The sequence below is a fragment of the Heterodontus francisci genome, chromosome 11 (assembly GCF_036365525.1).
Source record: "Heterodontus francisci isolate sHetFra1 chromosome 11, sHetFra1.hap1, whole genome shotgun sequence".
Taxonomy (NCBI): domain Eukaryota; kingdom Metazoa; phylum Chordata; class Chondrichthyes; order Heterodontiformes; family Heterodontidae; genus Heterodontus; species Heterodontus francisci.
This window is the reverse complement of record NC_090381.1, coordinates 111,728,511-111,847,663: the sequence shown is the minus strand read 5'-3', so window position 1 is coordinate 111,847,663 and position 119,153 is coordinate 111,728,511. Positions and strand designations below refer to the sequence as shown.

Below are 119,153 nucleotides of genomic sequence, written 5' to 3'. Positions count from 1 at the left end.
CCTTAGTTCCCTCATTAACCGTGCCTAACAAAAATCTATCAAGCTCAGTTTTGAAATTTTCATTTGGAACCCCAGCGTCAACAACTTTTTGGGGAAGAGAGTTCCAGATTTCCTCTACCCTTTGTGTGAAGAAGTGCTTCCTGACATCACCCCTGAACAGCCTGGCTCGAATTTTAAGGTTATGCCACCTTGTTCTGGACTCCCCCAACCAGAGGAAATGGTTTCTCTCTATCTACCTTATTAAATCCATTATTCATCTTAAACACCTCAATTAAATCACCTTTTAAACTTCTATACACGCGGGAATACAAGCCCAGTCTATGCAACTTGTCCTCATAATTTAACCCTTTCAGCCCTAGTATCATTCTGGTGAATCTACACTGCACAACCTGCAAGGCCAGTATATCCTTCCTGAGCTTATGTGCCCAGAACTGAATGCAGTTACTTTGAATGTGGTCTAACCAGAGCTTTATATAACTGTAACATAACTTCTAGTTCTTTGTTTTCTAGCCCTCTTGACATAAAGAGTGGTATTCCATTAGCCTTTTCAATTAATTTGTGTACCTGTCCATGAGCTCTTCGTGATTTCAGTACTTGGACTGCTAAATCTGTCTGTTCATCAACAGTTCCTAGCTTCTTTCCATTTAGAAAATACTCCAATCTCTCTTACTTTGATGACTTCATCTCTAGGCTTTGGTTGTTCTCCTTATGCCTTGGTCACCAGAGCTAAATATAGTGTTTCATTGTGATTTAACGTGTGTTTCTAGTAATCTAATATAAAACAAGTTTTCCAATATTTTTCAGTAAAACAATGTCCCCGTTAATAGGAAATATAAATGTCAACAGTTTAGTGACTGGGGAGAGGCAGAGGTCACTGGATCAAAACACTAATTGAAGAAGAATTAGTGTTCCCTCCACCCCTTTAAACGTTGTCCTTATCATCCTTTAAAAGTCAAATTACATGAATTAATAACAAGGGAACAGAAAGTAAACACTTCAGACTGAACTTCATTTAGACATTGCCATGGCAACCAGTGAGTGATTACAAGGTGTGCCTTATTTACTTTGAAGCCCAGCTTCTGAATCTAGGTTTTTATGGTTGGGTAATACCTGGGCCAGTCTTACAGCAATTCATTAGTGATATCTACCTTTCGAGGCAGGGTCAATGTACAGGTTTCTACCCCCATACCTGACCACAAGGTATCTGACCTTTCATCCAAATTTTTTTTTTCTGTATACTGGATGAATTTCATGCTTAATAGTCAGTAGGATCAGTCTGCTGACGGTAAAGACCCAATGTGAAATTTGTTTTTTCAGTCCCAACCCAATTTTAAGTGAGCATTGGCCGAAAGCAAAGAACTACCCAAATGTCATGATTATCTTGACACTGAATGTGCAACCCAAGGTTGGCTGTCATATGAGTTGGGAAAATGTAGCATTGAAAGATACTGGGGATACTGGAGCAAGGGAATTGAAGAGGAAATTTGGTAAAGATTTTTAAAATGTTGAAGGGTTTGCTAGACTGAATATGCTAAGGCTAATGCTTCAGTTTGAGGAGTCAGTGAAAACGGGCAAATCAATTTACAATTGTCACTCAGATAGTGAGGAGCAGCGTTAAGAGACCTCTCCTTGCACAGAGCGTTGGAGCTGCAAATGCGTTGCTCCAGAGAGTAGCTAAGGCAGGGACCATTGCATCTTATACTCAAAACTGGAAGAAGATTTGATCAGAAGCAGACACAGGGTTATAAGGAGAGCACAGGGCAGTGGAATTATTTTTGTGTCATTCTAGCAAAGAGCCAGCAGAATGCTCTGCTATAAACCTCCATGGTTCTATGTCGCAAATGTAGGTTATTGTGAGTTTGGACCAGACGATTATTGGGAAACTAGGGAGCAATCTTTACATTCTAGCTAATCCGTGCTGTACCTGTCCTGGGAGTGTTTGATGGGGACAGTGTAGATGGAGCTGCACTCTATATTTAACATGTAGAGTGGTGGGTGCGTGGAATGCGCTGCCAGCGGTGGTAGTAGAAGCAGATACATTAGGGGCATTTAAGCGACTCTTGGATAGGTACATGGATGATAGTAGAATGAAGGGTAGGTAGATACTTAGATCTTAGAGTAGGTTAAAGGTTCGGCACAACATCGTGGGCCGAAGGGCCTGTACTGTGCTGTACTGTTCTATGTTCTATATGCTGTACCTGCCATTGGAGTGTTTGATGGGACAGTGTAGAGGAGATTTACTCTGTATCTAACCTGTGCGGTACCTTCCAGGGGAATGCTCAGGAATAATTTTTGCCTCTCCCTCCTTCCGTGACAAAGTTTAATTAAGCACCCCACACCCCTGTCTCAAACATTGAGTGGCGGCTGTGTGATCTTCCAATGAAAAGCCGTCAAATTATGCACAAAAGTTCCAGACGTGAGTATGGCCATTGAGTTGTGTCATACTACTGTCAATGGGACGATATAATTTATTGCTACATCTTTCAACCACTTGAGCAGTTTAACTCTCATCAATAATTGTCCAGGGTTGTTCTTGGCTTGCAGCCTGTTTATGTGCTCAAACTGATTCCCTCAGGAGGATGGCTCCAAAATTTTAGCAATCTCAGTCTTGAAACCTCCAATTGTCTCCCCCCACCCCCCTACCCCACCAACCCATCTACAGCCTTTTATGGGAGAAAATTCCAGATTTCCCTCCACTGCAGCAGTGACTACATTTCAAAAGTACATCATTGCTTGTGGACCGTTTTGGGAAATCTTGAAGCCAAGACAAGGTGCCATAATAATGCAATGAGTAATTTTTAAGCTGTGATTTTTTTTTTGCATAATGAATGAAAGACTGGTGAATGGCTTTGAGGACCAGTTCAGCCCTGGTCTACTTGAGGGTGGAGCAGGCTTGAGGGACTGAATGGCCTTCTCCTGTTCCTGTGTTCCTGTTCTTTACTACTGTGACTTTTTATTTTGAATAGTGGACGAAAAAAATCAGAAACAAAACATAATTAGTCATTTTAATTTTCTTATGTTTCAGACAGAATGGAACTGAAGTTGTACAAAAATGTTTACATCCAATTAGAGTTTAAAGTTTCACAAACATTGGCACAGACAGTAAAAAAAAAGCTGAGTTAATTCTTACAAAAATGTTAAAACTATACAAAATACACAATTATATACAATTGTTAATTCCGCAGTTAGAAATTCAGGTTAAAATCGCTCACATCTCCAGCCTCCTCATCTGTGATTCCCAGATTAGAGACTGTGGTTTATGGATTGGGGCAGTGCTTCTGAGTTTTATTAGGGCATTGATGTAATTAAAAGTTCTGTTTTGAGCTCAGCCCATCTCTCCTGGCAGTTCTTGGAGTTAGCTGTCTGTAGAGGTAAATTCAGGAGTTATATTTCTTACAGTGAAGTACAAAGTTGAAAGGCACACAATGCAGGAGACTGTAGTGATTGGTTAAGAATATAACTGAGCTCAGTGCCTCTCAACTATTTAATTGGATAAACCGGGAAGGATTCCTGCTCCTGTTTACTCATCTCTATCCACTGACTCCTGCTGGAAGCGCATGTGTGGCTGGCAGGCCAATGTCAGGACTGGGCTTGATGGTGACGCCTTCCAGAGTTGAGTATCCCACCAAAATACATTGCATAGACACACAAAGAATAACAACCTGATGGAGGTTCTGGAGGGTGGTCTATGCCTATCAAATTATATTGGGACCAAAGGGTCAGCAGCTTCAGGAGAGATGGAAAGAAAGTAGAGAGAGATAGAGAAATATGGGAGGGAGGGTGAGAGAGAAAGAGAGAAGGGAGTGAGAGGGGAGGTGGTGGTATAGTGGTAATGTCACTGGACTAGTAGAGATACAGCACTGAAATAGGCCCTTCGGCCCACCGAGTCTGTGCTGACCATCAACCACCCATTTATACTAATCCTACACTAAATTGTGGCGAGTCGAAGAGACTTAGTAGTTGGCAGGAAAAAAGACAGAGGCGCAAGGGGAGAGCCAACTGTGCAACAGCCCCAACAAACAAATTTCTCTGCAGCACCTGTGGAAGAGCCTGTCACTCCAGAATTGGCCTTTATAGCCACTCCAGGCGCTGCTTCACAAACCACTGACCACCTCCAGGCGCGTATCCATTGTCTCTCGAGATAAGGAGGCCCAAAAGAAAGAAAGAAACACTAATTCCATATTCCTACCACATCCCCACCTGTCCCTATATTTCCCTACCACCTACCTATACTAGGGGCAATTGTTAATGGCCAATTTACCTATCAACCTGCAAGTCTTTGGCATGTGGGAGGAAACCGGAGCACCCGGAGGAAACCCACGCAGACACAGGGAGAACTTGCAAACTCCACACAGGCAGGACACAGAATTGAACCCGGGTCGCTGGAGCTGGGAGGCTGCGGTGCTAACCACTGCGCCACTGTGCCGCCCGTGGATGAGCAATAAATGCTGGCCTTTCCAGTGATGCCCACATCCCACAAACGAATAAAAAAGGTGAGAGAATGTGATAAAGAGAGAGATAGAGATGAATAGGGAGAGAAAGGAGAGAAATATAGGGAGACAGAGAAGTGGAGAGAAAGAGATGGAGGGAGAGACAGAGGTGTGGAGAGAGATAAAATTGAGAGAGATGAGAAAACAGAGATGGAGAGAATGAGAGCGATGAACAGAGGGAGAGGTGGAGACAAAGCGAGAAATGGAGGAAAAGAGATGGGACAGAAACAGAAAGATGGGCAACAGAGAGATGGGGAGAGAGAACAGACAGCTGGGCAGACAGAGACAGTGAGTGTGGTGAGAGAGAGAATTGAGATGTGAGAGAGAAAGAGAGGCAGACACAATTTTCTTGCCTCCTCTTCTGTCTCCTTACCAGTGTACAATCCTAGGCATTGTAGATATTGGGCACCTTCCAGTATCTTACCCAGTTGACCAGTAGTCATGTGTGAGCCTACAAGGCAAGTGTCAACAGACTATTAGACAATGGGAGCCATCACAGCTGAGTCTGACCTGGTCTGTCCCAAACGCAGACATCCTTCCAGCAGTCATCACCAAAGAGCGAACAGGAGGAGGAACCCTAACTGAACATTCGTTCCCTAGCACGGGGGTGCCAGAGCCAAGCATACATCCATCCCAGGCCAGTCCTGGCTGAGTTCAGTTATCACAGCATGAGTTAATAATACCTGATCTGTGTGGTTCAGCCACTCACTGGACAAACTTAATGAGCTCGGGGAGCTGACAGCTGTTCCTCAGTCACTGACTGGCTTGGAGCACAAGCCCATCTTGATGTCAGCCATGACTCAGTGACATGACTCACTTGTCTCTGAGTCAGTAAATTATAGGTTTAAAGCCCACTCCAGAGACTTAAGCACCAAACCTAGGCTATAGTGCAATATTGAGGGAGTCCTGCGCTGTCAGAAGTGCCATCCTAATGATGAGGCCTTAAACCAAGGCCACCAGCTGCCCTCTCTCAGGGGGAGGTAAAAAAATCCCATGGCACTACTTTGAAGATGAACAGAGGAGTTCTCCACAGTGCCCTGATCAATTTATCCCTCAAACAAAATCATTAAAAAAATTTATGCTCTGATCGTTCTGTTTGTGGGAGCTTGCTGTACTCACATTGGTTTCTACATTACAACAGTGACTACATTTCAGAAAGAACTCCATTGGCTTGTGAAGTGCTTTGGACATCCTGAAGTTTTAAAAGGTGCTAGAGCAATGCAAGTATTTCTTCAGGCAATCAGGTTTGGTAAAATGTTTTGAGTCTGACACTGGTAATGGGAAAGTTAATGTTATAAAACAACAAGTTTCCTACAGGGCCAGTCACTTTGGAAGATTACGTTACACCATGGCAGTGTTGTTGGAACTCATCCTTTGGTGATTGCCTTTGGCAGTGTCCCAGAGCAGATCCTGAATCTAACTGACTCACTGCATTGATGTCTCTTGCCTCAAAATCCAGATAAACAAGTGCTGACAAAGTAAGTTTAACATTAGTAAAGTTAATCGGTTAGAAGTGTCGCTTATGGGGACATTTCCCAAAACAAAACAGAAAGTTTATCAGGGCATATTATCTTCTCAAGTCCCTTTTTCTCTCTTCTTCCCTCCTGAAGGTTTTGAAAACCTCACTGGGATACAGTTCCACATTGATTCCTCACTGGGATACAGTTCCACATTGATTCCTCACTGGGATACAGTTCCATATTGACCCCTCTCTGGGATACAGTTCCACGTTGATTCCTCACTGGGATACAGTTCCACATTGACCCCTCTCTGGGATACAGTTCCACGTTGATACCTCACTGGGATACAGTTCCATATTGACCCCTCTCTGGGATACAGTTCCACGTTGATTCCTCACTGGGATACAGTTCCATATTGACCCCTCTCTGGATACAATTCCACACTGACCCCATGCTGGGATACAGTTCCATATTGATTCCTCTCTGGGATACAGTTCCACACTGACTCCTCGCTGGGATATATTTCCACACTGATTCCATGCTGGAATGCATTTCCATGTTGACTCCTTGCTGGGGTACAGTTCCTCAGGGATTGGCTGTTCTTCATGTGTGGGCTAGGAGAGTGAGTGTCAGCAGGCAATTCTGGCAGTAGAAGGCATCGACGCAGCATGTGACTCTAGCCTCATTTAATAGCAATCCACCCACTTCTCACCATGTGTCACTGGCTGGCAGTAAGGAAGGGATGACTGTCCCATTCTCTAAACAATTGTGACGCGCCAATCACTGCTTTGACTGGCACAGGACAGAGATCGAACAAGGGGATTTTCCAGTACCAAACCAAATGTTCATTTCCCAGCTATTGTATCTGGGAGCTCTTTCGACCTGAAGGATATTCAGCGATTTATTAACAGTCACAAGCTTGTTGCAACAGTCAAATTCATGGGTAAGTACCCAAGCAATTCCTTCAAAGACCAACTGTCCGCTGTAACTACTTATATCACAGAATTGATTTTATAAATTTGTGATGCCAGCACAAAGATCTGCAAGTCAGGATCGCATAGAATCATACAGCACAGAAGGAGGCCATTCTGCCCAGCATACCTGTGCAGTCTCTCTGAAAGAGCTATCCAATTAGTCACACTCTCCTGCTCTTTCCCCATAGCCCTACAATTTCCCCTCCAATTGGGATTGAGGAGCCAAGGCAGTGGGTCCCCAACAGGATTTTAAAATGGATAGACAGAAGATCCCGTGGGACCAATTCATCTCTGTACCTGAAATGTGCTCCCTGTGCACAAAGTGTAAATTTGTAAAATTCACCCTCATAACATTTATGCTATTGCTGTTTTGGGGACCTTGCTGTGCACAAACTGGCTGGCACATTCCTTGCATTACAAATATGACTAGACTTAAGGAAGTTTTTCATTGGCTGTAAAGTTCTTTGGCACATCCTGAGGTCATGAAGGCCGGTCAAAGTTCTTTTTTTCTTTCTTTTTATGAGAGATATGAAGGGGAGTCTTACCTTGGCATATCTAGTCAGGTCATTATATTTTTTCTGCACTGCAGCTAGACCCTGGGGCGGCACAGTGGTGCAGTGGTTAGCACTGCAGCCTCACAGCTCCAGGGACCCGGGTTCGATTCTGGGTACTGCCTGTGTGGAGTTTGCAAGTTCTCCCTGTGTCTGCGTGGGTTTCCTCCGGGTGCTCCGGTTTCCTCCCACATGCCAAAGACTTGCAGGTTGATAGGTTAATTGGCCATTAACAATTGCCCCTAGTATAGGTAGGTGGTAGGGAAATATATAGGGACAGGTGGGGATGTGATAGGAATATGGGATTAGTGTAGGATTAGTATAAATGGGTGGTTGATGGTCGGCACAGACTCGGTGTGCCGAAGGGCCTGTTTCAGTGCTGTATCTCTAAAACAATGGCAGTGGCATTGACAATTTCTTTCTTTCATTTACAAGGCTATCAAATCCTTTTGACTTAGAGAACAGGAGAGTGAAATTAGTCTGGAGTGAACGTGCAAACAGAGAACACAAATTAGTGGCCCATTTTCTTTTCAATGGGACAGGTTGGATGGACTGTAGGTACTTTCCTGTCAAAAACTGGCTATCGATTTTCTATCACTATTTTACATACAGCCCAATACCAACTTTAATACCCTCAGCTTTCAAACTATTAGTCATCCCAGGTCTGATCCTTAATAATCACATTCATTTATATTCACAGGATTGATTTTCAGGAAACTGTTGAACCATTCTTTGTTAATCCTTTTTAGTAAGAATTATTAATTCCGCAGTTTAATTATGCACAACCAGCTGTTATATGGCACTTGTGGCAGAGAAATAATGCGGACTTAGTAATGATGGAAACTCAATAGTTGTAAAAATGGGGTTCAGTAAGTGTGATAATGGGAACTCATTAACAAAGCTATAAAATATGCAAACAAATCACTGGGGTTCATTTCTAGAGGAATAGAATTCAAAAGCAGAGAAGCTATGTTACATTTGTTTAAAACCATGTTTAGACCACACATGGTGCACTGGGCACAGTTCTGGTCTCCATATTATAAAAATGATATAAAGGCACTGGAGAAGGTACAAAAAAGAGTTACGATGAAGATAGCAGAAGTGAGAGGTTATAACTATCAGGAAAGAATGAACCACTGGGGCTCTTTTCTATAGAAAAGAGAAGGGTGAGGGGTGACCTGAGTGAGGTCTTTAAAATTATGAACGGGATTGATCGGGTACACTTTGAGAAGATGTTCACTTGTGGGGAGACCAAAACCAGGGGTTATCAATACAATTAGTCACTACTAAATCCAATCAGGAATTCAGGAGAAACTTCTTTACCCAGAGATTGGCTAGAATGTGGAACTCGCTACCACAGGGAGTGGTTGAGGTGAACAGCATCGATGCATTTAAGGGGAAGCTGGATAAACACATGAGGGAGAAAGGAATAGGAGGATATGCTGATGGGGTGAGATGAGGCTCATGTGGAGCATGGACCTGTAGGGCCAAATGACCTGTTTCTGTGCTGTAAATTCTATGCAATTCAGTACAATACATTGTCACCAGTCATACTGCTGACTTTCAGCATGACAATCACCTGCATCAGGACCCAGAACAGTTTTTAGAATAAAGGACTCAATCAAAACGATTACTATTAATTATCGGGAAGGTTAAAAAACTGTTGCATCTAATTCAGAGTCTAAATCTAAATATTTAACCATATCCCTGTTGGTTGTGATCAGAATGACTTCAAACAAATTTTGCCTCTGAATTTTCAATGACATTAAATATTTTTTCTGTAAGTTTTTTTGTGCCTTTTTGCTGGGAAAAGTGGGAAGGTCTTGACCCTAATGGGTTAGAGCTCCAAGAGGCAGGTTGGACCATATTGGTGGTTGCTTCACCAGAGACAAATGTTACACTCTCGGCTTTTACTCTGCATAAACAATTGGCTGGAACTCAAACAAATGAGGCAAACATGACCTTACGACTCCAACTCGCAAACCCTTTGAGGTCGCGGTTCCTTCAGTAGAAATTGCTCTGATACTTCAGTTACTTGAGAGACCTCAAACTGAGGTCATGTCTGCCTGTTCAGGTGGATGTTCAAAGGTTCCAAGGCATTATTTGAAGAGGAGAAGCTGGGAGTTCTCTCAATCTCCTTGCTAACATTCCTCCTTCAAACAAAAACACAATTGAAAGACAGATTAACTGGTCATTGATCCACACTGATGTTTTTGAATACTCCTGGTACATTTCCTCTCATTGGACTCCAGAAGTAAATCATGGTATGAAGACGTGCCAACAATGTTATTAGACACTAAGTGCTTCCTTTATCTTTGACCAAATGGATCGCAATCTGTTCCCAGAAGAAAAAAAAGTTTAGTGTTTCCAAACTCACGCAGAATAATGTAAAATTATACTATCCTAATGGTAAGGTCGATAGTCATGTTTTTAGAGTTTTATAAAAAAAGAGAAATTCAAGACTGGTCGGTAATTCGTGCAAAGCTGTTGGTCTCCTTCATGCTTGTGGGCTTTCAAGTGCAGGGAACTTGTACCTTTTGTAAACAGTTTGTAATGGTGGCAGTGTCAGTGGTCAATCTGCCTGGCTGGGGACCCAGGTGAACCTCCAGCCTCCTTCCCTGTCACGTTGCACAAACGCCTGGCCTTGGCAGAAAGTGTGCGTCTTCACATTGCGATGGGGATTGAGTGAGGTGGAGAAAGCCACATCCGTTTTATTCGGGGCTGCCTTGCATGTGTGAAAGGGCAGTCCAGTGGACGGGTAAAGTGCATGGCTCGGGCAAGGTGCAGGTGAATAATGCAGGTCAGAGGAGAGTTGTTTACTGCAGGCAGAGTCCAGTTGGCAGGAACTGGCAAGAAATTCCAATGAGGTTGCAGGATCCTGGTCATAGTCTGTTGGCATTGCATAATCCGTGCTGTATTCAGTTGCCTTTAGTTGGTCACTGCTGTAATCAACCAATGTCTCAGAAATAACGGCACTGTAGTTAGCTGAAGAACTGTCATCAATAGTGTTGGCATCTTTTAATCCCAAAGTCTTGAGCACCCAGGTTTCGACATAGGGAGTATGATGGTCTTCTTGGGCAGTATGAAAGCTACTTCCATTTTTACAGGATGAGTTTCCTCGTCCTCTCTTTGGAAGGTTCTCTGACGCTGGCTGATCAGTGTAGTAAATATCAGCCTCCTCCTGCTTCTGAAACAGGCGCTTCTTACATTTGTAGATCTCTCCTTTCCTTTGGCCATTTTGTGCTAACAATTTCTGTTAAAAGACAAACATTCATGGTAAGTTTTTTTAACTTTCAAAAGCTTATATTAATGAAGAGAAAGTGGACTTTCAGAACCTCACAAGGTCTGAAAGCATTTTACAGTCAATGAAGTACTCTTGGAGTGTAGTCACTGTTGTAATGTACAAGCTCCCACAAACAACAGTGTGATAAGTGACCAGATAATCTGTTTTAGGGATGTTGGTTCAGGGATAAATATTGGCCAGGGCACCGGGAAGACTCATCTGCTCTTCTTTGAAATAGCAACTTGGGGCCTTTTACATCCACCCAAGAGAGCAGATAGGGCCTCAGTTTAACATCTCATCCAAAAGATAGCACAGCTCTCCCTCAATACACGCCTGAACGTCAGTCCAGACAATGTACTCTGGAGTGGGTCTTGAACCCACAACCTTCAAGTCAAGAGTACTACGCACTGAGCCACAGCTCACACCAAAATAGGCTCACTGCTCATCATAAGAATCTAAGATGTGTTTGGCATTGTCCCACCCCAATTCCTACTGAATCTGAGCCCACTTCACTAAACTGCCCCACTCGTCATGCTAATTTAGGATCATTCATCAGATGGGCCCAATGTCAAGAGCAGGAAATCAAAAAGCACATTGGTACTATAGGGTGCACGCTCCTGATGTTGGGAGCAGTGCACAATATTGGGACAATTTAGAGAGAGCTTTACTCTGCATCTAACCCCGTTTTTTTTTCTTTTTTTTTACCCCCGTGCTGTACCTGTCCTGGGGAGTGTTTGATGGGGACAGTGTAGAGGGAGCTTTACTCTGTATCTAACCCTTGCTGTACCTGCCATGGGAGTGTATGATGGGAGAGTGCAGGAGGAGCTTTACTCTGCATCAGATTTGTGTTGTATATGTGACCTGGGAAGGCTTGATGCCAACACTGCAAGCTGAAATGGGAAAGTGTTCCATTCCCCAGTGCTAACACCTTGTAGATGAGCACAAACATTCCACCAAAATTGATTATTTCTTACATTTAGGGGCAGCTGCTCCTAATCTTAACAGTTTTATTAAGGTGCATTGCACCAAGTAGGACCCAAGGGTCCTGAAGCATACATGAACATTGATGACCACATACCCTGGCCTTGTCCTCCAAAGATTTGACATAAGTGGAGTTCAGGTATTCCCTCAGCTTGCTGTTTTCCTCATGAAGTCGGGCGAGTTCTTCTTCCTTTTGTTCAAGTGTATCCTGGAGCTGTGGAAATAATTGTGGGAGACTCTTTATTGCAAACAACATAACTGTTGGAAAGTAACCAAGATGTACCCTACCTTCCTCTAAAAACTGAAGAAGCTGATGATGATGGTTGGGCCAAGGACCTTGCCTTTAGGAACCTCATCAGCAACGACTTGGAGCTGCGATGATTGGCCTCCAATATCCACAACCATCTTCTTTTCCACCAGGTATGAATCCAGGTACTGGAGGCTTTCTACTACAGAGATTGTTTTTTTCTGACTGGAGACCAGGCAGTATAAGCTGGGATTGTTCTTGGAGCAGAGTAGGTTAAGGGGAAGATTTATTAGAAGTGTTGAACATTATCAGGGGTTTTGATCAGAGTAAATAGAGAGAAACTGTTTCCACTGGCTGGAGGCTCAGTAAGCAGAGGACACAGAGGTGGTATATACAAAGAGGTGGTAGATGTTTGGAACTGTCTTCCGAATATGACAATTGATGCTAGATCAATTGTTAATTAATTGTTAATTTTGACACAGCGATTGATCGATTTTTGTTATCCAAAGGTATTAAGGGATATGGGGCAAAGGTGGGTATTTGGAGTTAGGCTGCAGATCGTCCATTATCTCATTGAATGGTGGAATAGGCTGGAGGGGCTAAATTAAGATAATTGCCAAAAGAATCAGAGTGGGGGATGAGGAGATTTTTTACGCAGCAAATTGTTACGATCTGGAAAGTACTGCATGAAGTGGTAGCAGCAGATTCAATTGTAACTTTCAGAAGGAACTGATATAAAAATTGCAGAGGAGACAGCAGAGGGAGCAGGACTATGTTGTTAGCTGGCACCAGCAGGATAGCCTGAATATCCTTCATCTGTACTGTGTGATTGTATACTTCTAAGCTGCTGCAGCCTGTGCAAAAATGGTAAATGGAATGTAGCGACATGACAAATCTAGTTTAACACACTGAGGTATGGCATAGTACAGTGTTCTTGTAGGAGTCATCCCCTTAAAACTGGAGAGTAGGAACAGTACAATTAAGACAGCCCTCCTCCCTTATACAACTGGATTTGGTATTCATACCTTTAGCAAAGATTCTGGAAATGTTGCCAATCCTTGGGTAGGTAGATAGAGTTGAGTTGCAGATCAGCCATAATCTAATTGAATGGCAGATCAGGCTTAAGGGGCTGAATGGCCTACTCCTGTTTCTAAGGAAATAAAGTCACCGATTCTGATTGCGCAATAGTTATTGCATTGGTCAAACAAAGGCAAGCTGAATAACAGAATCTTCAAGGGCAACAATTCGAGCAACAAGTTACCTGTTTGTTTTTATGGAGCTGAGATGATAAGTGGCCAGTCCATCTGAACTCATCTTGGACAGATGTGTCAAATTCAGAGAAGTAGTCTAGTAAGAAATGGAAGCAAATCATTGACTGATACCAATCACTGAGCTGTACAAACAATATTATACCACTGAGCCCCAGTCTATATAAACTATCCCAAACCACTGGACCCAGTCTATATAAACCATTCTCACTGAGCCCCAGTCTATATAAACTATCCCAAACCACTGGACCCAGTCTATATAAACCATTCTCACTGAGCCCCAGTCTATATAAACCATCCCAAACCACTGGACCCAGTCTATATAAACAATTCTCACTGGGTCCCAGTCTGTATAAACTATCACAAACCACTGGACCCAGTCTATATAAACTATTCTCACTGGGTCCCAGTCTGTATAAACGAATCTCACTGGGTCCCAGTCTATATAAACTATTCTCACTGGGTCCCAGTCTGTATAAACTTTTCTCACTGGGTCTCAGTCCATATAAACTATCACAAACCACCGGATCCCGTCAATATAAACTATTCTCACTGGGTCCCAGTCTGTATAAACGAATCTCACTGGGTCCCAGTCTATATAAACGATTCTCACTGGGTCCCAGTCTGTATAAACTATTCTCACTGGGTCCCAGTCTGTATAAACTATTCTCACTGGGTCCCAGTCTATATAAACAATTCTCACTGGGTCCCAGTATGAATAAACTATTCTCACTGGGCCCCAGTCTATATAAACTATTCTCACTGGGTCCCAGTCTGTATAAACTATTCTCACTGGGTCCCAGTCTATATAAACAATTCTCACTGGGTCCCAGTATGAATCAACAATTCTCACTGGGTCCCAGTATGAATAAACTATTCTCACTGGGTCCCAGTCTGTATAAACTATTCTCACTGGGTCCCAGTCTATATAAACAATTCTCACTGGGTCCCAGTCTGTATAAACTATTCACACTGGGTCCCAGCCTGAATAAACAATTCTCACTGGGTCCCAGTCGATATAAACTATTCTCACTGGGACCCAGTCTATATAAACTATTCTCACTGGGTCCCAGTCTGTATAAACAATTCTCACTGGGTCCCAGTCTGAATAAACAATTCTCACTGGGTCCCAGTCGATATAAACTATTCTCACTGGGACCCAGTCTATATAAACTATTCTCACTGGGTCCCAGTCTATATAAACTATTCTCACTGGGCCCCAGTCTGTATAAACAATTCTCACTGGGTCCCAGTCTGTATAAACTATTCTCACAGGGTCCCAGTCTGTATAAACTATTCACACTGGGTCCCAGCCTGAATAAACAATTCTCACTGGGTCCCAGTCGATATAAACTATTCTCACTGGGACCCAGTCTATATAAACTATTCTCACTGGGTCCCAGTCTATATAAACTATTCTCACTGGGTCCCAGTCTGTATAAACAATTCTCACTGGGTCCCAGTCTGTATAAACTATTCTCACTGGGTCCCAGTCTGTATAAACTATTCTCACTGGGTCCCAGTCTGTATAAACTATTCTCACTGGGTCCCAGACTGTATAAACTATTCTCACTGGGTCCCAGTCTGTATAAACTATTCTCACTGAGTCCCAGTCTGTATAAACTATTCTCACTGGGTCCCAGTCTGTATAAATTATTCGCACTGAGCCCCAGTCTATATAAACAATTCCCACTGGGTCCCAGTCTGTATAAACTATTCTCACTGGGTCCCAGTCTATATAAACAATTCTCACTGGGTCCCAGTATGAATCAACAATTCTCACTGGGTCCCAGTCTGAATAAACTATTCTCACTGGGTCCCAGTCTGCATAAACTATTCTCACTGGGTCCCAGTCTATATAAACAATTCTCACTGGGTCCCAGTCTGCATAAACTATTCACACTGGGTCCCAGCCTGAATAAACTATTCTCACTGGGTCCCAGTCTATATAAACTATTCTCACTGGGTCCCAGTCTGTATAAACAATTCTCACTGGGTCCCAGTCTGTATAAACAATTCTCACTGGGTCCCAGTCTGTATAAACTATTCTCACTGGGTCCCAGTCTGTATAAACTATTCTCACTGGGTCCCAGTCTGTATAAACTATTCTCACTGGGTCCCAGTATGTATAAACTATTCTCACCGGGTCCCAGTCTGTAAAAAATATTCTCACTGGGTCCCAGTCTATATACACTATTCTCACTGGGTCCCAGTCTATACAAACTATTCTCACTGGGTCCCAGACTGTATAAACTATTCTCACTGGGTCCCAGTCTGTATAAACTATTCTCACTGAGTCCCAGTCTGTATAAACTATTCTCACTGGGTCCCAGTCTGTATAAATTATTCGCACTGAGCCCCAGTCTATATAAACAATTCCCACTGGGTCCCAGTCTGTATAAACTATTCTCACTGGGTCCCAGTCTATATAAACAATTCTCACTGGGTCCCAGTATGAATCAACAATTCTCACTGGGTCCCAGTCTGAATAAACTATTCTCACTGGGTCCCAGTCTGCATAAACTATTCTCACTGGGTCCCAGTCTCTATAAACAATTCTCACTGGGTCCCAGTCTGCATAAACTATTCACACTGGGTCCCAGCCTGAATAAACAATTCTCACTGGGTCCCAGTCTATATAAACTATTCTCACTGGGTCCCAGTCTATATAAACTATTCTCACTGGGTCCCAGTCTATATAAACTATTCTCACTGGGTCCCAGTCTGTATAAACAATTCTCACTGGGTCCCAGTCTGAATAAACTATACTCACTGGGTCCCAGTCTGAATAAACAATTCTCACTGGGTCCCAGTCTGAATAAAATATTCTCACTGGGTCCCAGTCTGCATAAACTATTCTCACTGGGTCCCAGTCTATATAAACAATTCTCACTGGGTCCCAGTCTGCATAAACTATTCACACTGGGTCCCAGCCTGAATAAACAATTCTCACTGGGTCCCAGTCCATATAAACTATTCTCACTGGGTCCCAGTCTATATAAACTATTCTCACTGGGTCCCAGTCTGTATAAACAATTCTCACTGGGTCCCAGTCTGAATAAACTATACTCACTGGGTCCCAGTCTGTATAAAATATTCTCACTGGGTCCCAGTCTATACAAACTATTCTCACTGGGTCCCAGACTGTATAAACTATTCTCACTGGGTCCCAGTCTGTATAAACTATTCTCACTGAGTCCCAGTCTGTATAAACTATTCTCACTGGGTCCCAGTCTGTATAAACTATTCGCACCGAGCCCCAGTCTATATAAACAATTCTCACTGGGTCCCAGTTGTATAAACTATTCTCACTGGGTACCAGTCTGTATAAACTATTCTCAGTGAGCCCCAGTCTAGATAAACAATTCTCACTGGGTCCCATTCTGTATAAACAATTCTCACTGGGTCCCAGTCAATACAAACTATTCTCACTGGGTCCCAGTCTGTATAAACTATTCTCACTGGGTCCCAGTCTGTACAAACTATTCTCACTGGGTGCAGTCTGTATAAACTATTCTCACTGGGTCCCAGTCTATACAAACTATTCTCACTGGGTCCCAGTCTGTGTAAACTATTCTCACTGGGTCCCAGTCTGTATAAACTATTCTCACTGGGTCCCAGTCTGTATAAACTATTCTCACTGGATCCCAGTCTATATAAACAATTCTCACTGGGTCCCAGTCTATATAAACAATTCTCACTGGGTCCCAGTCTGTATAAACTATTCTCACTGGGTCCCAGTCTGTATAAACTATTCTCACTGGATCCCAGTCTATATAAACAATTCTCATTGGGTCCCAGTCTGTATAAACTATTCTCACTGGGTTCCAGTCTGTATAAACAATTCTCACTGGGTCCCAGTCTATATAAACAATTCTCATTGGGTCCCAGTCTATATAAACAATTCTCACTGGGTCCCAGTCTATATAAACTATCCCACACCACTGGATCCCGTCAATATAATTTATTCTCACAGGGTCCTAGTCTATATAAGCAATTCTCACTGGGTCCCAGTCTGTATCAACAATTCTCACTGGGTCCCAGTCTGTATAAACAATTGTCACTGGGTCCCAGTCTGTATAAACAATTCTCAATGGGTCACAGTCTGTATAAACAATTCTCACTGGGTCCCAGTCTGTAGAAACAATTCTCACTGGGTCCCAGTCTGTATAAACTATTCTCACTGGGTCCCAGTCTACATAAACTATTCTCACTGGGTCCCAGTCTACATAAACTATTCTCACTGGGTCCCAGTCTGTCTAAACAATTCTCACTGGGTCCCAGTCTGAATAAACAATTCTCACTGGGTCCCAGTCTGAATAAAAAATTCTCACTGGGTCCCAGTCTGAAAAAGAATTCTCACTGGGTCCCAGTCTGAATAAACAATTCTCACTGGGTCCCAATCTGTATAAACTATTCTCACTAGGTCCCAATCTATATAAACAATTCTCACTGGATACCAGTCTATATAAATAATTCTCACTGGGTTCCAGTCTGAATAAACAACTCTCACTGGGTCCCAGTCTGAATAAACAATTCTCACTGGGTCCCAGTCTGAATAAACAATTCTCACTGGGTCCGAGTCTGAATAAACAATTCTCACTGGGTCCCAGTCTATATAAACAATTCTCACTGGGTCCCAGTCTATATAAACAATTCTCACTGGGTCCCAGTCTACATGAACAATTCTCATTGGGTCCCAGTCTATATAAACTATTCTCACTGGGTCCCAGTCTGTATAAACTATTCTCACTGTGCCCCAGTCTATATAAACAATTCTCACTGGATCCCAGTCTATATAAACTATTCTCACTGGGTCCCACTCTGTATAAACTATTCTCACTGGGTCCCAGTCTATATAAACTATTCTCACTGAGCCCCAGTCTATAAAAACAATTCTCACTGGGTCCCACACTGTATAAACTATTCTCACTGGGTCCCAATCTATACAAACTATTCTCACTGGGTCCCAGTCTGTATAAACTATTCTCACTGGGTCCCAGTCTGCAGAAACTATTCTCACTGGGTAGCAGTCTGTATAAACTATTCTCACTGGGTCCCAGTCGAGACAAACTATTCTCACTGGGTCCCAGTCGATACAACAATTCTCACTGAGCCGCAGTCTATTTAAACAATTCTCACTGGGTCCCAGTCTGTACAAACTATTCTCACAGGGTCCCAGTCTGTATAAACTATTCTCACTGGGCCCCAGTCTATACAAACTATTCTCACTGGGTCCCAGTCTGTATAAACTATTCTCACTGGGTTCCAGTCTGTATAAACAATTCTCACTGGGTCCCAGTCTATATAAACAATTCTCACTGGGTCCCAGTCTGTATAAACAATTCTCACTGGGTCCCAGTCTGTATAAACTATTCTCACTGGGTCCCAGTCTATATAAACTATTCTCACTGGGTCCTAGTCTATATAAGCAATTCTCACTGGGTCCCAGTCTGTATCAACAATTCTCACTGGGTCCCAGTGTGAATAAACAATTCTCACTGGGTCCCAGTCTGTATAAACTATTCTCACTGGGTCCCAGTCTATATAAACTATTCTCACTGGGTCCCAGTCTGTCTAAACAATTCTCACTGGGTCCCAGTCTGAAAAACAATTCTCACTGGGTCCCAGTCTGTATAAAGAATTCTCACTGGGTCCCAGTCTGAATAAACTATTCTCACTGGGTCCCAGTCTGAATAAACAATTCTCACTGGGTCCCAGTCTATATAAACAATTCTCACTGGGTCCCAGTCTATATAAACAATTCTCACTGGGTCCCAGTCTACATGAACAATTCTCATTGGGTCCCAGTCTATATAAACTATTCTCACTGGGTCCCAGTCTGTATAAACTATTCTCACTGTGCCCCAGTCTATATAAACAATTCTCACTGGGTCCCAGTGTGAATAAACAATTCTCACTGGGTCCCAGTCTGTATAAACTATTCTCACTGGGTCCCAGTCTATATAAACTATTCTCACTGAGCCCCAGTCTATAAAAACAATTCTCACTGGGTCCCACACTGTATAAACTATTCTCACTGGGTCCCAATCTATACAAACTATTCTCACTGGGTCCCAGTCTGTATAAACTATTCTCACTGGGTCCCAGTCTGCAGAAACTATTCTCACTGGGTAGCAGTCTGTATAAACTATTCTCACTGGGTCCCAGTCGAGACAAACTATTCTCACTGGGTCCCAGTCGATACAACAATTCTCACTGAGCCGCAGTCTATTTAAACAATTCTCACTGGGTCCCAGTCTGTACAAACTATTCTCACAGGGTCCCAGTCTGTATAAACTATTCTCACTGGGCCCCAGTCTATACAAACTATTCTCACTGGGTCCCAGTCTGTATAAACTATTCTCACTGGGTTCCAGTCTGTATAAACAATTCTCACTGGGTCCCAGTCTATATAAACAATTCTCACTGGGTCCCAGTCTGTATAAACAATTCTCACTGGGTCCCAGTCGATATAAACTATCCCATACCACTGGATCCCGTCAATATAAACTATTCTCACAGGGTCCTAGTCTATATAAGCAATTCTCACTGGGTCCCAGTCTGTATCAACAATTCTCACTGGGTCCCAGTGTGAATAAACAATTCTCACTGGGTCCCAGTCTGTATAAACTATTCTCACTGGGTCCCAGTCTATATAAACTATTCTCACTGGGTCCCAGTCTGTCTAAACAATTCTCACTGGGTCCCAGTCTGAATAAAAAATTCTCACTGGGTCCCAGTCTGAATAAAAAATTCTCACTGGGTCCCAGTCTGTATAAACTATTCTCACTGGGTCCCAGTCTGTATAAACTATTCTCACAGGGTCCCAGTCTGTATAAACTATTCTCACTCGGTCCCAATCTATATAAACTATTCTCACTGGGTACCAGTCTATATAAACAATTCTCACTGGGTTCCAGTCTGAATAAACAATTCTCACTGGGTCCCAGTCTGAATAAACAATTCTCACTGGGTCCCAGTCTGAATAAACAATTCTCACTGGGTCCCAGTCTGAATAAACAATTCTCACTGGGTCCCAGTCTGAATAAACAATTGTCACTGGGTCCCAGTCTGAATAAACTATTCTCACTGTGTCCCAGTCTGAAAAAACTATTCTCACTGGGTCCCAGTCTGAGTAAACAATTCTCACTGGGTCCCAGTCTGAGTAAACAATTCTCACTGGGTCCCAGTCTATCTAAACTATTCTCACTGGGTCCCAGTCTGAATAAACAATTCTCACTGGGTCCCAGTCTATATAAACTATTCTCACTGGGCACCAGTCTATATAAACAATTCTCACTGGGTCCCAGTCAGAATAAACTATTCTCACTGGGTCCCAGTCTGTATAAACTATTCTCACTGGGTTCCAGTCTGTATAAACAATTCTCACTGGGTCCCAGTCTATATAAACAATTCTCACTGCGTCCCAGTCTGTATAAACAATTCTCACTGGGTCCCAGTCTATATAAACAATCCCACACCACTGGATCCCGTCAATATAAACTATTCTCACAGGGTCCTAGTCTATATAAGCAATTCTCACTGGGTCCCAGTCTGTATCAACAATTCTCACTGGGTCCCAGTCTGTATAAACAATTCTCACTGGGTCGCAGTCTGTATAAACAATTCTCACTGGGTCCCAGTCTGTATAAACAATTCTCACTGGGTCCCAGTCTGTATAAACAATTCTCACTGGGTCCCAGTCTGTATAAACTTTTCACACTGGGTCCCAGTCTATATAAACAATCCCACACCACTGGATCCCGTCAATATAAACTATTCTCACAGGGTCCTAGTCTATATAAGCAATTCTCACTGGGTCCCAGTCTGTATCAACAATTCTCACTGGGTCCCAGTCTGTATAAACAATTCTCACTGGGTCCCAGTCTGTATAAACAATTCTCACTGGGTCCCAGTCTGTATAAACAATTCTCACTGGGTCCCAGTCTGTATAAACAATTCTCACTGGGTCCCAGTCTGTATAAACAATTCTCACTGGGTCCCAGTCTGTATAAACTTTTCACACTGGGTCCCAGTCAACATAAACTATTCTCACTGGGTCCCAGTCTGTCAAAACAATTCTCACTGGGTCCCAGTCTGAATAAACAATTCTCATTGGGTCCCAGTCTGAATAAAAAATTCTCACTGGGTCCCAGTCTGAAAAAGAATTCTCACTGGGTCCCAGTCTGAATAAACTATTCTCACTGGGTCCCAGTCTGTATAAACTATTCTCACTAGGTCCCAATCTATATAAACTATTCTCACTGGGTACCAGTCTATATAAACAATTCTCACTGGGTTCCAGTCTGAATATACAATTCTCACTGGGTCCCAGTCTGAATAAACAATTCTCACTGGGTCCCAGTCTGAATAAACAATTCTCACTGGGTCCCAGTCTATATAAACAATTCTCACTGGGTCCCAGTCTACATGAACAATTCTCATTGGGTCCCAGTCTATATAAACTATTCTCACTGGGTCCCAGTCTGTATAAACTATTCTCACTGTGCCCCAGTCCATATAAACAATTCTCACTGGGTCCCAGTCTATATAAACTATTCTCACTGGGTCCCACTCTGTATAAACTATTCTCACTGGGTCCCAGTCTATATAAACTATTCTCACTGAGCCCCAGTCTATAAAAACAATTCTCACTGGGTCCCACTCTGTATAAACTATTCTCACTGGGTCCCAGTCTGTATAAACTATTCTCACTGGGTCCCAGTCTGTATAAACTATTCTCACTGTGCCCCAGTCCATATAAACAATTCTCACTGGGTCCCAGTCTATATAAACTATTCTCACTGGGTCCCAGTCTGTATAAACTATTCTCACTGTGCCCCAGTCCATATAAACAATTCTCACTGGGTCCCAGTCTGAATAAACTATTCTCACTGTGCCCCAGTCCATATAAACTATTCTCACTGTGCCCCAGTCCATATAAACTATTCTCACTGTGCCCCAGTCCATATAAACTATTCTCACCGGGTCCCAGTCTGTGTAAACTATTCTCACTGGGTCCCAGTCTATATAAACTATTCTCACTGGGTCCCACACTGTATAAACTATTCTCACTGGGTCCCAATCTATACAAACTATTCTCACTGGGTCCCAGTCTGTATAAACTATTCTCACTGGGTCCCAGTCTGTATAAACTATTCTCACTGGGTCCCAGTCTGCATAAACTATTCTCACTGGGTAGCAGTCTGTATAAACTATTCTCACTGGGTCCCAGTCGAGACAAACTATTCTCACTGGGTCCCAGTCGATACAAACAACTCTCACTGAGCCGCAGTCTATTTAAACAATTCTCACTGGGTCCCACTCTGTATAAACAATTCTCACTGGGTCCCAGTCTGTACAAACTATTCTCACAGGGTCCCAGTCTGTATAAACTATTCTCACTGGGCCCCAGTCCATACAAACTATTCTCACTGGGTCCCAGTCTGTATAAACTATTCTCACTGGGTTCCAGTCTGTATAAACAATTCTCACTGGGTCCCAGTCTATATAAACTATTCTCACTGGGCCCCAGTCTATACAAACTATTCTCACTGGGTCCCAGTCTGTATAAACTATTCTCACTGGGTTCCAGTCTGGATAAACAATTCTCACTGGGTCCCAGTCGAGATAAACAATTCTCACTGGATCCCGTCAATATAAACTATTCTCACAGGGTCCTAGTCTATATAAGCAATTCTCACTGGGTCCCAGTCTGTATCAACAATTCTCACTGGGTCCCAGTGTGAATAAACAATTCTCACTGGGTCCCAGTCTGTATCAACAATTCTCACTGGGTCCCAGTGTGAATAAACAATTCTCACTGGGTCCCAGTCTGTATAAACAATTCTCACTGGGTCCCAGTCTGTATAAACAATTCTCACTGGGTCCCAGTCTGTATAAACTATTCTCACTGGGTCCCAGTCTATATAAACTATTCTCACTGGGTCCCAGTCTGTCTCAACAATTCTCACTGGGTCCCAGTCTGAATAAACAATTCTCACTGGGTCCCAGTCTGAATAAAAATTCTCACTGGGTCCCAGTCTGTATAAACTATTCTCACTGGGTCCCAGTCTGTATAAACTATTCTCACTGGGTCCCAGTCTGTATAAACTATTCTCACGAGGTCCCAATCTATATAAACAATTCTCACTGGTTTCCAGTCTGAATAACAATTCTCACTGGGTCCCAGTCTGAATAAACAATTCTCACTGGGTCCCAGTCTGAATAAACAATTTTCACTGGGTCCGAGTCTGAATAAACAATTCTCACTGGGTCCCAGTCTGAATAAACAATTGTCACTGGGTCCCAGTCTGAATAAACTATTCTCACTGGGTCCCAGTCTGAATAAACTATTCTCACTGGGTCTCAGTCTGAGTAAACAATTCTCACTGGGTCCCAGTCTGAGTAAACAATTCTCACTGGGTCCCAGTCTGAGTAAACAATTCTCACTGGGTCCCAGTCTATCAAAACTATTCTCACAGGGTCCCAGTCTGAATAAACAATTCTCACTGAGCCCCAGTCTAGATAAACAATTCTCACTGGGTCCCACTCTGTATAAACAATTCTCACTGGGTCCCAGTCAATACAAACTATACTCACTGGGTCCCAGTCTGTATAAACTATTCTCACCGGGTCCCAGTCTGAGTAAACAATTCTCACTGGGTCCCAATCTATATACACTATTCTCACTGGGTCCCAGTCTGAATAAACAATTCTCACTGTGTCCCAGTCTATATAAACTATTCTCACTGGGCACCAGTCTATATAAACAATTCTCACTGGGTCCCAGTCAGAATAAACTATGCTCACTGGGTCTCAGTCTATATAAACTATTCTCACTGGGTCCCAGTCTATACAAACTATTCTCACTGGGTCCCAGTCTGTATAAACTATTCTCACTGGGTCCCAGTCTGTATAAACTATTCTCACTGGGTCCCAGTCTGTATAAACTATTCGCACTGGATCCCAGTCTATATAAACAATTCTCACTGGGTCCCAGTCTATATAAACAATTCTCACTGGGTCCCAGTCTATATAAACAATTCTCACTGGGTCCCAGTCTGTATAAACTATTCTCACTGAGCCCCAGTCTATATAAACAATTCTCACTGGGTCCCAGTCTGTATAAACTATTCTCACTGAGCCCCAGTCTATATAAACAATTCTCACTGGGTCGCAGTCCATATAAACAATTCTCACTGGGTCCCAGTCTATATAAACAATTCTCACTGGGTCCCAGTCTATATAAACAATTCTCACTGGGTCACAGTCTATATGAACAATTCTCATTGGGTCCCAGTCTATATAAACTATTCTCACTGGGTCCCAGTCTATATAAACTATTCTCACTGGGTCCTAGTCGAGATAAACAATTCTCACTGGGTCCCAGTCTGTATCAACAATTCTCACTGGGTCCCAGTGTGAATAAACAATTCTCACTGGGTCCCAGTCTAGATAAACTATTCTCACTGGGTCCCACTCTGTATAAACTATTCTCACTGGGTCCCAGTCTATATAAACTATTCTCACTGGGCCCAGTCTAAACAAACAATTCTCACTGGGTCCCAGTCTATAGAAACACTTCTCAATGGGTCCCACTCTGTATAAACAATTCTCACTGGGTCCCAGTCTGTACAAACTATTCTCACTGGGTCCCAGTCTGCATAAACTATTCTCACTGGGTCCCAGTCTATACAAACTATTCTCACTGGGTCCCAGTCTGAAAAAGAATTCTCACTGGGTCCCAGTCTGAATAAACTATTCTCACTGGGTCCCAGTCTGTATAAACTATTCTCACTAGGTCCCAATCTATATAAACTATTCTCACTGGGTACCAGTCTATATAAACAATTCTCACTGGGTTCCAGTCTGAATAAACAATTCTCACTGGGTCCCAGTCTGAATAAACAATTCTCACTGGGTCCCAGTCTGAATAAACAATTCTCACTGGGTCCCAGTCTATATAAACAATTCTCACTGGGTCCCAGTCTACATGAACAATTCTCATTGGGTCCCAGTCTATATAAACTATTCTCACTGGGTCCCAGTCTATATAAACTATTCTCACTGTGCCCCAGTCCATATAAACAATTCTCACTGGGTCCCAGTCTATATAAACTATTCTCACTGGGTCCCAGTCTATATAAACTATTCTCACTGAGCCCCAGTCTCTAAAAACAATTCTCACTGGGTCCCACACTGTATAAACTATTCTCACTGGGTCCCAATCTATACAAACTATTCTCACTGGGTCCCAGTCTGTATAAACTATTCTCACTGGGTCCCAGTCTGTATAAACTATTCTCACTGGGTCCCAGTCTGTATGAACTATTCTCACTGGGTCCCAGTCGAGACAAACTATTCTCACTGGGTCCCAGTCGATACAAACAATTCTCACTGGGCCGCAGTCTATTTAAACAATTCTCACTGGGTCCCACTCTGTATAAACAATTCTCACTGGGTCCCAGTCTGTACAAACTATTCTCACAGGGTCCCAGTCTGTATAAACTATTCTCACTGGGCCCCAGTCTATACAAACTATTCTCACTGGGTCCCAGTCTGTATAAACTATTCTCACTGGGTTCCAGTCTGTATAAACAATTCTCACTGGGTCCCAGTCTATATAAACAATTCTCACTGGGTCCCAGTCTGTATAAACAATTCTCACTGGGTCCCAGTCTACATAAACTATCCCATACCACTGGAGCCCGTCAATATAAACTATTCTCACAGGGTCCTAGTCTATATAAGCAATTCTCACTGGGTCCCAGTCTGTATCAACAATTCTCACTGGGTCCCAGAGTGAATAAACAATTCTCACTGGGTCCCAGTCTGTATCAACAATTCTCACTGGGTCCCAGTGTGAATAAACAATTCTCACTGGGTCCCAGTCTGTATAAACAATTCTCACTGGGTCCCAGTCTGTATAAACAATTCTCACTGGGTCCCAGTCTGTATAAACTATTCTCACTGGGTCCCAGTCTATATAAACTATTCTCACTGGGTCCCAGTCTGTCTAAACAATTCTCACTGGGTCCCAGTCTGAATAAACAATTCTCACTGGGTCCCAGTCTGAATAAAAAGTTCTCACTGGGTCCCAGTCTGTATAAACTATTCTCACTGGGTCCCAGTCTGTATAAACTATTCTCACTGGGTCCCAGTCTGTATAAACTATTCTCACTAGGTCCCAATCTATATAAACTATTCTCACTGGGTACCAGTCTATATAAACAATTCTCACTGGTTTCCAGTCTGAATAAACAATTCTCACTGGGTCCCAGTGTGAATAAACAATTCTCACTGGGTCCCAGTCTGTATAAACAATTCTCACTGGGTCCCAGTCTGTATAAACAATTCTCACTGGGTCCCAGTCTGTATAAACAATTCTCACTGGGTCCCAGTCTGTATAAACTATTCACACTGGGTCCCAGTCTCTATAAACTATTCTCACTGGGTCCCAGTCTGTCTAAACAATTCTCACTGGGTCCCAGTCTGAATAAACAATTCTCACTGGGTCCCAGTCTGAATAAAAAGTTCTCACTGGGTCCCAGTCTGTATAAACTATTCTCACTGGGTCCCAGTCTGTATAAACTATTCTCACTGGGTCCCAGTCTGTATAAACTATTCTCACTAGGTCCCAATCTATATAAACTATTCTCACTGGGTACCAGTCTATATAAACAATTCTCACTGGTTTCCAGTCTGAATAAACAATTCTCACTGGGTCCCAGTCTGAATAAACAATTCTCACTGGGTCCGAGTCTGAATAAACAATTCTCACTGGGTCCCAGTCTGAATAAACAATTGTCACTGGGTCCCAGTCTGAATAAACTATTCTCACTGGGTCCCAGTCTGAATAAACTATTCTCACTGGGTCCCAGTCTGAGTAAACAATTCTCACTGGGTCCCAGTCTATCTAAACTATTCTCACTGGGTCCCAGTCTGAATAAACAATTCTCACTGAGCCCCAGTCCAGATAAACAATTCTCACTGGGTCCCAGTCTGTATAAACAATTCTCACTGGGTCCCAGTCAATACAAACTATACTCACTGGGTCCCAGTCTGTATAAAATATTCTCACTGGGTCCCAGTCTGAGTAAACAATTCTCACTGGGTCCCAATCTATATACACTATTCTCACTGGGTCCCAGTCTGAATAAACAATTCTCACTGGGTCCCAGTCTGAGTAAACAATTCTCACTGGGTCGCAGTCTGAATAAACTATTGTCACTGGGTCCCAGTCTATATAAACTATTCTCACTAGGTCCCAGTCTGAATAAACAATTCTCACTGGGTCCCAGTCTATATAAACTATTCTCACTGGGTCCCAGTCTATATAAACTATTCTCACAGGGTCCCAGTCTGAATAAACTATTCTCACTGGGTCCCAGTCTGAATAAACAATTCTCACTGGGTCCCAGTCTGAGTAAACAATTCTCACTGGATCCCAGTCTGAATAAACTATTGTCACTGGGTCCCAGTCTATATAAACTATTCTCACTAGGTCCCAGTCTGAATAAACAATTCTCACTGGGTCCCAGTCTGTATAAAATATTCTCACTGGGTCCCAGTCTATATAAACAATTCTCACTTGGTCCCAGTCTGAATAAACTATTCTCACTGGGTCCCAGTCTATATAAACTATTCTCACTGGGTCCCAGTCTGAATAAACTATTCTCACTGGGGCCCAGTCTGAATAAACAATTCTCACTGGGTCCCAGTCTGAATAAACAATTCTCACTGGGACCCAGTCTATATAAACTATTCTCACTGGGTCCCAGTCGGAATAAACAATTCTCACTGGATCCCAGTCTGTATAAACTATTCTCACTGGGTCCCAGACCATATAAACAATTCTCACTGGGTCCCAGTCTGTATAAACTATTCTCACTGGGTCCCAGTCTGGACAAACTATTCTCACTGGGTCCCACTCTGTATAAACAATTCTCACTGGGTCCCAGTCTGTATAAACTATTCCCACTGGGTCCCAAAATGTATAAACTATTCTCACCGGGTCCCAGACTATACAAACTATTCTCACTGGGTCCCAGTCTGTATAAACTATTCTCACTGGGTCCCAGTCTGTATAAACAATTCTCACTGTGTCCCAGTCTATATAAACAATTCTCACTGGGTCCCAGTCTGTATAAACAATTCTCACTGGGTCCCAGTCTGGATGAACAATTCTCACTGGGTCCCAGTCTGTATAAACTATTCTCACTGGGTCCCAGTCTGTATAAACTATTCTCACTGGGTCCCAGTCGGAATAAACAATTCTCACTGGATCCCAGTCTATATAAACTATTCTCACTGGGTCCCAGACCATATAAACAATTCTCACTGGGTCCCAGTCTGTATAAACTATTCTCAATGGGTCCCAGTCTAGACAAACTATTCTCACTGGGTCCCACTCTGTATAAACAATTCTCACTGGGTCCCAGTCTGTATAAACTATTCCCACTGGGTCCCAGTCTGGATAAACTATTCTCACTGGGTCCCAGTCAGTACAAACTATTCTCACTGGGTCCCAGTCTGTATAAACTATTCTCACTGGGTCCCAGTCTGTATAAACAATTCTCACTGGGGCCCAGTCTATATAAACAATTCTCACTGGGTCCCAGTCTGTATAAACAATTCTCACTGGGTCCCAGTCTGTATAAACAATTCTCACTGGGTCCCAGTCTGTATGAACAATTCTCACTGGGTCCCAGTCTGTATAAAGAATTCTCACTGAGTCCCAGTCTGTATAAACTATTCTCACTGGGTCCCAGTCTATATAAACTATTCTCACTGGGTCCCAGTCTATATAAACTATTCTCACTGGGTCCCAGTCTGAATAAATATTCTCACTGGGTCCCAGTCTGAATAAACTATTCTCACTGGGTCCCAGTCTATATAAACTATTCTCACTGGGTCCCAGTCTGAATAAACTATTCTCACTGGGTCCCAGTCTGAATAAACAATTCTCACTGGGTCCCAGTCTGAATAAACAATTCTCACTGGGTCCCAGTCTAGACAAACTATTCTCACTGAGCCCCAGTCTATGTAAACAATTCTCACTGGGTCCCACTCTGGATAAACAATTCTCACTGGGTCCCAGTCTGAATAAACTATCCCCACTGGGTCCCAGTCTGTATAAACTATTCTCACTGGGTCCCAGACTATACAAAATATTCTCACTGGGTCCCAGTCTGTATAATCTATTCTCACTGGGTCCCAGTCTGTATAAACAATTCTCACTGGGTCCCAGTCTATATAAACAATTCTCACTGGGTCCCAGTCTATATAAACTATTCTCACTGGGTCCCAGTCTGTATAAACAATTCTCACTGGGTCCCAGTCTGTATGAACAATTCTCACTGGGTCCCAGTCTGTATAAACTATTCTCACTGGGTCCCAGTCTGTATAAACTATTCTCACTGGGTCCCAGTCTATATAAACTATTGTCACTGGGTCCCAGTCTGTATAAACAATTCTCACTGGGTCCCAGTCTGAATAAACAATTCTCACTGGGTCCCAGTCTGAATAAACAATTCACACTGGGTCCCAGTCTGAACAAACAATCCTCACTGGGTCCCAGTCTGAATAAACAATTCTCACTGGGTCCCAGTCTGAATAAACAATTCTCACTGTGTCCCAGTCTGAATAAACTATTCTCACTGGGTCCCAGTCTGAGTAAACAATTCTCACTGGGTCCCAGTCTGAATAAACTATTGTCACTGGGTCCTAGTCTATATAAACTATTCTCACTAGGTCCCAGTCTGAATAAACAATTCTCACTGGGTCCCAGTCTATATTGGCTATTCTCACTGGGTCCCAGTCTATATAAACAATTCTCACTTGGTCCCAGTCTGAATAAACTATTCTCACTGGGTCCCAGTCTATAGAAACTATTCTCACTGGGTCCCAGTCTGAATAAACAATTCTCACTGGGTCCCAGTCTATATAAAACATTCTCACTGGGTCCCAGTCTATATAAACAATTCTCACTTGGTCCCAGTCTGAATAAACTATTCTCACTGGGTCCCAGTCTATATAAACTATTCTCACTGGGTCCCAGTCTGAATAAACTATTCTCACTGGGTCCCAGTCTGAATAAACTATTCTCACTGGGTCCCAGTCTGAATAAACAATTCTCACTGGGACCCAGTCTATATAAACTATTCTCACTGGGTCCCAGTCGGAATAAACAATTCTCACTGGATCCCAGTCTGTATAAAGAATTCTCACTGGGTCCCAGTCTGTATAAAGAATTCTCACTGGGTCCCAGTCTGTATAAACTATTCTCACTGGGTCCCAGTCTGCATAAACTATTCTCACTGGGTCCCAGTCGGAATAAACAATTCTCACTGGATCCCAGTCTATATAAACTATTCTCACTGGGTCCCAGACCATATAAACAATTCTCACTGGGTCCCAGTCTGTATAAACTATTCTCACTGGGTCCCACTCTGTATAAACAATTCCCACTGGGTCCCAGTCTGTATAAACTATTCCCACTGGGTCCCAGTCTGTTTCAACTATTCTCACTGGGTCCCAGACTATACAAACTATTCTCACTGGGTCCCAGTCTGAATAAACAATTCTCACTGGGTCCCAGTCTGAGTAAACAATTCTCACTGGGTCCCAGTCTGAATAAACTATTGTCACTGGGTCCCAGTCTATATAAACTATTCTCACTAGGTCCCAGTCTGAATAAACAATTCTCACTGGGTCCCAGTCTATATAAACTATTCTCACTGGGTCCCAGTCTATATAAACTATTCTCACAGGGTCCCAGTCTGAATAAACTATTCTCACTGGGTCCCAGTCTGAATAAACAATTCTCACTGGGTCCCAGTCTGAGTAAACAATTCTCACTGGATCACATGTCTGAATAAACTATTGTCACTGGGTCCCAGTCTATATAAACTATTCTCACTAGGTCCCAGTCTGAATAAACAATTCTCACTGGGTCCCAGTCAGTATAAAATATTCTCACTGGGTCCCAGTCTATATAAACAATTCTCACTTGGTCCCAGTCTGAATAAACTATTCTCACTGGGTCCCAGTCTATATAAACTATTCTCACTGGGTCCCAGTCTGAATAAACTATTCTCACTGGGGCCCAGTCTGAATAAACAATTCTCACTGGGTCCCAGTCTGAATAAACAATTCTCACTGGGACCCAGTCTATATAAACTATTCTCACTGGGTCCCAGTCGGAATAAACAATTCTCACTGGATGCCAGTCTGTATAAACTATTCTCACTGGGTCCCAGACCATATAAACAATTCTCACTGGGTCCCAGTCTGTATAAACTATTCTCACTGGGTCCCAGTCTGGACAAACTATTCTCACTGGGTCCCACTCTGTATAAACAATTCTCACTGGGTCCCAGTCTGTATAAACTATTCCCACTGGGTCCCAAAATGTATAAACTATTCTCACTGGGTCCCAGTCGGAATAAACAATTCTCACTGGATCCCAGTCTATATAAACTATTCTCACTGGGTCCCAGACCATATAAACAATTCTCACTGGGTCCCAGTCTGTATAAACTATTCTCACTGGGTCCCAGTCTAGACAAACTATTCTCACTGGGTCCCACTCTGTATAAACAATTCTCACTGGGTCCCAGTCTGTATAAACTATTCCCACTGGGTCCCAGTCTGGATAAACTATTCTCACTGGGTCCCAGACTATACAAACTATTCTCACTGGGTCCCAGTCTGTATAAACTATTCTCACTGGGTCCCAGTCTGTATAAACAATTCTCACTGGGTCCCAGTCTATATAAACAATTCTCACTGGGTCCCAGTCTATATAAACAATTCTCACTGGGTCCCAGTCTGTATAAACAATTCTCACTGGGTCCCAGTCTGAGTAAACAATTCTCACTGGGTCCCAGTCTGTATAAAGAATTCTCACTGAGTCCCAGTCTGTATAAACTATTCTCACTGGGTCCCAGTCTATATAAACTATTCTCACTGGGTCCCAGTCTGAATAAATATTCTCACTGGGTCCCAGTCTGAATAAACTATTCTCACTGGGTCCCAGTCTATATAAACTATTCTCACTGGGTCCCAGTCTGAATAAACTATTCTCACTGGGTCCCAGTCTGAATAAACAATTCTCACTGGGTCCCAGTCTGAATAAACAATTCTCACTGGGTCCCAGTCCAGACAAACTATTCTCACTGAGCCCCAGTCTATGTAAACAATTCTCACTGGGTCCCACTCTGGATAAACAATTCTCACTGGGTACCAGTCTGAATAAACTATCCCCACTGGGTCCCAGTCTGTATAAACTATTCTCACTGGGTCCCAGACTATACAAAATATTCTCACTGGGTCCCAGTCTGTATAATCTATTCTCACTGGGTCCCAGTCTGTATAAACAATTCTCACTGGGTCCCAGTCTATATAAACAATTCTCACTGGGTCCCAGTCTATATAAACAATTCTCACTGGGTCCCAGTCTATATAAACAATTCTCACTGGGTCCCAGTCTGTATAAACAATTCTCACTGGGTCCCAGTCTGTATGAACAATTCTCACTGGGTCCCAGTCTGTATAAACTATTCTCACTGGGTCCCAGTCTGTATAAACTATTCTCACTGGGTCCCAGTCTGAATAAACAATTCTCACTGGGTCCCAGTCTGAATAAACAATTCACACTGGGTCCCAGTCTGAACAAACAATCCTCACTGGGTCCCAGTCTGAATAAACAATTCTCACTGGGTCCCAGTCTGAATAAACAATTCTCACTGTGTCCCAGTCTGAATAAACTATTCTCACTGGGTCCCAGTCTGAGTAAACAATTCTCACTGGGTCCCAGTCTGAGTAAACAATTGTCACTGGGTCAAGTCTATATAAACAATTCTCACTAGGTCCCAGTCTGAATAAACAATTCTCACTGGGTCCCAGTCTATATTAGCTATTCTCACTGGGTCCCAGTCTATATAAACAATTCTCACTTGGTCCCAGTCTGAATAAACTATTCTCACTGGGTCCCAGTCTATATAAACTATTCACACTGTGTCCCAGTCTGAATAAACTATTCTCACTGGGTCCCAGTCTAAATAAACAATTCTCACTGGGTCCCAGTCTGAGTAAACAATTCTCACTGGATCCCAGTCTGAATAAACTATTGTCACTGGGTCCCAGTCTATATAAACTATTCTCACTAGGTCCCAGTCTGAATAAACAATTCTCACTGGGTCCCAGTCTATATAAAATATTCTCACTGGGTCCCAGTCTATATAAACAATTCTCACTTGGTCCCAGTCTGAATAAACTATTCTCACTGGGTCCCAGTCTATATAAACTATTCTCACTGGGTCCCAGTCTGAATAAACTATTCTCACTGGGTCCCAGTCTGAATAAACAATTCTCACTGGGTCCCAGTCTGAATAAACAATTCTCACTGGGACCCAGTCTATATAAACTAGTCTCACTGGGTCCCAGTCGGAATAAACAATTCTCACTGGATCCCAGTCTGTATAAAGAATTCTCACTGGGTCCCAGTCTGTATAAAGAATTCTCACTGGGTCTCAGTCTATATAAACTATTCTCACTGGGTCCCAGACCATATAAACAATTCTCACTGGGTCCTGGTCTGTATAAACTATTCTCACTGGGTCCCACTCTGTATAAACAATTCTCACTGGGTCCCAGTCTGTATAAACTATTCCCACTGGGTCCCAGTCTGTTTCAACTATTCTCACTGGGTCCCAGACTATACAAACTATTCTCACTGGGTCCCAGTCTGTATAAACTATTCTCACTGGGTCCCAGTCTGTATAAACAATTCTCACTGGGTCCCAGTCTATATAAACAATTCTCACTGGGTCCCAGTCTGCATAAACAATTCTCACTGGGTCCCAGTCTGTATGAACAATTCTCACTGGGTCCCAGTCTGTATAAAGAATTCTCACTGGGTCCCAGTCTGTATAAAGAATTCTCACTTGGTCCCAGTCTGTATAAACTATTCTCACTGGGTCCCAGTCTGTATAAACTATTCTCACTGGGTGCCAGTCGGAATAAACAATTCTCACTGGATCCCAGTCTATATAAACTATTCTCAATGGGTCCCAGACTATATAAACAATTCTCACTGGGTCCCAGTCTGAATAAACAATTCTCACTGGGTCCCAGTCTGAACAAACAATCCTCACTGGGTCCCAGTCTGAATAAACAATTCGCACTGGGTCCCAGTCTGAATAAACAATTCTCACTGTGTCCCAGTATGAATAAACTATTCTCACTGGGTCCCAGTCTGAGTAAACAATTCTCACTGGGTCCCAGTCTGAATAAAATATTGACACTGGGTCCAAGTCTATATAAACTATTCTCACTAGGTCCCAGTCTGAATAAACAATTCTCACTGGGTCCCAGTCTATATAAACTATTCTCACTGGGTCCCAGTCCATATAAACAATTCTCACTTGGTCCCAGTCTGAATAAACTATTCTCACTGGGTCCCAGTCTATATAAACTATTCTCACTGGGTCCCAGTCTGAATAAATATTCTCACTGGGTCCCAGTCTGAATAAACTATTCTCACTGGGTCCCAGTCTACATAAACTATTCTCACTGGGTCCCAGTCTGAATAAACAATTCTCACTGGGTCCCAGTCTGAATAAACAATTCTCACTGGGTCCCAGTCTAGACAAACTATTCTCACTGAGCCCCAGTCTATATAAACAATTCTCACTGGGTCCCACTCTGGATAAACAATTCTCACTGGGTCCCAGTCTGAATAAACTATTCCCACTGGGTCCCAGTCTGTATAAACTATTCTCACTGGGTCCCAGACGATACAAAATATTCTCACTGGGTCCCAGTCTGTATAATCTATTCTCACTGGGTCCCAGTCTGTATAAACAATTCTCACTGGGGCCCAGTCTATATAAACAATTCTCACTGGGTCCCAGTCTGTATAAACAATTCTCACTGGGTCCCAGTCTGTATGAACAATTCTCACCGGGTCCCAGTCTGAAGAAAGAATTCTCACTGGGTCCCAGTCTGTATAAACTATTCTCACTGGGTCCCAGTCTGTATAAACTATTCTCACTGGGTCCCAGTCTGAGTAAACAATTCTCACTGGGTCCCAGTCTGAATAAACTATTCTCACTGGGTCCCAGTCTATATAAACAATTCTCACTTGGTCCCAGTCTGAATAAACTATTCTCACTGGGTCCCAGTCTAAATAAACTATTCTCACTGGGTCCCAGTCTAAATAAACTATTGTCACTGGGTCCCAGTCTGTATAAACAATTCTCACTGGGTCCCAGTCTGAATAAACAATTCTCACTGGGTCCCAGTCTGAATAAACAATTCACACTGGGTCCCAGTCTGAACAAACAATCCTCACTGGGTCCCAGTCTGAACAAACAATCCTCACTGGGTCCCAGTCTGAATAAACAATTCTCACTGGGTCCCAGTCTGAATAAACAATTCTCACTGTGTCCCAGTCTGAATAAACTATTCTCACTGGGTCCCAGTCTGAGTAAACAATTCTCACTGGGTCCCAGTCTGAATAAACTATTCTCACTGGGTCCCAGTCTATATAAACAATTCTCACTTGGTCCCAGTCTGAATAAACTATTCTCACTGGGTCCCAGTCTATATAAACTATTCTCACTGGGTCCCAGTCTGAATAAACTATTCTCACTGGGTCCCAGTCTGAATAAACAATTCTCACTGGGTCCCAGTCTGAGTAAACAATTCTCACTGGATCCCAGTCTGAATAAACTATTGTCACTGGGTCCCAGTCTATATAAACTATTCTCACTAGGTCCCAGTCTGAATAAACAATTCTCCCTGGGTCCCAGTCCATATAAAATATTCTCACTGGGTCCCAGTCTATATAAACAATTCTCACTTGGTCCCAGTCTGAATAAACTATTCTCACTGGGTCCCAGTCTATATAAACTATTCTCACTGGGTCCCAGTCTGAATAAACTATTCTCACTGTGTCCCAGTCTGAATAAACAATTCTCACTGGGTCCCAGTCTGAATAAACAATTGTCACTGGGACCCAGTCTATATAAACTATTCTCACTGGGTCCCAGTCGGAATAAACAATTCTCACTGGATCCCAGTCTATATAAACTATTCTCACTGGGTCCCAGACCATATAAACAATTCTCACTGGGTCCCAGTCTGTATAAACTATTCTCACTGGGTCCCAGACTAGGCAAACTATTCTCACTTGGTCCCACTCTGGATAAACAATTCTCACTGGGTCCCAGTCTGTATAAACTATTCCCACTGGGTCCCAAAATGTATAAACTATTCTCACTGGGTCCCAGACTATACAAACTATTCTCACTGGGTCCCAGTCTGTATAAACTATTCTCACTGGGTCCCAGTCTATATAAACAATTCTCACTGGGTCCCAGTCCATATAAACAATTCTCACTTGGTCCCAGTCTGAATAAACTATTCTCACGGGGTCCCAGTCTATATAAACTATTCTCACTGGGTCCCAGTCTGAATAAACTATTCTCACTGGGTCCCAGTCTGAATAAACTATTGTCACTGGGTCCCAGTCTGTATAAACAATTCTCACTGGGTCCCAGTCTGAATAAACAATTCTCACTGGGTCCCAGTCTAGACAAACTATTCTCACTGAGCCCCAGTCTATATAAACAATTCTCACTGGGTCCCACTCTGGATAAACAATTCTCACTGGGTCCCAGTCTGAATAAACTATTCCCACTGGGTCCCAGTCTGTATAAACTATTCTCACTGGGTCCCAGACGATACAAAATATTCTCACTGGGTCCCAGTCTGTATAATCTATTCTCACTGGGTCCCAGTCTGTATAAACAATTCTCACTGGGGCCCAGTCTATATAAACAATTCTCACTGGGTCCCAGTCTGTATAAACAATTCTCACTGGGTCCCAGTCTGTATGAACAATTCTCACCGGGTCCCAGTCTGAAGAAAGAATTCTCACTGGGTCCCAGTCTGTATAAACTATTCTCACTGGGTCCCAGTCTGTATAAACTATTCTCACTGGGTCCCAGTCTGAGTAAACAATTCTCACTGGGTCCCAGTCTGAATAAACTATTCTCACTGGGTCCCAGTCTATATAAACAATTCTCACTTGGTCCCAGTCTGAATAAACTATTCTCACTGGGTCCCAGTCTAAATAAACTATTCTCACTGGGTCCCAGTCTGAATAAACTATTGTCACTGGGTCCCAGTCTGTATAAACAATTCTCACTGGGTCCCAGTCTGAATAAACTATTCTCACTGGGTCCCAGTCTGAATAAACAATTCTCACTGGGTCCCAGTCTGAATAAACAATTCTCACTGGGACCCAGTCTATATAAACTATTCTCACTGGGTCCCAGTCGGAATAAACAATTCTCACTGGATCCCAGTCTGTATAAAGAATTCTCACTGGGTCCCAGTCTGTATAAAGAATTCTCACTGGGTCTCAGTCTATATAAACTATTCTCACTGGGTCCCAGACCATATAAACAATTCTCACTGGGTCCTGGTCTGTATAAACTATTCTCACTGGGTCCCACTCTGTATAAACAATTCTCACTGGGTCCCAGTCTGTATAAACTATTCCCACTGGGTCCCAGTCTGTTTCAACTATTCTCACTGGGTCCCAGACTATACAAACTATTCTCACTGGGTCCCAGTCTGTATAAACTATTCTCACTGGGTCCCAGTCTGTATAAACAATTCTCACTGGGTCCCAGTCTATATAAACAATTCTCACTGGGTCCCAGTCTGCATAAACAATTCTCACTGGGTCCCAGTCTGTATGAACAATTCTCACTGGGTCCCAGTCTGTATAAAGAATTCTCACTGGGTCCCAGTCTGTATAAAGAATTCTCACTTGGTCCCAGTCTGTATAAACTATTCTCACTGGGTCCCAGTCTGTATAAACTATTCTCACTGGGTGCCAGTCGGAATAAACAATTCTCACTGGATCCCAGTCTATATAAACTATTCTCAATGGGTCCCAGACTATATAAACAATTCTCACTGGGTCCCAGTCTGAATAAACAATTCTCACTGGGTCCCAGTCTGAACAAACAATCCTCACTGGGTCCCAGTCTGAATAAACAATTCGCACTGGGTCCCAGTCTGAATAAACAATTCTCACTGTGTCCCAGTATGAATAAACTATTCTCACTGGGTCCCAGTCTGAGTAAACAATTCTCACTGGGTCCCAGTCTGAATAAAATATTGACACTGGGTCCAAGTCTATATAAACTATTCTCACTAGGTCCCAGTCTGAATAAACAATTCTCACTGGGTCCCAGTCTATATAAACTATTCTCACTGGGTCCCAGTCCATATAAACAATTCTCACTTGGTCCCAGTCTGAATAAACTATTCTCACTGGGTCCCAGTCTATATAAACTATTCTCACTGGGTCCCAGTCTGAATAAATATTCTCACTGGGTCCCAGTCTGAATAAACTATTCTCACTGGGTCCCAGTCTACATAAACTATTCTCACTGGGTCCCAGTCTGAATAAACAATTCTCACTGGGTCCCAGTCTGAATAAACAATTCTCACTGGGTCCCAGTCTAGACAAACTATTCTCACTGAGCCCCAGTCTATATAAACAATTCTCACTGGGTCCCACTCTGGATAAACAATTCTCACTGGGTCCCAGTCTGAATAAACTATTCCCACTGGGTCCCAGTCTGTATAAACTATTCTCACTGGGTCCCAGACGATACAAAATATTCTCACTGGGTCCCAGTCTGTATAATCTATTCTCACTGGGTCCCAGTCTGTATAAACAATTCTCACTGGGGCCCAGTCTATATAAACAATTCTCACTGGGTCCCAGTCTGTATAAACAATTCTCACTGGGTCCCAGTCTGTATGAACAATTCTCACCGGGTCCCAGTCTGAAGAAAGAATTCTCACTGGGTCCCAGTCTGTATAAACTATTCTCACTGGGTCCCAGTCTGTATAAACTATTCTCACTGGGTCCCAGTCTGAGTAAACAATTCTCACTGGGTCCCAGTCTGAATAAACTATTCTCACTGGGTCCCAGTCTATATAAACAATTCTCACTTGGTCCCAGTCTGAATAAACTATTCTCACTGGGTCCCAGTCTAAATAAACTATTCTCACTGGGTCCCAGTCTGAATAAACTATTGTCACTGGGTCCCAGTCTGTATAAACAATTCTCACTGGGTCCCAGTCTGAATAAACAATTCTCACTGGGTCCCAGTCTGAATAAACAATTCACACTGGGTCCCAGTCTGAACAAACAATCCTCACTGGGTCCCAGTCTGAACAAACAATCCTCACTGGGTCCCAGTCTGAATAAACAATTCTCACTGGGTCCCAGTCTGAATAAACAATTCTCACTGTGTCCCAGTCTGAATAAACTATTCTCACTGGGTCCCAGTCTGAGTAAACAATTCTCACTGGGTCCCAGTCTGAATAAACTATTCTCACTGGGTCCCAGTCTATATAAACAATTCTCACTTGGTCCCAGTCTGAATAAACTATTCTCACTGGGTCCCAGTCTATATAAACTATTCTCACTGGGTCCCAGTCTGAATAAACTATTCTCACTGGGTCCCAGTCTGAATAAACAATTCTCACTGGGTCCCAGTCTGAGTAAACAATTCTCACTGGATCCCAGTCTGAATAAACTATTGTCACTGGGTCCCAGTCTATATAAACTATTCTCACTAGGTCCCAGTCTGAATAAACAATTCTCCCTGGGTCCCAGTCCATATAAAATATTCTCACTGGGTCCCAGTCTATATAAACAATTCTCACTTGGTCCCAGTCTGAATAAACTATTCTCACTGGGTCCCAGTCTATATAAACTATTCTCACTGGGTCCCAGTCTGAATAAACTATTCTCACTGTGTCCCAGTCTGAATAAACAATTCTCACTGGGTCCCAGTCTGAATAAACAATTGTCACTGGGACCCAGTCTATATAAACTATTCTCACTGGGTCCCAGTCGGAATAAACAATTCTCACTGGATCCCAGTCTATATAAACTATTCTCACTGGGTCCCAGACCATATAAACAATTCTCACTGGGTCCCAGTCTGTATAAACTATTCTCACTGGGTCCCAGACTAGGCAAACTATTCTCACTGGGTCCCACTCTGGATAAACAATTCTCACTGGGTCCCAGTCTGTATAAACTATTCCCACTGGGTCCCAAAATGTATAAACTATTCTCACTGGGTCCCAGACTATACAAACTATTCTCACTGGGTCCCAGTCTGTATAAACTATTCTCACTGGGTCCCAGTCTATATAAACAATTCTCACTGGGTCCCAGTCCATATAAACAATTCTCACTTGGTCCCAGTCTGAATAAACTATTCTCACGGGGTCCCAGTCTATATAAACTATTCTCACTGGGTCCCAGTCTGAATAAACTATTCTCACTGGGTCCCAGTCTGAATAAACTATTGTCACTGGGTCCCAGTCTGTATAAACAATTCTCACTGGGTCCCAGTCTGAATAAACAATTCTCACTGGGTCCCAGTCTAGACAAACTATTCTCACTGAGCCCCAGTCTATATAAACAATTCTCACTGGGTCCCACTCTGGATAAACAATTCTCACTGGGTCCCAGTCTGAATAAACTATTCCCACTGGGTCCCAGTCTGTATAAACTATTCTCACTGGGTCCCAGACGATACAAAATATTCTCACTGGGTCCCAGTCTGTATAATCTATTCTCACTGGGTCCCAGTCTGTATAAACAATTCTCACTGGGGCCCAGTCTATATAAACAATTCTCACTGGGTCCCAGTCTGTATAAACAATTCTCACTGGGTCCCAGTCTGTATGAACAATTCTCACCGGGTCCCAGTCTGAAGAAAGAATTCTCACTGGGTCCCAGTCTGTATAAACTATTCTCACTGGGTCCCAGTCTGTATAAACTATTCTCACTGGGTCCCAGTCTGAGTAAACAATTCTCACTGGGTCCCAGTCTGAATAAACTATTCTCACTGGGTCCCAGTCTGAATAAACAATTCACACTGGGTCCCAGTCTGAACAAACAATCCTCACTGGGTCCCAGTCTGAACAAACAATCCTCACTGGGTCCCAGTCTGAATAAACAATTCTCACTGGGTCCCAGTCTGAATAAACAATTCTCACTGTGTCCCAGTCTGAATAAACTATTCTCACTGGGTCCCAGTCTGAGTAAACAATTCTCACTGGGTCCCAGTCTGAATAAACTATTCTCACTGGGTCCCAGTCTATATAAACAATTCTCACTTGGTCCCAGTCTGAATAAACTATTCTCACTGGGTCCCAGTCTATATAAACTATTCTCACTGGGTCCCAGTCTGAATAAACTATTCTCACTGGGTCCCAGTCTGAATAAACAATTCTCACTGGGTCCCAGTCTGAGTAAACAATTCTCACTGGATCCCAGTCTGAATAAACTATTGTCACTGGGTCCCAGTCTATATAAACTATTCTCACTAGGTCCCAGTCTGAATAAACAATTCTCCCTGGGTCCCAGTCCATATAAAATATTCTCACTGGGTCCCAGTCTATATAAACAATTCTCACTTGGTCCCAGTCTGAATAAACTATTCTCACTGGGTCCCAGTCTATATAAACTATTCTCACTGGGTCCCAGTCTGAATAAACTATTCTCACTGTGTCCCAGTCTGAATAAACAATTCTCACTGGGTCCCAGTCTGAATAAACAATTGTCACTGGGACCCAGTCTATATAAACTATTCTCACTGGGTCCCAGTCGGAATAAACAATTCTCACTGGATCCCAGTCTATATAAACTATTCTCACTGGGTCCCAGACCATATAAACAATTCTCACTGGGTCCCAGTCTGTATAAACTATTCTCACTGGGTCCCAGACTAGGCAAACTATTCTCACTGGGTCCCACTCTGGATAAACAATTCTCACTGGGTCCCAGTCTGTATAAACTATTCCCACTGGGTCCCAAAATGTATAAACTATTCTCACTGGGTCCCAGACTATACAAACTATTCTCACTGGGTCCCAGTCTGTATAAACTATTCTCACTGGGTCCCAGTCTATATAAACAATTCTCACTGGGTCCCAGTCCATATAAACAATTCTCACTTGGTCCCAGTCTGAATAAACTATTCTCACGGGGTCCCAGTCTATATAAACTATTCTCACTGGGTCCCAGTCTGAATAAACTATTCTCACTGGGTCCCAGTCTGAATAAACTATTGTCACTGGGTCCCAGTCTGTATAAACAATTCTCACTGGGTCCCAGTCTGAATAAACAATTCTCACTGGGTCCCAGTCTGAATAAACAATTCACACTGGGTCCCAGTCTGAACAAACAATCCTCACTGGGTCGCAGTCTGAACAAACAATCCTCACTGGGTCCCAGTCTGAATAAACAATTCTCACTGGGTCCCAGTCTGAATAAACAATTCTCACTGTGTCCCAGTCTGAATAAACTATTCTCACTGGGTCCCAGTCTGAGTAAACAATTCTCACTGGGTCCCAGTCTGAATAAACTATTCTCACTGGGTCCCAGTCTATATAAACAATTCTCACTTGGTCCCAGTCTGAATAAACTATTCTCACTGGGTCCCAGTCTATATAAACTATTCTCACTGGGTCCCAGTCTGAATAAACTATTCTCACTGGGTCCCAGTCTGAATAAACAATTCTCACTGGGTCCCAGTCTGAGTAAACAATTCTCACTGGATCCCAGTCTGAATAAACTATTGTCACTGGGTCCCAGTCTATATAAACTATTCTCACTAGGTCCCAGACTGAATAAACAATTCTCCCTGGGTCCCAGTCCATATAAAATATTCTCACTGGGTCCCAGTCTATATAAACAATTCTCACTTGGTCCCAGTCTGAATAAACTATTCTCACTGGGTCCCAGTCTATATAAACTATTCTCACTGGGTCCCAGTCTGAATAAACTATTCTCACTGGGTCCCAGTCTGAATAAACAATTGTCACTGGGACCCAGTCTATATAAACTATTCTCACTGGGTCCCAGTCGGAATAAACAATTCTCACTGGATCCCAGTCTATATAAACTATTCTCACTGGGTCCCAGACCATATAAACAATTCTCACTGGGTCCCAGTCTGTATAAACTATTCTCACTGGGTCCCAGACTAGGCAAACTATTCTCACTGGGTCCCACTCTGGATAAACAATTCTCACTGGGTCCCAGTCTGTATAAACTATTCCCACTGGGTCCCAAAATGTATAAACTATTCTCACTGGGTCCCAGTCTATATAAACAATTCTCACTGGGTCCCAGTCCATATAAACAATTCTCACTTGGTCCCAGTCTGAATAAACTATTCTCACTGGGTCCCAGTCTATATAAACTATTCTCACTGGGTCCCAGTCTGAATAAATATTCTCACTGGGTCCCAGTCTGAATAAACTATTCTCACTGGGTCCCAGTCTACATAAACTATTCTCACTGGGTCCCAGTCTGAATAAACAATTCTCACTGGGTCCCAGTCTGAATAAACAATTCTCACTGGGTCCCAGTCTAGACAAACTATTCTCACTGAGCCCCAGTCTATATAAACAATTCTCACTGGGTCCCAGTCTGTATGAACAATTCTCACCGGGTCCCAGTCTGAAGAAAGAATTCTCACTGGGTCCCAGTCTGTATAAACTATTCTCACTGGGTCCCAGTCTGTACAAACTATTCTCACTGGGTCCCAGTCTATATAAACTATTGTCACTGGGTCCCAGTCTGTATAAACAATTCTCACTGGGTCCCAGTCTGAATAAACAATTCTCACTGGGTCCCAGTCTGAATAAACAATTCACACTGGGTCCCAGTCTGAACAAACAATCCTCACTGGGTCCCAGTCTGAACAAACAATCCTCACTGGGTCCCAGTCTGAATAAACAATTCTCACTGGGTCCCAGTCTGAATAAACTATTCTCACTGGGTCCCAGTCTGAATAAACTATTCTCACTGGGTCCCAGTCTGAGTAAACAATTCTCACTGGGTCCCAGTCTGAATAAACTATTCTCACTGGGTCCCAGTCTATATAAACAATTCTCACTTGGTCCCAGTCTGAATAAACTATTCTCACTGGGTCCCAGTCTATATAAACTATTCTCACTGGGTCCCAGTCTGAATAAACTATTCTCACTGGGTCCCAGTCTGAATAAACAATTCTCACTGGGTCCCAGTCTGAGTAAACAATTCTCACTGGATCCCAGTCTGAATAAACTATTGTCACTGGGTCCCAGTCTATATAAACTATTCTCACTAGGTCCCAGTCTGAATAAACAATTCTCCCTGGGTCCCAGTCCATATAAAATATTCTCACTGGGTCCCAGTCTATATAAACAATTCTCACTTGGTCCCAGTCTGAATAAACTATTCTCACTGGGTCCCAGTCTATATAAACTATTCTCACTGGGTCCCAGTCTGAATAAACTATTCTCACTGGGTCCCAGTCTGAATAAACAATTCTCACTGGGTCCCAGTCTGAATAAACAATTGTCACTGGGACCCAGTCTATATAAACTATTCTCACTGGGTCCCAGTCGGAATAAACAATTCTCACTGGATCCCAGTCTATATAAACTATTCTCACTGGGTCCCAGACCATATAAACAATTCTCACTGGGTCCCAGTCTGTATAAACTATTCTCACTGGGTCCCAGACTAGGCAAACTATTCTCACTGGGTCCCACTCTGGATAAACAATTCTCACTGGGTCCCAGTCTGTATAAACTATTCTCACTGGGTCCCAGACTATACAAACTATTCTCACTGGGTCCCAGTCTATATAAACAATTCTCACTGGGTCCCAGTCTGTATGAACAATTCTCACTGGGTCCCAGTCTGTATAAAGAATTCTCACTGGGTCCCAGTCTGTATAAACTATTCTCACTGGGTCCCAGACTGTATAAACTATTCTCACTGGGTCCCAGTCGGAATAAACAGTTCTCACTGGATCCCAGTCTGTATAAACTATTCTCACTGGGTCCCAGACCATATAAACAATTCTCACTAGGTCCCAGTCTGTATAAACTATTCTCACTGGGTCCCAGTCGAGACAAACTATTCTCACTGGGTCCCACTCTGTATAAACAATTCTCACTGGGTCCCAGTCTGTATAAACTATTCCCACTGGGTCCCAGTCTGTATAAACTATTCTCACTGGGTCCCAGACTATACAAACTATTCTGACTGGGTCCCAGTCTGTATAAACTATTCTCACTGGGTCCCAGTCTGTATTAGCAATTCTCACTGGGTCCCAGTCCATATAAACAATTCTCACTGGGTCCCAGTCTGTATAAACAATTCTCACTGGGTCCCAGTCTGTATGATCAATTCTCACTGGGTCCCAGTCTGTATAAAGAATTCTCACTGGGTCCCAGTCTGTATAAACTATTCTCACTGGGTCCCAGTCTGTATAAACTATTCTCACTGGGTCCCAGTCTATATAAACTACTGTCACTGGGTCCCAGTCTGTATAAACAATTCTCACTGGGTCCCAGTCTGAATAAACATTTCTCACTGGGTCCCAGTCTGAATAAACAATTCTCACTGGGTCCCAGTCTGAACAAACAATCCTCACTGGGTCCCAGTCTGTATAAACTATTCTCACTGGGTCCCAGACTATACAAACTATTCTCACTGGGTCCCAGTCTGTATAAACTATTCTCACTGGGTCCCAGTCTGTATAAACAATTCTCACTGGGTCCCAGTCGATATAAACAATTCTCACTGGGTCCCAGTCTGTATAAACTATTCCCACTGGGTCCCAAAATGTATAAACTATTCTCACTGGGTCCCAGACTATACAAACTATTCTCACTGGGTCCCAGTCTAGACAAACTATTCTCACTGAGCCCCAGTCTATATAAACAATTCTCACTGGGTCCCACTCTGGATAAACAATTCTCACTGGGTCCCAGTCTGAATAAACTATTCCCACTGGGTCCCAGTCTGTATAAACTATTCTCACTGGGTCCCAGACGATACAAAATATTCTCACTGGGTCCCAGTCTGTATAATCTATTCTCACTGGGTCCCAGTCTGTATAAACAATTCTCACTGGGGCCCAGTCTATATAAACAATTCTCACTGGGTCCCAGTCTGTATAAACAATTCTCACTGGGTCCCAGTCTGTATGAACAATTCTCACCGGGTCCCAGTCTGAAGAAAGAATTCTCACTGGGTCCCAGTCTGTATAAACTATTCTCACTGGGTCCCAGTCTGTATAAACTATTCTCACTGGGTCCCAGTCTGAGTAAACAATTCTCACTGGGTCCCAGTCTGAATAAACTATTCTCACTGGGTCCCAGTCTGAATAAACAATTCACACTGGGTCCCAGTCTGAACAAACAATCCTCACTGGGTCCCAGTCTGAACAAACAATCCTCACTGGGTCCCAGTCTGAATAAACAATTCTCACTGGGTCCCAGTCTGAATAAACAATTCTCACTGTGTCCCAGTCTGAATAAACTATTCTCACTGGGTCCCAGTCTGAGTAAACAATTCTCACTGGGTCCCAGTCTGAATAAACTATTCTCACTGGGTCCCAGTCTATATAAACAATTCTCACTTGGTCCCAGTCTGAATAAACTATTCTCACTGGGTCCCAGTCTATATAAACTATTCTCACTGGGTCCCAGTCTGAATAAACTATTCTCACTGGGTCCCAGTCTGAATAAACAATTCTCACTGGGTCCCAGTCTGAGTAAACAATTCTCACTGGATCCCAGTCTGAATAAACTATTGTCACTGGGTCCCAGTCTATATAAACTATTCTCACTAGGTCCCAGTCTGAATAAACAATTCTCCCTGGGTCCCAGTCCATATAAAATATTCTCACTGGGTCCCAGTCTATATAAACAATTCTCACTTGGTCCCAGTCTGAATAAACTATTCTCACTGGGTCCCAGTCTATATAAACTATTCTCACTGGGTCCCAGTCTGAATAAACTATTCTCACTGTGTCCCAGTCTGAATAAACAATTCTCACTGGGTCCCAGTCTGAATAAACAATTGTCACTGGGACCCAGTCTATATAAACTATTCTCACTGGGTCCCAGTCGGAATAAACAATTCTCACTGGATCCCAGTCTATATAAACTATTCTCACTGGGTCCCAGACCATATAAACAATTCTCACTGGGTCCCAGTCTGTATAAACTATTCTCACTGGGTCCCAGACTAGGCAAACTATTCTCACTGGGTCCCACTCTGGATAAACAATTCTCACTGGGTCCCAGTCTGTATAAACTATTCCCACTGGGTCCCAAAATGTATAAACTATTCTCACTGGGTCCCAGACTATACAAACTATTCTCACTGGGTCCCAGTCTGTATAAACTATTCTCACTGGGTCCCAGTCTATATAAACAATTCTCACTGGGTCCCAGTCCATATAAACAATTCTCACTTGGTCCCAGTCTGAATAAACTATTCTCACGGGGTCCCAGTCTATATAAACTATTCTCACTGGGTCCCAGTCTGAATAAACTATTCTCACTGGGTCCCAGTCTGAATAAACTATTGTCACTGGGTCCCAGTCTGTATAAACAATTCTCACTGGGTCCCAGTCTGAATAAACAATTCTCACTGGGTCCCAGTCTGAATAAACAATTCACACTGGGTCCCAGTCTGAACAAACAATCCTCACTGGGTCGCAGTCTGAACAAACAATCCTCACTGGGTCCCAGTCTGAATAAACAATTCTCACTGGGTCCCAGTCTGAATAAACAATTCTCACTGTGTCCCAGTCTGAATAAACTATTCTCACTGGGTCCCAGTCTGAGTAAACAATTCTCACTGGGTCCCAGTCTGAATAAACTATTCTCACTGGGTCCCAGTCTATATAAACAATTCTCACTTGGTCCCAGTCTGAATAAACTATTCTCACTGGGTCCCAGTCTATATAAACTATTCTCACTGGGTCCCAGTCTGAATAAACTATTCTCACTGGGTCCCAGTCTGAATAAACAATTCTCACTGGGTCCCAGTCTGAGTAAACAATTCTCACTGGATCCCAGTCTGAATAAACTATTGTCACTGGGTCCCAGTCTATATAAACTATTCTCACTAGGTCCCAGACTGAATAAACAATTCTCCCTGGGTCCCAGTCCATATAAAATATTCTCACTGGGTCCCAGTCTATATAAACAATTCTCACTTGGTCCCAGTCTGAATAAACTATTCTCACTGGGTCCCAGTCTATATAAACTATTCTCACTGGGTCCCAGTCTGAATAAACTATTCTCACTGGGTCCCAGTCTGAATAAACAATTGTCACTGGGACCCAGTCTATATAAACTATTCTCACTGGGTCCCAGTCGGAATAAACAATTCTCACTGGATCCCAGTCTATATAAACTATTCTCACTGGGTCCCAGACCATATAAACAATTCTCACTGGGTCCCAGTCTGTATAAACTATTCTCACTGGGTCCCAGACTAGGCAAACTATTCTCACTGGGTCCCACTCTGGATAAACAATTCTCACTGGGTCCCAGTCTGTATAAACTATTCCCACTGGGTCCCAAAATGTATAAACTATTCTCACTGGGTCCCAGTCTATATAAACAATTCTCACTGGGTCCCAGTCCATATAAACAATTCTCACTTGGTCCCAGTCTGAATAAACTATTCTCACTGGGTCCCAGTCTATATAAACTATTCTCACTGGGTCCCAGTCTGAATAAATATTCTCACTGGGTCCCAGTCTGAATAAACTATTCTCACTGGGTCCCAGTCTACATAAACTATTCTCACTGGGTCCCAGTCTGAATAAACAATTCTCACTGGGTCCCAGTCTGAATAAACAATTCTCACTGGGTCCCAGTCTAGACAAACTATTCTCACTGAGCCCCAGTCTATATAAACAATTCTCACTGGGTCCCAGTCTGTATGAACAATTCTCACCGGGTCCCAGTCTGAAGAAAGAATTCTCACTGGGTCCCAGTCTGTATAAACTATTCTCACTGGGTCCCAGTCTGTACAAACTATTCTCACTGGGTCCCAGTCTATATAAACTATTGTCACTGGGTCCCAGTCTGTATAAACAATTCTCACTGGGTCCCAGTCTGAATAAACAATTCTCACTGGGTCCCAGTCTGAATAAACAATTCACACTGGGTCCCAGTCTGAACAAACAATCCTCACTGGGTCCCAGTCTGAACAAACAATCCTCACTGGGTCCCAGTCTGAATAAACAATTCTCACTGGGTCCCAGTCTGAATAAACTATTCTCACTGGGTCCCAGTCTGAATAAACTATTCTCACTGGGTCCCAGTCTGAGTAAACAATTCTCACTGGGTCCCAGTCTGAATAAACTATTCTCACTGGGTCCCAGTCTATATAAACAATTCTCACTTGGTCCCAGTCTGAATAAACTATTCTCACTGGGTCCCAGTCTATATAAACTATTCTCACTGGGTCCCAGTCTGAATAAACTATTCTCACTGGGTCCCAGTCTGAATAAACAATTCTCACTGGGTCCCAGTCTGAGTAAACAATTCTCACTGGATCCCAGTCTGAATAAACTATTGTCACTGGGTCCCAGTCTATATAAACTATTCTCACTAGGTCCCAGTCTGAATAAACAATTCTCCCTGGGTCCCAGTCCATATAAAATATTCTCACTGGGTCCCAGTCTATATAAACAATTCTCACTTGGTCCCAGTCTGAATAAACTATTCTCACTGGGTCCCAGTCTATATAAACTATTCTCACTGGGTCCCAGTCTGAATAAACTATTCTCACTGGGTCCCAGTCTGAATAAACAATTCTCACTGGGTCCCAGTCTGAATAAACAATTGTCACTGGGACCCAGTCTATATAAACTATTCTCACTGGGTCCCAGTCGGAATAAACAATTCTCACTGGATCCCAGTCTATATAAACTATTCTCACTGGGTCCCAGACCATATAAACAATTCTCACTGGGTCCCAGTCTGTATAAACTATTCTCACTGGGTCCCAGACTAGGCAAACTATTCTCACTGGGTCCCACTCTGGATAAACAATTCTCACTGGGTCCCAGTCTGTATAAACTATTCTCACTGGGTCCCAGACTATACAAACTATTCTCACTGGGTCCCAGTCTATATAAACAATTCTCACTGGGTCCCAGTCTGTATGAACAATTCTCACTGGGTCCCAGTCTGTATAAAGAATTCTCACTGGGTCCCAGTCTGTATAAACTATTCTCACTGGGTCCCAGACTGTATAAACTATTCTCACTGGGTCCCAGTCGGAATAAACAGTTCTCACTGGATCCCAGTCTGTATAAACTATTCTCACTGGGTCCCAGACCATATAAACAATTCTCACTAGGTCCCAGTCTGTATAAACTATTCTCACTGGGTCCCAGTCGAGACAAACTATTCTCACTGGGTCCCACTCTGTATAAACAATTCTCACTGGGTCCCAGTCTGTATAAACTATTCCCACTGGGTCCCAGTCTGTATAAACTATTCTCACTGGGTCCCAGACTATACAAACTATTCTGACTGGGTCCCAGTCTGTATAAACTATTCTCACTGGGTCCCAGTCTGTATTAGCAATTCTCACTGGGTCCCAGTCCATATAAACAATTCTCACTGGGTCCCAGTCTGTATAAACAATTCTCACTGGGTCCCAGTCTGTATGATCAATTCTCACTGGGTCCCAGTCTGTATAAAGAATTCTCACTGGGTCCCAGTCTGTATAAACTATTCTCACTGGGTCCCAGTCTGTATAAACTATTCTCACTGGGTCCCAGTCTATATAAACTACTGTCACTGGGTCCCAGTCTGTATAAACAATTCTCACTGGGTCCCAGTCTGAATAAACATTTCTCACTGGGTCCCAGTCTGAATAAACAATTCTCACTGGGTCCCAGTCTGAACAAACAATCCTCACTGGGTCCCAGTCTGTATAAACTATTCTCACTGGGTCCCAGACTATACAAACTATTCTCACTGGGTCCCAGTCTGTATAAACTATTCTCACTGGGTCCCAGTCTGTATAAACAATTCTCACTGGGTCCCAGTCGATATAAACAATTCTCACTGGGTCCCAGTCTGTATAAAGAATTCTCACTGGGTCCCAGTCTGTATAAACAATTCTCACTGGGTCCCAGTCTGTATAAACAATTCTCACTGGGTCCCAGTCTGTATGAACAATTCTCACTGGGTCCCAGTCTGCATAAAGAATTCTCACTGGGTCCCAGCCTGTATAAACTATTCTCACTGGGTCCCAGTCTGTATAAACTATTCTCACTGGGTCCCAGTCGGAATAAACAATTCTCACTGAATCCCAGTCTATATAAACTATTCTCACTGGGTCCCAGACCATATAAACAATTCTCACTGGGTCCCCGTCTGTATAAACTATTCTCACTGGGTCCCAGTCTAGACAAACTATTCTCACTGGGTCCCACTCTGCATAAACAATTCTCACTGGGTCCCAGTCTGTATAAACTATTCCCACTGGGTCCCAGTCTGTATAAACTATTCTCACTGGGTCCCAGACGATACAAACAATTCTCACTGGGTCCCAGTCTGTATAAACTATTCTCACTGGGTCCCTGTCTGTATAAACAATTCTCACTTGGTCCCAGTCTACATAAACAATTCTCACTGGGTCCCAGTCTGTATAAACAATTCTCACTGGGTCCCAGTCTGTATGAACAATTCTCACTGGGTCCCAGTCTGTATAAAGAATTCTCACTGGGTCCCAGTCTGTATAAACTATTCTCACTGGGTCCCAGTCTGTATAAACTATTCTCACTGGGTCCCAGTCTATATAAACTATTGTCACTGGGTCCCAGTCTGTATAAACAATTCTCACTAGGTCCCAGTCTGAGTAAACATTTCTCACTGGGTCCCAGTCTGAATAAACAATTCTCACTGGGTCCCAGTCTGTATAAACTATTCTCACTGGGTCCCAGTCTGTATAAATAATTCTCACTGGGTCCCAGTCTATATAAACAATTCTCACTGGGTCCCAGTCTGTATAAACAATTCTCACTGGGTCCCAGTCTGTATGAACAATTCTCACTGGGTCCCAGTCTGTATAAAGAATTCTCACTGGGTCCCAGTCTGTATAAACTATTCTCACTGGGTCCCAGTCTGAATAAACTATTCTCACTGGGTCCCAGTCTATATAAACTATTCTCACTAGGTCCCAGTCTGAATAAACTATTCTCACTGGGTCCCAGTCTGAGTAAACAATTTTCACTGGGTCCCAGTCTGAATAAACTATTGTCACTGGGTCCCAGTCTATATAAACTATTCTCACTAGGTCCCAGTCTGAATAAACAATTCTCAATGGGTCCCAGTCTATATAAACTATTCTCACTGGGTCCCAGTCTATATAAACTATTCTCACTGGGTCCCAGTCTATATAAACTATTCTCACAGGGTCCCAGTCTGAATAAACTATTCTCACTGGGTCCCAGTCTGAATAAACAATTCTCACTGGGTCCCAGTCTGAGTAAACAATTCTCACTGGGTCCCAGTCTGTATAAAATATTCTCACTGGGTCCCAGTCTATATAAACAATTCTCACTTGGTCCCAGTCTGAATAAACTATTCTCACTGGGTCCCAGTCTATATAAACTATTCTCACTGGGTCCCAGTCTGAATAAACTATTCTCACTGGGGCCCAGTCTGAATAAACAATTCTCACTGGGTCCCAGTCTGAATAAACAATTCTCACTGGGACCCAGTCTATATAAACTATTCTCACTGGGTCCCAGTCGGAATAAACAATTCTCACTGGATCCCAGTCTATATAAACTATTCTCACTGGGTCCCAGACCATATAAACAATTCTCACTGGGTCCCAGTCTGTATAAACTATTCTCACTGGGTCCCAGTCTGGACAAACTATTCTCACTGGGTCCCACTCTGTATAAACTATTCCCACTGGGTCCCAAAATGTATAAACTATTCTCACTGGGTCCCAGACTATACAAACTATTCTCACTGGGTCCCAGTCTGTATAAACTATTCTCACTGGGTCCCAGTCTGTATAAACAATTCTCACTGTGTCCCAGTCCATATAAACAATTCTCACTGGGTCCCAGTCAGTATAAACAATTCTCACTGGGTCCCAGTCTGGATGAACAATTCTCACTGGGTCCCAGTCTGTATAAACTATTCTCACTGGGTCCCAGTCTGTATAAACTATTCTCACTGGGTCCCAGTCGGAATAAACAATTCTCACTGGATCCCAGTCTATATAAACTATTCTCACTGGGTCCCAGTCTGAATAAACTATTGTCACTGGGTCCCAGTCTATATAAACTATTCTCACTAGGTCCCAGTCTGAATAAACAATTCTCAATGGGTCCCAGTCTATATAAACTATTCTCACTGGGTCCCAGTCTATATAAACTATTCTCACTGGGTCCCAGTCTATATAAACTATTCTCACAGGGTCCCAGTCTGAATAAACTATTCTCACTGGGTCCCAGTCTGAATAAACAATTCTCACTGGGTCCCAGTCTGAGTAAACAATTCTCACTGGGTCCCAGTCTGTATAAAATATTCTCACTGGGTCCCAGTCTATATAAACAATTCTCACTTGGTCCCAGTCTGAATAAACTATTCTCACTGGGTCCCAGTCTGAATAAACTATTCTCACTGGGGCCCAGTCTGAATAAACAATTCTCACTGGGTCCCAGTCTGAATAAACAATTCTCACTGGGACCCAGTCTATATAAACTATTCTCACTGGGTCCCAGTCGGAATAAACAATTCTCACTGGATCCCAGTCTATATAAACTATTCTCACTGGGTCCCAGACCATATAAACAATTCTCACTGGGTCCCAGTCTGTATAAACTATTCTCACTGGGTCCCAGTCTGGACAAACTATTCTCACTGGGTCCCTGTCTGTATAAACAATTCTCACTTGGTCCCAGTCTACATAAACAATTCTCACTGGGTCCCAGTCTACATAAACAATTCTCACTGGGTCCCAGTCTGTATGAACAATTCTCACTGGGTCCCAGTCTGTATAAAGAATTCTCACTGGGTCCCAGTCTGTATAAACTATTCTCACTGGGTCCCAGTCTGTATAAACTATTGTCAATGGGTCCCAGTCTGGATAAACAATTCTCACTAGGTCCCAGTCTGAGTAAACATTTCTCACTGGGTCCCAGTCTGAATAAACAATTCTCACTGGGTCCCAGTCTGAACAAACAATCCTCACTGGGTCCCAGTCTGTATAAACTATTCTCACTGGGTCCCAGACTATACAAACTATTCTCACTGGGTCCCAGTCTGTATAAATAATTCTCACTGGGTCCCAGTCTATATAAACAATTCTCACTGGGTCCCAGTCTGTATAAACAATTCTCACTGGGTCCCAGTCTGTATAAACAATTCTCACTGGGTCCCAGTCTGTATGAACAATTCTCACTGGGTCCCAGTCTGTATAAACTATTCTCACTAGGTCCCAGTCTGAATAAACAATTCTCACTGGGTCCCAGTCTGAATAAACAATTCTCACTGGGACCCAGTCTATATAAACTATTCTCACTGGGTCCCAGTCGGAATAAACAATTTTCACTGGGTCCCAGTCTGAATAAACTATTCTCAATGGGTCCCAGTCTATATAAACTATTCTCACTGGGTCCCAGTCTGTATAAATAATTCTCACTGGGTCCCAGTCTATATAAACTATTCTCACTGGGTCCCAGTCTGTATGAACAATTCTCACTGGGTCCCAGTCTGTATAAAGAATTCTCACTGGGTCCCAGTCTGTATAAACTATTCTCACTGGGTCCCAGTCTGAATAAACTATTCTCACTGGGTCCCAGTCTATATAAACTATTCTCACTAGGTCCCAGTCTGAATAAACTATTCTCACTGTGTCCCAGTCTGAGTAAACAATTTTCACTGGGTCCCAGTCTGAATAAACTATTGTCACTGGGTCCCAGTCTATATAAACTATTCTCACTAGGTCCCAGTCTGTATAAATAATTCTCACTGGGTCCCAGTCTATATAAACTATTCTCACTGGGTCCCAGTCTGTATAAATAATTCTCACTGGGTCCCAGTCTATATAAACAATTCTCACTGGGTCCCAGTCTGTATAAACAATTCTCACTGGGTCCCAGTCTGTATAAACAATTCTCACTGGGTCCCAGTCTGTATAAATAATTCTCACTGGGTCCCAGTCTATATAAACTATTCTCACTGGGTCCCAGTCTGTATAAATAATTCTCACTGGGTCCCAGTCTATATAAACAATTCTCACTGGGTCCCAGTCTGTATAAACAATTCTCACTGGGTCCCAGTCTGTATGAACAATTCTCACTGGGTCCCAGTCTGTATAAAGAATTCTCACTGGGTCCCAGTCTGTATAAACTATTCTCACTGGGTCCCAGTCTGAATAAACTATTCTCACTGGGTCCCAGTCTATATAAACTATTCTCACTAGGTCCCAGTCTGAATAAACTATTCTCACTGTGTCCCAGTCTGAGTAAACAATTTTCACTGGGTCCCAGTCTGAATAAACTATTGTCACTGGGTCCCAGTCTATATAAACTATTCTCACTGGGTCCCAGTCTATATAAACTATTCTCACTGGGTCCCAGTCTATATAAACTATTCTCACTGGGTCCCAGTCTATATAAACTATTCTCACAGGGTCCCAGTCTGAATAAACTATTCTCACTGGGTCCCAGTCTGAATAAACAATTCTCACTGGGTCCCAGTCTGAGTAAACAATTCTCACTGGGTCCCAGTCTGTATAAAATATTCTCACTGGGTCCCAGTCTATATAAACAATTCTCACTTGGTCCCAGTCTGAATAAACTATTCTCACTGGGTCCCAGTCTATATAAACTATTCTCACTGGGTCCCAGTCTGAATAAACTATTCTCACTGGGGCCCAGTCTGAATAAACAATTCTCACTGGGTCCCAGTCTGAATAAACAATTCTCACTGGGACCCAGTCTATATAAACTATTCTCACTGGGTCCCAGTCGGAATAAACAATTCTCACTGGATCCCAGTCTATATAAACTATTCTCACTGGGTCCCAGACCATATAAACAATTCTCACTGGGTCCCAGTCTGTATAAACTATTCTCACTGGGTCCCAGTCTGGACAAACTATTCTCACTGGGTCCCACTCTGTATAAACTATTCCCACTGGGTCCCAAAATGTATAAACTATTCTCACTGGGTCCCAGACTATACAAACTATTCTCACTGGGTCCCAGTCTGTATAAACTATTCTCACTGGGTCCCAGTCTGTATAAACAATTCTCACTGTGTCCCAGTCCATATAAACAATTCTCACTGGGTCCCAGTCAGTATAAACAATTCTCACTGGGTCCCAGTCTGGATGAACAATTCTCACTGGGTCCCAGTCTGTATAAACTATTCTCACTGGGTCCCAGTCTGTATAAACTATTCTCACTGGGTCCCAGTCGGAATAAACAATTCTCACTGGATCCCAGTCTATATAAACTATTCTCACTGGGTCCCAGACCATATAAACAATTCTCACTGGGTCCCAGTCTGTATAAACTATTCTCACAGGGTCCCAGTCTAGACAAACTATTCTCACTGGGTACCACTCTGTCTAAACAATTCTCACTGGGTCCCAGTCTGTATAAACTATTCCCACTGGGTCCCAGTCTGGATAAACTATTCTCACTGGGTCCCAGACTATACAAACTATTCTCACTGGGTCCCAGTCTGTATAAACTATTCTCACTGGGTCCCAGTCTGGAGAAACTATTCTCACTGGGTCCCAGTCTGTATAAACTATTCTCACTGGGTCCCAGTCTATATAAACAATTCTCACTGGGTCCCAGTCTGTATAAACTATTCTCACTGGGTCCCAGTCTGTATGAACAATTCTCACTGGGTCCCAGTCTGTATGAAGAATTCTCACTGGGTCCCAGTCTGTATAAACTATTCTCACTGGGTCCCAGTCTGTATAAACTATTCTCACTGGGTCCCAGTCTATATAAACTATTGTCACTGGGTCCCAGTCTGTATAAACAATTCTCACTGGGTCCCAGTCTGAATAAACAATTCTCACTGGGTCCCAGTCTGAATAAACAATTCACACTGGGTCCCAGTCTGAACAAACAATCCTCACTGGGTCCCAGTCTGAATAAACAATTCTCACTGGGTCCCAGTCTGAATAAACAATTCTCACTGTGTCCCAGTCTGAATAAACTATTCTCACTGGGTCCCAGTCTGAGTAAACAATTCTCACTGGGTCCCAGTCTGAATAAACTATTGTCACTGGGTCCCAGTCTATATAAACTATTCTCACTAGGTCCCAGTCTGAATAAACAATTCTCAATGGGTCCCAGTCTATATAAACTATTCTCACTGGGTCCCAGTCTATATAAACAATTCTCACTTGGTCCCAGTCTGAATAAACTATTCTCACTGGGTCCCAGTCTATATAAACTATTCTCACTGGGTCCCAGTCTGAATAAACTATTCTCACTGGGTCCCAGTCTAAATAAACAATTCTCACTGGGTCCCAGTCTGAGTAAACAATTCTCACTGGATCCCAGTCTGAATAAACTATTGTCACTGGGTCCCAGTCTATATAAACTATTCTCACAGGGTCCCAGTCTGAATAAACAATTCTCACTGGGTCCCAGTCTATATAAAATATTCTCACTGGGTCCCAGTCTATATAAACAATTCTCACTTGGTCCCAGTCTGAATAAACTATTCTCACTGGGTCCCAGTCTATATAAACTATTCTCACTGGGTCCCAGACTGAATAAACTATTCTCACTGGGTCCCAGTCTGTATAAACTATTCTCACTGGGTCCCAGACTATACAAACAATTCTCACTGGGTCCCAGTCTGTATGAACTATTCTCACTGGGTCCCAGTCTGTATAAACAATTCTCACTGGGTCCCAGTCTGTATAAAGAATTCTCACTGGGTCCCAGTCTATATAAACAATTCTCACTTGGTCCCAGTCTGAATAAACTATTCTCACTGGGTCCCAGTCTATATAAACTATTCTCACTAGGTCCCAGTCTGAATAAACAATTCTCACTGGGTCCCAGTCTATATAAAATATTCTCACTGGGTCCCAGTCTATATAAACAATTCTCACTTGGTCCCAGTCTGAATAAACTATTCTCACTGGGTCCCAGTCTATATAAACTATTCTCACTGGGTCCCAGTCTGAATAAACTATTCTCACTGGGTCCCAGTCTGAATAAACAATTCTCACTGGGTCCCAGTCTGAATAAACAATTCTCACTGGGACCCGGTCTGTATAAACTATTCTCACTGGGTCCCAGTCTGTATAAACAATTCTCACTGGATCCCAGTCTGTATAAAGAATTCTCACTGGGTCCCAGTCTGTATAAAGAATTCTCACTGGGTCCCAGTCTGTATAAACTATTCTCACTGGGTCCCAGTCTGCATAAACTATTCTCACTGGGTCGCAGTCGGAATAAACAATTCTCACTGTATCCCAGTCTATATAAACTATTCTCACTGGGTCCCAGACCATATAAACAATTCTCACTGGGTCCCAGTCTGTATAAACTATTCTCACTGGGTCCCAGTCTAGACAAACTAATCTCACTGGGTCCCACTCTGTATAAACAATTCTCACTGGGTCCCAGTCTGTATAAACTATTCCCACTGGGTCCCAGTCCGTATAAACTATTCTCACTGGGTCCCAGACTATACAAAAAATTCTCACTGGGTCCCAGTCTGTATAAACTATTCTCACTGGGTCCCAGTCTGTATAAACAATTCTCACTCGGTCCCAGTCTATATAAACAATTCTCACTGGGTCCCAGTCTGTATAAACAATTCTCACTGGGTCCCAGTCTGTATGAACAATTCTCACTGGGTCCCAGTCTGTATGAACAATTCTCACTGGGTCCCAGTCTGTATGAACAATTCTCACTGGGTCCCAGTCTGTATAAACTATTCTCACTGGGTCCCAGTCTGTATAAACTATTCTCACTGGGTCCCAGTCTATATAAACTATTGTCACTGGGTCCCAGTCTGTATAAACAATTCTCACTGAGTCCCAGTCTGAGTAAACATTTCTCACTGGGTCCCAGTCTGAATAAACAATTCTCACTGGGTCCCAGTCTGAAGAAACAATCCTCACTGGGTCCCAGTCTGTATAAACTATTCTCACTGGGTCCCAGACTATACAAACTATTCTCACTGGGTCCCAGTCTGTATAAACTATTCTCACTGGGTCCCAGTCTGTATAAACAATTCTCACTGGGTCCCAGTCTATATAAACAATTCTCACTGGGTCCCAGTCTGTATAAACAATTCTCACTGGGTCCCAGTCTGTATGAACAATTCTCACTGGGTCCCAGTCTGTATAAAGAATTCTCACTGGGTCCCAGTCTGTATAAACTATTCTCACTGGGTCCCAGTCTGTATAAACTATTCTCACTGGGTCCCAGTCGGAATAAACAATTCTCACTGAATCCCAGTCTATATAAACTATTCTCACTGGGTCCCAGACCATATAAACAATTCTCACTGGGTCCCCGTCTGCATAAACAATTCTCACTGGGTCCCAGTCTGTATAAACTATTCCCACTGGGTCCCAGTCTGTATAAACTATTCTCACTGGGTCCCAGACTATACAAACAATTCTCACTGGGTCCCAGTCTGTATGAACTATTCTCACTGGGTCCCAGTCTATATAAACAATTCTCACTGGGTCCCAGTCTGTATAAAGAATTCTCACTGGGTCCCAGTCTGTATAAACTATTCTCACTGGGTCCCAGTCTGTATAAACTATTGTCACTGGGTCCCAGTCTGTATAAACAATTTTCACTGGGTCCCAGTCTGAATAAACAATTCTCACTGGGTCCCAGTCTGAATAAACAATTCTCACTGGGTCCCAGTCTGAACAAACAATCCTCACTGGGTCCCAGTCTGAATAAACAATTCTCACTGGGTCCCAGTCTGAATAAACAATTCTCACTGTGTCCCAGTCTGAATAAACTATTCTCACTGGGTCCCAGTCTGAGTAAACAATTCTCACTGGGTCCCAGTCTGAATAAACTATTGTCACTGGGTCCCAGTCTATATAAACTATTCTCACTAGGTCCCAGTCTGAATAAACAATTCTCACTGGGTCCCAGTCTGTATAAACTATTCTCACTGGGTCCCAGTCTATATAAACAATTCTCACTTGGTCCCAGTCTGAATAAACTATTCTCACTGGGTCCCAGTCTATATAAACTATTCTCACTGGGTCCCTTGTCTGAATAAACTATTCTCACTGGGTCCCAGTCTCTAGAAACAATTCTCACTGGGTCCCAGTCTGTATAAACAATTCTCACTGGGTCCAAGTCTGAATGAACAATTCTCACTGGGTCCCAGTCTGAATGAACAATTCTCACTGGGTCCCAGTCTGAATAAACAATTCTCACTGGGTCCCAGCCGATATAAACTATTCTCACTGGGTCCCAGTCTGAATAAACAATTCTCACTGGGTCCCAGTCTATATAAACTATTCTCACTGGGTCCCAGTCTATATAAACAATTGTTACTGGGTCCCAGTCTGAATAAACTATTCTCACTGGGTCCCAGTCTATATAAACTATTCTCACTGGGTCCCAGTCTGAATAAACTATTCTCACTGGGTCCCAGTCTGTATAAACTATTCTCACTGGGTCCCAGTCAGTACAAACTATTCTCACTGGGTCCCAGTCTGTATAAACTATTCTCACTGGGTCCCAGTCAGTATAAACTATTCTCACTGGGTCCCAGTCAGTATAAACAATTCTCACTGGGTCCCAGTCTATATAAACTAATTTCACTGGGTCCCAGTCTGAATAAACAATTCTCACTGGGTCCCAGTCTGAATAAACTATTCTCACTGGGTCCCAGTCAGTATAAACTATTCTCAATGGGTCCCAGTCTGAATAACCTATTCTCACTGGGTCCAGGTCAGTATAAACTATTCTCACTGGGTCCCAGTCTGTATAAACTATTCTCACTGGGTACCAGTCTGAATAAACTATTCTCACTGGGTCCCAGTCAGTATAAACTATTCTCACTGGGTCCCAATCTGTATAAACTATTCTCACTGGGTCCCAGTCTATATAAACAATTCTCACTGGGTCCCAGTCTGAATAAACTATTCTCACTGGGTCCCAGTCTATATAAACTATTCTCACTGGGTCCCAGTCTGTATAAACTATTCTCACTGGGTCCCAGTCAGTATAAACTATTCTCACTGGGTCCCAGTCAGTATAAACAATTCTCACTGGGTCCCAGTCTATATAAACTAATTTCACTGGGTCCCAGTCTGAATAAACAATTCTCACTGGGTCCCAGTCTGAATAAACAATTCTCACTGGGTCCCAGTCTGAATAAACTATTCTCACTGGGTCCCAGTCAGTATAAACTATTCTCACTGGGTCCCAGTCTGAATAACCTATTCTCACTGGGTCCAGGTCAGTATAAACTATTCTCACTGGGTCCCAGTCTGTATAAACTATTCTCACTGGGTACCAGTCTGAATAAACTATTCTCACTGGGTCCCAGTCAGTATAAACTATTCTCACTGGGTCCCAATCTGTATAAACTATTCTCACTGGGTCCCAGTCTATATAAACAATTCTCACTGGGTCCCAGTCTGAATAAACTATTCTCACTGGGTCCCAGTCTATATAAACTATTCTCACTGGGTCCCAGTCTGAATAAACTATTCTCACTGGGTCCCAGTCTGAATAAACTATTCTCACTGGGTCCCAGTCAGTACAAACTATTCTCACTGGGTCCCAGTATGTATAAACAATTCTCACTGGGTCCCAGTCTGTATGAACAATTCTCACTGGGTCCCAGTCTGTATGAACAATTCTCACTGGGTCCCAGTCTGTATAAAGAATTCTCACTGGGTCCCAGTCTGTATAAACTATTCTCACTGGGTTCCAGTCTGTATAAACTATTGTCACTGGGTCCCAGTCTGTATAAACTATTGTCACTGGGTCCCAGTCTGTATAAACAATTCTCACTGGGTCCCAGTCTATATTAACAATTCTCACTGGGTCCCAGTCTGTATAAACAATTCTCACTGGGTGCCAGTCTATATAAATTATCCCATACAACTGGATCCCGTCAATATAAAATATTCTCACTGGGTCCCAGTCTATATAAATCATTCTCACTGGCTCCTTGTCGAGATAAACAATTCTCACTGGGTCCCAGTCTGTATCAACAATTCTCACTGGGTCCCAGTCTGTATAAACAATTCTCACTGGGTCCCAGTCTGTGTAAACAATTCTCACTGGGTCCCAGTCTGAATAAACAATTCTCACTGGGTCCCAGACTGAATAAAAAATTCTCACTGGGTCCCAGTCTGTATAAAGAATTCTCACTGGGTCCCAGTCTGAATAAACTATTCTCACTGGGTCCCAGTCTGCATAAACTATTCTCACTGGGTCCCAGTCTATATAAACTATTCTCACTGGGTCCCAGTCTGTATAAACAATTCGCACTGGGTCCCAGTCTGAATAAACAATTCTCACTGGGTCCCAGTCTGAATAAACAATTCTCACTGGGTCCCAGTCTGAATAAACAATTCTCACTGGGTCCCAGTCTATATAAACTATTCTCACTGGGTCCCAGTCGGAATAAACAATTCTCACTGGATCCCAGTCTATATAAACAATTCTCACTGGGTCCCAGTCTGTATAAACCATTCTCACTGGGTCCCAGTCTATAAAAACTATTCTCACTGAGCCCCAGTCTATATAAACAATTCTCACTGGGTCCAAGTCTGTATAAACAATTCACACTGGGTCCCAGTCTGTATGAACAATTCTCACTGGGTCCCAGTCTGTATAACGAATTCTCACTGGGTCCCAGTCTGTATAAACTATTCTCACTGAGTCCCAGTCTGAAAAAACAATTCTCACTGGGTCCCAGTCTGAACAAACAATCCTCACTGGGTCCCAGTCTGAATAAACAATTCGCACTGGGTCCCAGTCTGAATAAACAATTCTCACTGAGTCCCAGTCTGAAAAAACAATTCTCACTGGGTCCCAGTCTGAACAAACAATCCTCACTGGGTCCCAGTCTGAATAAACAATTCGCACTGGGTCCCAGTCTGAATAAACTATTGTCACTGGGTCCCAGTCTATATAAACTATTCTCACTATGTCCCAGTCTGAATAAACAATTCTCACTGGGTCCCAGTCGATATAAACTATTATCACTGGGTCCCAGTCTATATAAACAATTCTCACTTGGTCCCAGTCTGAATAAACTATTCTCACTGGGTCCCAGTCTATATAAACTATTCTCACTGGGTCCCAGTCTGAATAAACTATTCTCACTGGGTCCCAGTCTGAATAAACAATTCTCACTGGGTCCCAGTCGGAATAAACAATTCTCACTGGATCCCAGTCTATATAAACTATTCTCACTGGGTCCCAGTCTGTAGAAACTATTCTCAGTGGGTCCCAGTCTATATAAACAATTCTCACTGGGTCCCACTCTGGATAAACAATTCTCACTGTGTCCCAGTCTGAATAAACTATTCTCACTGGGTCCCAGTCTATAGAAACAATTTTCACTGGGTCCCACTCTGGATAAACAATTCTCACTGTGTCCCAGTCTGAATAAACTATTCTCACTGGGTCCCAGTCTATAGAAACAATTCTCACTGGGTCCCAGTCTGAATAAACAATTCTCACTGGGTCCCACTCTGGATAAACAATTCTCACTGTGTCCCAGTCTGAATAAACTATTCTCACTGGGTCCCAGTCTATAGAAACAATTCTCACTGGGTCCCAGTCTGAATAAACAATTCTCACTGGGTCTCAGTCTGAATAAACAATTCACACTGGGTCCCAGTCTGAACAAACAATCCTCACTGGGTCCCAGTCTGAATAAACAATTCTCACTGGGTCCCAGTCTGAATAAACAATTCTCACTGAGTCCCAGTCTGAATAAACTATTCTCACTGGGTCCCAGTCTGTATAAACTATTCTCACTGGGTCCCAGTCTGTATAATCTATTCTCACTGGGTCCCAGTCTATATAAACAATCCTCACTGGGTCCCAGTATGTATAAACAATTCTCACTGGGTCCCAGTCTGTATGAACAATTCTCACTGGGTCCCAGTCTGTATAAAGAATTCTCACTGGGTCCCAGTCTGTATAAACTATTCTCACTGGGTTCCAGTCTGTATAAACTATTGTCACTGGGTCCCAGTCTGTATAAACTATTGTCACTGGGTCCCAGTCTGTATAAACAATTCTCACTGGGTCCCAGTCTATATTAACAATTCTCACTGGGTCCCAGTCTGTATAAACAATTCTCACTGGGTGCCAGTCTATATAAATTATCCCATACCACTGGATCCCGTCAATATAAAATATTCTCACTGGGTCCCAGTCTATATAAATCATTCTCACTGGCTCCTTGTCTAGATAAACAATTCTCACTGGGTCCCAGTCTGTATCAACAATTCTCACTGGGTCCCAGTCTGTATAAACAATTCTCACTGGGTCCCAGTCTGTATAAACAATTCTCACTGGGTCCCAGTCTGAATAAACAATTCTCACTGGGTCCCAGACTGAATAAAAAATTCTCACTGGGTCCCAGTCTGTATAAAGAATTCTCACTGGGTCCCAGTCTGAATAAACTATTCTCACTGGGTCCCAGTCTGCATAAACTATTCTCACTGGGTCCCAGTCTATATAAACTATTCTCACTGGGTCCCAGTCTGTATAAACAATTCGCACTGGGTCCCAGTCTGAATAAACAATTCTCACTGGGTCCCAGTCTGAATAAACAATTCTCACTGGGTCCCAGTCTGAATAAACAATTCTCACTGGGTCCCAGTCTATATAAACTATTCTCACTGGGTCCCAGTCGGAATAAACAATTCTCACTGGATCCCAGTCTATATAAACAATTCTCACTGGGTCCCAGTCTGTATAAACCATTCTCACTGGGTCCCAGTCTATACAAACTATTCTCACTGAGCCCCAGTCTATATAAACAATTCTCACTGGGTCCCACTCTGTATAAACTATTCTCACTGGGTCCCAGTCGATATAAACAATTCTCACTGGGTCCCAGTCTGTATAAACAATTCACACTGGGTCCCAGTCTGTATGAACAATTCTCACTGGGTCCCAGTCTGTATAAAGAATTCTCACTGGGTCCCAGTCTGTATAAACTATTCTCACTGGGTCCCAGTCTGTATAAACTATTCTCAATGGGTCCCAGTCTATATAAACTATTGTCACTGGGTCCCAGGCTGTATAAACAATTCTCACTGAGTCCCAGTCTGAAAAAACAATTCTCACTGGGTCCCAGTCTGAACAAACAATCCTCACTGGGTCCCAGTCTGAATAAACAATTCGCACTGGGTCCCAGTCTGAATAAACAATTCTCACTGTGTCCCAGTATGAATAAACTATTCTCACTGGGTCCCAGTCTGAGTAAACTATTCTCACTGGGTCCCAGTCTGAATAAACTATTGTCACTGGGTCCCAGTCTATATAAACTATTCTCACTATGTCCCAGTCTGAATAAACAATTCTCACTGGGTCCCAGTCGGAATAAACAATTCTCACTGGATCCCAGTCTATATAAACTATTCTCACTGGGTCCCAGTCTGTAGAAACTATTCTCAGTGGGTCCCAGTCTATATAAACAATTCTCACTGGGTCCCACTCTGGATAAACAATTCTCACTGTGTCCCAGTCTGAATAAACTATTCTCACTGGGTCCCAGTCTATAGAAACAATTCTCACTGGGTCCCACTCTGGATAAACAATTCTCACTGTGTCCCAGTCTGAATAAACTATTCTCACTGGGTCCCAGTCTATAGAAACAATTCTCACTGGGTCCCAGTCTGAATAAACAATTCTCACTGGGTCCCACTCTGGATAAACAATTCTCACTGTGTCCCAGTCTGAATAAACTATTCTCACTGGGTCCCAGTCTATAGAAACAATTCTCACTGGGTCCCAGTCTGAATAAACAATTCTCACTGGGTCTCAGTCTGAATAAACAATTCACACTGGGTCCCAGTCTGAACAAACAATCCTCACTGGGTCCCAGTCTGAATAAACAATTCTCACTGGGTCCCAGTCTGAATAAACAATTCTCACTGAGTCCCAGTCTGAATAAACTATTCTCACTGGGTCCCAGTCTGTATAAACTATTCTCACTGGGTCCCAGTCTGTATAATCTATTCTCACTGGGTCCCAGTCTATATAAACAATCCTCACTGGGTCCCAGTATGTATAAACAATTCTCACTGGGTCCCAGTCTGTATGAACAATTCTCACTGGGTCCCAGTCTGTATAAAGAATTCTCACTGGGTCCCAGTCTGTATAAACTATTCTCACTGGGTTCCAGTCTGTATAAACTATTGTCACTGGGTCCCAGTCTGTATAAACTATTGTCACTGGGTCCCAGTCTGTATAAACAATTCTCACTGGGTCCCAGTCTATATTAACAATTCTCACTGGGTCCCAGTCTGTATAAACAATTCTCACTGGGTGCCAGTCTATATAAATTATCCCATACCACTGGATCCCGTCAATATAAAATATTCTCACTGGGTCCCAGTCTATATAAATCATTCTCACTGGCTCCTTGTCTAGATAAACAATTCTCACTGGGTCCCAGTCTGTATCAACAATTCTCACTGGGTCCCAGTCTGTATAAACAATTCTCACTGGGTCCCAGTCTGTATAAACAATTCTCACTGGGTCCCAGTCTGAATAAACAATTCTCACTGGGTCCCAGTCTGTATAAACAATTCTCACTGGGTCCCAGTCTGAATAAAAAATTCTCACTGGGTCCCAGTCTGTATAAAGAATTCTCACTGGGTCCCAGTCTGAATAAACTATTCTCACTGGGTCCCAGTCTGCATAAACTATTCTCACTGGGTCCCAGTCTATATAAACTATTCTCACTGGGTCCCAGTCTGTATAAACAATTCGCACTGGGTCCCAGTCTGAATAAACAATTCTCACTGGGTCCCAGTCTGAATAAACAATTCTCACTGGGTCCCAGTCTGAATAAACAATTCTCACTGGGTCCCAGTCTATATAAACTATTCTCACTGGGTCCCAGTCGGAATAAACAATTCTCACTGGATCCCAGTCTATATAAACAATTCTCACTGGGTCCCAGTCTGTATAAACCATTCTCACTGGGTCCCAGTCTATACAAACTATTCTCACTGAGCCCCAGTCTATATAAACAATTCTCACTGGGTCCCACTCTGTATAAACTATTCTCACTGGGTCCCAGTCGATATAAACAATTCTCACTGGGTCCCAGTCTGTATAAACAATTCACACTGGGTCCCAGTCTGTATGAACAATTCTCACTGGGTCCCAGTCTGTATAAAGAATTCTCACTGGGTCCCAGTCTGTATAAACTATTCTCACTGGGTCCCAGTCTGTATAAACTATTCTCAATGGGTCCCAGTCTATATAAACTATTGTCACTGGGTCCCAGGCTGTATAAACAATTCTCACTGAGTCCCAGTCTGAAAAAACAATTCTCACTGGGTCCCAGTCTGAACAAACAATCCTCACTGGGTCCCAGTCTGAATAAACAATTCGCACTGGGTCCCAGTCTGAATAAACAATTCTCACTGTGTCCCAGTATGAATAAACTATTCTCACTGGGTCCCAGTCTGAGTAAACTATTCTCACTGGGTCCCAGTCTGAATAAACTATTGTCACTGGGTCCCAGTCTATATAAACTATTCTCACTATGTCCCAGTCTGAATAAACAATTCTCACTGGGTCCCAGTCTATATAAACTATTATCACTGGGTCCCAGTCTATATCAACAACTCTCACTTGGTCCCAGTCTGAATAAACTATTCTCACTGGGTCCCAGTCTATATAAACTATTCTCACTGGGTCCCAGTCTGAATAAACTATTCTCACTGGGTCCCAGTCTGAATAAACAGTTCTCACTGGGTCCCAGTCTGAATAAACAATTCTCACTGGGTCCCAGTCTATATAAACTATTCTCACTGGGTCCCAGTCGGAATAAACAATTCTCACTGGATCCCAGTCTGTATAAACTATTCTCAGTGGGTCCCAGTCTAGACAAACTATTCTCACTGAGCCCCAGTCTATATAAACAATTCTCACTGGGTCCCACTCTGGATAAACAATTCTCACTGTGTCCCAGTCTGAATAAACTATTCTCACTGGGTCCCAGTCTATAGAAACTATTGTCACTGGGTCCCAGTCTGTATAAACAATTCTCACTGGGTCCCAGTCTGAATAAACAATTCTCACTGGGTCCCAGTCTGAATAAACAATTCACACTGGGTCCCAGTCTGAACAAACAATCCTCCACCTCACTTGTTTATAATCTGTGACTTTTCTAATATTTGTCAGTTCCGAAGAAGGGTCACTGACCCGAAACGTTAACTCTGCTTCTCTTTCCACAGATGCTGCCAGACCTGCTGAGTGAATCCAGCATTTCTTGTTTTTGTTTCAGATTTCCAGCATCCGCAGTATTTTGCTTTTATTTTAGTGTTTAATTCACTGCCACTTCTCTTCCAGGAATGCCTACCTTGAAGAAGTTCTGCTCTTCTCTCCGACGGGATTTTCGTTTGTCTCTTTTACCTTGTTCACCTTCATTGCTTTCTATTTCCCTCCTGGTGTTTGATAAGGTATCTACCAAAAATCTCTTGCCCAACCCCCACCTCACTTGTTTATAATCTGTGACTTTTCTAATATTTGTCAGTTCCGAAGAAGGGTCACTGACCCTAAACGTTAACTCTGCTTCTCTTTCCACAGATGCTGCCAGACCTGCTGAGTGAATCCAGCATTTCTTGTTTTTGTTTCAGATTTCCAGCATCCGCAGTATTTTGCTTTTATTTTAGTGTTTAATTCACTGCCACTTCTCTTCCAGGAATGCCTACCTTGAAGAAGTTCTGCTCTTCTCTCCGACGGGATTTTCGTTTGTCTCTTTTACCTTGTTCACCTTCATTGCTTTCTATTTCCCTCCTGGTGTTTGATAAGGTATCTACCAAAAATCTCTTGCCCAACCCCCACCTCACTTGTTTATAATCTGTGACTTTTCTAATATTTGTCAGTTCCGAAGAAGGGTCACTGACCCGAAACGTTAACTCTGCTTCTCTTTCCACAGATGCTGCCAGACCTGCTGAGTGAATCCAGCATTTCTTGTTTTTGTTTCAGATTTCCAGCATCCGCAGTATTTTGCTTTTATTTTAGTGTTTAATTCACTGCCACTTCTCTTCCAGGAATGCCTACCTTGAAGAAGTTCTGCTCTTCTCTCCGACGGGATTTTCGTTTGTCTCTTTTACCTTGTTCACCTTCATTGCTTTCTATTTCCCTCCTGGTGTTTGATAAGGTATCTACCAAAAATCTCTTGCCCAACCCCCACCTCACTTGTTTATAATCTGTGACTTTTCTAATATTTGTCAGTTCCGAAGAAGGGTCACTGACCCGAAACGTTAACTCTGCTTCTCTTTCCACAGATGCTGCCAGACCTGCTGAGTGAATCCAGCATTTCTTGTTTTTGTTTCAGATTTCCAGCATCCGCAGTATTTTGCTTTTATTTTAGTGTTTAATTCACTGCCACTTCTCTTCCAGGAATGCCTACCTTGAAGAAGTTCTGCTCTTCTCTCCGACGGGATTTTCGTTTGTCTCTTTTACCTTGTTCACCTTCATTGCTTTCTATTTCCCTCCTGGTGTTTGATAAGGTATCTACCAAAAATCTCTTGCCCAACCCCCACCTCACTTGTTTATAATCTGTGACTTTTCTAATATTTGTCAGTTCCGAAGAAGGGTCACTGACCCGAAACGTTAACTCTGCTTCTCTTTCCACAGATGCTGCCAGACCTGCTGAGTGAATCCAGCATTTCTTGTTTTTGTTTCAGATTTCCAGCATCCGCAGTATTTTGCTTTTATTTTAGTGTTTAATTCACTGCCACTTCTCTTCCAGGAATGCCTACCTTGAAGAAGTTCTGCTCTTCTCTCCGACGGGATTTTCGTTTGTCTCTTTTACCTTGTTCACCTTCATTGCTTTCTATTTCCCTCCTGGTGTTTGATAAGGTATCTACCAAAAATCTCTTGCCCAACCCCCACCTCACTTGTTTATAATCTGTGACTTTTCTAATATTTGTCAGTTCCGAAGAAGGGTCACTGACCCGAAACGTTAACTCTGCTTCTCTTTCCACAGATGCTGCCAGACCTGCTGAGTGAATCCAGCATTTCTTGTTTTTGTTTCAGATTTCCAGCATCCGCAGTATTTTGCTTTTATTTTAGTGTTTAATTCACTGCCACTTCTCTTCCAGGAATGCCTACCTTGAAGAAGTTCTGCTCTTCTCTCCGACGGGATTTTCGTTTGTCTCTTTTACCTTGTTCACCTTCATTGCTTTCTATTTCCCTCCTGGTGTTTGATAAGGTATCTACCAAAAATCTCTTGCCCAACCCCCACCTCACTTGTTTATAATCTGTGACTTTTCTAATATTTGTCAGTTCCGAAGAAGGGTCACTGACCCGAAACGTTAACTCTGCTTCTCTTTCCACAGATGCTGCCAGACCTGCTGAGTGAATCCAGCATTTCTTGTTTTTGTTTCAGATTTCCAGCATCCGCAGTATTTTGCTTTTATTTTAGTGTTTAATTCACTGCCACTTCTCTTCCAGGAATGCCTACCTTGAAGAAGTTCTGCTCTTCTCTCCGACGGGATTTTCGTTTGTCTCTTTTACCTTGTTCACCTTCATTGCTTTCTATTTCCCTCCTGGTGTTTGATAAGGTATCTACCAAAAATCTCTTGCCCAACCCCCACCTCACTTGTTTATAATCTGTGACTTTTCTAATATTTGTCAGTTCCGAAGAAGGGTCACTGACCCGAAACGTTAACTCTGCTTCTCTTTCCACAGATGCTGCCAGACCTGCTGAGTGAATCCAGCATTTCTTGTTTTTGTTTCAGATTTCCAGCATCCGCAGTATTTTGCTTTTATTTTAGTGTTTAATTCACTGCCACTTCTCTTCCAGGAATGCCTACCTTGAAGAAGTTCTGCTCTTCTCTCCGACGGGATTTTCGTTTGTCTCTTTTACCTTGTTCACCTTCATTGCTTTCTATTTCCCTCCTGGTGTTTGATAAGGTATCTACCAAAAATCTCTTGCCCAACCCCCACCTCACTTGTTTATAATCTGTGACTTTTCTAATATTTGTCAGTTCCGAAGAAGGGTCACTGACCCGAAACGTTAACTCTGCTTCTCTTTCCACAGATGCTGCCAGACCTGCTGAGTGAATCCAGCATTTCTTGTTTTTGTTTCAGATTTCCAGCATCCGCAGTATTTTGCTTTTATTTTAGTGTTTAATTCACTGCCACTTCTCTTCCAGGAATGCCTACCTTGAAGAAGTTCTGCTCTTCTCTCCGACGGGATTTTCGTTTGTCTCTTTTACCTTGTTCACCTTCATTGCTTTCTATTTCCCTCCTGGTGTTTGATAAGGTATCTACCAAAAATCTCTTGCCCAACCCCCACCTCACTTGTTTATAATCTGTGACTTTTCTAATATTTGTCAGTTCCGAAGAAGGGTCACTGACCCGAAACGTTAACTCTGCTTCTCTTTCCACAGATGCTGCCAGACCTGCTGAGTGAATCCAGCATTTCTTGTTTTTGTTTCAGATTTCCAGCATCCGCAGTATTTTGCTTTTATTTTAGTGTTTAATTCACTGCCACTTCTCTTCCAGGAATGCCTACCTTGAAGAAGTTCTGCTCTTCTCTCCGACGGGATTTTCGTTTGTCTCTTTTACCTTGTTCACCTTCATTGCTTTCTATTTCCCTCCTGGTGTTTGATAAGGTATCTACCAAAAATCTCTTGCCCAACCCCCACCTCACTTGTTTATAATCTGTGACTTTTCTAATATTTGTCAGTTCCGAAGAAGGGTCACTGACCCGAAACGTTAACTCTGCTTCTCTTTCCACAGATGCTGCCAGACCTGCTGAGTGAATCCAGCATTTCTTGTTTTTGTCTCACTGGGTCCCAGTCTGAATAAACAATTCTCACTGGGTCCCAGTCTGAATAAACAATTCTCACTGAGTCCCAGTCTGAATAAACTATTCTCACTGGGTCCCAGTCTGAGTAAACAATTCTCACTGGGTCCCAGTCTGAATAAACTATTGTCACTGGGTCCCAGTCTATATAAACTATTCTCAGTAGGTCCCAGTCTGAATAAACAATTCTCACTGGCTCCCAGTCTATATAAACTATTCTCACTGGGTCCCAGTCTATATAAACAATTCTCACTTCGTCCCAGTCAGAATAAACTATTCTCACTGGGTCCCAGTCTATAGAAACTATTCTCACTGGGTCCCAGTCTGAATAAACTATTCTCACTGGGTTCCCAGTCTGAATAAACAATTCTCACTGGGTCCCAGTCTGAGTAAACATTTCTCACTGGGTCCCAGTCTGAATAAACTATTCTCACTGGGTCCCAGTCTGAATAAACAATTCTCACTGGGTCCCAGTCTGAGTAAACATTTCTCACTGGATCCCAGTCTGAATAAACTTTTGTCACTGGGTCCCAGTCTATATAAACTATTCTCACTAGGTCCCAGTCTGAATAAACAATTCTCACTGGGTCCCAGTCTATATAAACTATTCTCACTGGGTCCCAGTCTATATAAACAATTCTCACTTGGTCCCAGTCTATATAAACTATTCTCACTGGGTCCCAGTCTGAATAAACTATTCTCACTGGGTCCCAGTCTGAATAAACAATTCTCACTGGGTCGCAGTCTGAATAAACAATTCTCACTGGGTCCGAGTCTGAACAAACAATCCTCACTGGGTCCCAGTCTGAATAAACAATTCTCACTGGGTCCCAGTCTGAATAAACAATTCTCACTGGGTCCAAGTCTGAATAAACAATTCTCACTGGGTCCCAGTCTGAATAAACAATTCTCACTGGGTCCCAGTCTGAATAAACAATTCTCACTGGGTCCCAGCCGATATAAACTATTCTCACTGGGTCCCAGTCTGAATAAACAATTCTCACTGGGTCCCAGTCTGAATAAACAATTCTCACTGAGTCCCAGTCTGAATAAACTATTCTCACTGGGTCCCAGTCTGAGTAAACAATTCTCACTGGGTCCCAGTCTGAATAAACTATTGTCACTGGGTCCCAGTCTATATAAAGTATTCTCAGTAGGTCCCAGTCTGAATAAACTATTGTCACTGGGTCCCAGTCTATATAAACTATTCTCAGTAGGTCCCAGTCTGAATAAACAATTCTCACTGGGTCCCAGTCTATATAAACAATTCTCACTTCGCACCAGTCTGAATAAACTATTCTCACTGGGTCCCAGTCTGAATAAACTATTCTCACTGTGTTCCCAGTCTGAATAAACAAATCTCACTGGGTCCCAGTCTGAGTAAACATTTCTCACTGGGTCCCAGTCTGAATAAACTATTCTCACTGGGTCCCAGTCTGAATAAACAATTCTCACTGGGTCCCAGTCTGAGTAAATATTTCTCACTGGATCCCAGTCTGAATAAACTTTTGTCACTGGGTCCCAGTCTATATAAACTATTCTCACTAGGTCCCAGTCTGAATAAACAATTCTCACTGGGTCCCAGTCTATATAAACTATTCTCACTGGGTCCCCGTCTATATAAACAATTCTCACTTGGTCCCAGTCTATATAAACTATTCTCACTGGGTCCCAGTCTGAATAAACTATTCTCACTGGGTCCCAGTCTGAATAAACAATTCTCACTGGGTCGCAGTCTGAATAAACAATTCTCACTGGGTCCCAGTCTGAACAAACAATCCTCACTGGGTCCCAGTCTGAATAAACAATTATCACTGGGTCCCAGTCTGAATAAACAATTCTCACTGTGTCCCAGTCGGAATAAACTATTCTCACTGGGTCCCAGTCTATATAAACAATTCTCACTGGGTCCCAGTCTGAATAAACAATTCTCACTGGGTCCAAGTCTGAATAAACAATTCTCACTGGGTCCCAGTCTAAATAAACAATTCTCACTGGGTCCCTGTCTGAATAAACAATTCTCACTGGGTCCCAGTCTGTATAAACTATTCTCACTGGGTCCCAGTCAGTATAAACTATTCTCACTGGGTCCCAGTCTGAATAAACAATTCTCACTGGGTCCCAGTCTGAATAAACAATTCTCACTGGCTCCCAGTCTGAATTAACAATTCTCACTGGGTCCCAGTCTGAATAAACAATTCTCACTGTGTCCCAGTCTGAATAAACTATTCTCACTGGGTCCCAGTCTGAGTAAACAATTCTCACTGGGTCCCAGTCTGAATAAACTATTGTCACTGGGTCCCAGTCTATATAAACTATTCTCACTAGGTCCCAGTCTGAATAAACAATTCTCACTGGGTCCCAGTCTGTATTAACTATTCTCACTGTGTCCCAGTCTATATAAACTATTCTCACTGGGTCCCTTGTCTGAATAAACTATTCTCACTGGGTCCCAGTCGAGAGAAACAATTCTCACTGGGTCGCAGTCTGAATAAACAATTCTCACTGGGTCCAAGTCTGAATAAACAATTCTCACTGGGTCCCAGCCGATATAAACTATTCTCACTGGGTCCCAGTCTGAATAAACAATTCTCACTGGGTCCCAGTCTGAATAAACTATTCTCACTGGGTCCCAGTCTATATAAACAATTCTCACTGGGTCCCAGTCTGAATAAACTATTCCCACTGGGTCCCAGTCTGAATAAACTATTCTCACTGGGTGCCAGTCTATATAAACAATTCTCACTTGGTCCCAGTCTGAATAAACTATTCTCACTGGGTCCCAGTCTATATAAACTATTCTCACTGGGTCCCTTATCTGAATAAACTATTCTCACTGGGTCCCAGTCCATATAAACAATTCTCACTGGGTCCCAGTCTGAATAAACAATTCTCACTGGGTCCAAGTCTGAATAAACAATTCTCACTGGGTCCCAGTCTGAATAAACAATTCTCACTGGGTCCCAGTCTGAATAAACAATTCTCACTGGGTCCCAGTCTATATAAACTATTCTCACTGGGTCCCAGTCTGAATAAACAATTCTCACTGGCTCCCAGTCTGAATTAACAATTCTCACTGGGTCCCAGTCTGAATAAACAATTCTCACTGTGTCCCAGTCTGAATAAACTATTCTCACTGGGTCCCAGTCTGAGTAAACAATTCTCACTGGGTCCCAGTCTGAATAAACTATTGTCACATGGTCACAGTCTATATAAACTATTCTCACTAGGTCCCAGTCTGAATAAACAATTCTCACTGGGTCCCAGTCTGTATAAACTATTCTCACTGGGTCCCAGTCTATATAAACAATTCTCACTTGGTCCCAGTCTGAATAAACTATTCTCACTGGGTCCCAGTCGAGAGAAACAATTCTCACTGGGTCCCAGTCTGAATAAACAATTCTCACTGGGTCCAGGTCTGAATAAGCAATTCTCACTGGGTCCAAGTCTGAATAAACAATCCTCACTGGGTCCCAGGCTGAATAAACAATTCTCACTGGGTCCCAGTCTGAATAAACAATTCTCACTGGGTCCCAGCCTATATAAACTATTCTCACTGGGTCCCAGTCCATATAAACAATTCTCACTGGGTCCCAGTCTGAATAAACTATTCTCACTGGGTCCCAGTCTATATAAACTATTCTCACTGGGTCCCAGTCTGAATAAACTATTCTCACTGGGTCCCAGTCTGAATAAACTATTCTCACTGGGTCCCAGTCAGGACAAACTATTCTCACTGGGTCCCAGTCTGTATAAACTATTCTCACTGGGTCCCAGTCAGTATAAACAATTCTCACTGGGTCCCAGTCTATATAAACTATTCTCACTGGGTCCCAGTCTGAATAAACAATTCTCACTGGGTCCCAGTCTGAATAAACTATTCTCACTGGGTCCCAGTCTGAATAAACTATTCTCACTGGGTCCCAGTCAGGACAAACTATTCTCACTGGGTCCCAGTCTGTATAAACTATTCTCACTGGGTCCCAGTCAGTATAAACAATTCTCACTGGGTCCCAGTCTATATAAACTATTCTCACTGGGTCCCAGTCTGAATAAACAATTCTCACTGGGTCCCAGTCTGAATAAACTATTCTCACTGGGTCCCAGTCTGAATAACCTATTCTCACTGGGTCCCAGTCAGTATAAACTATTCTCACTGGGTCAGAGTCTGTATAAACTATTCTCACTGGGTACCAGTCTGAATAAACTATTCTCACTGGGTCCCAGTCAGTATAAACAATTCTCACTGGGTCCCAGTCTGTATAAACAATTCTCACTGGGTCCCAGTCTGTATAAACTATTCTCACTGGGTCCCAGTCTGTATAAACTATTCTCACTGGGTCCCAGTCTATATAAGCTATTGTCACTGGGTCCCAGTCTGAATAAACAATTCTCACTGGGTCCCAGTCTGAACAAACAATCCTCACTGCGTCCCAGTCTGAATAAACAATTCTCACTGGGTCCCAGTCTGAATAAACAATTCTCACTGTGTCCCAGTCTGAATAAACTATTCTCACTGGGTCCCAGTCTGAGTAAACAATTCTCACTGGGTCCCAGTCTGAATAAACTATTGTCACTGGGTCCCAGTCTATATAAACTATTCTCACTAGGTCCCAGTCTGAATAAACAATTCTCACTGGGTCCCAGTCTGTATTAACTATTCTCACTGTGTCCCAGTCTATATAAACAATTCTCACTTGGTCCCAGTCTGCATAAACCATTCTCACTGGGTCCCAGTCTATATAAACTATTCTCACTGGGTCCCTTGTCTGAATAAACTATTCTCACTGGGTCCCAGTCGAGAGAAACAATTCTCACTGGGTCGCAGTCTGAATAAACAATTCTCACTGGGTCCAAGTCTGAATAAACAATTCTCACTGGGTCCCAGCCGATATAAACTATTCTCACTGGGTCCCAGTCTGAATAAACAATTCTCACTGGGTCCCAGTCTGAATAAACTATTCTCACTGGGTCCCAGTCTATATAAACAATTCTCACTGGGTCCCAGTCTGAATAAACTATTCCCACTGGGTCCCAGTCTGAATAAACTATTCTCACTGGGTGCCAGTCTATATAAACAATTCTCACTTGGTCCCAGTCTGAATAAACTATTCTCACTGGGTCCCAGTCTATATAAACTATTCTCACTGGGTCCCTTATCTGAATAAACTATTCTCACTGGGTCCCAGTCCATATAAACAATTCTCACTGGGTCCCAGTCTGAATAAACAATTCTCACTGGGTCCAAGTCTGAATAAACAATTCTCACTGGGTCCCAGTCTGAATAAACAATTCTCACTGGGTCCCAGTCTGAATAAACAATTCTCACTGGGTCCCAGTCTATATAAACTATTCTCACTGGGTCCCAGTCTGAATAAACAATTCTCACTGGCTCCCAGTCTGAATTAACAATTCTCACTGGGTCCCAGTCTGAATAAACAATTCTCACTGTGTCCCAGTCTGAATAAACTATTCTCACTGGGTCCCAGTCTGAGTAAACAATTCTCACTGGGTCCCAGTCTGAATAAACTATTGTCACATGGTCACAGTCTATATAAACTATTCTCACTAGGTCCCAGTCTGAATAAACAATTCTCACTGGGTCCCAGTCTGTATAAACTATTCTCACTGGGTCCCAGTCTATATAAACAATTCTCACTTGGTCCCAGTCTGAATAAACTATTCTCACTGGGTCCCAGTCGAGAGAAACAATTCTCACTGGGTCCCAGTCTGAATAAACAATTCTCACTGGGTCCAGGTCTGAATAAGCAATTCTCACTGGGTCCAAGTCTGAATAAACAATCCTCACTGGGTCCCAGGCTGAATAAACAATTCTCACTGGGTCCCAGTCTGAATAAACAATTCTCACTGGGTCCCAGCCTATATAAACTATTCTCACTGGGTCCCAGTCCATATAAACAATTCTCACTGGGTCCCAGTCTGAATAAACTATTCTCACTGGGTCCCAGTCTATATAAACTATTCTCACTGGGTCCCAGTCTGAATAAACTATTCTCACTGGGTCCCAGTCTGAATAAACTATTCTCACTGGGTCCCAGTCTGAATAAACTATTCTCACTGGGTCCCAGTCAGGACAAACTATTCTCACTGGGTCCCAGTCTGTATAAACTATTCTCACTGGGTCCCAGTCAGTATAAACTATTCTCACTGGGTCCCAGTCTGTATAAACTATTCTCACTGGGTCCCAGTCTGAATAAACAATTCTCACTGGGTCCCAGTCTGAATAAACTATTCTCACTGGGTCCCAGTCAGTATAAACTATTCTCACTGGGTCCCAGTCTGAATAACCTATTCTCACTGGGTCCCAGTCAGTATAAACTATTCTCACTGGGTCACAGTCTGTATAAACTATTCTCACTGGGTACCAGTCTGAATAAACTATTCTCACTGGGTCCCAGTCAGTATAAACAATTCTCACTGGGTCCCAGTCTGTATAAACAATTCTCACTGGGTCCCAGTCTGTATGAACAATTCTCACTGGGTCCCAGTCTGTATAAAGAATTCTCACTGGGTCCCAGTCTGTATAAACTATTCTCACTGGGTCCCAGTCTGTATAAACTATTCTCACTGGGTCCCAGTCTATATAAACTATTGTCACTGGGTCCCAGTCTGAATAAACAATTCTCACTGGGTCCCAGTCTGAACAAACAATCCTCACTGCGTCCCAGTCTGAATAAACAATTCTCACTGGGTCCCAGTCTGAATAAACAATTCTCACTGTGTCCCAGTCTGAATAAACTATTCTCACTGGGTCCCAGTCTGAGTAAACAATTCTCACTGGGTCCCAGTCTGAATAAACTATTGTCACTGGGTCCCAGTCTATATAAACTATTCTCACTAGGTCCCAGTCTGAATAAACAATTCTCACTGGGTCCCAGTCTGTATTAACTATTCTCACTGGGTCCCAGTCTATATAAACAATTCTCACTTGGTCCCAGTCTGCATAAACCATTCTCACTGGGTCCCAGTCTATATAAACTATTCTCACTGGGTCCCTTGTCTGAATAAACTATTCTCACTGGGTCCCAGTCGAGAGAAACAATTCTCACTGGGTCCCAGTCTGAATAAACAATTCTCACTGGGTCCAAGTCTGAATAAACAATTCTCACTGGGTCCCAGTCTGAATAAACAATTCTTACTGGGTCCCAGCCGATATAAACTCTTCTCACTGGGTCCCAGTCTGAATAAACAATTCTCACTGGGTCCCAGTCTATATAAACTATTCTCACTGGGTCCCAGTCTATATAAACAATTCTCACTGGGTCCCAGTCTGAATAAACTATTCCCACTGGGTCCCAGTCTGAATAAACTATTCTCACTGGGTGCCAGTCTATATAAACAATTCTCACTTGGTCCCAGTCTGAATAAACTATTCTCACTGGGTCCCAGTCTATATAAACTATTCTCACTGGGTCCCTTGTCTGAATAAACTATTCTCACTGGGTCCCAGTCCATATAAACAATTCTCACTGGGTCCCAGTCTGAATAAACAATTCTCACTGGGTCCAAGTCTGAATAAACAATTCTCACTGGGTCCCAGTCTGAATAAACAATTCTCACTGGGTCCCAGTCTGAATAAACAATTCTCACTGGGTCCCAGTCTATATAAACTATTCTCACTGGGTCCCAGTCTGAATAAACTATTCTCACTGGGTCCCAGTCTATATAAACTATTCTCACTGGGACCCAGTCTGAATAAACTATTCTCACTGGGTCCCAGTCTGAATAAACTATTCTCACTGGGTCCCAGTCAGTACAAACTATTCTCACTGGGTCCCAGTCAGTATAAACAATTCTCACTGGGTCCCAGTCTATATAAACTAATCTCACTGGGTCCCAGTCCATATAAACTAATCTCACTGGGTCCCAGTCTGAATAAACAATTCTCACTGGCTCCCAGTCAGTATAAACTATTCTCACTGGGTCCCAGTCTGAATAAACAATTCTCACTGGGTCCCAGTCTGAATAAACAATTCTCACTGGCTCCCAGTCTGAATAAACAATTCTCACTGGGTCCCAGTCTGAATAAACAATTCTCACTGTGTCCCAGTCTGAATAAACTATTCTCACTGGGTCCCAGTCTGAGTAAACAATTCTCACTGGGTCCCAGTCTGAATAAACTATTGTCACATGGTCACAGTCTATATAAACTATTCTCACTAGGTCCCAGTCTGAATAAACAATTCTCACTGGGTCCCAGTCTGTATAAACTATTCTCACTGGGTCCCAGTCTAGAAAACAATTCTCACTTGGTCCCAGTCTGAATAAACTATTCTCACTGGGTCCCAGTCTATAGAAACAATTCTCACTGGGTCCCAGTCTGAATAAACAATTCTCACTGGGTCCAGATCTGAATAAGCAATTCTCACTGGGTCCAAGTCTGAATAAACAATCCTCACTGGGTCCCAGTCTGAATAAACAATTCTCACTGGGTCCCAGTCTGAATAAACAATTCTCACTGGGTCCCAGCCTATATAAACTATTCTCACTGGGTCCCAGTCTGAATAAACAATTCTCACTGGGTCCCAATCTATATAAACTATTCTCACTGGGTCCCAGTCTATATAAACTATTCTCACTGGGTCCCAGTCTGAATAAACTATTCTCACTGGGTCCCAGTCTATATAAACTATTCTCACTGGGTCCCAGTCTGAATAAACTATTCTCACTGGGTCCCAGTCTGAATAAACTATTCTCACTGGGTCCCAGTCAGTATAAACAATTCTCACTGGGTCCCAGTCTGAATAACCTACTCTCACTGGGTCCCAGTCAGTATAAATTATTCTCACTGGGTCCCAGTCTGTATAAACTATTCTCACTGGGTACCAGTCTGAATAAACTATTCTCACTGGGTCCCAGTCAGTATAAACTATTCTCACTGGGTCCCAGTCTGTATAAACAATTCTCACTGGGTCCCAGTCTGTATAAACAATTCTCACTGGGTCCCAGTCTGTATGAACAATTCTCACTGGGTCCCAGTCTGTATAAACTATTCTCACTGGGTCCCAGTCTGTATAAACTATTCTCACTGGGTCCCAGTCGATATAAACTATTGTCACTGGGTCCCAGTCTGAATAAACAATTCTCACTGGGTCCCAGTCTGAACAAACAATCCTCACTGCGTCCCAGTCTGAATAAACAATTCTCACTGGGTCCCAGTCTGAATAAACAATTCTCACTGTGTCCCAGTCTGAATAAACTATTCTCACTGGGTCCCAGTCTGAGTAAACAATTCTCACTGGGTCCCAGTCTGAATAAACTATTGTCACTGGGTCCCAGTCTATATAAACTATTCTCACTAGGTCCCAGTCTGAATAAACAATTCTCACTAGGTCCCAGTCTGTATTAACTATTCTCACTTGGTCCCAGTCTGCATAAACCATTCTCACTGGGTCCCAGTCTATATAAACTATTCTCACTGGGTCCATTGTCTGAATAAACAATTCTCACTGGGTCCAAGTCTGAATAAACAATTCTCACTGGGTCCCAGTCTGAATAAACAATTCTCACTGGGTCCCAGCCGATATAAACTATTGTCACTGGGTCCCGGTCTGAATAAACAATTCTCACTGGGTCCCAGTCTATATAAACTATTCTCACTGGGTCCCAGTCTATATAAACAATTCTCACTGGGTCCCAGTCTGAATAAACTATTCCCACTGGGTCCCAGTCTGAATAAACTATTCTCACTGGGTCCCAGTCTGAATAAACTATTCTCACTTGGTCCCAGTCTGAATAAACTATTCTCACTGGGTCCCAGTCTATATAAACTATTCTCACTGGGTCCCTTGTCTGAATAAACTATTCTCACTGGGTCCCAGTCCATATAAACAATTCTCACTGGGTCCCAGTCTGAATAAACAATTCTCACTGGGTCCAAGTCTGAATAAACAATTCTCACTGGGTCCCAGTCTGAATAAACAATTCTCACTGGGTCCCAGCCGATATAAACTATTCTCACTGGGTCCCAGTCTGAATAAACAATTCTCACTGGGTCCCAGTCTATATAAACTATTCTCACTGGGTCCCAGTCTATATAAACAATTGTCACTGAGTCCCAGTCTGAATAAACTATTCTCACTGGGTCCCAGTCAGTATAAACAATTCTCACTGGGTCCCAGTCTATATAAACTAATCTCACTGGGTCCCAGTCTGAAGAAACAATTCTCACTGGGTCCCAGTCTGAATAAACTATTCTCACTGGGTCCCAGTCAGTATAAACTATTCTCACTGGGTCCCAGTCTGAATAACCTATTCTCACTGGGTCCCAGTCAGTATTAGCTATTCTCACTGGGTCCCAGCCTATATAAACTATTCTCACTGGGTCCCAGTCTGAATAAACAATTCTCACTGGGTCCCAGTCTATATAAACTATTCTCACTGGGTCCCAGTCTATATAAACAATTCTCACTGGGTCCCAGTCTGAATAAACTATTCTCACTGGGTCCCAGTCTGAATAAACTATTCTCACTGGGTCCCAGTCTATATAAACTATTCTCACTGGGTCCCAGTCTGAATAATCTATTCTCACTGGGTCCCAGTCTGAATAAACTATTCTCAGTGGGTCCCAGTCAGTACAAACTATTCTCACTGGGTCCAAGTCTGTATAAACTATTCTCACTGGGTCCCAGTCAGTATAAACTATTCTCACTGGGTCCCAGTCAGTATCAACAATTCTCACTGGGTCCCAGTCTATATAAACTATTCTCACTGGGTCCCAGTCTGAATAAACAATTCTCACTGGGTCCCAGTCTATATAAACTATTCTCACTGGGTCCCAGTCAGTATAAACTATTCTCACTGGGTCCCAGTCAGAATAACCTATTCTCACTGGGTCCCAGTCTGTATAAACTATTCTCACTGGGTACCAGTCTGAATAAACTATTCTCACTGGGTCCCAGTCTGAATAAACAATTCTCACTGGGTCCCAGTCTGAACAAACAATCCTCACTGCGTCCCAGTCTGAATAAACAATTCTCACTGGGTCCCAGTCTGAATAAACTATTCTCACTGGGTCCCAGTCTGAATAAACTATTCTCACTGGGTCCCAGTCTATATAAACTATTCTCACTGGGTCCCAGTCTGAATAAACTATTCTCACTGGGGCCCAGTCTGAATAAACTATTCTCACTGGGTCCCAGTCAGTACAAACTATTCTCACTGGGTCCCAGTCTGTATAAACTATTCTCACTGGGTCCCAGTCAGTATAAACAATTCTCACTGGGTCCCAGTCTACATAAACTATTCTCACTGGGTCCCAGTCTGAATAAACAAATCTCACTGGGTCCCAGTCTGAATAAACAATTCTCACTGGGTCCCAGTCTGAATAAACAATTCTCAATGTGTCCCAGTCTGAATAAACTATTCTCACTGGTTCCCAGTCTGCGTAAACAATTCTCACTGGGTCTCAGTCTGAATAAACTATTGTCACTGGGTCCCAATCTATATAAACTATTCTCACTAGGTCCCAGTCTGAATAAACAATTCTCACTGGGTCCCAGTCTGTATAAACTATTCTCACTGGGTCACAGTCTATATAAACAATTTTCACTTGGTCCCAGTCTGAATAAACATTTCTCACTGGGTCCCAGTCTATATAAACTATTCTCACTGGGTCCCTTGTCTGAATAAACTATTCTCACTGGGTCCCAGTCTATAGAAACAATTCTCACTGGGTCCCAGTCTGAATAAACAATTCTCACTGGGTCCAAGTCTGAATAAACAATTCTCACTGGGTCCCAGTCTGAATATACAATTCTCACTGGGTCCAAGTCTGAATAAACAATTCTCACTGGGTCCCAGTCTGAATAAACAATTCTCACTGGGTCCCAGTCTGAATAAACAATTCTCACTGGGTCCCAGCCGATATAAACTATTCTCACTGGGTCCCAGTCTGAATAAACAATTCTCACTGGGTCCCAGTCTATATAAACTATTCTCACTGGGTCCCAGTCTATATAAACAATTCTCACTGGGTCCCAGTCTGAATAAACTATTCTCACTGGGTCCCAGTCTGAATAAACTATTCTCACTGGGTCCCAGTCTGAATAAACTATTCTCACTGGGTCCCAGTCAGTACAAACTATTCTCACTGGGTCCCAGTCTGTATAAACTATTCTCACTGGGTCCCAGTCTGTATAAACTATTCTCACTGGGTCCCAGTCAGTATAAACAATTCTCACTGGGTCCCAGTCATTATATAAACTATTCTCACTGGGTCCCAGTCTGAATAAACAATTCTCACTGGGTCCCAGTCTGAATAAACTATTCTCACTGGGTCCCAGTCAGTATAAACTATTCTCACTGGGTCCCAGTCTGAATAACCGATTCTCACTGGGTCCCAGTCAGTATAAACTATTCTCACTGGGTCCCAGTCTGTATAAACTATTCTCACTGGGTACCAGTCTGAATAAACTATTCTCACTGGGTCCCAGTCAGTATAAACTATTCTCGCTGGGTCCCAGTCTGTATAAACTATTCTCACTGGGTCCCAGTCTATATAAACAATTCTCACTGGGTCCCAGTCTGAATAAACTATTCTCACTGGGTCCCAGTCTATATAGACTATTCTCACTGGGTCCCAGTCTGAATAAACTATTCTCACTGGGTCCCAGTCTGAATAAACAATTCTCACTGGGTCCCAGTCTGAATAAACTATTCTCACTGGGTCCCAGTCAGTATAAACTATTCTCACTGGGTCCCAGTCTGTATAAACTTTTCTCACTGGGTCCCAGTGGGAATAAACTATTCTCACTGGGTCCCAGTCAGTATAAACTATTCTCACTGGGTCCCAGTCTGGACAAACTATTCTCACTGGGTCCCAGTCAGTATAAACTAATCTCACTGGGTCCCAGTCAGTATAAATTATTCTCACTGGGTACCGGTCTGAATAAACTATTCTCACTGGGTCCCAGTCAGTATAAACTATTCTCACTGGGTCCCAGTCAGTATAAACTATTCTCACTGGGTCCCAGTCTGTATAAACTATTCTCACTGGGCCCCAGTCTGAATAAACTATTCTCACTGGGTCTGAGTCTGTATAAGCTATTCTCACTGGGTCCCAGTCTGTATAAACTATTCTCACTGGGTCCCAGTCTATAGAAACTATTCTCACTGGGCCCCAGTCTGTATAAACTATTCTCACTGGGTCCCAGTCTGAATAAACTATTCTCACTGGGTCCCAGTCTATATAAACTATTCTCACTGGGTCCCAGTCTGAATAAACTATTCTCACTGGGTCCCAGTCTATATAAACTATTCTCACTGGGTCCCAGTCTGAAAAACAATTCTCACTGGGTCCCAGTCTGTATAAACTATTCTCACTGGGTCCCAGTCTGTATAAACTATTCTCACTGGGTCCCAGTCTATATAAACTATTCTCACTGGGCCCCAGTCTATATAAACTATTCTCACTGGGCCCCAGTCTGTATAAACTATTCTCACTGGGCCCCAGTCTGTATAAACAATTCTCACTGGGTCCCAGTCTGAATAAACTATTCTCACTGGGTCCCAGTCAGTATAAACTATTCTCACTGGGTCCTAGTCTGTATAAACTATTCTCACTGGGTCCCAGTCTATATAAACTATTCTCACTGGGTACTAGTCTATATAAACAATTCTCACTGGGTCGCAGTCTGAATAAACAATTCTCACTGGGTCCCAGTCTGTATAAACTATTCTCACTAGGTCCCAGTCTGAATAAACAATTCTCACTGGGTCCCAGTCTGTATAAACTATTCTCACTGGGTCCCAGTCTATATAAACAATTCTCACTTGGTCCCAGTCTGAATAAACATTTCTCACTGGGTCCCAGTCTATATAAACTATTCTCACTGGGTCCCTTGTCTGAATAAACTATTCTCACTGGGTCCCAGTCTATAGAAACAATTCTCACTGGGTCCCAGTCTGAATAAACAATTCTCACTGGGTCCCAGTCTGAATAAACAATTCTCACTGGGTCCCAGTCTGAATAAACAATTCTCACTGGGTCCAAGTCTGAATAAATAATTCTCACTGGGTCCCAGTCTGAATAAACAATTCTCACTGGGTCCCAGTCTGAATAAACAATTCTCACTGGGTCCCAGCCTATATAAACTATTCTCACTGGGTCCCAGTCTGAATAAACAATTCTCACTGGGTCCCAGTCTATATAAACTATTCTCACTGGGTCCCAGTCTATATAAACAATTCTCACTGGGTCCCAGTCTGAATAAACTATTCTCACTGGGTCCCAGTCTGAATAAACTATTCTCACTGGGTCCCAGTCTGAATAAACTATTCTCACTGGGTCCCAGTCAGTACAAACTATTCTCACTGGGTCCCAGTCTGTATAAACTATTCTCACTGGGTCCCAGTCTGTATAAACTATTCTCACTGGGTCCCAGTCAGTATAAACAATTCTCACTGGGTCCCAGTCTATATAAACTATTCTCACTGGGTCCCAGTCTGAATAAACAATTCTCACTGGGTCCCAGTCTGAATAAACTATTCTCACTGGGTCCCAGTCTGAATAACCGATTCTCACTGGGTCCCAGTCAGTATAAACTATTCTCACTGGGTCCCAGTCTGTATAAACTATTCTCACTGGGTACCAGTCTGAATAAACTATTCTCACTGGGTCCCAGTCAGTATAAACTATTCTCGCTGGGTCCCAGTCTGTATAAACTATTCTCACTGGGTCCCAGTCTATATAAACTATTCTCACTGGGTACTAGTCTATATAAACTATTCTCACTGGGTCCCAGTCTGAATAAACAATTCTCACTGGGTCCCAGTCTCTATAAACAATTCTCACTGGGTCCCAGTCTGAATAAACAATTCTCACTGGGTCCCAGTCTGTATAAACTATTCTCACTGGGCCCCAGTCTATATAAACAATGCTCACTGAGTCCCAGTCTATATAAACTATTCTCACTGGGCCCCAGTCTATATAAACAATTCTCACTGGGTCCCAGTCTGAATAAACAATTCTCACTAGGTCCTAGTCTGAATAAACATTTCTCACTGGGTCCCAGTCTGAATAAACAATTCTCACTAGGTCCCAGTCTGAATAAACAATTCTCACTGGGTCCCAGTCTATATAAACAATTCTCACTGGGTCCCAGTCTATATAAACAATTCTCACTAGGTCCCAGTCTGAATAAATATTTCTCTCTGGGTCCCAGTCTGAATAAACTATTCTCACTGGGCCCCAGTCTGTATAAACTATTCTCACTGGGCCCCAGTCTGTATAAACAATTCTCACTGGGTCCCAGTCTGAATAAACTATTCTCACTGGGTCCCAGTCAGTATAAACTATTCTCACTGGGTCCTAGTCTGTATAAACTATTCTCACTGTGTCCCAGTCTATATAAACTATTCTCACTGGGTACTAGTCTGAATAAACAATTCTCACTTGGTCCCAGTCTGAATAAACTATTCTCACTGGGTCCTAGTCTCTGTAAACAATTCTCACTGGGTCCCAGTCTGAATAAACAATTCTCACTGGGTCCCAGTCTGTACAAACTATTCTCACTGGGCCCCAGTCTATATAAACTATTCTCACTGGGTCCCAGTCTATATAAACTATTCTCACTGGGCACCAGTCTATATAAACAATTCTCACTGGGTCCCAGTCTGAATAAACAATTCTCGCTGGGTCCCAGTCTGAATAAACTATTCTCACTGGGCCCCATTCTATATAAACAATTCTCACTGGGTCCCAGTCTGAATAAACAATTCTCACTAGGTCCCAGTCTGAATAAACAATTCTCACTGGGTCCCAGTCTGAATAAACATTTCTCACTGGGTCCCAGTCTGAATAAACATTTCTCACTGGGTCCCAGTCTGAATAAACAATTCTCACTAGGTCCCAGTCTGAATAAACAATTCTCACTGGGTCCCAGTCTATATAAACAATTCTCACTGGGTCCCAGTCTATATAAACAATTCTCACTGGGTCCCAGTCTGAATAAATATTTCTCACTGGGTCCCAGTCTGAATAAACTATTCTCACTGGGTCCCAGTCTGAATAAACAATTCTCACTGGGTCCCAGTCTGAATAAACAATTCTCACTGGGTCCCAGTCTGAATAAACAATTCTCACTGGGTCCCAGTCTGAATAAACTATTCTCACTAGGTCCCAGTCTGAATAAACTATTCTCACTGGGTCCTAGTCTATATAAACAATTCTCACTGGGTCCCAGTCTGAATAAACAATTCTCACTGGGTCCCAGTCTGAATAAACTATTCTCACTGGGTCCCAGTCTGAATAAACTATTCTCACTGGGTCCCAGTCTATATAAACTATTCTCACTGGGTCCCAGTCTGAAAAACAATTCTCACTGGGTCCCAGTCTGTATAAACTATTCTCACTGGGTCCCAGTCTGTATAAACTATTCTCACTGGGTCCCAGTCTATATAAACTATTCTCACTGGGCCCCAGTCTATATAAACTATTCTCACTGGGCCCCAGTCTGTATAAACTATTCTCACTGGGCCCCAGTCTGTATAAACAATTCTCACTGGGTCCCAGTCTGAATAAACTATTCTCACTGGGTCCCAGTCAGTGTAAACTATTCTCACTGGGTCCCAGTCTATATAAGCTATTCTCACTGGGTCCCAGTCTGAATAAACTATTCTCACTGGGTCCCAGTCTGTATAAACTATTCTCACTGGGTCCCAGTCTATATAAACTATTCTCACTGGGTCCCAGTCTGAATAAACAATTCTCACTGGGCCCCAGTCTGTATAAACTATTCTCACTGGGTCCCAGTCTGAATAAACTATTCTCACTGGGTCCCAGTCTATATAAACTATTCTCACTGGGTACTAGTCTATATAAACTATTCTCACTGGGCCCCAGTCTTTATAAACTATTCTCACTGGGTCCCAGTCTGAATAAACTATTCTCACTGGGTCCCAGTCTTTATAAACTATTCTCACTGGGTCCCAGTCTGAATAAACAATTCTCACTGGGCCCCAGTCTGTATAAACTATTCTCACTGGGTCCCAGTCTGAATAAACTATTCTCACTGGGTCCCAGTCTATATAAACTATTCTCACTGGGTTCTAGTCTATATAAACAATTCTCACTGGGTCCCAGTCTATATAAACTATTCTCACTGGGTCCCAGTCTATATAAACTATTCTCACTGGGTCCCAGTCTATATAAACAATTCTCACTGGGACCCAGTCTGTATAAACTATTCTCACTGGGTCCCAGTCTGTATAAACTATTCTCACTGGGTCCCAGTCTGAATAAACTATTCTCACTGGGTCCCAGTCTATATAAACTATTCTCACTGGGTTCTAGTCTATATAAACTATTCTCACTGGGTCCCAGTCTATATAAACTATTCTCACTGGGTCCCAGTTTTTATAAACTATTCTCACTGGGCCCCAGTCTGTATAAACTATTCTCACTGGGTCCCAGTCTGAATAAACTATTCTCACTGGGTCCCAGTCTATATAAACTATTCTCACTGGGTCCCAGTCTGAATAAACTATTCTCACTGGGTCCCAGTCTGGATAAACTATTCTCACTGGGTCCCAGTATGGATAAACTATTCTCACTGGGTCCCAGTCTGTATAAGCTATTCTCACTGGGTCCCACTCTATATAAACTATTCTCACTGGGCCCCAGTCTATATAAACTATTCTCACTGGGCCCCAGTCTGTATAAACTATTCTCACTGGGCTCAAGTCTGTATAAACTATTCTCACTGGGCCCCAGTCTGTATAAACAATTCTCACTGGGTCCCAGTCTGAATAAACTATTCTCACTGGGTCCCAGTCAGTATAAACTATTCTCACTGGGTCCCCGTCTATATAAACTATTCTCACTGGGTACTAGTCTATATAAACTATTGTCACTGGGTCCCAGTCTGAATAAACTATTCTCACTGGGTCCCAGTCTGAATAAACTATTGTCACTGGGTCCCAGTCTATATAAACTATTCTCACTGGGTCCCAGTCTGAATAAACTATTCTCACTGGGTACTAGTCTATATAAACTATTCTCACTGGGTCCCAGTCTGTATAAACTATTCTCACTGGGTCCCAGTCTATATAAACTATTCTCACTGGGCCCCAGTCTGTATAAACTATTCTCACTGGACCCCAGTCTGTATAAACAATTCTCACTGGGTCCCAGTCTGAATAAACTATTCTCACTGGGTCCCAGTCAGTATAAACTATTCTCACTGGGTCCTAGTCTGTATAAACTATTCTCACTGGGTCCCAGTCTATATAAACTATTCTCACTGGGTACTAGTCTATATAAACTATTCTCACTGGGTCCGAGTCTGAATAAACAATTCTCACTGGGTCCCAGTCTGAATAAACTATTCTCACTGGGTCCTAGTCTCTATAAACAATTCTCACTGGGTCCCAGTCTGAATAAACAATTCTCACTGGGTCCCAGTCTGTATAAACTATTCTCACTGGGCCCCAGTCTATATAAACAATGCTCACTGGGTCCCAGTCTATATAAACTATTCTCACTGGGCCCCAGTCTATATAAACAATTCTCACTGGGTCCCAGTCTGAATAAACAATTCTCACTAGGTCCTAGTCTGAATAAACATTTCTCACTGGGTCCCAGTCTGAATAAACAATTCTCACTAGGTCCCAGTCTGAATAAACAATTCTCACTGGGTCCCAGTCTATATAAACAATTCTCACTGGGTCCCAGTCTATATAAACAATTCTCACTGGGTCCCAGTCTGAATAAATATTTCTCTCCGGGTCCCAGTCTGAATAAACTATTTTCACTGGGTCCCAGTCTGAATAAACAATTCTCACTGGGTCCCAGTCTGAATAAACAATTCTCACTGGGTCCCAGTCTGAATAAACTATTCTCACTGGGTCCCAGTCTGAATAAACTATTCTCACTATGTCCTAGTCGGAATAAACAATTCTCACTGGGTCCCAGTCTGAATCAACTATTCTCACTGGGTCCCAGTCTGAATAAACTATTCTCACTGGGTCCCAGTCTGAATAAACTATTCTCACTGGGTCCCAGTCTGAATAAACTATTCTCACTATGTCCTAGTCGGAATAAACAATTCTCACTGGGTCCCAGTCTGAATCAACTATTCTCACTGGGTCCCAGTCTGAATCAACTATTCTCACTGGGTCCCAGTCTGAATAAACTATTCTCACTGGGTCCCAGTCTGAATAAACTATTCTCACTATGTCCTAGTCGGAATAAACAATTCTCACTGGGTCCCAGTCTGAATCAACTATTCTCACTGGGTCCTAGTCTATATAAACAATTCTCACTGGGTCCCAGTCTGAATAAACAATTCTCACTAGGTCCCAGTCTGAATAAACTATTCTCACTGGGTCCTAGTCTATATAAACAATTCTCACTGGGTCCCAGTCTGAATAAACAATTCTCACTGGGTCCCAGTCTGAATAAACTATTCTCACTTGGTCCTAGTCTATATAAACTATTCTCACTAGGTCCCAGTCTGAATAAACTATTCTCACTGGGTCCCAGTCTGAATAAACAATTCTCACTGGGTCCCAGTCTGAATAAACTATTCTCACTGGGTCCCAGTCTATATAAACAATTCTCACTGGGTCCCAGTCTGAGTAAACAATTCTCACTAGGTCCCAGTCTGAATAAACTATTCTCACTGGGTCCTAGTCTATATAAACAATTCTCACTGGGTCCCAGTCTGAATAAACAATTCTCACTGGGTCCCAGTCTGAATAAACTATTCTCACTGGGTCCTAGTCTCTATAAACAATTCTCACTGGGTCCCAGTCTATGTAAACAATTCTCACTGGGTCCCAGTCAGTATAAACTATTCTCGCTGGGTCCCAGTCTATATAAACAATTCTCACTGGGTCCCAGTCTGAACAAACTATTCTCACTGGGTCCTCGTCTGAATAAACAATTCTCACTGGGTCCCAGTCTTTCAACAATTCTCACTGTGTCTCACTTTCCATTTTAGCTTTTAAATGGTTTGTTAGAACTGTCTAAAAAAAATGATGTTTCTGAAGTTTTTCTTCTGCAAACGTCAACTGGAGAGTACAGACAGGGGTACGGCTTGGACCATGGAACCCGTCACATCCCCTGACCAGCACAATCCCTCTCCCCCCTCCTCCACGCCTCCCTCCGCCTCTTTCCCAACCAGCTCCAACCCCTGACCAGCTCCATTCCCACCCGCCCGTTACCAGCTCCATGCCCTCCAGGACCAGCTCCATCACCCGCCAGACCAGCTCCAATAAATTCCCAGTGTCAGCCCCAGACCCTCTTCCCAGGCCGGGTTGGGTCCCTGATTCTTGGCCTGAGGCTGAGGCAGCAGCAGCTCGGAGCCTGGGAGCCGCAGTAAATCAGCGGCAACTCGAGGCGGTCCACGCGACTCACGCCAGGCGGCTATTCATGGTTTAATGTTTAGCCCGGGTTATTTATGGAGGCGGGTTTCAGGCGAAACGAGCCAAAGGTCGAGGTAACAGAGTGTGTAAAACAAAAATTGAACTGAAAGACACATCAGAAGGAACTCAGCAAAGTGTGGAGGTAGAGTGGTTCCCGGACAATTCAAACTGCGCTCAATCCCTCTGCTAAGCCTGGCTCAAGCTGCAATTTGACAGAGTGTGCTCCAGTTTGAACTAATGGTACAAACCCCAGCGATTGGGGCTGAGAGAGTGAGCAGTCCAGGTTCCTCTGGCCCCATTTACTGAGCTGGGTTTGTGCTTGTGTTGCACTTGCTTTCTGCCCAGGACTGCGGCTCTTACCTTGCGGCTGCGGTTCTTGCTGGCTGCTTCTGCTGTTGTCCAGGATACCGCCCGGCCACTGAGAGTACCAGGTTTCCATGGAAATGTCAACACTGGCTGACGTCGAGACTGAAGAAGAGTACTCATAGCCCTGGTCTCCTACAAAGGACTGGTCCTGGCAGGAGAGAATGGTGTTCTACGGAGATAGAGGGTGGCGGGAGAGGGGGAGAGAAAGTGAGGAGCAGAGAGGGGGAGAGAATGAGGAAGGGAGGGGGAGAGAATGAGGAAGGGAGGGGGAGAGAATGAGGAAGGGAGGGGGAGAGAAAGGAGAAAGAGTTGGGGGGGGGAAGGGGAAGAGAGAGAAAGAGGGCGTGAGAGGTAGACAGACAGGGAGAGGGAGGGAGGGAGACATACGGGGAAGAGAGGTAGAGGGAAAGGGGCAGAGGGGGGGGGGAGAGAAAGAAAGGTGAGTAGAGAGGAGGAAAATGGAGAGAAGGGAGGGAGAAAAGAGGGAAGGAGAGGGGAGGGACAGAAAGAGAGGGTTATACACACACACACACAGCCCGAAAGATAATAAGCAAATTACAAATAGAACTGGATAGATTTTCGCGGGTTGGAACCGCGCCATTCTCAGTGCTGGCGTGTGTTCCCCTAACTCTCATTTGTTGGATTTTTCCCATTTGTTTTGCGTCTCACTTCGCTAAACTATTTCAAGCTCTCGTGCTTGTGTTGATTTCTGGGTGGATTTGGCTTTCGCTTCTGGTTTGTTCTATTTTTCCCGACACATTAAGATAATGAGATACCGGGACCTCTGACTGTGTCGGATATTCCTCCTATCTGGCACAAGGAATTCCTTTCTCACATACCCCCACCTCCCGGCAAGGGATTGACTCACACAACTGGCCCGATACTAACATCATCCGCTCCATCTCCACTTTACAAGTTTGAGAACTTTATTGGTAATTTTACAAGTTGATAAACGGGATTCATATGGCAGCTCTGCGCGCTCGCCAAAGTGGGATTGAGAACCCCATACACTGAAGGGAAGGGAAGGGAAGGGAGAGCAAGAGAGAAGGAGAAAGAGGGGGAAAGAAACACAAAAAACTGAAAGTGACAGAGGAAGACAGACAAACTTGCTGAGATGGGGAGGAAAGGCAGGCAGGAGTGAGAGATGGAGAGGAGAGAAAGAGAAAAGAGAAATAAAGGAGAGGAAAATAGAAACAAACTGAAGGGAGTGAGAGAGGGGCGGGGCAGGCGAAGGAAGGAGAATCAGGCAGAGAGAAAAATAGAGTGAAAGAAGCGAGGGAGAAAAAGAGGCACATCCGATAGAGAGGGGGAGATGGGGAAGGAGCTGGAGGGAGAGATGGAAATACACTTACAGAGAGGAGAGAAGGAGACACACGGAGAATGGAGAGATAGGAGGGTGAGAGGATAGAGGAACGCAGATTGAAAGGAGGGAGGGACAAAGGCGGACTGAAAGAGAGAAAGAGGGAGAGATGGAAAGGAGAAGGGTTAAAGAGGAGAGATAGAGAGACGCCGAGCAGAGAGGAGAGTAAAACGAAACACACCCACGCACTGAAAGCGAGGGTTAGAGGGAGAGAGACTGAACCAGGTTATTTAGTGAAACATAATCCCAGTTCTTCACACGTTAGTTTCGAGGCTCCAAACACATTGAATAGAGGAAGTTGCACTCACTCACTCACCCACACACTCTAAACAATGCAGTAACAGCAATCCGATTACAGAATGAGGAAATATTCTATTCAAAGTGCACAACCCTTAAACCACACACCAATATCTCCTATGGCCATTCCACTGCATTTCAAGCAGTCCAGAAGTTATGTAAAACTTTTTCAGCTTTTCCCTGATGGTTTGGGGGGAACTGACCACTCTCAATTTGACTATTAATTAAAGACACTGGGATCAGCCTTATCAAACCCCTCATCTCTTCTCGGGAAAACTCATTAGCACAACCTCTACACATATATCTGTAGAATTATTATGCGGACAGGCATCGCCTACTATCAGCCTGTGTTCCCCTGAACAGTAAATCACAGGCTCAGTCCTACAGAACGGTGAATAATACCAGGACCTGAAATTGCAGGTATGACTTGATTCTGATTATCAGTGGTCTGAATCTGCTCTGAAACACAAAGGTTCTCACACAAATCGATCCACTTTCATAGGGTCTGCGTGTACTTAACAGAGACCTATCGTTCAGCCTCCACACCCTCACAGTTTGGTCTTGTGGGGGGAAATAGCTCAGAAAATGGCACTGGACCCAGTTTTCTGTTTGTGTGGAGATATTGCAGAATCAGTGGTTTGCAGCCCGTTGCTTTTCAGCATTGCAACCTCCTTCCCTCACTCAGCGAACTCGCTTCACACACAGCGGCTCTCCCAGAGTAAGAGACAGACCCTCACCATGGACTGGAATGGACGCAGCTCATTTTCAGCCAGTTGGGAAGGGCTAAGAGAGTAACATTCGGCAGGGAGAGAGGGGTGGGGGGGGGGGGGGGAAGCGACATTCGTGTTTTATTGCGGTACGAGCAGCTTTCACGACTTGTCAGAGTTTGATTCCCGAGTTCAGGTGCATGGGTCCATGAGCAGGGTATATTTCAAAGGCAATCTCCTGATTGATTTTTTAACATGTTTTATAAGGTAAATAAAACGATTTTACTGTTTCCCCCCCTCCCTCCACCCTGATCCTCAGCTGTTCAAATTCACTTACCATCTTGAAGAATGTATGTTAGAGAGAGGGGCAGACACACACACAGGCACACACGTTCGATTTAAAACTCCACAGCCCTTTAAACCGACCTCAGAGTGTGGTCCCACGGTGGTACTGAGTTCTGATCTAAACCAGTGACGCCTCGTGGACCAGCTCAACGAGCGATCTGATTTGGTGCGAAGCTGTCAACCTTGTGACGTGAATAAGCAGCAAACCTGCTGAAATAAAAGTCAAGCAAGCAAGGAAGACTAAATCCTCAGCTTGCCTCGGAGTCTCCCGATCCCTCGGGGCGACACTGCTCTCTGTGTCTCTTCTACGTTGCAGGAATAGCTCGGGGCTATCATGCATGGGCTCGTGCAAGAATGGCAACCCGTAGCTTACAGCTTGTCCCCAGAATTCACCAAATGTATTATGACTTTCAACAGTACTGGGTGCGGTTTATGAAGTGTCTCGTACAACCAGGTTCACTGATTCCCTGTTTGATTTTTACTTGGGCTATCAGACAGCAAGATTTGAGAGCTTGTTTTTTGTTGCCCATTCGCACAGTGCGTCCTTCTGCGCTCTCTGTACGAGTGGTGTAGGTCTCAATTAGAGAAGTATCTCGGAGAGCTTTTAATACCCAGTGCCTGCTGTCTGAGCACAACTGAACAGGTAACCTGACCCCTTCTTCTGTGAGATCTGTGGGGAATGTGAAGAACACCCTTGGAAAAAAAAATACACCGACATATGGAAAGTTGACATTTCATTCTACCCAGGAGAGCATGTCTTTGAGTTAACCCATTAGGCAGCTTAGATAAATAGAATAGAGCATGTCTTCACCCATTATCATTATCACAACACAATTTACCCTTTCTGTTACGTGTACGAGGGTTAATTACTAAGACAGATTATGTCAATTATATCCATCTCCCTTCGGAGGACAATGTTACAAGGCATTGGATATGTAGTGTGCTGAGATAGATTAACCTGGAGCATCTCCATTCTTCATATACCAGACGAGTTAAACGCAACGAAATAAATACTTCTGTATTTAGACTCTGAAAGGATCAGAATACTTCTTAAGTTGTGCATGAAGAAATTATTTGGTGCATTTTATTACTTTTTTTTACAAATATTGATTTCATTGATAGCTGGCTTCATGTGTGTAATACATACATGTTGATCCCTCAGTTTTTATTTCCTTTAAGAACAGGACTAGGAGTTATTGAACTCGGTACGCACAGGCAGGTAAACGTTAAATATTAGCTTTTATTTCACTTATACGTTTTGAAAGCGCGTTAACAGTTTCACCTGCTATTCACAAGAGAAAACAGTCAGATATTTCTCCTTAGATATAAAATTATTGTTGTAATATAGAGTTTAAATTGACTTTAACTGTTACCAAAAATATTTGGCATACAATAAATAACAACTGTTAAAATTGATGATACCAATGAATAAGGATGAAAGTTTGCATTATTTGTGTTTTTGATTAACAATTTATTTTAATATATATTTTTTGTTTTTGCAGAAGTCCTGTGCAAGAGTTGGGCTGTGCTGCTCAGTGTCAGAGTTACAGTGGAGAGATCTAGTCAATGGATGGATGCTGAGTGCCTGACTCTCTGGTACCTGGAACCCTGTCTGAGACCTCAACTCACGTCGGGCTCGGGATGAAATCCTTCAAAATAAGTCAACAGAACCACGATTTCATCGCCCAGAAACAAAGATGGGCAGAGAGGAGCAGCACAGGGATCGATCTGGTGCCTTTTCCCATCCAGGGGCGCCTGCCCTTTTGCACAATTTAAGCAAATTCCCCCCAATATCGGCCTAAAACGCCTCGAGACTGCCGCCATGTTGAAGAGTTGAAAGGTTAAAGCCTGGTTGGGTTGACGTCATCACTTTGCGTCCACTTCCACTCCAAACTTTTTTAAAAAAACTTTCCCAAAGTTTGCAGAAATTCACATTGCCCATCCCCCACCCTCATCCTAATGCCCAGACAGATTCTAATCAAAATCTACATTTATAAAAATTCTTTATAATGCTCAGTTGCTGCAATTTCAGTCCCAAAGTGCCTGCAGACGGACCACAACCCAAACTGGTCCAAGTTCCATTTGATTAGATCTATTATTTTGTTTTGGCTTCCAGCTATTAATTTATCATTATATTTGATACTATTTGGACATTTTCCGTTTCTTTCAAAATTTCTTTCAATATTCATGTAACAAAATACAGACAAATATGTTTTTCTAGACCTAAAAATAGCTTTCAGTGTTTATAGTTATTAAATTCATATAACAAAATAAAACGTTTTTGTTGCATAATTCGTTTGACCAACAGCATATCATAAACATGCCATTATTTTTGTGACGTTTAGCAACTATTTTGATCAATTTTACAACCATGATTTGTACAATTACCAATTTTTTCCAGTTTTTTTTTTACGAAGAGGATTAATTCAAGAAAGAATGTTGTAAAATACAATAAATATTTATAGAGGGCGAAAAATAATTGCATTGTCACAGTCAGTCTTCCAGTGTTGTCATTTGTTATTTTTACAACACTGATTTACTGTTAAAACAAAACCAGTTGTTTCAACTCAAAATATGTAATTTATTGTAATAAAACAGGAGAAATCGTGGCTTTTATTTTGTTTATTTCAAACACCGCCCTCTAATGGCTGTGAGAAACTGACCTAACAATTTGTTCTGTTGAGGAACTTATGGAATGAGAAACACCGCACATATTTATTCTTGGGATGGGATGATACTGGTTGTCACTGAGATCCTGTAACTTGCAGTGAATTTCACCAGACGGGACAAAGCAAGGAGCCGGGTGCTGAGGTTGGAGTGGATGTCAGCGCTTTACAGTTTTAATAACTAACAGTGAGCTCAAGGATTCGTGACTATTTTTCAATGTGGCTGCGGGTGGGGGTGATTTAATATCAATCCTACTCCCGAAATATTGTGCTAAAACTCGACAGAGGGGTTATATAAAAGTGTGTTTTATACAAGAAGATAAAAGCGCCCCCAGAGTTGTAAGTGATTTAAAATCTGGCAGATTGTTAAATGAGGATTAAATGCACTTTGCGATCATCTACTTTAGTTTTAAGAGACAGAGAGAATGGACACAACTTCACAGCTGGATGCAGTAAGTTAGGAACTGTGCCTGAACCCGTGTCTTTCCATTTCCGATACTGATCGAACAGCTGTTTATTTTCCAATGTGCTGGGATAATCCGTTAGGGAGTAAATCGTTTCTCAGATTTATCGAACACGGAGACTTTTAACGAATAAAACTGAACCCGGGCCCGGTTCACGAGAAACGAGAGATCGATTGAGATGTTCCAAAGTTGCGGGGCTGTGGGGCTGGGAACGAATTTGGATCGGTCTTTCAAACAGCCGACACAGACACGATTGGCCGAATGGCCTCCTGTTCTGTCAGACTTTATGACTGCATTGTAAAATGTCTGCTGCACGGTAACGACTTACTGAGAATGTCTCACTCCAGTTTCCTGATCGAAATTTATCGCCAATCTTTTGCTGAGATAGAAGAGACCAGCAGGAAAGCTGCACACTCACTCTAGAGGTAGCAGAGAACGCTCTACACTCAAACTCTCAGTAACTGTGTCCAAACTCGCGACCCCCTCCCTACAGTACAAAGTTTTCGTTTATTTTCCACTTTTAAAAGTGAATAATGATTTATGGAAGAGACACTTTTCGCACAGATAAAAATCTTGGAGCCGTTCTGTAATAAATTTCGTTATGAGTTTGACATCTCGATTCAGTAACACTGAATTATCTCCAGCCTGGAGCTCTGACATGATATCGAAGATGATGCAGGCGGAGGGGGTGGGGCTTTCCCGGGGGTGGGTGGAGGGGGGGGGGGGGTGCAGTTCTCCACGGTGCCAATATTTATCCCTCATCCAAAATCACTTTTCAAAACCCAGATGATCCGGTTATTATCGCTGTTGCTGAATTGCTGTTCTGGGATCTTGCTGTGCACCAATTTTGACCGCCGCGTTTCCCTACATGACAACAGTGACTACTCTTCACATGTACTTCATTGCCTGTGAAGCGCTTTGCGACGTTTCGAAAGCGCACTAAAAATGCAAGTTCTTTCTTTCTTAATCAATATATTGTACCGACTGGCATTGACTTTAATGCGTTGCATCAACTGGATTGTTTAAGAACATAAGGACAGGAGTAGGCCTTACCACCCCTCGAGCCTGCTCTACCATTCAATAAGATCATGACTGATCTTTGATCTCAACTCCTTTCCCCCTCTCAATGCATTGTACCCATGGGCATAACCCTCAATATCTGTACCCTCTGGCAGTGAAGTACTTACCACAGTATCAAGAAAATAGAGAGAACGAAAATAGGTTGGGACATAGAAGTTGGAGCTTTCAGCTGATGAGAAGAAACATCTAAGTGTAGAATTCTACCAAGGTTAGAAAGACTCGGGGGTGCGGGGGAAGGAAATGGCAAACCAAATCATGTAACAGTGATGAGGTGACTCCCTAACTCTGGGCTTTAAAAGACCAAGCAATGTCTGAGGGAGGGTAGGAGCTCCAAGGTTAGGAGTTCCTGGGGTGGAAGATAGTGCAATGTGATGTCTCAAGGATGTCAACAAAGCTCAAGAACCTGTGTGCGACAAAACTGCTCGGGATCTTGGTTGGTGATATTCGACAGCTCCTGTGTTGGACCACATGTGCCATCCATCTGCATTTTACAAGGACACCAGTGGAGGCAGTGTCTGCTCATGGCCACTCCTGACATACCTGATGCTGCTACTGTTCTGGGGAATGGAGATCTGGTCTACACTGTGATAGGGAATTCTCAATATATATTTGTTACAAAAGTGCCTCTGTGTTTTGTTAAATATTTTGAGGATTCATTTTTGAAAGATTGAAGAAATGGTAAACTTTGGGGTTTTCAAAGAGGGTCATGTAAAGGCCAATTGACTTTGAAAAACAATCCCTGGAAATGTTTTTTAAAAGCGGAACTGAGAGGTCTTGTGAGGAAAATAAGCCTTTCCGGGAAAGCACTTGACTTCCAGCAACAATAATGTTCTAATGTTCTAATAACAAGCCTTTCCGGGAAACTACCTGACTTCTAGCTCAATAAATTTCAGAGATTTTTGGACACCTGGAGAAGTTGTTTACAAAGAATTGACAGGTCAAGATTGATGGAGGTCAAAAGGTTGACATCCTGTTGTCAGTTTCACTTTTGAATTGTTTTGAGTTGGGGTTGAAATGTATAAAAAGGGAGAGAACTTCAAAGGAGAGAAGAGAATTCCCAAGGAAGGCGAGCAGACCATAACCCAGCTCAGCTTTCCAGCACCTCTCTAAAAGACCCTGAGAAGTCAACTCATCTCGTCTCCTGTCTTTGAAGAAAATCCTGCTAAATTAATTCTCAATGCCGCCTGAAAAGAACAGTTCTAAAAGATCCCAGTGACCCATCTACGTGTACTCGGAGAACAGACTGTGTGCCAGTTTTGGAACACAATCGAGGCTCTAAAAACAAAAAAAAATCATTTCTTTTTCCAGTTAAGCGGTATATGTGTGTGTGAGTGTGAGGGGCTAAGGGGAAAAAGGGAACTTTAATATTTCAATCTGTGTGTTTATGCTTTACTTCATTACTGGTTAAGACTTGTTTTATAATAAACTGATAATTTTGTTGTTTATTAAAGAAACCTGGTTAGTGTGTTTTATTCTGGGAAAAATAGAGTATATGTTTGACCATATTGGTAAGTGGGAAAATATATATGTTGTGACCTGTGGAGAAGTGGAACTAGAATAAACAGTGCACTACTCCCACCTCGGTTGTAACATCATTAAATATTCCTGCTCCTTCCAACTAGCAGCAAGCTTCCTTTCCCAGCATCAGCACATCAAGTCGGAGTCTGGAATGGCAAAAGGGATGGGTGGGAGAGAAAGGGTACCAATATGATGCTGCAGGGGAGTGGGGAGGGTGCATGAACAGTGAGGAGCAGGAGGAACAGGGGTTGAAGAGTGCTACAATGAAATGGGATGGAGGAACAAAGGATAATAGGAACATGAGTAGGACATTCAGCTCCTCAAGCCTGTTCCACCACTCAATTAGATCACGGCTGATCTGTATATTAACTCCATGTACCTGCCTTGGTTCCACATCCCTTAACACGCTTGCCTAAAGAAAATCTATCAATCTCAGTTTTTACATTTGCAGTTGAAGCCCTTTACGTGAAGAAATGCTTCCTGACATCACCCCTGAACTCCCACCAAAGGAGTTTCTCTCTATCTGCCCTATCAACTCCTTTAATCATCTTAAAGACTTCAATCAGATCACCCCTTCATCTTCTATATTCAAGGGAATACAAGCCTACTCTGTGCAACCTGTTCTCATAATTTCAGTCTTTTAGCCCCAGTATCATCCTGGTGAATTTGCACTGCACCCCCTCCAAGACCAATATATCCTTCCTGAGATGCAGTGCCCAGAACTGAATGCAGTTACTCCAGATGTGGTCTAACTAGTGCTCTGTACAGCTGTAATACCCTCCACCCCTTTGCATTCCAAGAGGAAGACCAATCTGAACTGCAAGGGGAAGAAGTTTATAAGAATGAACTGAAGAGAATGGGGGCGACGATTGGTTCAATGTTATTGGCAACCATATGCACAATTTCAAAAACAATTTACAATCAGACAGTTCCAACCCATAGCCACAATGGTCTGCAATTTCCCCAAAAGGAATGATAGAAAATATCCACAATTTCCACCATAATCTTTCACAACACAAGTGATGGAATGTTGACTGTACGTGCAGTTTGAGCTATGACAAGTCTGTGCCCCACTGCATTCTCAGTGTAACTATATGTTATATTTCCATATTTGGAGCTTTTGTTGAGTTGTCAGCATTTTTCAAGCGATTGTTCAGCCTGTTCTACTTTTGTAGATTGTTCTGGGGTTAATTGAGACATGAGGGTGGGGAGTGGGGGTGGAAGTGGCGAGGAGGCAGAGGGATTGAGTGCACATATTATCAGTGCTCTGTTCTGTCATCGCTGAGAACTGAGTCAGAGATTTTGTCGGACTCAGAGCTTCATTTAAGACACAATGATGGTGTCAGCTGTGACTCAATGAGTAGCACACTCATCTCTGACTCTGAAAGTTATGAGTTCAAATCTGACTCCAGGGACTTAACACAAAAATATAGGCTGATGCTGTTAGTACAGCACAAAGGGAGATGCTCTTGTCCAGTTGAGATATGAAACCAAAACAATCTCAGGTGGATACAAAAGATCCCATGGCACAATTTGGAGGAACAGCAGGGGGAGTTCTCCCCAAGTTGCAACCAATACTTACCTTTCAATCAACATCACTGAAACAGAAGAATTGGTCGTGATCATGTTGCTGTTTGAGGAAGCTTGCTGTGCAATAATTGGCTGCTGCATTTCCTATAATAGAACATTGATGACACTTCATTAGCTGTGAAGTGCTTTGGAATGTCCTGACGTTGCAAATGGTGCGAAATAAATGCAAGTTATTTCTTTCTTTAAGAAGTGAGAGTAATCTTTAACTACAGTTACCATGATGCAATGCCTACATTGAGCTTAAACCAGTGGAAGCAGAAATAGGAAGAGCATCTTGGGAAATGTAGTTTACTGTGCCTGTATTATTCACTCTGTATCTTTACATGTGGTAAAATGGAATAGAATCATAGAACAAAATGCTGCACAATCTGAATTATAGTGTAGGATTGTAGTCCAGGCAGAAAGAGCACAGAAGGAGCTTTACTCTGTATCTAACCATGCTGCATATAATAATCCTTTGCATGAAATAAATTCTTCCCACAAAGGCATTAGAAAGACAGCAGAAAAGATCTGTGAGAATGGTTCCAGGGATAAGGGAATTCAATTATGGTGGATATTAGAGAATCTGGGGCTGTTCTCCTTCGAGAAGGGTGAGAGGTGATTTGATAGAGGTGTTCAAAATCATGACGGGTCTGGACTGAGTAGATAGAGAGAAACTGTTCCCATTGGCAGAAGGGTCGAGAACCAGAGGACACCAATTGAAGGTGATTGGCAAAAGAACTAAAGGTGACATGAGGAAAAACTTTTTTACGCAGTGAGTGGTTAGTATCTGGAATGCACTGCCTGAGAGAGTGGTGGAGGCAGATTCAATTGCGGCTTTCAAAAGGGAATTAGATAATTTTCTGAACAGAAGAAAATTGCAGGGATTTGGGGAAAGGGCATGGGAGTGGGACTAGCTGAGTTGTTCTTGCAGAGAGCCAGCCAGCATGAACACAAAGGGCCGAATGGCCTCCTCTGTACCATAGCCATTCTATGATTCTCACGGCCCCCTTTATTATTCTGCTGATAATCTTCTTTCGGATCACTGACTGAAGTGACCTTCCTGATGTTTGATCTGGATATTTCTAAACCTTTATTTACAAATCCCTCCTTTGATCCCACTACAGCCTCTCCAACCTCCTCCAGCCCTACACCCCAGCCCAAACCCCCTGTACCCCATGTCTACTGTGCATTCCTCTCCTCCAGTGCAACATCAGTAGCCTCCAGCCATCTCATATCTACACTCTGGAATTTTCTGCTAAATGTCTTGGTTGGGCATTTCTCCCCACCTTCAAAAATTGCCCTTATTCCCTCACCATAAGGGTCCCTCGCCACAAATGTTCCCTTATTCAGTTTCGGGACATGGGCATCTCCAGCAAGGTCAGCATTTATTGCCCATCCCCAGATCCCCCGAGAAGGTGGTGATGGGTGTCCTCAACCATAGTGGTTTGATACAACTGACTGGATACTCGGCCACTACAGGAGGCAGTTAGGAGTCAACCACATTGGTGTGGAACTGGAGTCACATATAGACCCAGATCAGGTGAGGAGAGCAGGTCTCCTTTCCTAAAGGCTATTGGGTTTTACGACTGTCCTTGCCCCTTCCTATCTCTGTAATCTCTGCCAGCCAAATAACCCTCCAAGATCTCTGCACTTCTCCAATTCAGGCCTCTTGCGCATCCCCAATTTTCTTTGCTCCGCCATTGGTGACCATCTCTTCAGCTGCCTAGACGTGAAGCTCTGGAATTCCCTCCATAAACCTCTTCACCTCTGTTCCTCTCTCCCTTCCTTTAAGATGCTCCTCAAGACCTATCTCTTTGACCAAGCTTTTGGTCAACTATTCTAATAGCTCCTTACGTGGCTCAGTGTCAAATTTTGTCTGATAATCTCGCCTGTGATGTACCTTCGGACGCTTTACAACATTAAAGAAGCTATATAAATGCAAGTTGTTGTCATGATCCACCCCATTCCCTTCCATGATTGAAACCCCTGTAAGACGCACTCACCCTGATTTTAACCAGAGATCAGTTCTTGGCATTTGAGATTTGATGTCAGTTTAAAACTCACTTGCTGCAGCAAAAATGAGGCACAAAGTATTTGAACTCCTGGGCCTCATGTGAATGCTGTTGGCTGACTCCCCATCCATTCTGGGTGGATGTCAGCAAGAAGGCCACCCACACAGAGCAAGCAAGCCCATGGTGTAGACCACCAAACTCCCATGATCGAGAGAGTAGGGCTCGGAGTGCTGGGGGGTGGGGGCAGTGAATCACAGTAGCAGGAGGCCTAAGGATTTCCTGGGATCTGCCTGATACTACAAGAAAAGCAAAGTAAAATAACATGAATGTTAGGCCGCCTGGCTCCAATCTGCTTCCTCGGTGGGTAAGTCTCAGTACCCACACGGGCCTAGCAGTGACAGCTGGACCCACAGCACCAATAACAGCTAAATTTGCTTTTGACCTTTGATAGAGTCGGTAAGGAGAAAGTGTTTCCAGTGACAGAAGGGTCAGTAACCAGAGGACACAGATTCAGGTTGATTGCCAAAATAACCAGTGAGAAGAGAATTTATTTTTGAAAACAGTAATCTGAAATGCCCTGTCTACAAGGCTACTGGAGGCAGCCTCAATGTAAATTTTCAAATGGGAATTGGATAAATACTTGAAATGGAGAAATCTGCAGGGCTATGGGACAGGGCGGTGGCATGGGAGCAGTTGGTTAGCTCTTACTAAGAGCCAGCGCTTGAACGATGGGCTGAATGACCTTGGTGGGACAATCATTAACTTCAAAAGGAAATTGGATGGCCACTTGAGGGAAATAAAATTGCAGAGCTGCAGGGATTGAGCAGGGGAGTGGGACTGACTGGATTGCTCCATGAAGAGCCGGAATGGACTTGATGGGCCAAATGGCCTCCTTCTTTGCCGTAAATGACAATGACCCTCGCTGTATGATTCTATGCCAAAAACAACTACTCACTTGTGGAAAATCAGGGAGTGTGTGTTTAGCCTTTCAAGAAGCCCATATGCTGAAGCCAAAGGGACATGACCATCACTATCCTGACTGAGGGTGGACAGACTATCCAGCTCATCCATTTCTTACAACAACAACAACACTTGCACTTACACAGCGCCTTTAATGCTGTAAAATATCCTAAGGTGCTTCACAAGAGCGTTACCAGACAACATTTGATGAGATTGTAGGAGAGGTGACCAAAAGCTTGTCGAAAGGTAAGTTTTAAAGACTGTCTTGAAGGAGCAGAGAGAAGTAGAGAGGGGGAGAGATTTAGGGAGGAAACTCCAGAGCTTCGAACCAAGGCAACTGAAAGCACGGCCATCAGTGGTGGAACAAAGGAAGTGATGGAAACAGAGAGGCCAGAATTAGAGCAGTGCAGAGATCTCGGAGAGTTGTAGGGCTGGAGGAGGTTCCAGAGATATGGAGGGGCAAGGCCATGGAGGGATTTGAAAACAAGGATGAGAATTTTGCAGGATCAGGAGCCAAGGTAGGTCAGCGAGCAGAGAGGTGATGAGTGAAGGGGACTTGATGCGAGTTGGAATAAGAGCAGCAGAGTTTTGGATGAGCTCAAGGTTACGTATCGTTACAAAGAGAATGTTACATAGCAGAATTAGCACAGGATCAAGGCAAGGGCAAGGAGAACAGGAGTGGCAGAGAGGGTGGATTATAATTCTTGCAATCCGATCGTTTTAATAATGTGTTTGAACACTTTCAAAGATATGTTTGTGGATGGCAGCACTAAAAACTGCATAAATATCATTGGCATTATTCTGACCTTAATCTCGACTTCTTCAGCCAAGATTCCTTCTGCAAGGTGATATGGCTCCTTTGAAGGGATCACAATGGTCGGTGACAAAGGCTTGTTAGGTGACACTGTGGGCACAATGCCTTGAGTGGGTGTTTAAATGGAGAGGGAAGTTCTGGGTGGTGAATGATGGAGATTTCGTAATGGTGGGAAGAGCTGAAGCTGACTTAAGCTCCCAAAACAACTTAGAGTAACTGCATGAGGTCACCCAAGATGCTTGGAGCAGGTAAGGAGTCAGCCCTTAAGCTGACTTAAGATCTCTCAAGCTGCACACAAGGGCAATAAGAGTAAACAAAGCTGAGCACCTGCTTAAAATGGATCAACAGGGCAGTTAGAGTCGGTAGGACATAGAAACAGAAGGAGGCCATTCTGCCCGTCAGACCTGTTCTGTCATTCAATTAGATCATGACTAATCTGCATCTTAGCTCCAACTATCCACCTTAGTTCTGTAACCTTTACTAGACTTGTTTAATAAAAAATTATGAATCTTAGTTTTGAAATTTTCAATTGACCTCCAGGCTCAACAGCTTTTTGGGGCAGAGAGTTAACCTTTGTGTGAAGAAGTGCTTCCTGATATCACCCTGAATGGCCTAGCTCTGAATTTAAGGTTCTGCACTCTTGTTCTGGACTCCCCCTTTAGAGGAAATAGTTTCATTCTATCTACCCCAGGATTGTCCAATCTTTGCACAAAGGGGGCCACATTACAATTTTTGTCTTATGGGGGGGGGGGGGCGATGAGACAATTTCATTTTTGTGAAGAAACTTTAAATGAGAAGACTAATATATTTACTTACTTTCTCATCACTATGTTGGACACTGATTTAGTTAAATACCTGGCATTGTTTTGCTTGCACAAGTAGTTAATATTTGCCTGCACACTTAATGTAGCAATGCGGAGTTTTCTGGATTGATGTCATTATGTCACGAGTGATCTTGATCACTCTCTCTCCATCATCTCTCACTCTCTGTGTTTCCCCCTCTCTGTTTTGTTCCCCCCCGTGTCGTCCTTGCTCTCTTTGTCCCCCCTCTCTGTCCCCCCTTTCTCTCTTGCTGTCCCCCTCTTTCTCTGTCCCCTCTCTTTCTCTCTCTCTCTGTCTCCCCCCCTTCACACTCTGTCCCCTTTCTCTCTCTCTGTCCTTCTTTTTCTGTCCTCTTTCTTTCTGTCTCTCTTTGTCCCCTTTCAATATCTCTCTGTTCCCCCTCTCTCATTCTCTCTCTGACCCCCCTTTCTCTATCCCCCCTCTCTCCATGTCTCCCCTCTCTCTCTGTCCCCCTTTCTTTCTGTCTCTCTCTCCCCCCCTCTCCTCTCTCTCTCTGTCCCCTCTCTCACTCTGTCTCTCTCCCCGCTCTCTCACCCTCTCTCTGTCCCACCTCCCTCTATCTGACAGTTGCAGAGAGCAGGAACACTCAGCAGATGGTTGGTCAGTTTTTTAAAATAAGATCGCAAGTCAGTTTCACAGCTGACAGCTGCTGCATGAGAGAGGGAACAGCAGTTTCTGAACTTCGGACAGCTTAGGGGTTTTCTGGTGGGCTTTTTTGAAAAAAAGTCAGAAGCCGCCAGAAAACCATAAATCTGTCCGAAGTTGGGAAACCACCCTTCCTGCTCCCAGCAGCTGTCAGCTGTGAAACTGACTTGCCATCTATTTTAAAAGCCAGACTGACAATGGGAAATTTCCCATCTCCAGTTATGAACCCCTGGTAATGATGAGGAACGGCCCTGGGTACAGTTTACATCTGTACATCAGGCTGGATGGGAATCTTTGGTGGGTCAGATCCTGGCCCATGGGCCGTATGTTGGACAACCCTGATCAGCCCCAACAAATCTTTTAGTCACATTAAACAACTTGATCAGAAGAAGAAACAAACAAAAACAAACTGTGTGAAGACAATGGGGAAATGTGAGAGAGGAACAAGTATAGGAATTCACTAACACAGACTCGAATTTGAAATTCTCATCCTGGTTTCAAATCCCTTCCAGGGCCTCATCCTTCCCTCTCCCTATATACCTAACTTCCTCCAGCCCTGAAATGCTCTGGGATCTCTGTGCTCCTCCAATTCTGGCGTCTCGTCCATCTCCCATTTTATTTGTCCCACCATTGGCGGCCATGCCTTCAGCCACTTCGTCCCTAAGATCTGGAATTCCTTACCTACTGGGGCTTTTATTGGGTCCAGAATGTGACTTACAGCTTCTCCTGGTGAGGCCTGGCAAGGGGTCTTCAGGTAGAATTGGTGGGGTAGCCAGGAAACTGCTCCCCCAACCTGACATGCAGCCAAAGTGCTGGAGCTGGTCAAGTATGCTGTGCAGAAAAAGTTCCCTTCCATGCAGTCCTACTGAGTGCAGTTATCAAGGCCTGATCATTGATCATGAGGGTATACTGATCCCCAATTCCAGGAGGGTCCACTACCTGAACCCAGGGTGAGGGGAGTCCTATTGCTGAGCAAAATTGGGGGTCCAACTCCAGGGGGAGGTCTGTATGTGGGGGTGGGGGGTGTCAGGGTGTGTCTGAATGTGGGGTAGTTTGGGGACTGGGAGGAGGGACTCATGCTCTCTGGCCCACAAGCAGTGCTTTAAAGCACTTGCCTTCTCCCCAAGGATGCCATTACCTCACTGCAGCTACCAGGTTTCCTGAGATATGGGAATCCCAACAGGTCACAGTTAACCCTCCAAAGCAGGATAAACCCAAGGCTTCCAGCATCATTAACATATTTGAAATACCAACCCATCTCCTGGGAGCAGGTTGGCTGCCCACCCCTTGTTCCACCTCAGAACCTTTGTCCATTTAACCCCCTGATTTGCAGCCAAACCTACCCGCTTATCTGTGTTAAAATTCTCCCCATGGGTTTAGTTACACTTCTCAAATAAGAAGGCTTGTCACCACCTTTTCCGAGTAAATAGGGAGGAGCAAGATCTACAGCGTGACATCTGAAAGGATATTGGAGTGTAATGTTTGGAGCTGATTGCTACATACTAACTGTAAGATGTTTATATAAGCTGTTCAGCAGTCCTGTAGCTTTTCTAAGGCTGAGTCAGAGAACAGGCTGTTTTATAACAACTCGATGCAACCTAGGAACATACATGTGACTAGGCCTTGTCAGCTATCCCGTATCCACAAAACAAATCAAATCATTTGTGGGTTTCTATTCTGATTGTGTTCTGTTCTCATTGTGCTCATATTCCCAAAGTGTTCCTATTCTGATTGTGTTCTTATTCTCCATTGTGTTCCTATTTTTATTCTTTCATGGGATGTGGGCATCACTGGCAGGGGCAGCATTTGTTGCCCATCCCTAATTGCCATTGATAACTGAGTGGCTTGCTAGGCGACTTCAGAGGGCAGTTAGGAGTCAACCACATTGCTTTGGGTCTGGAGTCACATGTAGGCCAGACCGGGTAAGGATGCAGATTTCCTTCCTTGAAGGACATCAGTAAACCAGATTAAAGGCCTGCTGCCTGACCCAACCCTGACAACATGTGTCACTTTGGTTGGGTCGGGTCGCACTTCCGGGTTCGGCTTTCGGGCTCAGGTTGGGTCGGGCCGGGTCCGGGTCGGATACACAAAGTATTAATTGGTTTGAAAGGTTGTTTAAAAAGACGAAGATTGGAGCCACAAAGTCAGTGATTGTTTGGTCACGAGTTAAATAGAAACCCATGGAGTTGTGCCCAGACAGGTTGTCTCACACTGTACCAGTATCTGTATTGCTTAAAATAAACTCAGCAGTTGCCCGAAGGCTCAGAAAATATCAATATACATTACCTAGACTCCTGCTTTACAGGTTGAAATACTTGCTGCAAGTTTATCCAGTGAACAGCTGAGATGCAGAGAGCAGGAAGGTCCTGAGTGATTAATTATTGTAAAATATGCCATATTTATATAAAAAATATAAAATGATCACTGGCAGGACTCTAGTGTAGTACTGTACTGTATGTGTATAGACTAGAGTCCTGACAGTGATCATTTTATATTGTTTATATTTCCAAATAACGGATAAAAGCTCAAGGACATATAAGGGCAGAAGTCTGGACAATGTCTCTCTAACTCCCTTAGATGGTCAAAAAAAGAGTCCAGGAGATTGCAAGAATCATACTTAGAGTCTCTGGTATTTCACCTGTCTTGAACAAGATGTGATTTCGCCCACAACCAGGAACCAGTCCAGCTCCCTTTTGAAGGTCTGCAGAGAGTGTTAGCGCTGACCACATTAGCCAGCAACTTGTTCCAAGGGTCTCCTGTACAAAGAAGAACTGCCCAATATCCGAACCAGCCCTGCCTTTGCATAACCTTATATACAGATCCCTGACCTTCCCCAATAAAGAAAGAACTTGCATTTCTATAGCAACTTCCATGACCTCAGGACGTCCCGCATCCCTTCACAGCCAATGAAGTACTTTTGAAGTTTAATCACTGCTGTAATGTAGAGGAACGTGGCAGCCAATTTGTGCACAGCAAGACCCCACAAACAGCAATGGGATAAATGACCAAAACAGTCTGTTTCCAGTTCTAATGAAGGGTCACTGACCTGAAACGTTAACTTTGCTTCTCTCTCCACAGATGCTGCCAGACCTGCTGAATATTTCCAGCATTTCTTGTTTTTATTATAGTCTGTTTCCAGTGATGTTTGAGGAGGTACTCTGTTAAAGAGTCATGTACTTAGACTTGGTAGTCAGAATTTTGTTCCCTCTTTCTATTGAATTATTTGGAAAAACAAGGAAGGGCTACGCCGGGAACTGAGTTGGGGACCCCGCCCATTTCTTGTTAGAAGTGGCAGATGGCTTATAGTACATGTAGGAATGGAGAGGAAAGTGGATTGTAATGATATGAAAATGAAGAAAACACATTGTAATGATATTCAAACATTGTAATGATAGCCAAATGAGACGAAATATAATGATATGCAAATAAAGCAAACATTTTAAATGTAAAACAGCACTTTCTATCTTTAGCCTGCCCCCCACTCCCCCCCAGAAAAAGCAGGGTTCTCAGGAAGTCTGGGGAAGGGAGGGAAGGGGGGGTAGGGGGGAAGGGAGCAACAGGGCAAGGGAGCAATGTAGAAGGGGGAAGGGGAAATGGGTAAGGGAACAAAGGGGAAAGGGGGTAAGGGAGCAATGGGCAAAGGGGGAAGGAAGCAACGGGGGAAGGGGGAAAGAGGTAGTGGAGCAATGGGTGAAGGGGAAGGGGGGAAGGGAGAAATGGCGGAAAGGGGGAAAGGAGTAAGGGAGCAATGGGGCAAGGGGGAAGGGAGCAATGGGGAAGGGGAGAAAGGGGTAATGTAGCAATGGGCGAAGGAGGAAGGGGGACGGGAGCAATGGGGCAAGGGAGAAAGGAGTAGGGGAGCAATGGGTGAAGGGGGAAGGGGAGCTACAGAGGAAGGGGAAAGGCCATTTTCCACAACGCTCTTGTACTGAATTGAGCAGAAGCTAAGGCTTGAGGCTGAAAACTACAGGTGCAGAGCTCAGTGGGCCCAAGAAACCCCAAAGTGAAGAGCTGATGCAATTGGGTAACTTCTAACTTGTTCGGGACGTGTAACAACTGGCCAATCTGACGCCATCATTTTTCAACTCCCCTGGGCTGAAAGTTGAAATTTAGCCTTCCTCTCCCTCCACCCCAGTCTCTGCTGCCCCCTTGTCCCCCCCACAAACCCAACCACCATCGTCCTGTGCCTGGAGATACCGATTCCCCAGACACAGGGTTGCAGAAAATCTTGCCTAGTAGTCAAACAGAAAGCAAATAGTTAATGGCTTAATTGTAATCCCTACATTACAACAGTGACCGCACTTCAAAAGTACTTCATTGGTTGTGAATACACTTTGCAACATCCTGAGTTCACGGAAGGTGCTGCATTAATGCAAGTCTTTGTATTTCCTTCATTCTTTAGTACAATGGTGAGGAATTGGCAGACTGCAGCCTGAATATGGCTCACTCCAGTGTTTCATCGAGCTCACTGTACCTTTCAATATTCAGCTCAATGGGCAGCCGTCTACTGCATCCCCTGCCATCTCGTTGACTCACTGGCACAGCCCCTGGTGAGGTAGTGGATTGAAGTTGCCAGTGCCTTTTCATGGCACCATGTCTCCGTTGGTGGCACTCACACCTGAGAAAGAAGGTTGTGGGATCAAGTCCCACTCCAGGGACTTGAGTGTATAATCCAGGCTGACGCTCCCAGTGTACTACTGAGCTAGTGTGCACTGTTAGAGGTGCTGCCTTTTGGATGACGCATTAAACCGAGGCCTCGTCTGCAATCCCAGGTGGATTTAAAATATCCCCTGGTACTATTTGGAAGAAGTGCAGGGGAGTTTTGTCGGGTGTCCCGGCCAATATATATCCCTCAATCTATATTCACTAAACAGCAGATTATCTGTTTATTAACATATTCTTGTTTGTGGGAGCCAGGCCTGCACAAATTAGCTGCCGGGTTTCCAATATTACAAGAGTGACTACACTTTGTAAAATAATTTTATTGGCCATAATTAGGGACAACCTGAGGCTGTGACAGGTGCCATGTAATGCAACTCCTTCCCTTTCCCTTCCAGTCCCACTTCAGAGTTTTGAGCACATAATCCAGGCTGACAATCACTGTGCAGTACTGAGGGAGTGCTGCACTGTCGGAGGGTCAGTACCGAGGGAGCGCTGCGCTGTCGGAGGGTCAGTACCGAGGGAGCACTGCGCTGTCGGAGGGTCAGTACCGAGGGAGCGCTGCGCTGTCGGAGGGTCAGTACCGAGGGAACGCTGCGCTGTCGGAGGGTCAGTACCGAGGCAGCGCTGCGCTGTCGGAGGGTCAGTACCGAGGCAGCGCTGCGCTGTCGGAGGGTCAGTACCGAGGCAGCGCTGCGCTGTCGGAGGGTCAGTACCGAGGCAGCGCTGCGCTGTCGGAGGGTCAGTACCGAGGGAGCGCTGCGCTGTCGGAGGGTCAGTACCGAGGGAGCGCTGCGCTGTCGGAGGGTCAGTACCGAGGCAGCGCTGCGCTGTCGGAGGGTCAGTACCGAGGGAGCACTGCGCTGTCGGAGGGTCAGTACTGAGGGAGCGCCGCACTGTCAGAGGGTTAGGACTGAGGGGATGCTTCACTGACGGAGGGGCAGGACTGAGGCAACACTGTACTGTCGGAGGAGCAGTACTGAGGGAGACAAAAACAAGAAATGCTGGAATCACTCAGCAGGTCTGGCAGCATCTGTGGAAAGAGAAGCAGAGTTAACGTTTCGGGTCAGTGACCCTTCTTCGGAACTCAGTACTGAGGGAGAGCTGCACTGTAGGATAAACTGCTGACTGTTCAAGTGGACATACAGGATCTTATCGAAGGTCAGCATGGGGAGTTCTTCCTGTGTCCTGGCCGGAGTCTATCTCCTGACCAAACCACTGAACCAAATTATCTGTCATTTATCTCATTGCCATTTGTCAGATCTTGCTCATTGAAAATTGGCTGCCGTGTTTGCTTAGAGAACAGAAGCAATTAATTGGCTATAAAGTTACAGGAGACCACCTGAGGTTATGAAAGGTTTTGTATAAATCCAAGTTCTTTAATTATAGAGTCATGGAAAGATACAGCACTGAAACAGGCCCTTCGGCCCACCGAGTCTGTGCCGACCATCAACCACCCATTTACTATGAGTTCTGAAGTTCTGAAGAAGGGTCACTGACCTGAAACGTTGAATCTCTTTAATTATATTGTTTGAAACTGTTTCAATTGGATTGTCAGAAATTTGATTCTCTCAGCTTGCATTTAAATGAAAGATCTGATTTCCTTATTCTTTGTGCCCAGGAACATGCAATTCCCATTGGCAAAGTAAGAGAGAAAGTGGTGTGGGGGTGGGGGGTAGGCGATGAGGACGTGCAGCAGGCCCAGAAGATGTTCCCTGGGGTTACCTGAGCTCTCCTGGGGTCAGGGGAGGAGAGCACTGATGTGGTTGGCTCCTAACACCCTCCGAAGTGGTGTAGAAAACTGCTCAGCTGTGAAACATTTACAAGGAGAAGCCCCCACAAGTGCAGAGGATGTTTTCCTCTGCATCTAACCTGTGCGGTACCTGTCCCTCCCTCTCCTCCCTCTGACACCCCCTCCCCCTTAGACTGTTGTCAGGGAGGCTCATTAACACTATATTCCCCAACAGATTATAGGTTGCAGCCTCCGCAGTCCCTCGCAGTTGAGTTTAGGCCGTAGCTACCAGCTGTAGCAAGGCTGACCGCCTCTCATCTCCCCCTGCTGAAGACACTGGCTCCTCACATGCTCAAATTTCCACTGAGGAGGGGGAGACAGCTTCCCTCCAGTGACTCAACAACTCCTCATGTGATTGTGAATGCTGCAAGGATATTTGACCCTGGAGGGCACTACAGTCAAACCTGATTATCTACCTGCCCAATGTCCCACACATGCACTCGTAGAAAGGAAGACTTTCTGTCGTGCCTTTCATGACCTCAGGCTGTCTCAAAGCACTTGACAGCCAATAAAGTACTTTTTGAAGTGCAGTCACTGTTGTAACGTTGGAAACGCGGCAGCCAACTTGTGCACAGCAAGATCCCACAAACAGCAATGTGATAATGACCAGATACTCTGTTTTTTACTGATATTGTTTGAGGGGTGAACATTGGCCAGGATCCAGGGAAGCTCCCCCTGCTCTTCTTCAAAATAGTGCCATGGTATTTTTTAAAAATCAGCTGAGAGGCTAAACAGAGGCCTAGCTTTAATGTCTCATCCAAAGGATGGCGCCTCCGACAGTGCAGCACTCCCCAGAGTAGCAAGTGACAAGGCCAATGTTTTATGTTCATTGAACCTCTGTGTTAGTAGAGACTGCACACAAAGACTAACCACTCCAGATGGGATGAGTAATGCAATATTTTGGGTTCTTTACTGAGTAATGGTAGAGCAAGTACATCGAGATATTCACTGTATAGGGGTTTTTTCAAGACCGTTAAACACTCATGGTGTGCAACATCATCGCTCTTACATGACTGACATGGTCTTGTAGCCACATCTCTTAATGGTGTACACACACAACAGCCAATAGAGTTTTGATACAGAACTAAATCCATTGACTATTAGTCAGAGAAAGTCATGATCTAAATACAATGTGCTGGGTAGACCACACGTGGAGTACTGAGTCAAATTCTGGTCATCCAGACATTAAGAAGACATTCAGGTGCAGTAGGGGGAGATGGTGGCATAGTGGTAATATCACTGGATTAGTAATCCAGAGACCCAAGCTAATACCCTGGGGACACGGGTTCAAATCCCACCAGAGCAACTGGAGGAATTTAAATTCAATGAATTAATACATTCAGTTAATTGATAGAATTGAAAGCTAGTCTCAGTAATGGTGTCATGAAACTATCATCGATTGTCATAAAAACCCATCTGGTTCACTAATGTCTTTTAGGGAAGGAAATCTGCCGTCCTTACCTGGTCTGGCCTACGTGTGACTCCAGACCCACAGCAATGTGGTTGACTCTCAATTGCCCTCTGAAATGGCCTAGCAAGCTGCTCAGTTGTCAAGGGCAATTAGGAATAGGCAACAAATGCTGGCCTTGCCAGCGATGCCCCACATCCCATGAAAGAATTTAAAAAAAAGATAATGTAGAGACAATCCATGGGGCTGATTCCGAGTGTCGTGGGTTAGCCATGGCCTGGGCCCCCCCTATCTCTGTAACCTCCTCCAGCCCTACAACTCTCTGAGATCTCCGCACTCCTCCAATTCTGGCCTCTTGTGCGTCCCCAATTTTCATTGTTCCACCATTGGTGGCTGTGTCCCAGCTGTGGAATTCCCTCCCAAAACCTCTCCCTCTGTCTAACCTCACTGTTCTTTTAAGACGCTCCTTGAACACTATCTCTTTAATCAAGCTTTTGACCTGTCCTGGGTATCTCCTCATGTGGCTCAATGTTAGATTTTGTCTGATTACGCTCCTGTGAAGTGCCTTAGGGCACTTTACTACCTTAAAGGCAATATGTAAATGCAAACTGTTATTGTTGATAGACAGAAGACACTTTGGATTATTGGCCTGGAATGAAAGTGTCTGAGAGGTGATCTTATAACGGGATATAAAATAGTAAATGGTTTGGAAAGAGTTAATCTGGATTATCATTTCAAATTAAATTGTGGGAGGAGTAGGGGGGTCACAGGGTCAATTTAATAAAAGGCTTTTCTTCACGCAGAGAGTGAGCAGAACATAGAATGGATTCCCTGATTGATTAGTGAATGAGAAGACCTGAAGTTAGTTATTAATCTGAAGTCGAATACTGCAATGCAGGGGTCTGTAGTATGCATCTCGCTGGATGGGCTGATATGGGCAAAATGGCCTTCGTCAGCTGCAATTATCTTGCAATCTTTTATTTAAATTTTATTTTTGGGATGTGAGCATTGCTGGCAAGGGCAACACATTTTCCCATCACTAATTGCCCTTTATCTCTTTATTCCCATTGTCCCGCCCTTATTCCTTAAAAGTTTAAGGGCTAAACATTGGATAAGCTGATGCGTGAATAACCCGCGCCCATTCGAAATGATGAAGGCACCATGAAAACCTTGTTTGATGGGAGTGTGCAGCCCAGCGATACATATGCTGCTGACTGGCTGGCTGCACACTCAGCAGGGAACCCAGGATTGTGCAAAGATAGCATGAGTTAAAGCTAACCCGGACTTCTTAAAGCCAGCTTGCCTCTCTTCCAAGGGAGGTGTATTCTGGCTGTTGGAGGGGCTGGAACTATTTGTGTCAGAGCATCTCAGAATGAATAAGGGGAGCAATGGAGCAGCAGGACAGAGAGAGGGCTCCCAGATGCAGCATTAGGGGCCTTAATTTATTTATTTAGAGATGCAGCACTGAAACAGGCCCTTCGGCCCACCGAGTCTGTGCCAACCAACAACCACCCATTTATACTAACCCTACAGTAATCCCATATTCTCCACCACCTACCTACACTAGGGGCAATTTACAATGGCCAACTTACCTATCAACCTGCAAGTCTTTGGCTGCGGGAGGAAACCGGAGCACCTGGCAAAAACCCACGCGGTCACAGGGAGAATTTGCAAACTCCGCACAGGCAGTACCCAGAACTGAACCCAGGTCGCTGGAGCTGTGAGGCAGCGGTGCTAACCACTGTACCACTGTGCTGCACTAATGATGGAGATGAAAGGAGGGGTGATATTTCCACAGGGGTCAGGAGGCCCTGCATACACACACTGCGAAGGGAATGGCAGCTGATAGCTACAGAGGTCAATACAAGGAGTCTGGCCCTGAGGACCTGACGACAGTGAAAAAGGTTCAATGATCTCCCACAGGTGCCCAAGGTCGGTGAATGTATCTTCAAATACCATCTCCTACCCATCGTACCACCAGCCTCACACACTGCTCAGTGCCTCACGTCCCAATCTCTAGCAATCAGGACTCATGCCTAACTTTCACATGCTCCACCTCACCCTCACATATTTACCACTGCTGCCAGTCTCACCCTCACAGCTCGCAGCTTCCACATACTTCCAGCTATTCAACTATGACAGGTACACCACCCAAACACATTGCAACAAACTCACTGACACTCTCTCGCAGGACAAGGTGGCCAATAACAGGAGGGAGCAGCAGCGAATCAGCGGGGGACAGGCACGGCTGCATCTTCTCAGCCGCTTGCAGGAGACGATGCTCCAAATCATTGTGCCGGCAGTCACAGAGGTTGTTGTACCTGGCCTCACGGAAACCATCCAGGATGAGGGTATGTTCCTTCTCAAATCCCACTTCACCCTCGTCCTGCAATCTGCTATGAAGTGCGAGCTGCAGACGATGTGACCATGGACCTCTTGCTTTCCACCCACCCCACCTCCCTCTCCCCAACCCTCCACTTCTGCATTTATGCTTTAAGATATCCGAGAGCTGCCGCCTGGCGCAGGGCGAAAACAAGAGCAGACGTCTGGCTGACACTCGCAGCCACCAGCTCAGATACTGGCACTGCGCCTACTTTAGAGTGTACCATAGAGACAGGATCAGCATATGGTGAGTCACTGGGAATAAGTAGGCTGCAGTAAGGTCAGAGGAAAAGGATAGAGTGTGTGTCAGCTCCTCAGGGCTTGTGGTGGGTGGTGTGGGCAAAGTCGCAGACAAGTTCTGCTGCAGGGGACTCAGGTGAGGACTTCAAAGAGGTGGCGTACAGAAAAACGATGAATGGGCATGCACACAGAAATGCTTGGTGCACTGCAGACCTGCCAGACAGCCTGCTGTCACTGTCAAGGAGCGTGGAGGAGTCCGGCTCCCACTTGGCACAGGGCTTTGCACAGAGCCTGGAGCCCATCCTTTCCAGTGTGGAAGTGGTGGCCAACTCCATGCGGACACTTGCGGACCCAACCATCGTGCAGCATCTGATGGCTGATGTCTCGGC

The 119,153-nt window shown here is 43.5% G+C and overlaps 1 protein-coding gene across 1 annotated transcript; it reads right to left on the bottom strand.

Moving 5' to 3' along the window:
• Positions 1–7,729: 7,729 nt before the first annotated feature.
• gmnc (geminin coiled-coil domain containing) lies at positions 7,730–95,806 on the bottom strand. Its single transcript, XM_068042770.1, has 5 exons — positions 95,702–95,806; positions 92,995–93,169; positions 13,248–13,333; positions 11,837–11,953; positions 7,730–10,728 (listed from the first exon to the last, which is right to left on the bottom strand). The coding sequence occupies exons 1-5, from the start codon at positions 95,702–95,704 to the stop codon at positions 10,048–10,050; spliced, it is 1,062 nt and encodes a 353-aa protein (XP_067898871.1). The 5' UTR covers positions 95,705–95,806; the 3' UTR covers positions 7,730–10,047.
• Positions 95,807–119,153: the final 23,347 nt, after the last annotated feature.

Bases quoted from the DNA above. Each gene is read 5' to 3' on its own strand.
- gmnc (XM_068042770.1), bottom strand. The intron at 11,954-13,247 runs GTAACTTGTTGC...TTATTTCCACAG, and splicing joins AGCTCCATAAAAACAAACAG to CTCCAGGATACACTTGAACA. The intron at 10,729-11,836 runs GTATGTGGTCAT...GTCTTTTAACAG, and splicing joins CTTTGGAGGACAAGGCCAGG to AAATTGTTAGCACAAAATGG.